This window comes from Ambystoma mexicanum, chromosome 4q (assembly GCF_040938575.1).
Source record: "Ambystoma mexicanum isolate Mex_15411 chromosome 4q, UKY_AmexF1_1, whole genome shotgun sequence".
NCBI classification, from domain to species: Eukaryota; Metazoa; Chordata; class Amphibia; order Caudata; family Ambystomatidae; genus Ambystoma; species Ambystoma mexicanum.
Genome location: NC_090928.1, coordinates 89,290,316 through 89,434,494, shown reverse-complemented (window position 1 = coordinate 89,434,494; position 144,179 = coordinate 89,290,316). Strand labels below are relative to the sequence as shown.

The 144,179-nt window shown below is 46.5% G+C and overlaps 1 protein-coding gene across 1 annotated transcript; it reads right to left on the bottom strand.

The window, feature by feature from the left end:
* Nucleotides 1–60,116: 60,116 nt before the first annotated feature.
* Nucleotides 60,117–132,264, bottom strand: VIP (vasoactive intestinal peptide). Its single transcript, XM_069607523.1, has 7 exons — nucleotides 132,003–132,264; nucleotides 130,329–130,445; nucleotides 109,200–109,340; nucleotides 105,250–105,354; nucleotides 99,785–99,916; nucleotides 98,371–98,485; nucleotides 60,117–61,643 (listed from the first exon to the last, which is right to left on the bottom strand). Exons 2-7 carry the CDS (start codon nucleotides 130,433–130,435, stop codon nucleotides 61,635–61,637), a joined length of 609 nt encoding a protein of 202 aa, XP_069463624.1. The 5' UTR covers nucleotides 130,436–130,445; nucleotides 132,003–132,264; the 3' UTR covers nucleotides 60,117–61,634.
* Nucleotides 132,265–144,179: the final 11,915 nt, after the last annotated feature.

The following is a 144,179-nucleotide window of genomic DNA, read 5'->3' as shown; positions in this document are numbered from 1 at the left end:
AAGAAAATCTTATCACAGTATATAAATGTTTTATTCAATCAATTAACAATAATTAAAAGCAGAGAATTCTTCAGAGAAGCAGTTCGGATTTCATAAACACAATACAATAAAAAGATGTAAACAGTGCACCAGACAACCTCAAACAAATACTATATGAATTGCAGTGGCATAAAAGGGAACCGACAATAATCGGGTTCCACCCTACAACGTACAGAAAGAAATCTATCGTCACAGAGAAATATTTGGTTATATAAAACGGAGCAACCTAGGGTCAACTAATTCTCCCACACTGTGCTCCACACTAAATTCCACAAAAGTACTCACACTGCATCATACCCAAACAACCCATGAGTTGGACATGGGTGGGGGCCTGCTGGCAGGTGCCCCACAGTGCTGGGGGGTGGGGGTGGTGGGAGACATGGGTGGGGGCCTGGTGGAGGGTGCCCCTGGTGGCTGGGGGTGCAGGGGGACATGCGTTGGTGGGCAGTAGTGCAAGTTGACATGTGGGTTGGCAGGGGGCATGGCCATGGTGGATGGGGTGCCTGCAGGACATGTGCAGGGTAGGCCCCTGTGGTGTGAGCCACCTGCAGGGGCCGTGGAGGGTGTAGAGGGAACACCTGGGAGGACCCACACATGCAATTCACGTGTGGTGCTCCCCGCGCACCCCTGTAATACACGTACCCTGATGGAATCGCGTGTGAAACTTCAAGCGCACCCCTGTGATACACGTACCCTGCTGAATTCAAGTGTGAAAATTCCCGCGCACCCCTGATGTACACGTACCCTGATGAAATCGCGTGTGGAACTTCAAGCGCACCCCTGTGATACACGTACCCTGCTGAAATCGCGTGTGGAACTTCCCGCGCACCCCTGGAATACACGTACCCTGGTGACTTCGCGTGTGAAACTTCCCGCACACCCCGAAATACACATAGCCAGGACATTCGCGTGTGGAACTTCCCGCGCACCCCTGATATACACGTACCCTGCTGAATTCACGTGTGAAAATTCCCGCGCACCCCTGATGTACACGTACCCTGATGGAATCGCGTGTGGAACTTCAAGCGCACCCCTGTAATACACGTACCCTGCTGAAATCGCGTGTGGAACTTCCTGCGCACCCCTGGAATACACGTACCCTGCTGATATCGCGTGTGAAACTTCCCGCGCACCCTGAAATACACGTAGCCTGGACATTCGCGTGTGGAACTTCCCGCGCACCCCTGGAATGCACGTACCCTGCTGATATCGCATGTGAAACTTCCCGCGCACCCCAAAATACAGGTGGCCTGGTCATTCGCGTGTGGAACTTCCCGCGCACCCCTGGAATACACGTACCCTGCTGATATCACGTGTAAAACCTCCCGCGCACCCCGAAATACACGTAGCCAGGACATTCGCGTGTGGAGCTTCCTGCGCACCCCTGGAATACACGTACCCTGCTGATATCGCGTTTGAAACTTCCCGCGCACCCCGAAATACACGTAGCCAGGACATTCGCGTGTGGAACTTCCCGCGCACCCCTGAAATGCACTTACCCAGCTGAAATGACGTGAGGTACTTCCCGCGCACCCCAGTGATACACATAGCCCGCTTGCCGTGCTGGTACAGGGTTAGCGCAGCCCTTTGCGCTGGATTGGGGATTTTGATGGCTTTTCCCTGCGCGAGAGGCGTTCTTGGGGGCGTAACTGGCGCTGCTGCAGGGTCGCTGCGCCACTGTGCGCCACGGCTGGTTTTGGTGGCTGGTATCCATGAATACGCTGTGCGCTGAAATGGGTTTTGGCGCACGCGGCTGGCGCAGGGATTCGCACACGCACACTGTGCGCCAGCCGCGTGTGCCACTTGTGCGCTGAATTCGATGAATTACCCCCTAAACGTTTTGCATTTGCCACGTGGTCATCTGAAAATCTGTTAACCTGGCGAGACAGGATTCGCACTGAAGTGGAGAAAGATAACCCTGAGGAGTTTTTCAAAAAGAGGTGTATTGTACAAATGTGTCTTATTAGACTATTTCAAGCAAAGGAACGCAAACAAGAGATTGACTGTATTATTCTGTTATGTGCCAAATTGTTGCTTTCGTTACATAAGATTATAAAGCTGTGGGAAAAGATCTAATGTCACTGCTGAGTTACAGTGTAGTTTAGATGCAGAACATGAACGGTTGCTACAAATGGAAGAACATAGAGAGCTGGGCATGCAGTTTAATGCCAAATGTAACAATCTCAGTGCACAGTTGTTTCAGAAGGACAAACAGTTTGCAGAGAGTGAGGAACAATTGATACACTTCAAAAACGTGTTATACAGTGTCCAAAAAGATAGAGATGTGGCAATTTCAGAAATTCAGACACTTGGAAAGGATGCTGGAGCGAAAGCTAAATAATTGCAAGCAATGGAAAATATTTAAGCTGGTGGATGAAAAATGAAGGGAAAAAACAAAACAGTTGATCACTTACAGACACAAATTAATGAGTTGCAAGGGGTAGTTAGTAAAGTAAGGGGTGAGAATGCTGCTCTTTGTCATGAAACAACACATCTCAAGTTTCTAATCCCAGCAAAACTGACAGTGCAGCACATTCACAGAAGCTGAATTTAATCGCAGCTCTACTCAGGGAAACATGCCAGCATCTGTTCAATCGACAAGGCCTGGCTATGGTCCAGTGTTCAAGGCAGAACCACCCAGAACTGCTCACCCATAAGAGAGCAAAGGTGATGGGGGTGACACATCCCACAATGCACCATTCAGTGCATTAAAGATAATGAAGTCTATCAAGGCTTTGATAAAACCATTAAAAAAACGGGGAGTGATGGATGTATCGAAGATCATTTAGTGGTTGTATCTGATATTTTTAAGATGCTTCAAATCCCTAGTGGCCAATGTGGCAGCTATTTTCATCTTACATTAGTCTCTGCCTCTGCCAGTGTTATTTGAGGCCTAAATGAGCAACAGAGGTTGTCTTGGGAGGATTTTGAGAAAGAGATTAGACGTCAATGCTCACTCTATCATTCTATTCAACTGGCCAAAAAGGCTGCTTATAGATTGACAACCCAGCCAAATGATTTGCCTCACCAATTTTTTCAAAATTCAAAAAGGGCATTCTCATGCATTGATGTGACCTTTCACCCTTATTCAGTAGTATTCAAGACTGCTTACTTTTATGGGATTCAGCAAGATATTGTGTCTCAGCTAATCCATGAATTTGACAGGGAAAAACCACTAGAATGGATCATTGCACAGGCAACTAACATCTATAAGGTACTATCTAATGAGAAAGAAGAGACAACCAAGAGTAGAGAATCTAAGCCAAAGCTAAAGAATTCACACCATCAGTTCTAGAGGTAAGGGGCCTGATTCACAGTATGTTTTCCTATGGGATTGCACCATTATAAAACGCTTCTGTGAATCAGGCACACACTCTGTAAAGATGCCACTAGAAACAGCTCAAATACAGGTAAAGAATAACACACTACACAACCAAAGGGTGTGGATCCACAGAAAACAAGGCCCCAAACTCCTGTATTACAATCTATAGATCCCAGTGACAGAAGCCCATACATACGTCCTTGGTAACTTGGTATAGCTCCAAAGGTGGGATTTCACTATGATATACTAGGGTAAATAACACCCAGAATCAGATGTACAACGGTCCATACCAGACATTGGGGGCCCAGAGTAAATTTGACCCTAACACAATGGTGTATGGCCATCAGGAAAGCCAAGGTATGTGGATAGGTTCATTGAAAATGGAAATCATCAGAGTGAGCAACCACACCTAAATGAAAGACAAAAAGTGAAGTATGAACCTCACCAATATAGTCAGTCCCCACCACAGGTTGACCACAGTCAAAGGATGGTTACCCTACAATCGCCACCTCCTGTGTCACGGGAATTCAGGGGAAACACAAACAGAAATAAAACTCCGGAAAGGACCACAATAGGCCTCATTAGGGTGAATTCAACCATTACCGACCTAGAGCACACAGGGATGAGTTTAGGGACATGCACAGGTTCCAATGCTTAGAGGTCCAGGTTAGAAGGTTGTCTGAGCAAATAGTAAAATTGTGTGCAGTACAAAAACAACAGCCACATGAAAGTGCAAAATGTCACAGGAGTGATCTTGCACACAGTAACTAGTGAGTGGTTTGTCATTTTTGCCATGGTGAGAAAACAGATGACCATGAATTACCTTTGAATAAAGACAATGAGTTGTTTAGCAATTTAAAACCAAGAAAACAAATCAGCAAACAAGATATACGGAATGAAAACACAAATAAAAAGGATGTGTGGTTTAACTTGGTTGCTTAGATATGAGTAAAGGGTGATGGCAACTCTCACCTTCGAGTACAGGAGTATGAAGGCGAGATCCGGTCTGAAATGTCTCAGCATGCTTTCCCTGAGGATACTTGTCAAGCAGTTCTTTCTAATATCTACATCAATAGGAAAGAACAGAATACAATATGCCGAATGTTCTATACCACCACAGGCACAGTGTTGGGTTGCTGCGCCCTTACATCTAGAGGTGAGTATTGCCAATAACAGGACATCCAGCCTAACTTTGGTAAGCGGAATCTTGTGCTGTTCATTAGTGACAAAAGTGAGATATCATGTCAATCCACCATAGGTCTATGTGGGAGGTATGTGCTAACCTGTGTGCTGGCCCATCATCTCGTCTTCCCTTGTGTCTGTCAAAAACTGCTAAATCCTGAGATTTAGAATCTGTTTAGGAATCCTAATCAACTTCTTATGATCAATGAAACATATTCCCAGGCCAAACATATTGAGAAATTATTTAACGAAGATAAGCCAGTCGGTCTTTTTCCAACTACTTAGTGGCAATAGGTTGTTAACTAGAGCTTTTGTTAAATGTTCCCCTCTATCCGACCAAATGCTCTGCCAGAATAGAAAGGGTCTGAATTTAACAGTATCCATTAGATACGTCAGTCCAGACTCCAGATGAGAGGTATAAACAGAGGTAGATTGAAGAACAGGGAGAAGCCTTCTTAAAAAAATCATTTTCTGCAGTCTGAATGGAGGTTAAGTTAGTATAGCCCCATATTTTAAAGCTGCATGTACCACCTGCTACTGCTTTATCTCTGTAAATTTTCACTATGTGTTTGGTTGAATGATGCCTAATGGTTTTAGCAAATGTGAAAACAACCCACCCCCCCTTAGATCTGTCTGATTTTTATCACTGATTTCAGTAAATGGTCCTCCCATGTCCGTTTGGCATTTACTCTTAGGCAGAGGTAGTCCAATTTATTGTAAACCTCAAGTAAATGTCCATTGTGACAGACTCTTGGGGTGGGCTTCCTTCTCCCTGAAACACACAGTATTTGGCACTGTCTCAAATTCACTTTGAGCCCCGTATATGTCATGTGTACTGTGTACACATTAACCAGGTATTGAAGTGATTAGGGTTAAATAGCCACAAGAACCACATTGCCTGTGCAGCTAAGTACCCGTAATTTCCTGCCATCACACCTTGGGACTTCAAACCTTAAGGCAAGCAGTTGCTCTTCAGGTGAGTTGGTGTACAATTTAATTGGGGGGAAGAAAACACCCTTGACGGACCTCTTTTCCCACCTTTATTTCTTCACTAATTTTGCCTACATGCCGTAACTTACCCGCACCCTGACATTTTCATGAAGACCCCCACAAATTTGCAAGAGAGTGACTGACACACCCATTTCACTAAGCGTATGTAAGGTTCTGTCAACCTCACACTAATTACAACCATCCTGTCTCCCACCTACTGCCTGGTCATTTATTGCAGCTGTGGTGTGCCCAGAAATATAAACCTAGATGGATTCCCATTAAAATTCATCTGTTAGTAATGGCAGATTTTCAATTTCTAGTCCTCTTCCAGAGTCACAGGAAGTGGATAGCTATTCTACTACTTTAGACGACGCCGTTCAAAGGAACGCATGTAGTATTCTGGCTACAGCAGCTTTCACTGTTTCCAGAAGGCTCAACGCTTCCTTCCAGGAATAACCACGGCAGCAAAACTTCAAGCCTGCAACGTTTCAGGTGCCGAGTATACCTGCATCCTTTTTTGAACTTCCAGTAGGTATTTAGCGCACACTACTTTCAACTTGATTTCTCTTCCTTTAATGCTCAGCGAGGACGATCGATCTCAAGACCATCACGCTGCCCTCAGAGTGTTTCCTCCTTTGCCAATTGTTTCTCAATCGCCCGTTGTCACACAGCACAGAAATCACGACAATTATGCTACTGTAGTGCTCCATTTGTTACATGCTTCTAATTCCATCTAAGACATCTCCTTCTGGATTGAATGATAAATATCATATTAAGGGTGAAGGAACAAGGAGGAGCATCATCCAAACAATTCTAATAGTCTCATTTGATCTCATCCTTATCCAGTTCTACAACTCCATGACCAACCCTTACTGCACTACTACAATGTTCTAAATTGTACATTGCCAAGGAGGGGAATGGCAAGGGAGACTTTGGTTATATAATAATATCTTCTTTTCTTTTACCAACCTTGGTGCCCTGTCTGCATGGTTTCTGAAGGCCAGGCCAGCATCATTCAGGACAGCGTGCTCCACAGGAAGTCCTGACTACATGGTCAAAGGTGGAGCTCAGATCCATGAAAGCCATGTTGAAAGGAAGGCCCAGGATTTTAACATACTTGGCCAGGACCAGCTAGAGGTTCAAACATGGAAAACAGTACCAGTTCCTGGTCTAAGCGCGAGTTGGGTGTCCAACAGCACATTGTTATCCTCAACCCATCCCTTCAGCCTTTTTAAGAGAATTCCCGCAAATAACTTCAACAAACTGTCTAGTAAAGTAACCTGAAGATGGACACATTGGTCTGCCAAATTTCCCTTTTTAAATAAAGGTATTTTAATTCCAGTGCGCCAATTTAGTGCCAATATGGTCAGAGTGATTAGTGCATTGAAAAAGGGTACCAAGACTGGGGTCCATTTTTAGGACTTAGGAAACCTACATAGGACACCATCAAACCACAGTGATTTGTAAGGCCTTTGCCGAGATATCACATAATGCACCTCATCCAGGATAAAGGATCCCCACACATCAGTGCTCCCTGAATGTCCCAAATCTTGTGTTTCAGGATTATTGGCTCCAAAGAAATACAGAGCTCAGAAATGGTCTGTCCATGACTTTTCTGAAATGTGAATCTCTGGGATTTCTTTTGCACCCAGCTCTAATTCTTTAGTATTTCTTGGGACTATTGACCAGAAGTCCTTGCTATTGGTTTCACCTGCCGCAACAGTGAACCTGTTCCGCCTCTCATATACAATCTCTGCCTGCCTCATTAATAGTTCTTCTTTCAAGTCTTGTCTCCTGTCTCTGATGTGGCTAATGTCAGGGGGGCAGATGTTATAGGGCAATCATCAAGCCTTTCCTTTTGGCCTTGAAGGATTGGGAGAGCCAGGTTCTGCCTGCTCTACAGTCACTCTCTATATTGAGACGTGGTACTCTGAATATCTTCCCTTAAGATATGGGGAAAGAATTAAACGTAATTGTTATGCTACTTGAGATACTGCAAACATAATAAGTGCAATCAGATGCCCCTCTGGTCAAATGGAATGAATGATAGAACAAATGTGACAGTATGAGTGAAGCATAAACCAATGTATAATTAATATTTGTATTACCAAACTGTTCTCTCAGAATGATAAAAACTAAAATAAGAGAATAATACGTGTTTTGGACTGTGAATAAAAAAGTGACACTGTCAAACCAACAATCAATCCAATCTTGTAAATATATAGCAATATATTGTACAGATATTTTCTTAAAGAATAAAAAGACTGATATTTCTATGAAAGAAAATTGTGTGGTCAAAAGAGAAGAGTGCTGAAATATAAATACAATTGTATAAGAGTAAAAACAAGTGTAAACCTGAAACGACAAAGGATCGTCCAAACACTTTAAATGTACCATAAGTCTAGAGAAGGAGGGACTGTTTGGTAAGGTCCGTATATAAATATCCCCTCCAGTCTCTGCACAAATGTTTTGCCTGTGGCATTTACTACATTGGACAATCATCACAACCGACCAAATTGAGGTGCAGTGAACATGAATCGAATATTCGCATCAAGAATCAGAACTTGCCTGTGGCGTGTCACTTTGAAAGACACAAGCACCAGATCAAATTGTGGAAGTGGTCAGTAAAAGGTAACATGGTGATATGAAGAATTGTTTGGATAGAAGAGAAGATGTTTGGTCTGACAGACTTGATGCTTCAACCCCAAGGGATATGAACGAAGAATTGAATTGTGAATGCTTTTTGTAAAGGTGGAGATTCTTTGATACAGAGTATTAAGAGTGTGGTCATTGGGAGAATTGTATTTTCTATTTATTAATGTTTGCGGTTTTGCCATTACCTAGTTCTTATATTGGTTTGTTTCCGCTTAGTCCCTACTTATCTGTTTCATGACAAAATGATTGATCAACAAGTGGTGGACACTTAATACTCTTGGTTCACAATTTGTAATTATATGGGAAAGGGCATCTATGACGACCACAACTATTGAAGTGCTGCAAACATGTAAGAATCTCCTTTCTACAGGAGCGAATAGTCACCTTCTGTAGGGAGGCTCCATTGGCGGATGTCCATCTGACTACCTGAATCTTTTTTGTTAAATTGCTGGCAAGCACTGGTGGGTTTGTTGGATTTGCCTGGTATTTAACTCCCATCTTTTGCAGAATACCCATATAATGATAGTTTCCACTACAGATTTAGCTAGTAGTCATTGACACTCAAGCCATGTCTTTTGCTACAAATATTACTGTTAGGGTTTACACTTAGTTCTTATGATGAACTGATTCCACAATACAAAATGTCTTACATGTTTCGAATACCCAGTGAGCGGCTCTGTCTTGATCACAGAGTATTTGATTTCTGAGCCCTGCAAAACCCCTGAGGCCATGCTGCAAATGGGAAAGCAATGCAGCATTAAGAAAATTGCCAACATCAAAGGAAATGATAAATTTAGCGTTACATTGTCCTAAAGGAATGGCCTCATCAATTACATCTTTGATGTCCTGGGTGTTAGTCTTAGCAGTGCACGGTAGTGGCGCGAGTGATGGTTGCTTAGCTTACCATAACTGGCGAATTTCAAGGGTTTTTCGGTTTTACTTGGACCCATAATGTCCCTTTAACAAAGTTTTTTCACTGAATTTCATAGGTTTTTAGTAGCACAACTTAACCATAACGTCCCTTTAACAAAGTTTTTTCACTGAATTTCATAGGTTTTTAGTAGCAAAGCTTAACAATATTAACCTTGACTTTATGTACATGTAATATGGAAAATACTGAACCACTTCTACTGAATGTGATGTCCGCGAACTTTTTTGTTTGATGTCCGCGGACATGGTCGGACTACAGTACCACTACCTAAAAAGTCTGAGGGGGGGTATGTTTAATTGTTATATTACAACATGATAACATTTAAAAAATTCACAAAGTAGTACACATACATATTATATGTAGTAATACATAAGAAATGTAACCCATATATGTACCACACTAACCATTCATTTAAATACAATATGTTCTAAAATGGAATATACCAAGAGAAGATAAATTGGATTCCAACATAATTACCTCACAGACACTCCACAACTAAGACCAAGACCAGACCTACAGAGTACTCAGAACATATCTTACCTGAAATAGTAAATGTACATCATTTTACTCATATCTTTATAAACTTTCTGTATTAGATTTAAAAAAATTATAATATATTTTTTTTTTCTCTTAGAAATGTCTAGTACTCTGGAATGGCTAGAGGAGCACTTCCCACATGACGAAATGTCAGAAAATAGTAAAGCTAATGGTACACACTTTACAATATAAACCATTTAATTGTTATTATTTTATATATATTTAACATATATATTTCTTTTTGTGTAGAGCCTACCAAAGTAGAAAATATCTCTGAAGAAACTGTTATGGAAAACACGCTTGCTACTTAAAAGAAAAAATGGACTTATTATTGAGCAATTTTAATAATTTGAAAACTTTTGTTGAGGATCATTTTAAAACAAAAACCTCATACCATTGTCCCACATGTACTTGTCCCCCCTCACCATATACCAGTCAATTATCCAAAAACCCTCTCCATAATCCAAAACATTTTGATGAGACTTCCATCCCTTCTTCACCTGATACCAATCATGTTGAAACCCCTAATTCTCCTGTTTTTGTTTCTGTTTCTGCCTCACCTTCTCTGTCATAAATTATTAATATATGTGAAATAAAGTAAAATGTTTATATTGTGTTGTAATTAGTTCCCATTTTTTATTTTTTTTAAAACAATGTAGATGTCCGCGGACAGCACGGGTGTTCTGAAATGTTCGTAAATAAACGAAAATGGAGGTGTCCTGAAGAATACTATACCTGTCCGTACTGTTCGCTAGCAAGTTGAAACTGTTCTAAGAACCCAATTGGTGTACTGAAATGTTTGTAATTAAACGAAAATGGAGGTGTCCTAAAGAACACTATACCTGTCCAGAATGTTCGCTAGCAAGTTAAACTGTTCTAAGAACACAATTGATGTCCTGAAAAGTTTGTAATCAAACGAAAATGGAAGTGTCCTAAAGAACACTATATCTGTCCGTAGTGTTCGCTAGCAAGTTTAAACTGTTCTAGAACACATGCGATGTCCAGAAATGTTCGTTAGATGTGTGACGCACTTTTAATTAATTCAGGAGCAGAACACTGTCCGTAGAACATCAATGCGCATGCGCAAACCAATGTCCATGCATTTGGTGTCCTGCTGACAGGGGCTTCCTTTGCGGACATGTTCGCGAAGGGATCATGTGAACGCACCAACGCTAATCGTGTGTTCGGAATGCGGACACTGTTCGTGTCCCCCCACATAGTAATCCTGAGTTTCTACATATCTTTTGAAACTTTTTGAACCCTTTTTTGTGTTCGAGCTGTCCGCGGACAGCACGCATGTCCGTGAACCGCGTACAAGCACTGCTATAAAAGACCAAGCCCTAGAGCTTATTCTCATTGTGTTTCTGGCTATTCTTCAGAGCACAGCTATTTCTCGTGCAACTTGCTGATTACTACAGCATCGAGATGGCATCCCTGGCTGCAGAACTGCCACCTGGTGCTGCACCTGCTTCAGCACCACCCCCACCCCCTCCACCACCACCACCTTCCCAAGGGCCGGAAGAGAGGAACAGGAGTGAGGATGCAGAGGAGGAAGCAGAGGATGATGAGAATGAGGTAGAGGAAATCCCTACTACCCGCACTAGACGTGAGTCTTGGGTGTGGCGGTTATTTTCCATTTATGGGAATGGTCCTAAGGCTCCTGCGAACCGTGTTATCGGCAATGAGTGCAAAATGATACTCAGTCGCGGGAAGCACGGTTCGTACAGCTTTGGGACCACGACCATGAAGCGACACCTGAGGTCATTTCACTCTGGGGCTATTCGCAAGGTTGTACCTTGCGAAGAACGTAGTAGGTTGGTTTCCTCTACTTCATCCTCCGTTTCTGATCCTGTCACCACAAGGACCACCTCTGTGGGACAGCGTCTTCCTCAAGCTGCCTCACAGGCCATACAGAATTCTGATGACCCTTACCTTTCGAGGGTCACAGTTGTATATATGTACTGTGACACAGTACTCTGCAGGGGGGAGCGACTTCGGAGTGCTTTTGAGACTATTGTCTCAAAGCACGAGAAGACCTGCTCACTACCCAAATAAAACCCACTCTACATCTTCCTCTCTCAGCTCGCCCTTTCTTATCCCTGTGGTTGGTGTCCCTCCTTTACCCTCCTTTCCCCTCCTCTCCTAGTGGGTCATGTCTAAAAAACCAAAAAAAAATACAAAATTACCAAAATCAAAAAAATAATAAGGCTCTTTTCAGAGCCGCCTTTCACAGTTAAAAAATAGAAGTGAAAATAATTGAATCAGGGCCCTTTGGATTTTTGAGAAGTCCGCGGACAGTTCGTGGACATCAAAATAATTGGGTTGGTACCCTATCATAACCATTGCAGTTTTCTCTGGTAGGAAGTGGTGGCTCTTAAAAGAGCCTTTGGGTGGTGTTTGTATGTCAAAAATTATAAATACTTAACACCTACTTCAAAATAGATGCTGTAAATCTAAAAAAGGTCGTAATGCATTTTGTATATTTGTCAAAAAAATCTGATTGCCAGCATAAGTAAGATGGACTCCATCTCTGCGAAAAATGTATGGACTACGAAACATAATATTTTCATTATGAGAATAGGACATGCCAAAATCTCTTAGAAAGGCACAAACAGCCTTATTAACATTGCGCCTTGCTTTTTCCATTCGTGGACCAAATGAAGAATGACGAGGCCACATTTGTCTCTGTGCAATCTGTAAAATATTACTTGAGAATTAGGAAACATGTCCATGACCTTTCCAAGTCCTTCCTTCATAGAAAATTGCAAAGAAATTCCAGACACATGTCCTAAACTATTCCCTCCACAATTAATTACAATTATGTCTGGATGTTGCTCTGTCTCCAAAGTAGCACAAAGAGGTAGCAAGTCTAACCACTTCATTCCACGTACTCCATGCCAGTGTACTTCCACATGTGGAAATCCAAGATCTACAGCTACTCCACAGCTTTCTGCATGCACCTTCAACCAATGTATCCATGAATCTGCCAAAATCCAAACAATCTGTTTTCTGAAACACAAAGCCATAACTATCTGTTGTTCTCTCAACAAAAAGAGTATCTGAGAAACTCTCTCCTGGCACAACAAACAAAGGATAGGACGCTCAACAGCTTGATTCCTTCTCTTCAAAGACATGTATGTACACAGAGAACAATTTTCTCTAACTCTTGCATACGCAGTCACAATTCATAAATCACAAGGTCTTACCGTAGACAAAGCAATGATAGATATTGGTAACACAGTCTTTAAAGAAGGCATGAGCTACGTAGCACTATCACGCTTACGTACACTTGATGGACTAATTCTAATCAACTTTGATGAAAGTAAAGTAAACGCTGATATTGCTTCCATTTTAGAATACAATAGACTTCGCTAACTATACACCCCCCATCTAAACACATATTCGGTTCCACAAAAAGTAAAACATTATAAAAGAAAAATAAATCAAACAGAAATGCAACAGGATGTCAATGCAAATCCTCCAAAGAGAATAAAAGAAACTAATACTTCATCAAATACCACAAGCAAAAAAGAATCAATTAGGGAAAATAAACCAGGTACTTCTTCAAAGAAGGAAGTCAAACTCCAAAAAAAGCAGTCAGATACAGAACTACCTGGTCCATTTAAACTCTCAAATATAGTTGCTGTAAGTTGCTACGCAAATGTAGCAATTAATATTCTATTTCAATTACCACCAATTATTGATAACATTTACTTACACAGTACAGACCAATTGTGTTTGCAAATGTTAGTACTTCGCAGAAATGCAGCAAACAATCCTGACAACACATAAAGTGTTCATGGAATAAGACAAGAATTGGACTACTGTGCTGGAATGGTTAAATTCACTATAAACTCACAGGAAGATCCACAAGAATTTCTAATGTACTTACTACAAGTACTAGCAACAAAAACATACCTATAAATGAAATCTTCCAGATTTCATACATGTGGAAACATACATGCACTCTCTGCAACAATGTGACACAAGACGAAATCCCCAATGAACGCTTTGTATCTATATCAATACCTAATTGTGAATCAATTCCATTTCAGCAACTTGTACAAAATGCAAACCATGGTAGATTATGTTCTACCTGCAATTCAGATAATCGCTCCACATTAGTAATACAAACACATAGTAAATACGTAATACTAAAGTTTCTACGTTACAATGCAGATGGTACCAAAAACAACTGCAAGCTGACTGGATTCACATATTGTCAAATATCACTTGGCAAGAAAACCTTCACAACAATAGGTATAATCTACCACGCAGGAGCCACAACCAATGAAGGTCACTACACTGCATATATAAAAAAGAAATGTGGATGGTTTGAATGTAATGATAGTACCATTACTCTCAAGCAGAGATTACCAGCAAATCTTATAAACGCTTATTTAATGTTCTTAAAACCAAAATTTGATAAATAAATTGTTCTTAAACCTTAACTAAACTTGTAGTAAAAAAATATAAACTGTTAGAATATTCCAAAAGCTATATAACTAGCCAAAGATTCTACAACAACTAATCAGATAAATGAATACCACTAAATTAGAGCAAAAAATGACAGTTAGAATACGCCAATTGGTATCTAACTGCTCCAAAATGTTATAATATCCAAACAAATAAATAATATGTTACTGCTCCAAAAAATGCAACAACCCAATGCATAAACCATTAGCCAGAAGCAACAAGTGAACACTGAAAACAAACAAACAAATAAACTGTAACATAACAGAAAAAGGGTTTTCTTTTAATCCAACATGGATTTTTCTTTTCTCTCACAGACCCAATGATTTTAGCAACGAACACAGAAACTGAGGAAATGGCACAGTACTCTGGTTTGTAATCTACTAAATATGAGGGTCCAAAAAAAAAATGTTGATTATACAATGTAATAAGTCATTACAAAATACTAATACTAACATGCTATTTTCTTTTATCACAGAAATCAACAAGTAATACATGTACTCCAGTTACTAAACCAAACAGTAAGTATAATACACTCTATGCCATAGCCACAACCATTGCAGCATATCACACCCATAATATCTTATAACTTTGTTCCTTATAAATTTGTTTTTGACCCAAAGTTATAAGCAACTATGCACCCAACACTCTATGCCCTGGCCACAACCACCGCAGCATATCACACCCATACACTCAAATATTTCAACTATGGCCTATGGAAACTTTTAATGTCCGCGAACATTATCAGTGTTCTTAGAACACTTTCAATGTACCAGCGAACAATACAAACAGCGTCTTGAGGACACCCCCTATGAACATTTCAGAACACCGCGAGAGTTCTTAGAACACTTTAAATTTGAGAACGAACAATACGGACAGCGTCCTCAGAACACCCCAATTTTGTATATTTGCGAACATTTCAGGACACCGCGAGAGTTCTTAGAACACTTTCAGCTTGCCCTAGAATAATACGAACATTTCAGGACACCGCGTGAGTTCTTAGCACATACCCCCATTTTGTTTATTTGCGAACATTTCAGGACACCGCGAGAATTCTCAGAACACATTCAGCTTGCCACAGAACAATACGGACAGCGTCTTCAGGACACCCCCTACGAACATTTGAGGACACCACGTGAGTTCTTAGGACACCCCCCATTTTGTTTATCTGCGAACATTTCAGGACACCGCGAGAGTTCTCAGAACACTTTCAACTTGACAAGGAACAATACTGACAGCGTCCTCAGAACACCCCCATTTTGTTTATCTGTGAACATTTCAGGACACCGCGAGAGTTCTTAGAACACATTCACCTTGCCACAGAACAATATGGACAACGTCTTCAGGACACCTCCTACGAACATTTCAGGACACCACGAGAGTTCTTAGCACACTTTCAACTTGACAACGAACAATACGGACAGTGTCCTCAGAACATGCCGATTTTGTTTATTTGTGAACATTTCAGGACACCGCGAGAGTTCTTAGAACACTTTCAGCTTGCCCTGGAATAATACGAACATTTCAGGACACTGCGTGAGTTCTTAGAACATACCCCCATTTTGTTTATTTGCGATCATTTCAGGACACCGCGAGAATTCTTAGAACACATTCAGCTTGCCACAGAACAATACGCACAGTGTCTTCAGGACACCCCCTACAAACATTTCAGGACGCCGCGAGAGTTTTTAGAACACTTTCAACTTGACAATGAACAATACGGACAGCGTCCTCAGAACACCCACATTTTGTTTATTTGCGAAAGTTTCAGGACACCCTGAGAGTTCTTAGAACACTTTCAACTTGCCAGAGAACAATATGGACAACGTCTTCAGGACACCCCCTACGAACATTTCAGGACACCGCGAGAGTTCTTAGAACACTTTCAACTTGACAACGAACAATACGGATAGCGTCCTCAGAACACCCCCATTTTGTTTATTTGCAAACATTTGCAGGACACAGCGAGAGTTCTTGGAACACATTCAGCTTGCCACAGAACAATATGGACAACGTCTTCAGGACACCCCCTACGAACATTTCAGGACACCACGAGAGTTCTTAGAACACTTTCAACTTGACAACGAACAATACGGACAGCGTCCTCAGAACACGCCGATTTTGTTTATTTGTGAACATTTCAGGACACCGCGACAGTTCTTAGAACACTTTCAGCTTGCCCTAGAATAATGCGAAAATTTCAGGACACCACGAGAATTCTTAGAACACATTCAGCTTGCCACAGAACAATACGGACAGCGTCTTCAGGACACCCCCTACGAACAGTTCAGGACACCGCAAGAGTTCTTAGAACACTTTCAACTTGACAATGAACAATACGAACAGCGTCCTCAGAACACCCCCATTTTGTTTATTTGCAAACATTTCAGGACACCCCGAGAGTTCTTAGAACACTTTCAACTTGCCAGAGAACAATACGGACAACGTCTTCAGGACACCCCCTACGAACATTTCAGGACACCGCAAGAGTTCTTAGAACACTTTCAACTTGACAACGAACAATACGGAGAGCGTCCTCAGAACACCCCCATTTTGTTTATTTGCAAACATTTCAGGACACAGCGAGAGTTCTTGGAACACATTCAGCTTGCCACAGAACAATATGGACAGCGTCTTCAGGACACCCGCAACGAACATTTCAGGACACCGCGTGAGTTCTTAGAACACACCCCCATTTTGTTCATTTGTGAACATTTCAGGACACCGCTAGAGTTCTTAGAACACATTCAGCTTGCACAGAACAATACGGACAGCGTCTTCAGGACACCCCCTACGAACATTTAAGGACACCGCATGAGTTCTTAGAACACACCCCCATTTTGTTTATCTGCGAACATTTCAGGACACCACGAAGTTCTTAGAACACATTCAGCTTGCCACAGAACAATACGGACAGTGTCTTCAGAACACCCCTTACGAACATTTCAGGACACCGCGAGAGTTCTTAGAACACTTTCAACTTGACAAAGAACAATACGACAGCGTCCTCAGAACACCCCTATTTTGTTTATTTGCGAACATTTCAGGACACCGCGTGAGTTCTTAGAACACAGCCCCATTTTCTTCATTTGCAAACATTTCAGGAAACCGCGAGAGTTCTTAGAACACATTCAGCTTGCCACAGAACAATACAGACAGCGTCTTCAGGACACCCCCTACAAACATTTGAGGACACCGCGTGAGTTCTTAGAACACACCCCCATTTTGTTTATCTGCAAACATTTCAGGACACCGCGAGAGTTCTTAGAACACATTCAGCTTGCCACAGAACAATACGCACAGCGTCTTCAGGACAACCCCTACGAACATTTCAGGACACCGCGAGAGTTCTTAGAACACTTTCAACTTGCCACAGAACAATACGGACAGCGTCTTCAGGACACCCCCTATGAACATTTGAGGTCACCGCGTGAGTTCTTAGAACATACCCCCAGTTTGTTTATCTGCGAACATTTCAGGACACTGCGAGAGTTCTTAGAACACATTCAGCTTGCCACAGAACAATACGGACAGCGTCTTCAGGACACCCCCTACAAACATTTGAGGACACCACATGAGTTCTTAGAACACCCCCCATTTTTTTTATCTGCGAACATTTCAGGACACAGCGAGAGTGCTTAGAACACTTTCAACCTGACAACAAACAATACTGACAGCGTCCTCAGAACACCCCCATTTTGCTTATCTGTGAACATTTCAGGACACCGCGAGAGTTCTTAGAACACATTCAGCTTGCCACAGAACAATACGGATAGCGTCTTCAGGACACCCCCTACGAACATTTCAGGACACCACGAGAGTTCTTAGAACACTTTCAACTTGACAACGAACAATACGGACAGCGTCCTCAGAACACGCCGATTTTGTTTATTTGTGAACATTTCAGGACACCGCGAGAGTTCTTAGAACACATTCAGCTTGCCACAGAACAATACGGACAGCGTCTTCAGGACACCCCTACGAACAGTTGAGGACACCGCGTGAGTTCTTAGAACACACCTCCATTTTGTTTATTTGCGAACATTCCAGGACACTGCGAGAGTTCTTAGAACACTTTCAACTTGCCAGAGTACAATACGGACAGCGTCTTCAGGACACCCCTTACGAACATTTCAGGACACCGCAAGAGTTTTTAGAACACTTTCAACTTGACAACGAACAATACGACAGAGTCCTCAGAACACCCCCATTTTGTTTATTTGCAAACATTTCAGGACACCGCGAGAGTTCTTAGAACACATTCAGCTTGCCACAGAACAATACAGACAGCGTCTTCAGGACACCCCCTACGAACATTTCAGGACACCGACCAGAGTTCTTAGAACACTTTCAACTTGACAATGAACAATACGGACAGCGTCCTCAGAACACCCCCATTTTGTTTATTTGCGAACATTTCAGGACACCGCGAGAGTTCTTAGAGCATACCCCCATTTTCTTCATTTGCAAACATTTCAGGACACCGCGAGAGTTCTTAGAACACATTCAGCTTGCCACAGAACAATACAGACAACGTCTTCAGGACACCCCCTACAAACATTTGAGGACACCGCGTGAGTTCTTAGAACACACCCCCATTTTGTTTATCTGCAAACATTTCAGGACACCGCGAGAGTTCTTAGAACACATTCGGCTTGCCACAGAACAATACGGACAGCGTCTTCAGGACAACCCCTACGAACATTTCAGGACACCGCGAGAGTTCTTAGGACACTTTCAACTTGCCACAGAACAATACGGACAGCGTCCTCAGGACACCCCCTACGAACATTTGAGGACACCGCGTGAGTTGTTAGAACACACCCCCATTTTGTTTATCTGCGAACATTTCAGGACACTGCGAGAGTTCTTAGAACACATTCAGCTTGCCACAGAACAATACGGACAGCGTCTTCAGGACACCCCCTACGAACATTTGAGGACACCACATGAGTTCTTAGAACACCCCCCCATTTTGTTTATCTGCGAACATTTCAGGACACAGCGAGAGTTCTTAGAACACTTTCAACTTGACAACAAACAATACTGACAGCGTCCTCAGAACACCCCCATTTTGTTTATCTGTGAACATTTCAGGACACCGCGAGAGTTCTTAGAACACATTCAGCTTGCCACAGAACAATACGGACAGCGTCTTCAGGACACCCCCTACGAACATTTCAGGACACCACGAGAGTTCTTAGAACACTTTCAACTTGACAACGAACAATACGGACAGCGTCCTCAGAACACGTCGATTTTGTTTATTTGTGAACATTTCAGGACACCGCGAGAGTTCTTAGAACACATTCAGCTTGCCACAGAACAATACGGACAGCGTCTTCAGGACACCCCTACGAACATTTGAGGACACCGCGTGAGTTCTTAGAATACACCCCCATTTTGTTTATTTGCGAACATTCCAGGACACCGCGAGAGTTCTTAGAACACTTTCAACTTGCCAGAGAACAATATGGACAGTGCCTTCAGGAGACCCCCTACGAACATTTCAGGACACCGCGAGAGTTCTTAGAACACTTTCAACTTGACAATGAACAATACGGACAGCGTCCTAAGAACACCCCCATTTTGTTTATTTGCGAACATTTCAGGACACCGCGAGTGTTCTTGGAACAGTTTGAGCTTACTTGCGAACAAAACGGACACATTTTGAGTCCTCAGAACACCACCCATTCAGTTTATTTATAACATTTCAGAACACCCGCGATGTCCGCAGACAAATCAAACACAAAAAGAACGTCCACCACATAAAAAAGCACAACATTTAACCTATCTCAAACCCTCCCATCCTCCCCAAACACTCCCACACAACAACACCCTCTACTAAATACAGATTTCGAACAAACTTTAACCGTGCTGTCCGCAGATGTCCACGAATCCAAGATGGCAGGCGCTACCGCAAATCTGACGCGCTTCACGCTTAACACCGTCCAATCAGCAAACATGCCATATGTCCGCGGACATGACGTAAGCCACTCGGCCAATCAGGACACTGGCCGCGGAGCGAACATGGAAGTATGTCCACGGACGGAACACAGATATCATTAATTTTTTTTTACCTACATTTTGGTCATTTTTAAAAAAAACTACTGGATGGATTTTCACCAAATTTGCAAAAGCACGCTTTCGGGACCAATGCGCTGCTCCTGGTCCGGTCCAAATTTGGTGAAAATCCGGCCACCGGTTTGGGCTGTAGGCGCGAGCAAAAAAAATTTCCCATTCAGTCTATGGGAAAAAAAAGGTTTTGGGACCCGCCTATAACTTTGCCCCCCCTGGGACGAATCCTCACCAAACTTTGCAAAAATATTCAGAGTGGGCCATATACTTTTTTTGCAAAGTTTGGTGAGGATTCGTCCAGGGGGAGCGAAGTTATAAGCCACCCAAAAAGTGCTCTTCCTATGGAAACACCAACTTAACCATAACTACCATGTAGTTTGAACACTTTCAAGTGCTCTTCCTATGGAAACTACAACTTAACCATAACTACCATGTAGTTGGGGGCAAAGCTGTAGGGGGGGTCCCAAAACTTTTTTTTTCCCATAGACTGAATGGGAAAACATTTTTGCTCGCGCCTACAGCCCAAACCACTGGACGGATTTTCACCAAATTTGGACCGGACCAGGAGCAGCGCATTGGTCCCAAAAGTGTGCTTTTACAAATTTGGTGAAAATCCGTCCAGTAGTTTTTTTAAAAATGACCAAAAAGTAGGTAAAAAAAATTAGTGATATCTCTGTTCGCTCTGCGGACGGACTTCCCGGTTCGCTCCACGGACAGTGCTCTGATTGGCCGAGCGGCTTGCGTGATATCCGCGGACATGCAACGTGTTCGCTGATTGGACGGCGTGGTGCGTGAAGCGCGTCAGATTTTCTGTGGCGCCCGCCATCTTGCATTCGCGGACGACCGTGGACAGCGCAGTGAAACTTGGATTAAAAATTGTATTTAGTGGAGTGTGTTGGTGTGTAAGAGTGTTTGGGGAGGGTGGGGGAGTATGAGATAGGTTCAATGTTCTGTTTTTTTATGTGCTAGACACTTTTATTGTGTTCGATTTTTCTGCGGACAACACGGCTGTTCTGAAATGTTCGTAAATAAACAGAATGGATTCGGTGTCAAGTTGAAAGTGTTCTAAGAAGACTCGTGGGGTCCTGGAATGTTCGCAGGGGATGTCCTGAAGACGTTGTTTGTATTGTTCGTTGTCAAGCTGAAAGTGTTCTAAGAACACTTGCGGTGTCCTGAAATTTTCGTACATAAAGAAAATGGGGGTGTTCTGAGGACGTTGTCCGTATTGTTCGCTGGCAAGTTGAATGTGTTCTAAGAACACTTGCGGTGTCCTGAAATTTTCAAAAATAAACAAAATGGGGGTGTTCTGAGGACGTTCTCCGTATTGTGTGCCTGTTTAGCTGTATCCAATGAGGGAATGGCACACAGAATGAAGTGGAAATGGTAGAAGGGCTGTCTAAAAGTTATGCGGTCCGCGGACAGGGCGTGCTACATCCAGGGTTTTCCAGCAAATCCAGCATGGAATAAAGACTGTAGGGATCAGCCAATCAGATGTTGAGGTTGTGGATTTGTGTTCAAAGAGGTAATTCATAGAATTTCGCAGAAAAGTGTCGCAAGCGGCTGGCGCAGAGTGTCCGCGTGCGATTGTCTGCGCCAGGTTCGTGCGCTAAAACCGATTTCCGCGCACAGCGTATTCATGGATTTTAGGCTCCCAAACCAGCCGTGGCGCAGAGTATCGCAGCGAACCTGCAGCAGCGCCAGTAACGCCCCCAAGAACGCCCTCGCGCAAGGAAAAGCCATCAAAATCGCTAAATCATCGCAAAGGGCAGCGCTAACCCTGGACCAGTCCACAGGGCTGCCAAACAAGGAACGCAAAGCGGGTAACGTGCATATCAGGGGTACGCGTGAAGTTATACACGCGATTAGCCAGGGTACGTGTATTACAGGGGTACGCGTGAAGTTTTACACGCGATTAGCCAGGGCACGTGTATCACAGGGGTACGCAGGAATTATCACACGCATTTTGGCTGGGTACGTGTATTACAGGGGTGCGTGGGAATTATCACACGCGATTTGGCTGGGTAGGTGTATTACAGGGGTACACGGGAAGTTGTACACGCGATTCGGCTGGGTACGTGTATTACAGGGGTGCGCGGAAATTCTCACATGCGATTTGGCCAGGTACGTGTATTACAGGGGTGCGCGGGAATTATCAGATGCGATTTGGCTTGGTACGTGTATTACAGGGGTGCGTGGGAAGTTGTACACGCGATTGGCCAGGGTACGTGTATTACAGGGGTACGTGGGAATTATCACACGCGATTTGGCCAGGTACGTGTATTACAGGGGTGTGCGGGAATTATCACACGCAATTAGGCTGGGTGGGTCCTCACAGGTGTCCCCTGTACACCCTCCACGGCCCCTGCAGGCAGCCCACAAAACAGGGGACTACCCTGCACACCTGCTCATGTCCCCCTGCACCCCCACCCCCCAGCAGTGCAGGGGCAGCCTCCACCAGGCCCCCACCCATGTCTCCCACCACCCCCACCCCCCAGCAGTGCAGGGGCACCCTCCACCAGGCCCCCACTCATGTCCCCTATCACCCCCACCCCCCCGCCACCAGGGGCACCCTCCACCAGGCCCCCATCCATGTCTCCCACCACCCCCACCCCCCAGCAGTGCAGGGGCAGCCTCCACCAGGCCCCCACCCATGTCTCCCACCACCCCCACCCCCCAGCAGTGCAGGGGCAGCCTCCACCAGGCCCCCACTCATGTCCCCTATCACCCCCACCCCCCCGCCACCAGGGGCACCCTCCACCAGGCCCCCACTCATGTCTCCCACCACCCCCACCCCCCAGCAGTGCAGGGGCAGCCTCCACCAGGCCCCCACTCATGTCTCCCACCACCCCCACCCCCCAGCCACCAGGGTCACCCTCCACCAGGCCCCCACTCATGTCTCCCACCACCCCCACACCCCAGCAGTGCAGGGGCACCCTCCACCAGGCCCCCACTCATGTCTCCCACCACCCCCACACCCCCAGCAGTGCAGAGGCAGCCTACACCAGGCCCCCACTCATGTCTCCCACCACCCCCACCCCCCTGCCACCATGGGCAGCCCCCACCAGGCCCCCACTCATGTCTCCCACCACCCCCACCCCCCAGCAGTGCAGGGGCACCCTCCACCAGGCCCCCACTCATGTCTCCCACCACCCCCACCCCCCAGCAGTGCAGGGGCAGCCTCCACCAGGCACCCACCCATGTCTCCCACCACCCCCACCCCCAGCAGTGCAGGGGCACCCTCTACCAGGCCCCCACTCATGTCTCCCACCACCCCCACCCCCCAGCAGTGCAGGGGCAGCCCCCACCAGGCCCCCACTCATGTCTCCCACCACCCCCACCCCCCTTCCACCATGGGCAGCCCCCACCAGGCCCCCACTCATGTCTCCCACCACCCCCACCCCATGCCACCATGGGCAGCCCCCACCAGGCCCCCACTCATGTCTCCCACCACCCCCACCCCCCAGCAGTGCAGGGGCAGCCTCCACCAGGCCCCCACTCATGCCTCCCACCACCCCCACCCCCCCAGCAGTGCAGGGGCACCCTCCACCAGGCCCCCACTCATGTCCCCTATCACCCCCACCCCCCCGCCACCAGGGGCACCCTCCACCAGGCCCCCACTCATGTCTCCCACCACCCCCACCCCCCAGCAGTGCAGGGGCACCCTCCACCAGGCCCCCACTCATGTCCCCTATCACCCCCACCCCCCGCCACCAGGGGCACCCTCCACCAGGCCCCCACTCATGTCTCCCACCACCCCCAGCCCCCAGCAGTGCAGGGGCAGTCTCCACCAGGCCCCCACTCATGTATCCCACCACCCCCCACCCCCCTGCCACCATGGGCAGCCCCCACCAGGCCCCCACTCATGTCTCCCACCACCCCCACACCCCAGCAGTGCAGGGGCAGCCTCCACCAGGCCCCCACTCATGTCTCCCACCACCCCCACCCCCCAGCCACCAGGGTCACCCTCCACCAGGCCCCCACTCATGTCTCCCACCACCCCCACCCCCCAGCAGTGCAGGGGCACCCTCCACCAGGCCCCCACTCATGTCTCCCACCACCCCCAGCCCCCTGCCACCATGTGCAGCCCCCATCAGGTCCTCACAATCCCCAATCATGTGCGTAATGTTCAGCCTCCACAGCCAAAAAGCCCTACCAAGTAACCCATTCACCCACATGGAAATGAAAACACATGTTACACCCCCAATGTTCATGAAGCAAATGAACCCATGTCCGTCACACACATATTTTCCAATTGAATGGGAAAACACACAACATGACATGCATGAAAGCAATGAGATGAAACCACACAGTGAACAATGGAAAAAAAAATGTATTGGACAAAAATACGAATGCTAAAGAAAGAAAACTAACTACAATGTAAATGTGAAAAAATAAGCTGCATGTCCGCATAAAAACACAAAAGTAGAAAATCAAATCCAAAAAATTTTGTCCAAAGTGAAATGTAAAAACTCTCCATGCAACAAAGAACTATGTACAAAAATAACAAGGGTCCATCATCACAACTGAACTAAGGAAACCTCCTAAAAAACCTACCTAAATATCAACTATATACAAAAAGTGGAGCAGTGTCCGTCGACTCCAAATCATAAGAAAAAACAAAGGAAACCTAAAACTAAAGAACTATATACAAAGGCGGCGGGCAAGTCCAGCGGCTCACTCCGTGGTGTTCCGGGCCAGGGCATCATCGAACTCCTGTTCCATGGCCCCGAGGGTCCGCAGGGACGATGCCGTGTCCTCCTCCAACCCCCTGCGGATTGCCTCGAGGCACTCGGCCCGCCTCAGGGCCCTCCGCATGGAGTTCTCCGCCCTGACCATTGTGAGCCGCGCCTCTTCTGCCCGCCGCCGCTCCGCACCTATGGCGTGGCCCAACCGCTGCCACACGGAAGACACTCTCTGTCCTGGGTCCTCCTGCCCTCCGGCCGATGCCTGCCCCTCCGATGTGGAAGGCCCCGAGCCTTCATGGCTCCCACCATGTTGCTGCTGCTGCTCTGCCTCTGCTCTTGCACTGCCTCCTGCTGCCTGCACATCCTCCGCCGGCTGGGGTGCAGTTGTTGATGTGGCCACCCCTGCTGGACGTCCGACTCCCGACTGTGGCAGGGATGCCTCCTCCACCAGCCTGGCCGCACTGTCAGAGGCAGCTCCACAGGGCACCCAGGTGACTGATGGGTGGGAAGATGGCACAGAGGACGACTGGCGCGTAGGGGGTCCAGTTGAGGAGGGGGTCGGAACAAGCCCCATCAGACGGAGGAATCCGGTCTGGGTGACCTGTCCCAGCAGGCTGACGTGGTCAACGAGCCATTCGAGATGACGTGCAGTCTCTCCATGAAAAGACTGCAGGTCACCTCGCATGGCCCGTTGACGCAACGCCACACCAGCCAGGACAGGCTCAACCCGGACCTGGATAGCCACGTCCGCAGGCAGAGGAAGGCCAGTTGACGTCAGCTCATCCCCTGCCTGGAAACGGGTCTGGACGTAGGCATCCCTGCTGGTGCAAGATGATGCAGGGACAGGATCGGGGACAGGATTGCACACAGGCACCTCCGCGGCGGCCTGTGCTGCCTCCTGTCCCTGGTCCTGGACTGCACCACTAGCACCAGTGGGATCCCCACCTCCAGACCCCGTCTCTGGTGCTTGCACGGCCTCCTCCTCCACCAGACCCCCCACCAACCTGGATGACTCCGTGCCATCTTCCCCTGTTGGGCCCTGTGGGGTCCCAGCTGCCCCTTCTGCTGCCGAGGAGTCCAACACCAACCTCCGCCTCTTGGACCTCCCCCCGGCAGCTGCGGCCTGGGACGCGGCACCGGACTCCTCTCTCCCCGACGAGATGACAACACGGGAGGGGAGCCGGGCCTTGCGTCTCCGGCTGGCAGTCGGATCCCCGCCGCTGTGCTCCACAGCACCTTCTCCGCCCTCTTCATCAGTTGACGCTGCAGACAGGGAGAAACAAAACACAGGCATCAGGGCACTGTACAATGGACACATACACACATGACAGTTGCACATGAGTGGCATTGGCAAACCTCAGACATGTCATCACAATCCCCAACACACATGTCATTGCAACTCGCACACATGAGCCATACCACAGCCATATCGCAACTGCCACCACCATCCATACACATACAACAGCATGAGCAGCCAAAGGTGAGCCAGACATCACATGCAACACAGGAAGTGCACCACACATGTACACACACCACCACACTTGCATGCATGTGTACACCTCTGCCAAGTGTCGCACTGTTCAGACGGGCATCCATGTCACATCTGACAATCAGGCTTACACATACGGCAGTCACATGCATCCATGTTGCATCACTGTTGCACCGTTGTCAAATACACACACATGCACATGTACACAGTGCTCATACATGCAGCCCAAAACAACATACATGCGTGACATCACGGACATGTCTACTTACATACACATACATACAAACATGTGTGCACGCACAACTGCATTTGCCATGCAAGCCTACACACACAAGCACCATCCATGTCTCACACATTACAGCCCTCGCATGTGTCAGCCCCACGGCCATGTACACCCCCACCCATACTCGACCCCATACAAACAGATGTGCAACCTGCACAATACCGAATAATCACCACACGCACTGCTCACAATCAGGATGCATGTACACTCACCGCTCGACTCCAGACGGGTCTGCTTCTCCAGGACCTGGACGTGGAGCGCTGGGGATATGCGTTCCAGGACCCCCATCTGTTCTTCCGACAAGTGGCCCCGGCGCCCCTTAGCATCCGCTGCCTTCAAGAGGCGCCGGGCCTTGTTCAGGGTCCTGGACCTGAAGTCCTCCCAGCGCTTCCTGACATGTTGTAAGTCCCGGACTGCCACCCCGTCCGCGTTGATGGCAGTCACAATGTCAGTCCAGATCCGAGTCCGTCCTTCCTTGTCGGCGCGGGAACTTCCGAAGAGGGCATCATACTGCCCCAGGACTTGCTCCACCAGGACACCAACTTCGGTGGCACTGAAGCTGGTGCCCCTCTGCCTCTCTGGCCGGGGGTTGTCAGTGGTCCCAGATGGTGTTTGCCCCGACATGACAACCCCAGAGGCAGGAGTGGGTGGGCAACTGGGTCCTGGGGCTGGGCTGTGGAGCGATGGAATCCCAGTCGGGAGTCTTCGGTTCCAGCAGGGGTGGTCACAGCAACAGCACCCCTGGCTGATGTGCAGGCAGCAAATGGCAGGGCACGTGGGCAGCAGGCAGTCAGGCAGCAGCAGATGGTAGGTGGGAGCGCGCTCGGGGATCTGGGGGGCAGTAGTTCGGCCTTCTGGGCAGGAGCGTGGTCTTCCGTGTGCTTACGCGTGGCCAGCTTGGTACGGAGTGATTTGGCACGTGAAAATCCTGCACGTCAGCGTGAAAATCGAGGAAAGGCCATTAGTGCGTAAGCGCGTCAGCACGCATACGCGATTCTATTGGACCAAAGGCCCTCAGCGCGTAAGCGCGTCTGTGACGTGACCCGCACGGGTGTTTCCCACACAGCACGTGATGACAGAGCACACGTGGAAAGACTGCACGTCAGAGTCTCATCGCGTGTGATTGGTGGAAATGGCCCTACACGCAGAAGTGACAAAGTGTGTAATTGGTGGAAATGGCCCTACACGCAGAAGTGACAAAGCGTGTAATTGGTGGAAATGGCCCTACACGCAGAAGTGACAAAGCGTGTAATTGGTGGAAATGGCCCTAGCGCGTACACACCGCGTAAGTGACGCTGGACGTGTGGCCCTGTATAAAAGGTATGTGTAGAACACGTTTTCCTTGTACGTGCTTTTCGTGGAGAGCGAGTGGGTGAATTCTGTACTGTCATTTCACACGCGATTTACTTCACGGCGTTTCAAGTTCGTATTCCCTGTTACCTCTGACAGCTTTTCCTCTTTTTTCGCTTTTACTGGTTTACCTGGGCCTGTTCCCTCAAACAGTGTTCCCTTCTACTGTTGTCCTGTCTCCTCAGACAGCGTACAAATCTTCTTTTGGCGGGGGTGTTGCTAACCAAACGTGCTCCTTTTACACGCACGTTTACCAGGCAGACGGTGAGTCACGCACGTATCTAACATCTGTGCTTGCCCCGTGTGTAGCCTACCCCTTCAGAGGTCATTCTAGGCTGCGTGTGACACGCATACGTTCATTCTTGTGTTACTGGGTGCCACAGCGTAAAAATCCAGGGCGGCAGCATGCCTTTCTGCAGGTGTTCTGGGCAGGTATATGTGCCTGCGGACTGATGGGCGTGCAGTGATGATGTTCAAGACCTGGTGTAGGCAGCGTGACTGGGTGGCCTGTGACACCCCACCCACTATGGCACTTGTCCGCTGAAATGATCCAGTGGCTAAGAATTGCAGTACATTGAGGACCTTCTCCAGGGGGCTGAGTGCTTGGGAGCACAGGGTGGGTGATGTGAGGTCATCCTCCCACTCACTCACCAGGTCCAGTATAATGTGTGGTGGAAACCTGTACCTCCCATACACCTGGTCATCAGGCATCCCGAAAAGGCTGGTTCTGGGTGTGAATATTCTGGCCCTGACTATCCTCCTCCTCCTCCTTTGGTAGCCCACTGCCACTGCTGCTAGGAATGGTATGTTCATCCTGGCGTCTGAGCTTGTATTGTTAAAGTCCGCAAATTTATGCTTTGCGCGTGTTCTAGGCGAGCGTGTGACCCGCGCACCCCTGGAATCCAGTTCCCAGTCCAATAGCGTGTGGAAATTCACACGCACCACGGGATACAGCGTGTGACCCGCGCACCCCTGGAATCCAGTTCCCAGTCCAATAGCGTGTGGAAATTCACACGCACCACGGGATACAGCGTGTGACCCGCGCACCCCTGGAATCCAGTTCCCAGTCCAATAGCGTGTGGAAATTCACACGCACCACGGGATACAGCGTGTGACCCGCGCACCCCTGGAATCCAGTTCCCAGTCCAATAGCGTGTGGAAATTCACAAGCACCACGGGATACAGGTTCGCTGACGTACTTGCGTGTGTAAGTGCCCGCGCACCCATTAAATGCACGTACATAGGCCAATCGCGTGTACGCGCACTTTTGTCCAATTACACGCGATGACACTCTGACGTGCAGTATTTCCACGTGTGCCCCGTCATCACGTGCTGAGTGGGGAACACCCGTGCGGGTCACGTCACAGACGCGCTTACGCGCTGAGGGACTCTGGTCCAATAGAATCGCGTATGCGTGCTGACGCGCTTACGCGCTAAGGGCCTTTCCTCGGATTTCACGCTGACGTGCAGGATTTTCACGTGCCAAATCACTCCGTATCAAGCTGGCCACGCGAAAACACACGGAAGACCACGCTCCTGCCCAGGAGGCCGAGTTACTGCCCCCCCAGTGCCCCGAGCAGCCTCCCACGTGCCATCTGCTGCTGCCTGCCTGCCTGCCTGCCTGCTGCCACCGTGCCCTGCCATTTGGTGCCTGCACATCAGCCATCTGCAGGGGTCCAGTTGCTGTGTCCACCCCTGCTGGAACTGAAGACTCCCGACTGGGATTACATCGCTCCACAGCCCAGCCCCAGGACCCAGTTGCCCACCCACACCTGCCTCTGGGGTTGCCATGTCGGGCACTTCCACATCTGGCACCAGTGGCAACCCCAGGCCAGAGGGGCAGAGGGGCACCATCTTCACTGCCACCGAAGTTGGTGTCCTGGTGGAGCATGTCCTGGGGCAGTATGATGCCCTCTTTGGATCGTCCCGCGCCAGCAAGGAAGGACGGCAGAGGATCTGGGCCGACTGTGTGGTTGCCATCAACGCGGAGGGGGTGGCAACCCGCGACGTCCTGAAGATCAAGAAGCGCTGGGAGGACTTGAGGTCCAGGACCCTTGTGAAGGCCCGGCGCCTCGTGGAGGGGGGCAGGGGCCGCATGTGTTCCATCCAGATGAGGGTCCTGGAACGCGTACGCCCAGCGCTCCACGCCCAGATCCTTGAGAGGGAGGCCCGTCTGGAGTTGAGCGGTAAGTGTCCAAGCATTACTGTGAGACAGGGCATGTTGCGGTGTGCTGGTTCTATGATACTTGCCTGTATGTGTGCCATAGGCCATATATGCATGTATGTGTGCAGGGACATCATGGTAATGCATGTGCGACCAGTGATGTGTGACCCACATGGTTGTTGCATGTGTTCAAATGCCGCATGGGGAGCCCTATGCAGATTTTGAACATGAGAGCATGCCAGTCTCTGTACCTGGACATGGGTGGGGGTGAGGGATGGGTGCTGATGCCAGGTACATATATGGTAGCCATGTCTGTGTGCCTGACCTGCGTGTCTGTGACTTGTGCATGCCATGGATGCATGACACATGTGTGTGACAATGCACAGATTCAGTGAAGCAGCCAAATTACCCTTGTATCCGCTGTGTTTGGTGTGTTTGGGGCCAGATGGATGTGACTGAGGTGAAGTGTGTGCATGTGATAGGCATGAGCCATGATGCATGTGAGTTACATATCATTGAATGTTTCAAGAGTCCATTGGACATGCATGGAAATGTCCATGGCATGCACCATGCCTGTTACTGTGTGTGTTTTGCCTGGACTGACCCATGTGTTGTGGAGGGACATGATGGAAGTGTACTTTGACAGTGGTGCTCATCTGCTATTGCTTCCTGTCTAGGGGACCATTGTACAGTGCCCTGATGCTTGTGTTCTTTGTCTCCCTCTACGCAGCGGCTAGTGAATAAGAGGGCGGAGACGGCGCTGTGGAGCAAGGCGGCGGGGATGCCCCCACGGCTGCAGCGGAAGGGGTGGGTGAGCCCCCACAGGGGCCTGCTACGGTGGGAGACGGTGAGGAGCCATCCAGGTTGGTGGTTTGCACAGAGGAGGAGGAGGCCGCCACTGGGGCACACATGGGGCCTGGTGGGGGCATCCCTGCTGGTGCAAGTGGTGCAGTCCAGGGCCAGGGGCAGGAGGCAGCACAGGTCACCGTGGAGGGGCCTGTGCATGTCGCTGTCCCTGACCCTGTGAGTGCACCACCATGCACCAGCAGGGATGCCCCGTCCCAGGCCCGTCCGCAGGTAGAGGGGATGTCCATGTCACCTGACTCCCCTCCACCTGCGGACGTGGGAATCCCTGGCCGTGCGGAGAAGGTCCTGATTGGGGTCGCGATGCGCACGGCTGTGATTCGTGATGCCGTGCGTGCTTCCCGGGAGGAGCACGCACGTCATCACGAAGTGCACCGTGCCGACGTGGCCCAATTGGGATCGGCCATGTTCGGGGGTTTCCTGCATGTGTTGGCCAATGTGGCTGCCCTCTCCTCCTCTGTGCAGGCTATCCACCAGTCGTTCTCCTTGCCGTCTTCCAGCCCAGATGCCACCAGGGCCCCCTGTGGACCTGCCCCGACCAATGCAGCCAGCTCGGTGGGGATCCCATCCCTGCCACAGTTGGGAGTCGGAGGTCCAGCAGGGGTGGACAACACAGCAACTGGACCCCAGCAGATGGAAGATGTGACAGCATCATCAGGCAGGGCACGTGCACGACGGCGTCAGTGGTTTCCATCAGCCTGGATGCCGTCGTGCTGGCAGAGGCAGTGGCGTCGGAGGCAGCAGCGGGCTCGACGTGGGAGGCATCATGGCTCGGGGCCATCAAGATCAGAGGGGCAGGCATCGGCCGGAGGGCAGGGCAACCCTGGGATGGTGGTGTCTTCCGTGTGGGAGCAGTTGGTCCAGCGGATAGGTGCGGAGCGGCAGCGGGCAGAAGAGGAGCGGCTCGCCATGGTCAGGGCGGACTTCTCCATGCGTCGGGCGTTGAGGCGGGCTGAGTGCCTCGAGGAAGCTCGCAGGGAGTTTGAGCTGGACATGGGGTTATCCCTGCGAGACCTCGGGGCCAGGACAGAGTCCCGCCTCCAGGACATCGACATGGAGTTCGATGATGCCCTGGCCAGCAACATCAACAAGTGAGCCGCAGGACTTGCCCGCTGCCTTTGTATATAGTTATATAGTTAGTTAGTGTTAGGTTTCCTTTATTTGTTTTTATTATTTTGGACCACTCGGACAATGGCCACTTTTTTGTATATTTTTTCCATTAGGTAGTAGTAGGTTTCCTTTATGGTGTTGGGCTCATGGACCCTGGTACATTCCTGTATTTAGTTTGTTTTTTGAAGGAACATTTTCTTTTTTTCATTATTGTGTTCACCATGTGGAAATGGTTTTTCATTCTTTTGCTTCTACTTGATATTGCTTTGGTCAACATTTGTTTTTGTATTCCTTTTTCGTTTTTTGATTTTTACTTTTGTTCTCCAACATGGACCATTTATTTTGTTATCCACATAGTTGTATGTTTTATTTGTTTACTTATTTTTAATCTTTAATAGATTTTTAATTTTTACTTCCACTTGTGTTATTTTGTCTTTGGTTTCATACATGTCATGATATGGGTTTTGACATTCACTTGCAGCCATTGTGTATGTGTGTGTGACGGACATGTGTTCATTTACATACTTGCCATTGGGGTTGTGTCATGTAATTGCATTCACTATGTGGGTGGATGCAATCCTTGCCTGGGTGTTTGTGCTGGGTATGCTGCCCATTACTGCCATGATTGTGTATCGTCAGGACCTGTGGGCAGGGGGGCATGGGTGGGGGCCTGGTGGAGGCTGCACCTGGTGACTGGGGGGGTGGGGGTGGTGGGAGACATGAGTGGGTGCCTGGTGGAGGCTGCCCCTGGTGACTGGGGGGGTGGGGGTGGTGGGAGACATGAGTGGGGGCCTGGTGGAGGGTGCCCCTGCACTGCTGGGGGGTGGGGGTGATAGGGGACATGGGTGGGGGCCTGGTGGAGGGTGCCCCTGGTGGCTGGGGGGTGGGGGTGGTGGGAGACATGAGTGGGGGCCTGGTGGAGGCTGCACCTGGTGACTGGGGGGGTGGGGGTGGTGGGAGACATGAGTGGGGGCCTGGTGGAGGGTGCCCCTGGTCGCTGGGGGGTGGGGGTGGTGGGTGACATGAGTGGGGGCCTGGTGGAGGCTGCCCCTGCACTGCTGGGGTGTGGGGGTGGTGGGAGACATGAGTGGGGGCCTGGTGGAGGGTGCCCCTGCACTGCTGGGGTGTGGGGGTGGTGGGAGACATGAGTGGGGCCCTGGTGGAAGGTGCCCCTGGTGGCTGGGGGGTGGGGGTGGTGGGTGACATGAGTGGGGGCCTGGTGGAGGCTGCCCCTGCACTGCTGGGGTGTGGGGGTGGTGGGAGACATGAGTGGGGCCCTGGTGGAGGGTGCCCCTGGTGGCTGGGGGGTGGGGGTGGTGGGTGACATGAGTGGGGGCCTGGTGGAGGCTGCCCCTGCACTGCTGGGGTGTGGGGGTGGTGGGAGACATGAGTGGGGGCCTGGTGGAGGCTGACCCTGGTGGCTGGGGGGTGGGGGGTGGTGGGTGACATGAGTGGGGGCCTGGTGGAGGCTGCCCCTGCACTGCTGGGGTGTGGGGGTGGTGGGAGACATGAGTGGGGGCCTGGTGGAGGGTGACCCTGGTGGCTGGGGGGTGGGGGTGGTGGGTGACATGAGTGGGGCCTGGTGGAGGGTGCCCTTGCACTGCTGGGGTGTGGGGGTGGTGGGAGACATGAGTGGGGGCCTGGTGGAGGGTGACCCTGGTGGCTGGGGGGTGGGGGTGATAGGGGACATGAGTGGGGGCCTGGTGGAGGGTGCCCCTGCACTGCTGGGGTGTGGGGGTGGTGGGAGACATGAGTGGGGGCCTGGTGGAGGGTGACCCTGGTGGCTGGGGGGTGGGGGTGATAGGGGACATGAGTGGGGGCCTGGTGGAGGGTGCCCCTGCACTGCTGGGGTGTGGGGGTGGTGGGAGACATGAGTGGGGGCCTGGTGGAGGGTGACCCTGGTGGCTGGGGGGTGGGGGTGATAGGGGACATGAGTGGGGGCCTGGTGGAGGGTGCCCCTGCACTGCTGGGGTGTGGGGGTGGTGGGAGACATGAGTGGGGGCCTGGTGGAGGGTGACCCTGCACTGCTGGGGTGTGGGGGTGGTGGGAGACATGAGTGGGGGCCCGGTGGAGGGTGCCCCTGCACTGCTGGGGTGTGGGGGTGGTGGGAGACATGAGTGGGGCCCTGGTGGAGGGTGCCCCTGGTGGCTGGGGGGTGGGGGTGGTGGGTGACATAAGTGGGGGCCTGGTGGAGGCTGCCCCTGCACTGCTGGGGTGTGGGGGTGGTGGGAGACATGAGTGGGGCCCTGGTGGAGGGTGCCCCTGGTGGCTGGGGGGTGGGGGTGGTGGGAGACATGAGTGGGGCCCTGGTGGAGGGTGCCCCTGGTGGCTGGGGGGTGGGGGTGGTGGGTGACATGAGTGGGGGCCTGGTGGAGGCTGCCCCTGCACTGCTGGGGTGTGGGGGTGGTGGGAGACATGAGTGGGGCCCTGGTGGAGGGTGCCCCTGGTGGCTGGGGGGTGGGGGTGGTGGGAGACATGAGTGGGGCCCTGGTGGAGGGTGCCCCTGGTGGCTGGGGGGTGGGGGTGGTGGGTGACATGAGTGGGGGCCTGGTGGAGGCTGCCCCTGCACTGCTGGGGGGTGGGGGTGGTGGGAGACATGAGTTGGACATGGGTGGGGGCCTACTGGCAGGTGCCCCACAGTGCTGGGGGGTGGGGGTGGTGGGGGACATGAGTTGGACATGGGTGGGGGCCTGCTGGCAGGTGCCCCACAGTGCTGGGGGGTGGGGGTGCAAGGGGACATGTGTTGGTGTTCATTAGTTCAAGGAGACATGTGCCTTTGCTGGGGGGCATGCCCATGTTGGGTGGGCTGCCTGCGGGACATGACCAGGGATGCAGGGTAGTCCCCTGTGGTGTGGGCTGCCTGCAGGGGCCGTGGAGGGTGTACAGGGTACACCTGGGAGGACCCACACTGTCAAATCACATGTGGGACTCCCCGGCACCCCTGAAATACACGTACCGTGCAGAAATCGCGTGTAAAACTTCCCGCGCACCCCTGAAATACACGCGCCCAGGCTATTCGCGTGTAAAACTTCCCGCGCACCCCTGAAATACACGCGCCCAGGCTATTCGCGTGTGGAACTTCCCGCGCACCCCTGAAATACACGCGCCCAGGCTATTCGCGTGTGGAACTTCCCGCGCACCCCTGAAATACACGCGCCCAGGCTATTCGCGTGTGGAACTCCCCGCGCACCCCTGAAATACACGTGCCCAGGCTATTCGCGTGTGGAACTTCCCGTGCACCCCTGAAATACACGCGCCCAGGCTATTCGCGTGTGGAACTTCCCGCGCACCCCTCAAATTCACGCGCCCAGGCTATTCGCGTGTGGGACTTCCCGCGCACCCCTGAAATACACGCGCCCAGGCTATTCGCGTGTGGGACTTCCCGCGCACCCCTGAAATACACGCGCCCAGGCTATTCGCGTGTGGAACTTCCCACGCACCCCTCAAATTCACGCGCCCAGGCTATTCGCGTGTGGAACTTCCCGCGCACCCCTGTAATACACGTAGCCCGCTCCCCCAGGCCCGATCGCGTGTGAAACTTCACGCGAACCCCTGTAATACACGTAGCCCGCTCCCCCAGGCCCGATCGCGTGAGAAACTTCACGCGAACCCCTGTAATACACGTAGCCCGCTCCCCCAGGCCCGATCGCGTGAGGAACTTCACGCGAACCCCTGTAATACACGTAGCCCGCTCCCCCAGGCCCGATCGCGTGAGGAACTTCACGCGAACCCCTGAAATACACGTAGCCCGCTCCCCCAGGCCCGATCGCGTGAGGAACTTCACGCGAACCCCTGTAATACACGTAGCCCGCTCCCCCAGGCCCGATCGCGTGAGGAACTTCACGCGAACCCCTGAAATACACGTAGCCCGCTCCCCCAGGCCCGATCGCGTGAATAACTTCACGCGAACCCCTGTGATGCACGTACCCTGCAAATCGCGTGTGACACTTCCCGCGCACCCCGGTATACATGCACACGTATTTTTTGTCAGCGGGTGTCCGTGTTTGTGGGTACCCCTTTGCACGTCATTTTTCCTGGAGGGCCACAGTATGGGACATTCATCATGGCAGTATATAGGTGCTATTTATTGGCGCACCTTTTGGCGCACATTTCTTACAGCCGCAGAGACGCTACCGCCTCCTTTCTTGTGGCGGTCGTGTTTGTGCCTGTGCGCTGGTTTGAGCGTGCGCTTTTTTCCCCTATTCTATTCCATGAATACGTGTTGTAGGCGAGCGTGTGGGCGTTCCGCGCACTTGTGCCCTGTACTTCCCCCGTGCCGCCCACGTTTTGGCAAGTTGTTCCCCATTCCGAGTGTTACGCCCGTGTTCCGCCTACTTTTGTTGCGTGCGCCGCGCTATGTGCGAATTTCGCTGTGGCCTGTGCGATTTTCGCTGTGACCTGGCGCACGCTGTTAGATGGCCTGTGCGCCAATGTGCGCCAACGTGCGCCGCGCACTTTTTTATCGCACATCCGCTGGTTTTCTCGCGCACGGCCTTCCATGAATCGACGTGCGCTGCTTTTCGTGCGATTTTCGCACTTGCACTGCGATTTTCGCTATTCCACTGCGATTCGCACGTTTTTGCCCACTTGCGCCGCGCTAATTATTCCATGAATCGGCCTGTGTGTGTAGTGAAGATGGCAGAAGTGGAGAAAGTCAGGGGGCCTCATTACAACCCAGGCGGTAAGTTACCACCTGGGTCGTACCCTTACCACCATGGTGTAAACTATGTTTACACCATGGTGGATGGCGGATTTACCGCCCCATTCCAAGGTGAGTGGGGCGGTAAATGCCCATTTCCCATTTACCCTTCCCCATTCCCATTTTTGCCCCATAGGGCTTAATGGGAGTGGGGAAGGCGCTAATTACCGCACCGTAAATTACGGTGCGTAATTAGCACCATGGTCCCTTAGCGCCATGGATTTTAACGCCTGCAAAAAGCAGGCGTTAAACTCACCATGGCGCAAAGGGACCTCGGAATCAGGCGTTAAGGGTCGGCACCGTTTACGGCGCCGTTAACCCCTTAATGCCTGACTCGTAATGAGGCCCAGGGTGTTGGTACTTGGAGATATGTTTGGGCATGGATTACAACAGTATGCTCAATGCAGGCATGTTGCAAATAATTTTGATGTTAAAGGAGTGGAGGTGGTGTGGAGCACTGTGCCTGATTGCAATGTACAGGGAATTGTACATGTTTGTGAAGATATGGGCAGGATCAACAGTCCCCATGTGGTCGTTTTGCACTATGGTGCTTTCCATTTGGGCTATGTCAGTGCTCCTACTTTTTGGTAGATTTGGAACACTTGGTTCAAGCAGTAATGAACATCCTTCCAAATGCCAAAGTATTTTTTTCTGGATTAGTACCTAGGGCAATATGGGACAATAGTTGTATTTTTTTTCCTCAGCAAAACAATGCTAGGTGTGTAATCAACCGAGGCATGTGTGCCTTCATGCTTAGAGCTGGTGTGTTCTTCTGTAATAATGAGAATATTGATTCCAGTAATGCTGTTTATTTTAAAGAGGATGGCATTTCCTTATCTTTCATGGGAAATGCCATTCTGTTTTGGAATGTAAGGGTTGCTTTTGAGAAGGTTATGTGAAGATTTTAGGAGTAAAGTAAGAAAAAAAAATACAAAATAACAGGTGTCTGTCAAGCATCTGCAAAAAAAAACAAAAAAAACGGCTCTTTTCAGAGCCAACCTCAAAGGGGAAATGGGGCACACTATTTAAATTTACATTCACCACGCTCAGATTTTCGATATGTCCGCGGACATGGCGGCAGTCCGCGGACATCGAAATCACTAGCTAGGGGTTCAGTATGTTCTATGTTACATGTATATAAAGTCGGGGATATTATGGTTAAGTTGTGCTACTAAAAACATTTGAAATTCAGTAAAAAAACTTTGTTAAAGGGACGTTATGGTTAAGTTGTGCTACTAAAAACCTATGAAATTCAGTGAAAAAACTTTGTTAAAAGGGACGTTATGGTTAAGTTGCGCTACTAAAAACCTATCAAATTCAGTAAAAAAAATTTGTTAAAGGGACGTTATGGTTCAAAGTAAAACCGAAAAACCCCTGAAATTCGGCAGTTATGGTAAAATAAGCAACCATAACTTGCGCCACCGTGCACTGCTAACACTAACACCCAGGACATCAAAGATGACATCACAAATTTTTTTTGCTCGCATCTACAGCCCAAACCGCTGGACGGATTTACACCAAATTTGCAGCAGGAGCCGCGGCTTGGTCCCGAAAGCGTGCTTTGCTTTATTTGGTGTAAATCTGTCCAGTAGTTTTTTAAAAAATGACAAAAATGTATGTGAAAAAAAATTAGTGATATATGTGTTCGCTTCACGGACACACTTCCCTGCTCGCTCCGCGGACAGGACGGTGATTGGGCAAGCAGCTTGCATGATGTCCGTGGACATCTGACGTGCTCTCTCATTGGATGCAGTGAAAGCGTGCAGTGCGTCTGGCTTCAGAGACGCCCGCCATCTTTGTTCCTCGCCGCCTGCACAGTAAGACTTGTGTCTTGTGTCTGTCTCCTGTTCCTCCCACCCCCGCTCATGCCCCGTGTGTCCTTCTTGTCCCCCCCACCCCCACTCATGCTCCGTGTCTCCCCTGTTCCTCCAGCCCCCGCTCACGCCATCGGCACACGGTGGCCAGCGGAGGCCCGAGGAGCGGGATCTGCCACCTGCACACGAACGCCGTGTGTCTGTCTCCCTCCCCACCACCCCGCGCTCATGCCCGTGTGTCTCTCTCCCCTCCCCCACCCCCCACTCATGCCCCGTGTGTCTCTCTCCCTCCCCCCCATCCCCGCACATGCCCCGTGTGTCTCTCTCCCCCCCACCCCTGCTCATGCCCCGTGTGTCTCTCTCCCTCCCCCCCACCCCCGCTCATGCCCCGTGTGTCTCTCTTCCTCCCCCCCACCCCCGCTCATGCCCCGTGTGTCTCTCTCCCCCCCCACCCCCGCTCATGCCCTGTGTGTCTCTCCACCTCCTGCCCACCCCCCGCTCATGCCCTGTGTCTCTCTCCCCTTCCCCCCACCCCCGCTCATGCCCCGTGTGTCTCTCTCCCTCCCCCCACACACCCACTATTGCCCCGTGTGGCTCTCTCCCTTCCCTCCCACCCCCCGCTCATGCCCCGTGTGTCTCTCTACCTCCCCCCCACCCCCGCTCATGCCCCGTGTGTCTCTCTCCCTCCCCCCCACCCCCGCTCATGCCCTGTGTGTCTCTCTCCCTCCTCTCCGCCCCCGCTCATGCCCCGTGTCTCTCTCCCCTTCCCCCCACCCCCCACTCATGCCCCGTGTGTCTCTCTCACTCCCCCCACCCCCGCTCATGCCCCCTTGTGTCTCTCCCCTCCCGCCCATTCATGCCCTGTGTGTCTATCTCCCTTCCCCCACCCCCCGCTCATGCCCCGTGTGTCTCTCTGCCTCCCCCCACCCCCCGCTCATGCCCTGTGTGTCCCTCTCCCCTTCCCCCACCCCCTGCTCATGCCCCATGTGTCTCTCTCCCTGCCCCCACCCTCGCTCATGCCCCGTGTGTCTCTCTCCCTCCCTCCACCCCCCGCTCATGCCCCGTGTGTCTCTCTCCCCTTCCCCCCACCCCCCGCTCATGCCCCGTGTGTCTCTCTCTCTCCCCCCACCCCCGCTCATGCCCCGTGTGTCTCTCTCCCTCCTCCCCACCCCCGCTCATGCCCCGTGTGTCTCTCTCCCTCCCCCCAACCCCCGCTCATGCCCCGTGTGTCTCTCACCCTCCCCACCACCCCCGCTCATGCCCTGTGTGTCTCTCCACCTCCCACCCACCCCCCGCTCATGCCCCGTCTCCCTCCCCTTTCCCCCACCCCTGCTCTTGCCCCGTGTGTCTCTCTCCCCTTCCCCCACCCCCTGCTCATTCCCCGTGTGTCTCTCTCCCTCCCCCCACCCCCGCTCATGCCCCGTGTGTCACTCTCCCTCCCCTCCACCCCTGCTCATGCCCCGTGTCTCTCTCCCCTTCCCCCCACCCCCGGCTCATGCCCCGTGTGTCTCTCTCCCTCCCCCCACCCCTGCTCATGCCCCGTGTGTCTCTCCCCCTCCCGCCCACCCCCCGCTCATGCCCCGTGTGTCTCTCTCCCTTCCCCCCACCCCCCGCACATGCCCCGTGTGTCTCTCTCCCTCCCCCACACCCCCGCTCATGCCCCGTGTGTCTCTCTCTCACCACCGCTCATGCCCCGTGTGTCTCTCCCCCTCCCGCCCACCCCTCGCTCATGCCCCGTGTATCTCTCCCCCTCCCGCCCACCCCCCGCTCATGCCCCATGTGTCTCTCTCCCTCACCCCCACCCCTGCTCATGCCCCGTGTGTCTCTCTGACTCCTCCCCACCAAGGCTGATGACTCGTGTGTCTCGCTCCCTCCCCCTCACACCCCCTCATGCCCCGTGTGTCTCTCTCCCTCCCCTCCACCCCCGCTCATGCCCCGTGTCTCTCTCCCCTTCCCCCCACCCCCCGCTCATGCCTCGTGTGTCTCTCTCCCTCCCCTCCACCCCCGCTCATGCCCTGTGTGTCTCTCCCCCTCCCGCCCACCCCCGCTCTTGGCCCGTGTGTCTTTCCCCCTCCCGCCCACCCCCGCTCATGCCCCGTGTGTCTCTCTCCCTCCCGCCCACCCCCCGCTCATGCCCCGTGTGTCTCTCCCCCTCCCACCCACCCCCGCTCATGCCACGTGTGTCTCTCTCCCTCTCCCCCACCCCCGCTCATGCCCCGTGTCTCTCCCCTTCCCCCCACCCCCTGCTCATCCCTTGTGTGTCTCTCTCCCTCCCCCCGCCCCCGCTCATGCCCTGTGTGTCTCTCTCCCTTCCCCCACCCTTGTTCCTGCCCTGTGAGTCTCTCCCCCTCCCGCCCACCCCCCGCTCATGCCCCGTGTGTCTCTCCCCCTCCCACCCACCCCCTGCTCATGCCCCGTGTCTCTCCCCCTCCCGCCAACCCCCCGCTCATGCGCCGTGTGTCTCTCCCCCTCGCGCCCACCCCCCGGTCATGCCCCGTGTGTCTCTCCCCCTCCCGCCCACCCCCCGCTCATGCCCCATGTGTCTCTCCCCCTCTCGCCCACCCCCTGGTCACGCCCCGTGTGTCTCTCCCCCTCCCGCCCACCCCCCGCTCATGCCCCGTGTGTCTCAACCGCTCCCGCCCACCCCCCGCTCATGCCCCGTGTGTCTCTCTCCCTCCCCCCACCCCCTGCTCATGCGCCGTGTGTCTCTCTCCCCTTCCCCCCACCCCCCGCTCATGCCCTGTGTGTCTCTCTCCCTCCCTCTCCCCCGCTCATGCCCCGTGTGTCTCTCCCCCTCCCGCTCATGCCCCGTGTGTCTCTCCCCCTCCCACCCACTCCCCGCTCATGCCCCGTGTGTCTCTCCCCCTCCCGCCCACCCCCCGCTCATGCCCCGTGTGTCTCTCTCCCTCCCGCCCACCCCCCGCTCATGCCCCATGTGTCTCTCTCTCTCCCCCCACCCCTCGCTCATGCCTCCTGTCTCTCTCCCTCCCCCCACCCCCCACTCATGCCTTGTGTGTCTCTCTTCCCTTCTCCCCACCCCCGCTCATGCTCTGTGTCTGTCTTCTGTTCCCCCCGCTCATGCCCCGTATCTGTCTCCTGTTCTGTTCTCCTCATGTGCCGTGTCTGTCTCCTGTTCTCCCCACCCCCCGCTCATGCCCCGTGTCTGTGTCCTATTCCCCCCACCCCCTGCTCATGCCCCGTATCTATCTCCTGTTGCCCCCCACCCTCCCGCTCATGCCCCATGTCTGTCTCCTGTTCCCCCCACCCGCTCATGCCCCATGTCTGTCTCCTGTTCCCCCCACCCGCTCATGCCCCGTGTCTGTCTCCTGTTCTCCCCACCCGCTCATGCCCTGTGTCTCTCTCTTGTTGCCTCCCACCCCCCGCTCATGCCCCATGTCTGTCTCCTGTTCTCTCCACCCCCCGCTCATGCCCCGTGTCTGCCTCCTGTTGCCCTCCACCCCCCGCTCATGCCCCGTGTCTGTCTCCTGTTCTTCCCACCCCCCTCATGCCCCGTATCTGTCTCCTGTCCCCCCATCCCCTGCTCATGCCCCGTGTCTGTCTCCTGTTCTCCCCACCCCCCCGCTCATGCCCCGTGTCTGACTCCTGTTCTCCCCACCCCCCCTCATGCTCCATGTCTCTCTCCTGTTGCCCCCCCACTCATGGCCCGTGTCTGTCTTTTGTTCCCCCACCCGCTCATGCCCGTGTCTCTCTCCTGTTGCCCCCCCACCCCCCGCTCATTCCCCGTGTCTCTCTCCTGTTGGCCCCACCCCCGTGTCTGTCTCCTGTTGCCCCCCACCCCCCGCTCTTGCCCCGGCGTCTCCCTCGTGTTACCCCCCCAGTGATGTCATCAATGACATTTGTGATGTCATCTTTGATGTCCTGGGTGTTAGTCTTAGCAGTGCACGGTGGTGGCGCGAGTTATGGTTGCTTAGCTTACCATAACTGGCGAATTTCAAGGGTTTTTCGGTTTTACTTGGAACCATAACGTCCCTTTGACAAAGTTTTTTCACTGAATTTCATAGGTTTTTAGTAGCGCAACTTAACCATAACGTCCCTTTAACAAAGTTTTTTCACTGAATATATATATATATATATATATATATTTAATTGTATGGGATTTATAAAGCGAGGCCCTTGCTCGGGTGCAATGAAGTGCTGTACATAGGGACTAACACAGGGGGTTGGCAGTAAGGACACAGTGTTCGCAGGGCGGGCAGAGTGGTTGTAGTGCTTGCTGATGTAGGTAGAGTGAGCAGGGGCATGGAAAGCTCCAAATGGGCAACGGAGAAGTAAGCGATTGGTGTGATGTTCTTTGTAGGGTAAGGTCTTCAGGTCTTTCTTTAAGTGTAGAAAGGTGCTGGCCAATCAGATCTGGTGACTTGTTCTAGAAAGAGGGTGTGCATCAGCGAACAGTCCTGTTTCCTAGTTGTTTCCATCTTGCAGTTCTTTTTTTCCAGTCTGGTGATATTGAGTTTTGGTTTTGACTACTTTGGAAGTGATGCAGGATGTCTTGCGCATGACGCATGTTTGAAGAGGTAGTTAGTGTAGATCATTGAGGGTGGTGGTGAAGTGGTCACATTTCCTTAATCCTCTGTTAGGGTGCGCTGCAGTGTGCTGGACGCCCTTCAGACAAGCCGACGTTGGCATTGTCCCCACCAGAGCGGGAAATGACCAGTGCTTAGACCAGTGTTCTGAAAAGCGATGTGCAGATAATAGACCTGACTTTGCACAGGAGCAAAAGATTGTACCAGTTTCTTTTGTTCCCCCCGGTTCCCCTCCCTTGCCTCGTCGTGCTCTCAAACACTTGTGTACGAGCGCGATATAAATAAATTATCATATCATATAATATCATGAGTGTTTTGATTGAGAGATCACAGTCGACAGTAAAGACGGAGGATTCTTGGAATGGTTTGGTGCAGTCTTTGCATATGCAGAATACTTCCCTTGTGCTGACTAGTTGGACATATGTGTTCCTTTATAATTGGTGGTATATCTATAGCCTCTAGGATGACAAAAGGAGTACTTTTTGTCTTATATTGTTCCTAGTCTTTTCAAAATGTTCTTGAGTATGCGCCATTTTATGTGTACGTTCCTGGTTTGAAGAATTGTATATGTTCTGGGTTTTTTTATGTGTGAATTAGCGAAATATACAAGCCACATAATGCCATCTGTGAGGTTTACTACCCTGAGTTATTTCTAAGTGAAACAAAGTGAAGGGGGATTCTACAGGAAACGGTGCTCTGGCAAACACACGTTCTACATGTGTTCACTATTTAGAAGTGTTGTCCATGATTACAACTGTGCTGGCTTTGGGCTCAGGGGGTGATTATCTAAATCGCTGACACTCATAGAGTGGATTTATGTAGAATTCTGCTGTGCACATTACAAAAAGACATACCAGCAGCCGGCAGGTGAAATGGCATTCTGTCAGAACACGAATTTGTCTCGGGAGGATAGCTCAGCTGCAACGTGCTTGCCTTGGAAGCAAGACGACACGGAGCAACACAGGTGAGCAACACAGGTTCGATCCCCGGTCGTGCTTAGAAACCTCTGGGTATTCAGCACGTTATAAATAACCAATCATACCATATCAAACAGCCTGAAACGTGCACATGAGAAGCAACGGGAGCTGTACATAAGTATGGACAAGCAAACATTAGATATTTGACCGGGTAATGCTCCTCACAGAAAGCATAAGAGCATGATGTCTGAGTACCTCTGAAAAGGTGCATTTCTGTATCACACGTGCGATGGACAGATAGGGATATACTTTAGACAGTTCGCTTGGCTACTTTCCACCAATTTAGGATTCTGTTTAAATTCAATTAGTAAATACGTCTGACCTAATTTCATGGATCAAGGAAAACATGAGCGCAGATTTGGGGGACTGGAGCTAAGTAACTCTTACCTCCCATGCACAACCATGTCAGCAATAGATTTATAAGTAGTTACTCCCTGAGGCTAGATGTGTAAGGGATGCACATCAAACCTCCCAACAGACACTCACCCCACTGAAGGGTGTCCAGTCAATTGGTCGAAAAAAAACTGGTCGACTGCAATTTGGTCGACGCAATTTGGTAGAAAACCAAATGGTCGAATTTTTTTTTTTATTTATATATTTATTTTTCGGGTTTTCGTTTAGTAAAAAAAGGGGTTTTTAGAGAAAAAAAGGAGGTTGGGGGGGGGACCCCCCCAAAAAAATTTTAAAAAAGGGTTAAAATAAAAAAATTAAAAAATTCGACCATTTGGTTTTCGACCAAATTGGTTCGACCATTTGTCTGGTCGACCAATTTTTTTCGACCAAATGTCTGGCAACCCACTGAAGGAACTATGGGTCTGGGCATAGGTAAATGAAGGATGCATGTGCCTAAATCTACATAGCTACACCTTATATGACATTGGGTTGACTGATGACAACCAGTAGACCTACTGATAAGCAGCTACACCTTTGCCCCTAGCGCATTCCTCACTAGGTTGAAAGTCAGGCGATGCAGTGAGGATGCAGTCGAACAGACCGCATCCAAAAGTTCACATGGACTAAAAGTTCAAAAAATGCTACCACCAAAGGTTCGAACCACCAAAAGTTCGAACCTTTGGTGGTAGCATTAATCGGTAAGTATAAATAAAGAAGACTGCGGGGGCTGCGGGGTGTCCCCCGCAAAACCCCGCTCACTATACTTCACGGTATAGTGAGCAGGGGTTGCAGGAGAAACCCCTGCAGCCCTGTTAACAAAAAAAAGAAGAAAAGAAAAGGACCCTGCGGCGCTGGTTCCCGATCACGGAAGTGAAAGGGAACTGACCCCGCAGGAAACCAGCGTGAAGAAGAAGGTAAGTAGGGTATGTTTATATTGGGGGTGTGCTGAGGGCGTGGGTGGGGGGGTGTTATGGGTGTGTTGAGTGTGTGGGTGTGAGTATGTATGTTTGTTCGCATGAGAAAGGTGCAAACCTTTGGTAGTTTGCACCTTTCTCATGCGAACGTTCTGGCTGCGGTATATTCAGCCGCGGCCGGATCACTTAGATTCTTGCAGGGATAAGGGCACAGTAACATGAAATGATGCAGCATACAAGGTAAATGAGTTTCTTCGATTTTATTAAGACCTGATGTATGCCCTACTGAGTCCTTCACAGTCAGCTTGTCTTCTGTTAGTTCTATCTTTCTAAAGATGCACATTCTCATAGAAGATGTTGTAATACAGTGTTCCACATTCTTATCATTCATTATGAAGAATACTACACAGCTCCCTTCTTTACACACTTTCCAACCAACGAAATTAAAAATAAACATAAAGTACTGAAGAGATTCAAAACAAAACACATGTCAAACTTTAGTGAATTTCTTTAACTTACAAAGTACATTTGAAAGCACATTTGAACCTTTTCTTTGAGTTGCAAAGTAAATTTTAAATCCACATTTGAACAGTGTTCTTCATCCAACATATGCTAACATCTCTTCTGTACTTATACATTTTGCAAATTATATGTTGAAAGGATAAACTCCTTTATTTTTCAGCTAACCAGTTAATCATCAATATAGTCAACATATTCCCTCAGATACAAAGGTCTGTGACATTCCCTTCTTGTACGACCACAGCTGTCATCCTTTACTTGTTACAAGCTGTTTGAAGCCATATCTCTACTACTTGGCATACTACTTGATCTCAGCTTCCATCATTTTGGACATATCCTGACAAATTCTATTACTGTTCCAAAACTGTATGAGGTTTTAACGGCCCCATGTAGTCTTTTCACCACTTTAAGAGGTTCCGACCAATTCAAAATTCCTTCCTTCCACCCTTGAGGATGTTTGATACACACTATATCTCCTACTTCAAACACCTTTACTTTTGCTGCTTTCCTGATGTCAAAATATTCTTTGTTCTGTATTTTTTTTTTACTGATGTTATCTCTAACTACTTGGAAATTAGTTTTGCTCAATGCTCATGCCTACTCTACCCAACCAGCGAGGACACACTCTAGTGTTAGACTTCCTTCCCTAGAGCATCTCAAATGGAGAAATTGCAGTTCTGGAATGAGGTGTAAATCTATATGCTACCACAACCTCATCAGCGGCGTTCCTCTAGTACTTGCCTTCAACAATGGCACTTCAGATACTGTCCTTGATAACTCTGTTACATCTCTCTTCTATTTCGTTACTTTCTGGATGATAGACTAAACTGGTTTTATGTTCTATACCATTTCCTTTTAAGAGCCTTTCCATCTCCTCTGAATACAATTGCAGACTCTTATCTTTTACAATCACTGCCTGATATCCTTCACTTTTTAATGCATTATCCAAAGACTTGATTATGTCTCTCGTACAAACATTTTGGACCCCTGAGGTTTCCACCTAATGGGACATCATATCAACCAAAACAATGCAGTACTTTACATTCCCTTAAAATCGTACTGGTCCAACAATGTTCAATGCTACACCTTCCCACAGAATCTCATGAATGGATGTGAGTCATCGGCTCCACTGTAGTGGCATACCCGTTCCCTGGTTCTTTACATACATAGCAATCTCTGACGAACCTCTCTATTTGTGGATCTAATCCTGGCCATCAGAAATCTTGCCTCAATAATTGTTTTGTTGTTGACATACCTTAATGACCTCAATAAGCCCTGGCCAACATTTTTCCTCTTACCCCTTCGGGGGGGAAATAATGTGTCTCCCCTAATGAGCATGCATCCTCTACAATGTAACTCATCAAACACAAGCCTCACTGCATCAGGTATAGATCCTCTACTAATCTGGAGACTCTTCACCCCACACTCAATGCGTTTCTTGGTGTCTGTGAAAACATTATCTTTTAACATGGTCTCCTGCCACTCCTCTTCTGATACCACATCTTGATGCATCTCTATTTTCAACACTTGATCTTCCTTGTCATCATCATCTACCTCCTGTTCTTCAATCACATTTGTCAACCTAGAAAAACAATAGGCTGCCTTATTCTTCACACCTTCAACATCCCATATGTAATCCTGAACACTAGCAATCCATTTTCTAATACTGAATAATACTTTGTCTAAACCCTTAGTGGTGAAAATCTCCTTTAAATATTGGTGATCTGACCTGTAAGAGATTGTTTCTTATTGAGGTAAATTCGGAATTTGGCAGTATTTTTCTTACCATAAAGTCTTGGTGGTAAATTGGCGGTAAACTGGCCTTACATTTAGAGTGGGTTTGGTATTAGTCTATTTTGGTGATTGTATATTGTTAGCTTGTATTGGTGTTAATTTTAGTGGTATCTTGTTTTGTGGTATTTTAAAAATGATCTTATTCCTGTGGTATAGTGGTGAGTATATTTTTTTATATTACAACCCCATCATAAACAAACCTTTCCTTTACAATAGAATGTCTTCTAGTCGCCTCTAGAGATCCCCAGATTTAGGACACTTCAGAGAACCCAATGAGTTTATTCAGACCACCACCTATAGTTTGTGGCTGGTATTACTGGCTTATGTACATCCAGTAATCCAAGTGCCAGATTAGGCACCCCTTCCCTTCAGCATGCAAGGAAGGAATCATTCATTACATTTTACACGCACATCTTTCTACCTTGTAGATATTTACTACTGACTTTCTCTTGTTTGCTATTTTAACTACAGTGGTAAAGTGGTAAATGCACTACAGCACTGAAATAAACATCACCTCTGTGCTTCACATATAGAAATGATTCACAGATGCATGAATGACACCAAAGTCTCAATTTTTGTATCTGTACTTTGTATTGCATGACAATTACAAACCGCAAAACATCTTACCACCGAAACATCTTACCACATGATATTTACAGCATCACCTGCAAGATAAAAGAACAACAGAAACAAGCAGGTGTTTTGCAAACACTCATTTATGTTCTCACACCTTGAACACAGAGAGAAAAATAAACATGCAATTTTTTCTAACCTCCCTGCACTGCCATTAAATTCTAGCAACACACATACATCATACTATTTTTTTTTCCTCACTTTGCACCAATCTTACCAATGCCAGGGAATTCTGAAGTCCCACACGACCTTGCTGTCTTTGTAGACTCAGGCTCAATGTCAAACCCCCTCGTATGTGTGGGGAGCTGCCAGATGATTATGCTCGTAGCCAGCACTCAACCCACTTGAAGTTCAACAGATATGGCACCGTCCGTCTCCTGGTCCCAGCACAAACTGCCTACCTCCCTTCACTTCATTTCTTCGGAAAACTCTGATTCAGCCCTCTATTGACATAGCTAATCCACCTACAATCACTACCAATTCGAATAAAAAGAATGTGCTCTGTGCCAGCCTTCATTTTTCAAGACAATAAAAACCTCATTTTCAACGCAACTGTTTCATTTTCCTTCCTGCATTTTACATATTTCTGTTCTCTACAAGCTGAAGAAAACGCTAGTGTGCACTTCCTCATGGAACAAATTAATTTCAAACAGTGCACCCAAAACATCGACTGTATTCATTGTACACAGAAGACTGCATTATAATGTTAGAGAACTTGAAATTAGTACTTTAGTAATGTTAGTGCAAGGTTAATCAGTTATGTATTCTAATGCAGTTTCCATACATGAAACATCCAATATAAAATTGTGCACCTCCTTATTTTAACTGGCAGCACACGATGCTAAAATGTTTTTTTTTTACTAAGTATTCTGAAAACTTGCTTACTGGCTGTTACTGAAGTAAGGCCAGCAGTTTAAAAAAACTGGGCCTGGCTGTATTTCTCTGCTGTCTATTGCATGTTGGCAATAAAACCCCACATATCCTTCCATATGGGCGCACCTCCATTCTGCATGTTGCATGGCAATAAAACCCATATATACCGAATGATAAACTACACACCACACGAGAAAGGACAGTATTTATCTATTGCTCATTTTACTGCTAATAACTCTTTCTCAATATTTGAATAATTATGTTCCACTTCCTTTAATAATCCATGATTGTGAGCATCAGTGGTTACTGCACTTCTCTTGCTCGAATCATAACTATTCAAAGTGGGTGCCTTATTCAAAGCAACTTTGATGTTGTGAAATTATGCCTAACACATACTGTCCCACTGAAACTGTACACCTTTCTTTACCAGTTTCCTCATGCTCACTAAATTATAGGCTAATACCGCAATGAATTTGGAATACTACTCTGCCATACCTAGCAATGACACAACCTTTGCTTTATCACAAGGACTGGGAAATTAAAAATGCTATTTACTGGCTCCACCTTTGGTCTGATACCATTCTCTGATATCTCATGTCCCAGATAATGAATCACAGTCTTGAGAAATGTGCACTTTTCCTTACTAAGGGCCTAATTCATGGAACTTTTAGCACAGTTCAAAGTCCTCTTGCACTGCCAATAAACACTCTGATTCACAGAGCGATGCAAAGTGTATTTTTGTGAAGCAAAGTCACTTTGCACTGCAAAAGTACGCTTTGCACCTCTCTGTGAATCAGAGTGTTTGTTGGCAGTGCAAAGTCACTTTGCACCGCACTAAAAGATCCATGAATTAGGCCCGAAGTGTTAAGCCATATTCCAGAAAACGATCCAAAAATGTCTTCAGCCTCATATCATGTTCTTTTACAGTTTCTACATAGACATCATCCTGAAAACATAATCCTCGTTGAACATCCTGGAATAACTTCTACTTCACCAGTTGAGAAAACTGCAGCAACAGACACTAAACCAAAGGGCTTCTGTTTACAGTGAAATAAACCTTCTTGTGTAATAAATGCAGTGATATTTCTGGACTCTGGATGTAGCACTAATTGATGGTGTGCAGACCTTACATCTAATGTGATCATAATCTTGGCACCTTTTACGGTGCCCAACATTTCTGTGATATTTGGCAAATTATATATATCTGGTATGACACAACGATTATCTGTGTGCAACTCAATACAGAGTCTTAGTTTTCCATTAGGTTTGTGAACAATTACAAGAGTAGAGACCCATTCAGAAGAGGCTGTCCTATCTATCACTTAATTCCTTTCCGTTTCTTCAAGTTATTGTTTCACAGCAAGCCTGGGGTTTATGGGAACGGGCCTTGCCTTCTGCACTACAGGAATGGAATCTGGCTTCATCCTTATCTCGTGCATGTAACCCTTAACACATCTTAATACATCTCTAAAGACCTCTTGACTTCCAACAGCACTTGAGAGACTCAAATTCATGCCATCCACAGCATGCACGGTCTCATCAGCATTGGGATCTAGTTTTATATTCAACCTCTTCTGATGTGACCAAATGAGCAGGGGAAAGCTTCCTATATCTGAAACATACACTTTCCCTTTGGCAGACCTTTCTTTAAATTACATTATAGTACAGAACCAACCGAGTAGGTCAACGTGCTTCCCACCATATGCAACTGGTCTGATATCTACTTAATAAAGCTTACATTTCTTATGCAAGCTGGTCTCAAAAAAAGTTTTAGGCATTAAGGTGTACTTGGCACCTGAGTCAATGACTCAAAATCCCTACCTTCTATTTTGATCGTAGCCGTCGGTTTCACAACATCTGGATCTTTGTCTCCAACACGGTTTATTAAATCTTCATCTATGATATGCGTGCACTCTTCAAGTTTATCACACAATTATTGTACACATTTTTACACTCTCTTTCTTGGTTCTGCAGCAACTGGTAAAATGACCTCTCTTAGTGCATTTTTTACATAAGACTTTGACTACTGGACATGTATGACTATTAGCAAAATGTTATAGGCTGTCAAAACAGAAACATTTTTGTTCTCTCTTCGTCATATTTCTTCTCTTTCAATCTGGTTCCTTTCTTTTTAACATGTTTCTTTTTCTCTGTCCTTCTACTCACACAGCCAACCCTTCCATCACTTGCACCTCTTCCCCTTTCTTTATTTTGGGATCTGTCCTTCTTTCTTATTCTTTGACACATTTGTGAGTGTGTTCCATTTGTGAGTGTGTGCAACTTCTTTTGCGACCCTGAGAACCTTCTCAAGAGAAGGATTACTTTTAGACCATAGGACCTCTCAAATTATACTGTCAGCACACTCCAACATAAACTGATCACAAAGTCGTTCACTCAGTGTAACACCAAACTCACACGTGGCAGCTTAACCTCTCAATGCAGTTATGTATTGCTCCAGAGATTCATTCTGTAGTTGCTTCCTCTTGCCAAAATGATATTTCGCTAACACAATGCTGAGTGATTTTTCATAGTGTTTGTCTAGCATCAGTATGCACTTGCCATACTCAGAGAAACCAGCTGACTCACTTTAAAACAACTGCAGTACATGTTCATGCTGTTCTTGACCATAATTCCCTAAACAATGCAAAGGAGACACTTTTTCCTCTCACTGGCCAAATTCAAACCATGCACAGCCAGAACATAGTGTTCACAACGCTTCTTCCACCTTTTCCAGGGAATGCTGGGTTCTCCCTGATTTTCCCAAAAATAATTAAGTTGAGGTATTCCTGGCATCTTGCAAAGCCTGCACTAACTGTTTATAAAGTAAAACACACTATACAGCACAATACACATACACCGTCACAATATAGGTAATAGCTATATAGAATGTTACTTTATCAAAAACACGTGTGATTTAAAACCGTGCTAAAAGAAATTGGCACAGAATAGATGGATAAATGGATAACTCTACACGGGTCCTATAAACATACCATATACTTAAGATTAGAGAAAATAAATAAATATATATGTATATATACATATGTGTGTGTATATATATATATACTGCTAGATAGAGGTAATGGCTGTCATCCCGAAAAATCATCCTCTGCATGTGCTCTTTGTCACTGTGATACACCCAAACACTGTAAACATGGAATGGATTCACTGTAGATGCCGCTCCCCAAACACTTTAACTTGCTGCAATGCACTCCCTTGTTGATGCGCCCTGTTCTGAAACTGAAGCAGAGAAGAACGATGTTCGCCGTGTTCAACAGAGCTTGTATTCAAACCAGTGTTGATGCCGTTGTCGTGGAAACAAAGATGGCCACCACGTTGCATTACGGCTAAAGGTGGTTTTCTCAAACCCCTCAACAGACCGTCTCTCACTCTCACTGCTCAGTTGCCAGAACTCACTTGTCAACAAGTTGTTGAGGCTTGAGGTCAGCGATTATTTCTAAAGTAAACTTCAGGACTCAATGATCCCTGTGAAAGCTAAATCTCACTGCATGTGACGCAAGCATATGACAGGGCACATGGTCAGGCAAGCAGGACTGGCTCATGAAAAAATGGCTTCACAGCTCACAGTGCCTACAAAAACGCAGGGCTAACAGCACAATGCCCACTGCCACAAGCATGCCAGAGCAGTCAGCGCTCATGACACTCTTGAAGAGCAGTCTTGAGGAGCACACACTAATTGGGCTACAGCACTCGCTCTCCACTCCAAAATAAGGATCACAGGTCTGGACCTTTGGTAAGGTTAACAGACTGCAGCCCTCAGAGCCAACATCAGTACTATTCCAACACGATTCAGAAGACGAAAGTCTTCACAGACAGGTGCTTGCACAGCGACTCTTCCTCACAGTAAAAATGATCCATTAGTAATGAGGATCTAGCGGGAAAATTAGGTTTCACAGTGCCAGTACTCAGTGGGGCTCCAGCAATGTCCAGCTCGTTGCCATTGAAATGTTGCAGCATACAAGGTGAGTTTCTTCTTATTGTATTAAGTGCTGGTGTACGCGCCACTGGCTCCTTCACAGTCAGCTTTCCTCCTGTTAGTTCTACCTTTCCAAAGATGCACATTTGCATGGAAGATGCAGATCTGCATTGTTCTAATACAGTGCTCCACATGCTTATCGTTCATTATGATGAATACTACATAACATGTTTGCATTCACTTTCTTGCAGGTAGTTTGTGGTGTTCTGATCTGCCGGCATCTGGGTATCCCCGTCTGCAATATCACCAAATGCCTTCTTATCAGTTAACTTTTATGTCAATTATCACGCTCCAGGTGGAGCATGTTCCCCCTCCACTGGCAGCATGCAGAAAGAGAATAGCGTGAGATCGGCAGCAGGCAGCCCTATCAACTGACCCAAGAACACAAGGGCTGAATCACGCGTGTTTTCACATCGTATTCTATCCTTGCCATGAGGATTAGGTGATCTGGTACCTATACAGTGGTTCATCAACTGTCGGGGCTATATGCTTGATGGACTGCTGAGCCATCCTCTGCCTAGTATGACCTTCTCCTAACACGTTTCCATACATATTGGGCACAATACTCTCTTCCTCGCATGAACTGCAACCGATTAAGTCATTCGAGCCTCAGAGACACAGCTGTAGCTCAATCTGTATCACTCATCTGGTGCTCCAAAATGTCCTTCTTCCTTGACTTCACCCATGGGAAAACATGTCATGCCTTTCTAGTCAGTTGCAGTTCATCTTGCTCTTGGAATTCAATTGCTGAATGCTGGCTCTAGCTTTGATGGTCTAGTACCTTCCTTGGCATCTCATAAATATGAACAATCGCAGGTGTGTAGAAAGGACAAGCACTTAATCCACTTATGGTTATGACCAAAGGTCAGTTCGGAATTACTCGTTTCTTGTAAATGTTTCCAAAGCTGACATTTATGCATGTTCGTTTTTCTGTGTGGAGAAGTGGGTCGACTCACCTCCTGCCTCCTGGCTGCTGACACACACCTCCTTTCCACTGATTCCCTCAATGCCCTCCAGGTTGAGGATGCTGCTACACGCCTCCAACCACGGTGTCAGGTCTAGGAGCTCGGTGGTACTGCCGCCAGTTGCCATGGAATCCTGCTTGTGTTGGGAGAGAAGTCCATGCACCCTGACCCTGAGGTCGTTCCATCTCTTGCAGCAGTCCTCTGTATCACGGGGACACTGCCCACTACATTCACCTTCTGGCTTATGGACAGCAAGATGGCCGTGTTGCACTGGCCTGTCGTTTTCCACTGTCTTCTGCCATACAGCTCCTCGCAGTGGGCTACTACCTCATCTGTGAGGACTTCTCCCTCCTTGAATTTTGGCTTTCTCAGACGGTTCTCTGGCACCTTCCCTCGGGTCCGCTCCTTAGGCATGTGCCAGTGTGTTTCAGGTTTGGATGGCTGCAGGAAGTGGGTGATTCAGGTTGGATTCAGTTTTTAAAAGATGGCCACTACCATGCTTCCCGTTCCGGCGATAACGCTATTTCCACAATCGCAAATAGCACCGCAGGACACAGGCGTAGCGCTGTTAGCACTGAGATATTTTGAGTAAAGAACAAGGATAATTTATGAAATGAATGGACACAAGCACACATACACGCACATAAACACACACATGCACACACCGAAACACACATGTGCACAGCACATGCATCCAGTAGAGCTCTATCTGCTAACAATAGGCGCACACAAGCACCTCTAGCATCAAGAATGAACATTCAAACTCTCAATTGTTTAAATGATTGAACAAATAAAAAAGATATTTGCTCTGGAATCATAAGAGGGCAAGAAGGATTATTACATATTAAGTGCCTAGAAACACTTGTGTACAGGCCCGTTTTTAAGTGCTGCATCATAACACTTCACTGTTCACTTCACTTTTAAAATCTTCTATTCGCTTATTTTAACCATAAAAGAACAGCCTCACATTTCATTATTACATACCAGTTCATTAAGTACAAGTTCACACATCAAGATGGCGTAATATTCAATATATTCAATTTCTAAAAACAATCAATTGTAAGGGTTTAAAAGTAATAGGACCTGAAGGCACTATGTTTTAGGGTGGAGAGATTCTGGTGACATAACATAAGCTTCAAATCTCGCAGCCTCCCAAACACGCACATATTCATCTGTATCTATGACAACAATTCGTTATTCAAACCTTATGGTATCCATGGCAACATTCCTTGTTTCATTGAACACCAAGATGTCCTTTACATGGTCTGGCATAGCGGGCAGGAGAAATGATATTCAATTAAAATCGTATGACTATTTCTTTTTTTTTTTGGGAGGAGATTATGATGACAAATCGTGACGTTTTGAAACTCACAGCCTCCCAAACAAACAGATTGCAGTCATCTATAACTAAAACAACAACTCATATTTATAAGCCTAATACTACCCATCAGATCATGTTATATCAGCACAGGAAGCATAAATATGTCCCAGTAAACTCTCAGTGCTCCACTGTCAGAGGATGTGTGAACAATGTTGGCTCACTCTGAACGTTCTCCCATTTTGAGCTACAATCTGCACTACTTTCGACATGTATCAAATAATGGGTGGGGCAAAGGTGGACAGAGGTTTTAGCTAAAGAAGGGAAACAGCTGTGCTTTTGTACATTTCATTTACATAAGACAGCACATCAATATGCACAGTGAGCAGTGAGATATCTCAGAGGGTTAGTTCACGCCTGTGAAGATCTGCAGGTGATAGATTCAGACCTGTGCTGGCACAAGCCGCCCTTTCAACCTTCTGAAGTTGCTAAAATAAATACAGTGCAATTGAGTTAGCGTGAGATTTCATACCAGATGTGCACCTCTGTAGGGCTGGGACAAAGCCAATTACATTGAAATCATGCGTTGGTCATGCATGTACCCTTGAAGTGCCTATAGGGATCCCACTGAGCAAGCCACATTCCAAGAGTGTATGATGCTGCAATCCATCCTCAAGGGTCACCTATACGAGTACCATTGAGGTTGGTAATATCTAAACAATGAGAGTTAAAGGTAGGTATTCCAGCTCTCGAAAGGCCAACCTGACAGGGGCCACCATCCAGTCTTTTTCTGATTTGGGTCAGAGGATTGAAGACTGAATGAATTTACTTGAGCAGAATAACACTGGTTCATGGCAGCCATGTAATTGGCAAAGGTTCTATAATGATTCCACGCAGCCCGTTTTCACCGAAGCCCGGTTTCCGACTTGGTTTCGGCACTGCGGGGAATCATCATTCCCTTTTAGCGCCTCCTTCCCTGTCTTTTCCTAATGCGGGTTCACCCCGCAACCCCTATTCCCTCCCCCCCAGGCCCAGTGGAGTATTCGGGCCATCCCCGCCACCTACATTCACCGATCCACACTCCCAAAGCCATGACCGGCCCTGCCATTCCCGAGGCACCCCTCCTGCACACTTACGCAAGCACATGCCCACACCCATACGATTCCCCAATCCAACTCCTTACCTCACAGTCTGCCGCCTCCTATTCATTACGCAGTAAACGCATGCGCAGTTCCCCGACAGGCTGTCGTTTGAACGGCCTGTCTGGGCAATATTTATAGTGAAAGGGGCCATTTCCTTGGTGAAAGGCCAGCACAACACAGATCTGTATGATTTCTCTAGCGATTATTTCTGGGTTGAAAACAAAAAGTAAATATTGTTTTCATTCTAAGAACAGCTGACCATTACAGTAAACTGTAAGCAGTTAGCACTACAAAGCCAAACTTTATTTATGTATGCCTGCTGGCGAGCACACTCAGTTCAGCTCATTAGACACATTGGGCCTCATTACGACCCAGGCGGTAAGGGTTTTACGGCGGCGTAAACAGCGCCGACCCTTACCGCCTGAGTACGAGGTCCCTTAGCGCCATGGCGGACTTAACACCTGCTTTTAGCAGGTGTTAAAATCCATGGCGCTAAGGGACCATGGAGTTAATTACGCCACCGTAATTTACGGTGGCGTAATTAACGCCTTCCCCACTCCCATTATGCCCTATGGGGCAAGAATGGGAATGGGGAAGGGTAAATGGGGATTGGGGAATTACCGCCCCGCCAACCTTGGAATGGGGCGGTAATTCCGCCATCCACCAAGGCGCTGCCGGTCCGGGTACGGCGTCAACCAAGGCGTTAATAGCGCCATTGGTTAGCGCCGTACTCGGAATGAGGCCCATTAACATTTATTAGCCCGCACCTCTCATGAACTCGTTCCTAATGTATCCCTTAAACTACTCATATGTTTGAGAGATGTGTTGCCATTGAGTGTGTTGGCAATTGGCGGTTTTTAGAGTTCAGCTGAATAAGGTTGCCAAGTTCAATTTCTGGGCACAAACGGGGGATGCAGAAAGGATTGGGGAGTACTATGACGGATGTGCTTTGAAGAGAGGTCCACTTCAACATAATCTGCATATCATCTTAAACACAGAGGTGACCTGTGCATTTAGGTTGGACAGATGTGCAGCAAGATCCATTGTTAGCTAAGTCCAATGCACGCCTGCCACTTGCTCATTGTCTTTCTGCGACCACATCTGTTGAGGCAGGGGTGGACTGGCCTACAGAGAACTCTGGAGATTTCCCAGTAAGTCTCTGCGTCATGGGCCTCTTTTGTGTGGTAATCCAGTTTATTTCCAAATGTTCTCCTGGGAAAAGACTTGTGCTGCTGGAAATATGTAACACGGGGCCACTTTGAAAACTATTTCCACTGCCTCTTTTGGTTCCCAGTCCACCACTGTGTGGATGGCTGAATCCTGGTGCTGTCAGTGTTCCCCAGCCTTCCTTTGATGACAGTGACAATGTTTGTTGCAAACCTTTAATAGAAAGTCATGTTAACTTGCAAATACTTAACAGATACATTTCTTCAACCCAATTAAATGAGTGACCTCCATTTGGAACAGCAGAGGCTTGTGCACCAGCGGGGCCAAGCTCAGGCAGGGCACAGAAGGCTAAAAAAGTTACCTTCCTATGCATTGGGCCTCGTTACAAGTTTGGCGGTAGCCTTGCCAAGAAAACCGGCAGACTACCACCAAACTTGCGATTTTATCAGACACCCGTGAAGAGCAATTACCGGGTCATTGTCGGAAAGAAATGCTCCCGATTTCCATTGGAGCCCCATAGGGCTCAATGGGAATGGGGAGGTCGGATGCACCGGCACCATTCGGAAAGGTTCCAGTGCATCCAACATGCTCTGCTCGTGGGTGCCGGTCTGCCCGCCAGGTCAGACCTGGCGGACAGAGAGGCACCCGCGAGCACAACTCATAGTTTGCCATCCGGTAGCAATGGTGCTGGTAGCTTTCTGGAACCGTTACTACCGGACCGGCAAACTTGTAATGAGGCCCATTGAACCTTCCCTTGCACCCTTTCCGATCAAAGCCAGAGTGAAGCCTGGATATCAGTTCACATTTGTGAATGCATCCCATTGTGATTATGGGATGCAAATAAGGGGACACATATCCCCATACCAGATTTAAAACTTCTACTGCAGTGGGAGTGGGTGCATCTGGATGTATGCATCCGTGAGCGGCCCCTTTATGAACCAGAGCAATCGCATGTTGGCACATTTGCTGCGTGTGTGGGCTCAAGTGCAGGGGCATATGGAATAATAGCTTTGTGAATCAGCTCCAAAGTATCTGTTCCCAAACTTCATGTGGCATCATCGACATCACTGAAAACCTTACGGGTCCAAACCAAATGTGGGACCACTGAATAATTCACTGTATTGGAACCTTTCCTTATGAAATGAGTCTAACGTTAGTAAAGAAATCTGCATGTACACTTTGGGCCCGATTCATGGAATTATCTGCACGGAAAATGGGTACTTGCATGCCAAACTGTGAGCAAATCCGTGTTCTTGATTCATGGAATCAGATGCGCTGTACTTTTCCAGGACTTGCGTGGAGTTCACGCAGGCTCAGCACGTCTCTGCAAGCCGTTGAGCGCCTTGCGCGAGACATCAAGCAGAGCGTGGGCGAGGCCTGCGCAGAGGGCGGAGTAGGAGGCAGAACACAGAAAATGGGGAAGAACATGCAAAAAAGTGGGCATTACGATGGACAGCCCCCAGGTAGTCCATCACACGCCAACAATTGCGCAGCACGTGGCGTATCCATGGATTTGAGCATGCAACCTCTCGACAGGAAATTGGCCACACATGTCTTTCATACTATCCGCCATCCAAAGGGAGCGTACAGGCACTCGTGCATGGAATTGCTGCGCAATGGTAAGATCGGAAGTCGGGTTTAGGGGTTCGCATACACAGTTTAGTAGGGTGCAAGAACGGCTTACGAGGGTTTGCATGCAGATTTCCCAATTAATTACTGAGTTACGATTTTTCATATACATGTTGTCGGGGTGCCAGCAACAGTTACAGGTGACCCTGCGCAGGGTGCCCAAGATGGAGGCCTGCTTGTGGCAGAACCCACACACTGTTTGAAGGGTGCGTGTAATCGAGCCAGTGGGAGCACGCAAAGGTAGCTGTTCTGGCTCTGTTTGCTTTGCGTAGAGGCATGTCGGGGGCATTCCGGGCACGACTTGCAAATATGATTACTTTTCGCAGCGAATTCCATGAATACGTGAGGCACGCATATTTTATTCTACGCTTAGGCTTGTGCAGTGTCCTTCTCGGCGCGTGACCCTTGTGGGATTTCTGCACACTTTTCTATGAATCGGGCCCTGTGTCCTTAGACTGATAATGCATTATGAATGTTCGTACTCACATTGATAGAAACTTAGATATAGCACAAATGCATATGTCAGTCAGTGTTAATATATTGATTAAATACCGGCAGTGTTTTCAGCAAAGAAATCATAGCATCAGAATTTGCAGTGATAATAAAATGTCTTTATTGTCTGCATATTTCACAAGTTACATTCATTTTGAAAAAATATTATAATCTTCCAAGATCCACCTCGCATATATTTTTATATATATAAATATATAAATATATATGTAGGGAATTAGGTCATAAGCAAAGGTATACACAATTTAATGAATATGTCATTTTGATGACTTTAGAGGATTTTCACTAGGAACATCTGGGAACATGTGTTCCTGCACGAAGGAATGATTAGTCAGTCGATCATGGGTGCAGCATCCTTCATCCGCCATGCCGGGGAAAATGAATGCTGCATCGCAGCCATTTTTCTTGCTACTATATATTGCAGTAATAGTCAAAAGTTGGGATGAAAAATAAACTTCCGTTTGAGCAACTTGCATAATTCCCTTGCAATTTGTTGAAGCCATGTTAACAAAGTATACAATTTCAGAAGGGGGTTTAATAGAGTTGTAGACAGTCCTCAACCGTTGAGGCCATTCTCTTTCTTCCAATACTTTCTTTCTACCATCCACTGGCTTTTTACGAGACCTTTTTTTGTCTCACTTTTGCCTTCCACTTTATGTGCTTCTGTGGTGGTTCTTCAGTTGAAAGCATTTATATCTGCACAATACGTACTGCTCGCCGCGGTGGTCTGATATTAAATATTTATACAAATAAAATCCTTTCAATGAGTGAGTGGTAGCTGTTGAGCAAACGCGTTAACAAACTGTTTTTTTAAGTGGCTCACATGAATCTAAAGTGGATATTCAAGCTGTCAAATCATTGTGAATGCCTTTGGTTGTTGTTTTGTTTTGCATTAGCTTGACAGCATGAGGAGTTCACAGCAATGACTGTGGCCTAAAGATTAACATGTTTAGAACTAGCTTGGACTGTCTCTAACTTATAGGTCCATAAGGGCAGGTCTGTCACTCAGTGAACTAATGCATCCACTCCAGGGGCCTGTGTTTCACCTCATGGTCACAAGTTCGAATCCCGGCAGGTCCTCCGAGATCGATAAAATACGTGCAGTTGGGAAACAATGAACATCTGTATCTGTCAATAGCGCCAAGATACCCCTTTGAGGGAATGTGCGCTCTACAAATGCACATGTTATGTTTATGTTATATAACAGAGGCCTTAGTTAACATGTCTTGTGTCCACCATCTTTGACAATCATCGTCCTGATGTAAAGGAGTCATGTGCAGTTCAACACTGTCCGCTAGCGTGGAGTCATCTTTCAAATGCATTTATTGAAATAAAGGATTTACAGCATATGAAAACACAGGATCTTCATGAGTTGAAGGCTAGCATACATATGTACAGCTTAAGGTAGAGATCTCAAAAGTAATATTTACAGTGTAAACGTCAACGTTTATATTTATAGAGAAGAACTAAATTGAGCACAAGTTCCACTGCACAACATATTGGTTTTGGCCTTAATACTGAGTTTTCCTTTTGACATAGTGTGTAGAGCTGAAAAAATAGTAAACTCGGTTCCGCCACAGTTCCGGTCACAGCTCCTTCAGAGATTCTGGAAGACAAAAGCAATGGGGGAATTTAATTGGCATTTTAATTCAAGAGAATAAACAGGGGTCAAGTCCTAAAAAATAAAGTGGGAGGACACATCAACAAACGCAATGAGATGTGACTGTCGCCAGAAATGTGCATATCAAGGTAAAATATGCACCTTTCGTTAAATTGGCTTTGCATAACAACCCAAATTACACAGGATGAATGGCATTTACCTTCCATAAAATCAACACACAGTCAAAACCAAGATAGGATATTTTCTTCTAATAGTGTTTTTGAAAACGTTAAAAGGTGTGCATGTTTTAAACTCCAAGAATCAATACAAATGTATTCCCTGGAATTTGCAATATTGAAATGGGAAATTTCACCTTTAGTGGTTTGCTATTTTTCATCAGGTTATGTAGTGCAGTGGTGAAGAGTCCGGCCTGCAAACCGGACGTGGTTTGATCCAGAGGAATTCATAAATTCAAAGAAGGCATTCAATATTTCACATTTTAGCTGGGGGGGGCTGAGTCCACCCTCTGATAAAAGTGGGCAGACTCCGTCCACCCACGTGTACCCTCGACTTGATCCCTGATAAGGACTTCAAACCTCTTAGGGGTGGGCAATGATGTAGAGTCGGCAATGTCGCGGATATGCACACCTTAAAGGGGTCCGAACCGAATCTTTGCTGGTAACATCTTCCCTCACAATGGTGCCAGGAGACGTGTAATGAGATCACCCTGATGCTACTTAGCGTGAAAGCCAGATCATGTGGCTGTAGGCCCGGACGGGCATGCTTTGAGAGAACGGGCTACGACTGGAATGAGTATCATTCACTGGTGTGTAATGGGCCAGCCCCCATTTGAATGAAGGGATTCGTTTTATGTAGAAGAGCTGGAATGATATCCTCACAGCAGAGAGTCACAGAACATATACAGTGCCGGCCCTCAGTTCCCTCTCCTTCGCACAGGCCTTGAGCATTAGGCAAGGGCAGTTACCGCCCAATAAAAGTCTTAGAAAGTGGGATTGCTCCTTAATTAGCACCTAGATTCCATTAGGTTCAGCACCCAGAGGCCAAGTCGTTCAGAAAAGAACTGTCTGGTGTGTTGGTGCTGGACTGCCATTGTCGGTGGGACCATACTGATATGCAAATGGATATGTCTCCTCTGTGAAGGGTGCAGTGAGCCCAAACATGTCTGTATACCCTTGGGAGTGGCCTACATCCCACAGAGCAGGGTATCTGAACCACATGTAACATGTGTATAACTTTGGATTTTAAACAAATGCATATTTAATAGGTACGAATTTAAAAAGAAAGTGCATTTACATCTAAATATGTGAGTAAATGCGTGTTATCTGGCCAATGCATAAACGCACAAAATAAATGCTGATGTCGCGCCCTCATGTCTAAACATATTTTCCAATGACTAGTGCTGAGAAAATCAAAGCAGCTAGTGCACATTCCCTCCTTTACTTTACCACGTGTTTCTCGAGCATTTAGTTGTAATTTAGTTGTAAGTTAGTTGTACAGACACGTGTGGGAACTGAATTGGAAAACAGTTTGGAAAACCTACACAACTTGCAGTTTTGTGGGCATTCACCAACATTTTCACTGCCCACCAATGCATTGCCCCTCCCTCACATCCTCCCAAGAGTGCCCAGTAATGCAGATCTTGTAGTAAATGATGTGTGCCCATCCTATGGATTAAATAATAATAAACCAGATAAATTCAATCCTTCACATGTATGCACATCCCTGGATTTGGTCAAAGTGTTATCACAGAAAAGCCTTGGCAATCGGTTTCTAATATGTTGGCAAAGTACAGCTTTGTATTGTCTTCTTCGTCAAGGATGTTTTTTCGGTGTTTTCACCATAAACGTTCTACAGCTGCAATGACGGCAGAAAAGTGAACAAACGGGCAAAGCAATAACAGACATTGGCCCTCATTACAACACCGGCGGTAACCAATGGCGCTATTAGCAACATGGTTGCTGCTGGTATTGTAACGAGTCCGCCACTGGTAAATGGGGAAATACCGCCCCATTCCAATGTTGGTGGGGCGGTAATTCCCCATTTACCATTGGCCCTTCCCCATTACCATTTTTGCCCCATAGGGCTCAATGGGACTGGGGAAGGCAGTAATTACGTTACCGCAAATTGCGGTACCGTAATTACCTTGAAAGTCCCTTTGCAGGTCCCTACTTTAACGGCTGGTCCAGACTAGCCATTAAGGTCGGGAGCCACAAAGGGACCTCGTAATCAGGCGTTAAGGGTTTAACGGCGCCGACACCTTTTACGGCGCCGTTAAACACTTAACGCCACGGTCGTAATGACCCCCATTAAGATGAACAGTTGAAATAATAAAATATATTTTTTTAAAAAATACTAAAAAACTGAGGAGAAGAATGAAGACTTTTACATCTTTTGGATAGCATTAAGCCAAAACTACAGAGATATCCAACATTGTCTAAAACCAATTGTTTGAAGTACATGGTGGCAAGAGGTGATCAAAGGAGGTAAGGCGGAGGGCCCGGGAAGGAAGTAATTGCTTCATGCATTCTGGTTGCGTAGGCCCATAATGATCAGTCCTACTTTATATTTTTTTAATACTTTTTTTATTGTATTTGGTTAACTTAACCTTTCACAAACATACAAACGTTCAACATTTCCATATAATACCATAAAAGAATCAAAAGGAAAAAACAATTCATGAAATCAATAACCTAATCAAAATTTAAAATCTGTATAACAGTTAAAAAATACAATAAATCACTTTTTACCAGTCCATTCAAAATGATCAGTCCTACAGCTCATGACCATGTGCAAATTGAGTGCTGAATCAGGATTACAATCCGGGGCACTGTTGCACGACGACTAAAATGTCCACATGTGCATAGTGCTCTCTAAGGCAGCTGTGGGGATGGAGGCGGTGCTGCCCAACCGGGAACATCTGCTTTCGGTCTGTACCTGCCGACACAACGGGTAACACAACCTGATGGAGCAGAGTTCCGGTTGATCTCCACTCGTCTGTACTGTGCCATAGGTTCCATAGGTGTTCCTGCTCTGCTTCCCCAGCCCTACCTCCTAGGATACATGTTTTACCCTCCACCAGAAGCTAATATCGGCTAGAGTAAACAATGGATCACTTTCAGTACTGCAATCCGTCTACTGCTGAAGATATAGAAAACTCATTAGTGAATGCGAAGCGCAGTGGTCACAGGGAAAGGTGGTGGGCATTATTCATCCATTTACACGTGTGAGACAGTAATAATAGCCCAATACTGCAATTTGTGTAATGGCAGAAACCACCACGCAGCTGTGTATACAATATCTTGGTGCCGTATTCATATCGCTAGCTGCAAATTTCAGTGGGCCTCTGAATTGGGGGTCAATGCTTTGTCTCCTGCTGCCTGAGGAGAAAGCAATCACAGCTGCGCAGTATAGGAGTGCACTGCGTCCTACAATAGAAGGGAGGTACCCCCAGTGAAGATGACTAAAGTCTCTTTAAAGAAACAATGCAGTATGGAACCTTTCACTAAAGTGGTACTAATGACACCGGGTCAGACTTCCAGGAGTAGTGAAGCAAACACCCCATCAGCCCCTGCAGAATTCCAGATAATTGTATCCAGTATGACAGAGACATTCACATTGATAAACACTAAATTGTATGATATCACAACCAATATTACTGGCATAAAGGCTAAAATTGAGAAAATACAACATAGACCTACTGAAGTGGAATCCAGAGTTGATCTTGTAGAAGATGAAACAAATGGCATGAAGATAGAAATGGCAACTCTCAAAAAAGCTATATCGGTACCGCAAAAAAATGTGATGACATGGACGATTGTCTTACCGAAACTACTATGCATATTCCAAAATATCCCAATTTGGCCAGGACAATCCTTTATTAAGGAGCTAGACTTGATCAACTTGAAATTCATGTGGCACTCTTGTACCGTTCAGATGAAATGGTCTGATGTCAATAAGCCTTTTGAGAAAGGGGGCTTTGCAGCACCCAACCCGAACTTGACTACATTGTAGCACAAGCACAACATGCAGTCACTTGGTTTGACTGTGAGGATGGCTCTTCGTAAGCACAAATGGAACGTTTGATGGAGAATGAAGTGGCCTTCGCTCATGGCTACTAGCCCCTCCGCATGTTGATGGACCACTGGTAGACCTTGTTCGGATCACCATTTTAGCATGGAAAAATCTATATACCATAACGACAGTGACTAATCCCTGCTGCAGAGAGAACCCCTTTTTGGAGGTACCATTCTCTAAGCGCTAAGTTAGATATAGGCATTTGTAAACAATGGCCCCCACTCTCACTACCAGACACTGGGGTATATGTATATTAATGAGACATTTCTCACCATTCCTGACACAGTCCCAGACATAAGCTGTAGCCCACTTCAACGTCTACAATGCTATCGGAAGAGATCCTCCTTTCGATCTATGTGGATGGGGTTTCCAGATGAGCCACCGATAAATCCTTGTTTGTCATACATACTTACTGTAGGGAAAGACAGGCAAATTGTATAAATTGGCAATGGACCAAACGCCAGACCTGTCCAACCGCAATCGCATGAAATGGTCTAGAGATGTAGATACGGAAATGTCAGACGATATGTGGAGGTCTATGTGCTCTTTATCATGGGAAGTATCTCTAATCTCTGTGTTCCGATTAATCCAGATGAAAATACCTAACAGATGGCACTATATTCCTGCTAGGTTGAAGATGTTGGCTGTGGGAATACAGGTAGATGCCACAGATGTGGATCTGAATATGTGAATTATATACATATGTTATGTGAATATCCTATAGTGGGTGTGTTCTGGCAGGAGTTCTGCTGAACACTAGAAAAAGTACCGAACATCCCTATTTTCCCCTCCAATGTGTTTACTTGGTCAGTATGATGGGATTGCATATATCACACAGAAATTGCTTTATCTATGTATTGTATTGGCTAAACGTTGTATAGTACAAAATTGGGCACACTCATTGGCACCAACCGAAAAAGGATGAAAGAAATTATAGCACTCCAGGCCTTCATCTTTGCCGGCCTTGCGGCAATTCCAAGATGGCCACTGCCATCATTCGAGTACTTAGAGGCTCCCCAAGGACTCACCCCTCTGCTGCCTGCAAGTGATTGGTTGGTGCCCGCACAAAACCGACCTATTGTGGACCAGCAGGCTTTAGCTGGCAAACATTCTAAGGCCCTGTCTGCTCCCCTGTCCAATGCCTGGCCGGGTCTGGGGACCGTTTATACCCCGTCGCTCTTAGGGAGGCTGAGGTGACCTCTACACTATCTGGACACTCTGGTTTATGGTGCTTCTACATTATTCCAAGGTCAGTTCCCACCACAAACTCCTTCGATCCACTTCCCCCGTACCTGGACATACCCTTACTTAAATGTGCTCAAACGCTGCCTGTGTTTTTTCCAATACTGCCTGAAATTCGAATCTAGATGTGTTCACTCGCTGCCCATGCTTTTTTCCAATACTGCCACCGGTATGTTTACTTGCACCAACCTTGTCCCACGTATGCATGCCTGATGTAGCTCCCCGTAACACGAGGAGAGGCTTTACCAGTATGTATAATAAATAAATAGATAAATATGGTTTAAAAAAATGGAAGAATCCTGGCGATCCCAGTCACCAATATCGCTGTGTCCCAAAGATTTTTGGTCAGAGTTTAGAAATGTCTGGTTGAACACCAGGAAGATGGAGACCGGGACTCAAATGGGGTCGACCATTGAACAATATAGAACACTTGCCGCAATATGATGTCATGGAAAAATATATGTAATACCTGAAAAATGCTTTAAAAAAAACAAGCATAACCAATCCATTCATTCGTTGAACACATACATGTCTGATCCATGGGACATAAAGGGCAGAGTCACGCTGCCATTTATCATAAAGTACGGACTGGGTAAGGCTAGCTTTAGTGTTAGCTCTGGTTTTTAAGAAAAAAGTATTGCCACTTTGCCGGGGATTGCTCTTAAAATATACGCTGCTAGAAACAAAGCGTGTTGCCTTTACTAGGTAAAGGTGTTCTCCTGCTGATATCCCGATCTTGAACGGATTAAATGGTGCCCATGCGCGAAGGACAGCTCTCCACCAAGTAGTGAAGAGTGAAGTCAACTAATGTATGTCTGTAATGGTAGACCAATGGTTCAGAAACATCTAGATGTGTACAAGACGCCAAGGCAGTCACCATCATGGCCTGCTATTTGGATTCTGTTGACTGGAAGGGTGGAGGACTTGACTCAGCTCACTAAATCACAATAGGCAAGGTCCTAGAGGTGGAGGAGAGTTACTGGTGCCCAAGGCTGAGTATCTATGGTATTGCCAAAAGAGATCTAGTTTGTGTTCATCCGATATAGAACTGGTGGGTGAAAAAAGCACAGGGAAACATCATTGCATCAAATCTAACATCATGAGCCCAAGCCAAGGTTGGGAAGAACATTAAATAAGTGCATTCATTCAAAAGGAATTGTGGGTGGCATGTAAACATGAAGGAGCGCATAACGTGGAATGTTTCAGAGGCCTACTGATGGTGAGATCCTTGGTGAGGTGGCACTACAACCTCAAACCTGCTAAGGAGTATATCAGACACAGTGTTATGGGCTCAGCAGTGGGTCCCGGCATTCTATCTCTGGCGAAAGGAAAGTGGTTTGTGAGTGCCGTGGGTTGGAAGGCCTGGCCTGGCGGGGGAGAAAGCAGAATGGGTGCCCCACGACTTCTCCCTCTTTATCTTTCCGAAAGACCAAGTCCTCCACTCTCCTGGCTGCTACTCCCTTTAGTGCATCTTCAGAGGTGGACTGACCTATAGGGAACTCTGGAGATTTGCAAGTAGGCCTCTGCACCCTGGGCCTCTTTTGTGTAGATATGTTCGCATAGGGAAAGGGTTGGGCTTGCTCAGAGTGTGTAATATGGAGCCTCTTTGCAGATTATTTCCAGGGCTTTTTTTTGGTGCCCAGTCCACCCCTGGCTATCTTTGTCCTTAGAGCTCAGATCTGGGCAACACTCCCCTTTTCTGCTCAAGAGGAAATGTAGAGACATTTTGCCAGGCTGGCTGTGCCTGTCCATTGGAAGATCAGGAGCACATGTCCCTCCTCGCCTCTCCTTTCTTCCTTCTCTGCTATCCCTGCACTGCTGGTGGCAGCTCTCTGTGAATCCTGTATGCCCAGGCCAGCTCCAGTCGGCTCAGTGGTATCAATGGCATGGTGTGGGCGTTATTGCTCTGGGGAACAGCACAGAATTAACCTCCATGTGTCTAATGTAATGTATTTGTACTTGCTTATACTGCTTATATACCTCCGAACCCTCGGATAGCATACCACACATCATTAAGTACATAACACACTATACACAATGCACAGGCCTTCCGATAAAGTGGAACACATAACTAATTTTCCCCGCTAACAGAGAGGGCTGCTGAAAAACCAACGCAAGGCCAATTGAAATGGTGCCCAAACACAGCTAAGTACCTAGGGGTACAAGTTGCCACACCGACAGAGGCTTGATATGAATATAATTTGTAGCCAATCCTCAAACAATTACAGAGCAGAGCTAGTAAGGGCTTCCAACTCCCACTGTCCCTTATGGGAAGAACAGCAGCATTCAGAATGGTGATCTTCCCAAAGCCCCCATACATATTCCGAGCCATTCCAGTATATCTACCAAAGTCCTTTTCTAGTAGCTCAATAGATCATTCAGTAAGCTCAGATGGCGAGGTCGTCATCCCAGAGTGAGGTTGAGACACTTGACACCTGGCGCTTGATAAAAGGGGAGTGGCAGTTCCTAATATCTACGCATATTTTTTAGCTGCACAGTCTCACGCAGCAAAATACTGGTTTCAGTGGGGGAATACCCCATCATATGTGGACTGTACAATCAATGAAGGGGGCAGTTCCCTTTGAAGCAACCCTGACACGAGGCCGAGAGTCATCCGAAGAAATTGAACACTGTGGCAATCACACGCTAGGCATGGCGAAAATGTGCCGACATTCTTAAGCTGCCACAGCAGTCAATCATTGGGTTTTAAATGTTGGCACACATCGGGCATTGTGCCCAGGTGGGATCCATATATGCCCGTGACATGGTGGAGACTGGGAATCCGCACCTGGGGAGCTCTGATAGCAAGCAAGAACTGGCTGTTTGCAAATCTAGCCATTTTAAGCTATGCACTTTACGTAAAGTGCTCCCCTACGTCCCAGTCAAATATCATGTCCCGGTGGTGGCCGCACTGGTGCTCAGCATGACCGATTACTGTAATTCACTCTATTTTGGTCAGCCTTGGTATCTTACCAATCGGCTTCAGTTACTCCCAAAATGCTCCCACCAGATCTGTGGTGCATCCCCCTTTTCGAGCCCATATGTCTCCAGTTCTCAGGCAGCTTAATTGGCTTCCTCAAGTCTATGTGTATTGTCCACCGGGCTTTCGATAAGCTAGGAGCAGAATACATCCAGGATAAGTTTCCTTGGTATGTTCCGGCTCGACCCTGCGCTCCCAGTCTGCCTTTCTGCTATCTGTCCCCCATATCAGATTGGCAGGTACTGGCGGCCGGGCCTTTTTGGTGCTGGCTGCGAAAGCCTGAAATGACCTTCCTTTAGCCCTGCGAGCCACAGACGCCACTTGGTCATTCATCGCACTTTGAAGACACTTCTGTTATAAGCCTCGGTATAATCAACATAATCATGTTGATTATGTTCGTCTTATGTATAACATGTACTACATCTTTGCGCTCAAATGTTGTAATTTATGCATATTGTAACTAAGTTTGCTGCAAGTAACAGCGCCACAATGCCCCTGGGCTGCCTGTGCGCTATATAAATGTAAAAAATAAAATACATAAAATATGCTACTGCTTCTTTGCTTTTAGCGCCATGATGCCTTCGGGCACACGTGCGCTGTACAAATACCCATAACATAATATAACACACACACACTATCATGCCACAGGACGAGAGCAGCCGTGAAAAACACTTGCCCAGTTTTCCAAAGCCCCAAGAAGAGTGCACTGTAGGAGAGGAGGTGGCGAGGGGCAGTGCAGGCACGGGCATGGGGTGTAGAGTCTACTCAAGCATGCAGGGGCACCGCCATGCTAATATTCAGTCATCACTCACCAAAAGGGAGTGAGAAGTATCTCAAGTGATAGATGAATCACAGTGGCAAGAAATATGTCATTTAATTAGAAATATATCAATGAACTCCAGACTGGCACCAGTACACGATACGTGTATTCACATTGTATACGGTGTTCCGGTTAAAAGGAAGATATAGGATCCTGCAATGTCGGAGGATTGCCCGAAAGGTGGCAGCGCGACAGCAAACTCTGTGGACATGGTGTAGACATGTGCTAAAACCGCAGGATTATGGGCAAAGGTGGTTCCTGAACTGGGAGAAATTTGGAGTAAAACCATGGGATCATCCATGGCGGGATAACTGCTGGGTCTAGATGCTGAAGAAAAAGCATGCATGATGCCCGCCTTGCAATCCGTTTGCAGAAAGGGCAGTACTGCTCGCTGGAAGGCGAATAGGGAGCAGCCTCGGACTGTCCTATAAGGCAATAGGGCCATGACCGAACCAAAAACACAAAATGCTGGTGTGGCAAGCTTTTTTGGTCAAAGTGGGCCACTTCTTTGGCCAATTTTGGCCAGATTGATTAGTTAATTCCGTCTGCGGCTGGTTGTTTTGACCAGTTTTGCTGAATAAATATGTGTTCAAATGCACAATTTACATCACACTTTATCAGAATATTCCCCCTTGGATACCATTCAAGCAGTGTCACAAAAGGAATGAATTTCCATTTGCAACTGTGGGCCACTTTTTCACTGGTGCCCGAGAACATTTTATGGCCCAGTCCGACCCTGATAGGGAAGCACTGGATGCAAAGTAGAACCCCACGACTGATTGGCTGTCTGAATGGTATGATGCCTGTGTAGGTAATAGAAAGATATTACTGCAGTCTTCTCTCCAGCAGAGCACAACCAAGAGATCATTGGGAATCATTCCCATCCTATAGCGCATAAACAGATGGAAGAATCAGATTTCTATTCTATGTCTATGTATTTGTAGAGCGCCAAAGCCCTCAGGCATCCAGACGCTACACAGAAAGACAGAGACAGGCAGACAGGCAGACCAGGAACAGAGACTCAAAGGATCAGAAATCGTTCCTAAACAAATAATCTGGTCTTCAGATGTTTCCTGAAGATAAAGTAGTTACTCTCCTTCCTCAGGAACTATGGAAGCTCATTCCAGGCCTGTACCACCCGAATGGGGAAGCATCGACCATTTCCCAGTGCTCTCCTAAACCTATTAATCCTAAGAGTACTTGCCTCCTCAGAACGCAGACTCGTACTGGGTTTATAAATCTCCAGTTTTTTCCTTTAGGTAACATGGGGCAACCCCCAAAAAGCATTTATGTCCCAAATTCAGAATTTTTAACTGAACTCTAGCCACCACAGGCAGCCAATGAAGTTCTCTGTGAGCCATGATAACTGAGGGCCTTATTAAGAGCATGGCTGCCTCCAAACTCAGGTCCGGGTCCGTGGTGCCTGAATGGGGAAATACAGGACCATTCCGACTTTGGAGGGCCCAGTATTTCCCCATTCAGGGAACCCGGACCCGGACCATCCCCATTCCTATTTGAGCCCCCATAGGGCTCAATGGAATGGGGAGCATGCTAAGAACGGGCCCGTTAATGAAGGGCCCGTTGTTAGCATGCTTCTTCCCTCGCGGGACCCGCAAAGGACGTCTGGTAAAACCAGATATCCCCGGCGGATCCCACGAGGGGACTTCGTAATAGGGCGGTACGGGGTTAACGGCTCCGGCACCTTTACTAGCGCCGTTAACCCTTTACCACCCTCATCGTAATGAGGCCCTGAGTCTCTACGGGCGATGTTAAAAATTATCCGCACTGCTTCATTTTGAAGTTTCTGCAATTTATAAAGGCATTCCTTGTTAGCTTCCCCTAACAAGGAGTTGGGGGAGATGTGTCCATTGGTGGAAATATCTCGATGGCAAAGAGGTGAAAAACATGCAGTGGGTGGGTATTTGCACAGGAGTACTGAGCTATCTACCCAATCACTACAAACTGATACCATGTGCCAATACCATGCACATCGATGTTGCGTGAAACGTTAAATAGAAGTGATGCGACTTGGAAGGGTTAATGTTAATGCAACTGTGGGGGAACTGAAATCCTTGAACACCAATTTATAAGCATACTCTGATATTCGGTTCCATGTGTTAATATCCTCGCAAACATATCGCCATATTTTTGCGGCCATATTAAGCAATGGAACCTGCGGTGCACACCCCTGCAACTCCCATCATATTTTTAATGAAGGGAGGACACCCCTGCAACACCCGGTCCCAATAACCCCATAAATTATATTCACTAATAATATTGCCCATGACCTTACCCCACGGATTACCTGATATTTAACCACTGGTATGTATTGTTACAGTGTAAACACAATGATATCAATGTTCATATGCAACAGTGATTTTATTTATAATTGGATTTTTATAATATGCTTAATACAACTAGGTTTTTAAGCGTGGTCTGGGATTTGAACCTATGCTGCTCTGCATTGTCTTGCCTCAAAGACGAGGGTGTTGCCACTGAGCTATACTACCCGTTGTTGCTACTGGTAGTCGGAACATACATTTAAGGATTCTTTGTGCAAGTTGACGAAGAGATGTGTAAGAAAGGGAAGGTCGGGTGAGAACAAGTCAAGGGGCATTAGCAAAAGATAACAGCACCCGAAGCAAAATTTTGACCAACAGAGATCACTCAACTGCATGTGAATGTCCAAAAGAGAGTGCAAACGAGGATGGTGCATGTAAGAATGCCCCTGGGCAGTAGGATGGACAGAGCAGATCACAACACTACCTGCTGTGCCTGCCAGTGGCTTTCTGATGCCCTACTCTCCAGTAATGCTCCAGGATTAACCAAGCCCCCTTGGGGTACCCCTAGTGCTCATTTTTTGCATAACCTGCCCAAACCCAAAACTTAACGGGCCAGTAGTTCTGAGTTATGCAATAAACACAAATGACCAATTTCAAACAGATTTGTATTTGTATTTGTTTATTTATAAAGCGCCTTACGCCAAAGCGCTGTACATGGAACAACAATACATAAAACATGAACGAAATAACAGTGAAGCAATTACAATATGAATCGATCAAGCAATAAAACAGTGAGAAGAGCAATTAACTGAGAGGGATAGGGAGGAAGGGGAGAGGGACAGGGAAGGGGGGAGTGGAAGAAGAGGGAAGGAGGAGGAAGGGGGAGGGTGGAGGAGGGAAAGTCGTAGAAGGGAGGGGAGAAAGTTGGGGAAAAGAGTGAAGAGGGGGATTAGTAGAAGGGGGAAGGGTTTCAAGGCAGAGAATGGAGAAGGAGAGATTTAAGGGAAGTGTGGAATGAAGTGAAGGTGGGAGAACAACGGATATCAAAATATAAAATATAAAATAAAAGATAAAATAGAAGATAAAAGGTGCCTTCACAGATGTGTGCAAAGGACATGCAAATGGGCAACACGCTTGCCTTCCGCAGTTGCCCGGATTCAAACAAGCTAATCTGCATGGGGAAATGGCTGTCCCTCTGGGGGGCATTCCGGCAGTAGAACGCAGGCCGGCGGCGTGGCGCAGCGTGACGGCTCGTGCAGATGAAAGCGCTTCCCTGAGCCACAGAGGGATGGGCTATCATCTGCGTCAGTTCCTGCGCTTTCCCTGCACTCATTTCCGTGCGTCTGTTTCCCTCTGTCAGAAGCAAGGCAGGCCAATGTGGCCAGGGGTTTGCTCAGACTCCCTTTCAATGCCTGAGCAAGAAAGATGTTCCGAAACGCGTTGGATCCCTTCTTAAACCGTATTGATTTAGAATGATAAGCAATATTGTACGAGTTTTCTCTAGAGAAGTATTGTAATGTGTATTCACATTGAATGCACTACACTTGCGCATGTATCTGGTCCTAGTACACATTGAAAAGTTTGGCTTCTTCAGCCCTAGATACTGTGCATGGCACGCGGCTTCCCTTACTTTGGGAACTTTATTCTTGCGTGTATTTGTACAGCCCATGTGCCAGGACTGTGTTTTCTCCCCTGCACATGTATCTCTAATTATCTCTGATATGATAGTTATCCAATAGTTTCTATATATACGTGTCTATAAAGCTGTGCGTTGTGCAATAGATCCAGCATTTGAAGGCCCCCAGTAGAAACTGTCCTGCTTGCATGAGTGTTTCTGGCCACATTCTCTACTCTCAGCTCCTAAACAGAGGAGGAAATGTTAACGTGCAATTTGCATTGATGGACCCTTTAAAGTGGCAAGGACGAGTGTGCTCGTCCTTTTTGCATAGACTTGAATAATAGCCTGGCACTTAAGGGGTTAAGGCAAATCGTTGCAATGCGCACATCCAACCACACGGCGCATGGACTCGTTGAGGCAATGCCGATCTCGGTGGTCAGGAATGTGCCCGGCACTGCAGTACGTCTGGAGCAATTAGCTGCGGGTCTCTTGCTCCCCAGCCAGTTCCTCCCACAATCACATGTCCCTTATGTGAAAAGGGGACGGCGGGAAATCTGACGCAGGCGCAGAATGATGTAAAAGGGGGAGTGAATGTTATGTGGTCAGCATTTTCAGAGTGCATCACTGCCATGTGCATGGCCTCCAGTCAAACTTGCAAATCTGAAAGAGAGTGGGTTGCTTTGGTTAGTTCAGAGGAAAGGGGGACAAAGCAAGATTGTGTTGCTTTGTGTTGATGATGCAGATCAGTAGAACCCTGCGCTCTACGTGTGAGACAGCATTCTAGGTGTGATGTGTGAAGCGCATTGAGGGCTTTGCTTCCAGATTGGTAATCTCATGCTGGCAATGTGGTCATGAGTTGGCCAGGTGTTGAGTGTGTCGGTTGGTGTTATAGCTGTAGGGCTGTGTTGCTTGGTGTCCGGAGAGAGCATCTTTTAAAAGCCACGCGGCTAATTTACATTTGCGTGTGGTGATTAAGGTGCAGAAATTGAGAGTTAGTCAATAGGTTAGTTGGAAATGGCACTCAGGGGTTAAGGCGAAGAAAGTGGAGCAACAGAAATACAAAACAGACTTTACCATTTTATGATGAAAGGGTTTCGTTCTGACCTAGAAATACTGTCTCCGGAGACATCAAAATGGAAAGATCATGACTTGTATTGAGAAGTGGAAGTCGGAATGACAGAACCCATTACTGCACCTCTTAGGTTCTGGGCACCCGGTCTCAAGTCAAAGTCTCTTTGCACTCCAAAAAGTCCCTTTGTACCATCCTAAAAGTTCCACGAATTAGGCCCAAAATCTCTTTCTAATCACAATTTAGATTTTGGGAGAATTTTCAGATTACATTTCATACATAACAAACAGTACCTCCGTAGGTCTTACTGAGATGTATACACGCATCCGTTGTGCCACATCCAACGAGAGGGTATTTATGCAAATATATTGAAATCAAATCGCTTTTTTCAACAATTCAGTGAGTACCAACTTAACATGTGATGTTTGTAACAGGCTACCAATGACACTGTCAGCCATGTTTAAGCAACAAGGATGACATGTCCATGCTCAGATCAGATCTGGCGCGTGGCCTTGGCCATGCCACAAAAGCAGGGCAACAGGTAATGGAGAGATGGTCATTGTTCAATGAGCACATCAGTGTTCCACCTAAAGGAAGGGGCATGCCAAGACACCCCGAAAGTCAAATAATGGGTTGGAAAAACATACAGAATGCAATTGGACTTCAAACAGGACCACATCATTAATTGGACATTTGGCTGCGCTATTTGTATGGTCCTGCGACCTACTTTTGCACAATTTAGATTAAATCGATGGCAGGGCATAAACATTGAACTGAATATCCCAGCGATGAGTCAAACTACAAGTAGGATGAAAAAAGGAATTATGTGAAAAATAACTGATCAACTGGATTGTGACCATTAATGTTTTTTAAGCCATAAACATTTTTTAGAAACATTCCTGAGAACAGGTTGACCTTGTAATTGTAGTTGGTCATTTATAACCCGCTTAATACCCAGAGGTTTTGAAGCGCAGACCCAGGGATTGAACCATGTGTTACTCCAGGTTGTTTTGCTTTCAAGGTGAGCACGTTGCCCCTGAGCTATCCTCCCATCAGACCTGAGCTTGTCTCTTTGGGCCACATTCTGGTGCATCTGCAGAATGAGGATGAAAATCCCAACCTCTGCCGCATTTGTGTGTTTGTGCTGTTTCACCTTGATTCTGGGGATTTGCTACACGCTCTGGGGAAAGGAATTGTGGATTCCAGGTTGTAAGGCCATAAACAATATGTATGGTGGATCACGAGGGATCTCTGTTGTGTTGGCCACAGTCATTGCTTGTTCATTTGTATGGATTGCACTAGATCTTTTCTGGTGCCGGAAAAGAGGTCACAATCTGCGAAAAGCCAAAGGTTCTGTGGGAATCAGAATGCGGGTTCCGGAGGCCCGGCTTGGGGAGTCCCTTCATGGTGCGGGTTTTACTGCCTTTGCTGGTTTCCAGCATAGTGCAGAGAAACCTCACAGCCCCCATCAGATTGGGTTAGACTTCTTACAGGAAGCCTTTTTATGTAGTTTTCCATTATCTCTGCCCAACGGAAGAAGTGTACGGAACAAAGTAGTGGAACTGTGGTCTCGGCAGGGGAGAGGGTTGGCGGAAGCATAATGCAACATGTGACAAGGTGATGCAGCCAGGACATTGCAATAGTCTAAGTTACTAGTAACTAAGGCTCCTTGTACAACTTTATGCTTGCACAAAGACATGAGGGCACAAATCCTGTATATAGAATGGTGAATATGGTTGTAAAAAGTAGAGGAATGGTAAACAGATCAAAATACACGTACTGGAACAACGCCCCCGACCGTTCCCGCTCACTTCGATCACTGCCTTTGCCCCATTAGAAAGAGGGGTTTTGTATTTTATTCTGAAAGTAACATAGTGATTTTTATGGTAAAGTATTATGGGCGAATTATGCAACGTTCAGATAACTGATGACAAAAGCACCAAATACTGTGCAGTAGATCAGCTCATGAAATATTAACACCTGATGCGAGGGTGCCAGACAGTCAGCATCCTGGAATGCCATGCTGGAATCGCTGCAATAAACTGGAATATGGTGGCATTCCACAGCAGCTAATGGCTGCCCCTCTGTACCCTCGGCTTTCTTGTTTGCACCCGCTGCCCGCCTGTTCCTCCACCCCACGTATTATTTCCACTCGTTTGCTGTCCCAGCCCGCCATGTCCTCACCATCAGCCTCCTGCCGCCAGCATGAAAAGAGAGAAGGGACTCCCTTCCGATCACATCTCACTTCTCCATGAGAGCCATCTTTGTACTGCTAGTCTTCCCTTGGATGTATGCATCAAAGGGGACTTTTTTTTACTGAAAAAACGGTTTTAACAACCGAAGAACCGCAGCCGAGAGCCAATAGCATAAAGAGGCCATTACAGCCAAAGCCCGCCCAGGTAACACCTCTTACCTTAGCCAATGATTCAGAAAATTATTTTCTGTCACTGCCAAAGATGATCATAAGAATGAGTTTGCATCTGGTGCATCTCAAGGAAGGGACATGTTTATTCTTGGAACTTACTTAAAAATAGATATATGTGGCTCACTGACATGCAGTAAGCCAGTCGGGTAGATGGCACAACAAGTAGAGCGCTCGCTTTGACATCAGTGCCAAGCCTGCTGACGTCAGGTTCAAATCCCGGCAGGGCCAAACTCAGCCTTTCATCCTTCCGAGGTCAATAAATGAGCACCACACACTGTGGGTAATAATAAGCAGCCGTCAGATACCTGAGGGTTCATAGCGCTATATAAATGCACGTTCATCGTTATCATGCAACTGCTTTTTTCATTATGTAACTGTAGCAAACGGCCTATGCAAATCATTACAACCCAGGCGTTAAGGGGTTGGCGGCGCCGTTAAACCCTTAACGCCTGATTACGAGGTGCCTTTGCGGGTTGAAGACTTTAACGCCTGCTTTTTGCAGGCGTTAAAAACCAACCCGCAAAGGGACCTTGGTGCTAAGTACGGTGCCACAATATGCGGCACCGTACTTAGCGCTTTCCCCATTCCCATTGAGCCCTATGGGGCAAAAATGGGAATGGGGAAGGGCCATGGCGGCATGGGGAATTACCGCCCCGCCAACCTCGGAATGTGGTGGTAATTCCCCATTCCGCCATGGCGGAGTCGGTAAGTTACCGGCATGGACCATGGTGCTATTAGCACCATGGTCCAATGCCAGGGTCGTAATGAGGGCCATGCTCTACAGCATGTGCATGGACTGTGTCTTATCAAGAAGTGATACCTCTGCCTGCTAAGGACGCATTTGTTGTTGGCGCCACAAGAAGTCCTGCCTTTTCTTAGCTGTGTCACCTCACAATGCTGCCCCATAAGGCTCGCTCATACCTTTCCCAGACACCAATTTTGTTTTGTTTTTACAAGGGGATAAGGGGACATCCCCACAACCCGTCCCCATACATAATGTCACCATATATAATGTCGCCAATGGCTTTGACCGGCGACATTATGTATGGGGCATTATTACCTGATAACAATTATATGTAAGGCAATTGAATCTACAGTATGGGCCTCATTACGACCCTGGCGGATGGACCATGGTGCTAATAGCACCATGGTCCATGCCGGTAACTTTCCGACTCCGCCATGGCGGAATGGGGAATTACCACCCCATTCCGAGGTTGGCGGAGTGGTGATTCCCCCTTCCGCCATGGCCCTTCCCCATTCCCATTTTTGCCCCATAGGGCATAATGGGAATGGGGAAGGCGCTAAGTACGGTGCCGCAAATTGCGGCACCGTACTTAGCACCAAGGTCCCTTTGCGGCATGGTTTTTAACGCCTGCAAAAAGCAGGCGTTAAAATCACCATCCTGCAAAGGGACCTTGTAATCAGGCGTTAAGGGTCGGCGCCGTTTACGGCGCTGTAAAACCCTTAACGCCTGACTCATAATGAGGCCTTATATGTCTGACTCTAACGGTGCCCTCATTTTTGGTGAGCTCGGAAAAAGTTCAAATGTTCCAGGGACTTCAATCGAGCTAAAATCCAAGAAGTGTGAGTGTCATTAAAATTGCATTGGCTCATGCTTTGTGCTGTAGCTCATTCACAATCCTGCCTGCCTGGTCTGGTCTTAAAGATTGTGTTCTTAACAGTACTTTTAAACTGTGTGTAAGTTATGTATCTGTTCACTTGTGTGATTGTGCATACTATGCACACACAAACGAAAGAACCAAATAAGTATGATGTCATGAATGGCTTCAATTGATAGTTGACACATGTTGGCCATTCTCAATCATACTTCTTCAATTGCTTTCCAAATTATACGTTTTTGAGCTAATTTGCATACCCACAGTGCATTTCTCAGTGGCTCTTGGGGGTGAACACCCAGGGATGACAAATAGGTGGCAATGTGGCAAGTGTGGACTCTTTGCTGAAATGACCTATTCTACTTTCACATTTCTGAAAGACGAGGGTTTTCATGCTTTATAAACCCACCATATCATTGATAGCGTTTGTTAAAAAATACGCCGATGCTCCATTCTCAAGGACGTCAGACTGTTATGTGATGTTAATCTCTAATGAGCGTGAAATGTGTATGGTGTTATCTGCATTCTTGAAAGCTGTCTGCCTTGGGTTCAAGAACAGATATGCATAAAATAGCACTGGCTTATAAAACAAAGACATTTTTAAGGGACAAAGAGCATTCTTTTCAGCAAATTTGCATATCTGCCAGTACCTTGCTGGTGGGTGAAAACTGGGCATGATCTTCCAGGAATGATTACTGGGTGGTGCTAGAGTGAATGTGGCTTGTTAGCTGAAAAGGCCATTCTAATCTCAGAAACGTATCCAACAAATTCCAAAAATGCCATTTTCAATCAGTCTGCATTAGTCATTCTATCTGAAATAAGGAATATATGCAAAGTAAAAGACACTATTATACTCTTAACAAATTCTGACAATTTATTTCCAGTTGAAAATCGAATGCCAAAAAATGTATCTTTCTTATGACTTTTGGTATTGCACCGCCAGTACTTAATTTGTAAATACATAAGTGCCACGGTCCACATATTTTCGAACATGCCTGTTACACATCAGGGCATGCAGCTCCCAGTACACTGTTGCCAACACCCATGGGCTATTCCCGACAATGTCAGGATATTTGTTGTTAAAGCTGTAACTCTCACTGACTAATCAGAGTTGATGGATACACATCCCAAGACTTATGTGCGTTTCACAGATATCAATCAACCTCACACAAAATAACTCAACATGATAGTTGTGTCTTGAAGTAAGGGAAATATTTAACTGCTTTTTAAAACACATCATTGTTAAGATGTGGCTCTGATTCTATAAGTGGCAAGTGGAACATGTTGGACATCTATCCACAGCAAAATAGCAAATGTTCTTTCCTTTAAATTGAAAATTGATGAGCAAATTCAGGAAAAATCGAAACTGAACTAATGAACTTTACTACAGCTTCCCTACAACTAGATCCTTCGGTATATGTTGGCACCCATGACAGGCACTGCTCTTGGGCATTGACCTTTTCCCTGTCCTTTGTCCTGTGTTGGTGCTGCTGGCATGGTCACTGTTCTATCCACAAGCATGAAGGATTGATTTCCACCTTCCAACTCATTGCTCTTCCTGAAAACGGATAACTAGCATTTATTTATTTATTTATTTATTTATTTATTTATTTATTTATTTGTTTGTTTGTTTGTTTGTTTGTTTATTTATGTGTTGTGCCTTTGTCAGTTCTGTTTCACAGCACCCACAGGGCAACAGGGAGGGAACATGAGATTGAAAAAATAAATAGTGGAGGATGAAGACGGACCTACTATGCCTTGTGAGTATTCAGAACGTGCAAGTGCAGGGCGAAGGGGACTTGGGTTAAGTGCTTGAGTGTCTATGCTCGTGGGGGAGCAGCAGATTTAAGTGCCTAGTGTATTGACTACTATGAGACGTAGAGCCGCGTTAGGTAGGTGAGTGCAAGCCTACACGACAGGATGAAAGCAGGTGGGTGCCGAGGCAAGTGATGTGAGTAGGCAGATGCAGCGGTGATTGGGTGTGGACGCCAGTGCCCCGAAGGACAGATAAGGGCCCTGGTCACCAATCACAACAACTCTGATATTAGCAGAAGAGGGAAGAAGGGAATGAGAAGGTGAAGAGGAGAGTCTTGAGGAGCTTCTGGAATTTGAGGAGGTCCTGCTCAAGATGGAGAGGAAGGGCGAGGCTGTTCTATAAGAGGGGGCCAGCTGAAGAAAGAGATCATGCCCCTGCCCAGCTGAATCATCAGGTTCATGAATATCAATGAGCTTGCCCAGGATGAGGAGAGCCTAGCCATTGCACACTGTAGTTGCTTGATGTTTGAATACGATGACTGTGACATTATTCAATAAAGTTGCCAAAACACCATATCATAATCAAACAGAGTCTGAGACAATGGGCCTCATTACACGGTAGGCGGTAAGGGTTTACCGGTACCGGTAAACTCTTACCGCCTTACTACAAGGTCCCTTTGCGGGTTGGTACATTAAAGCCTGCCTTTAGCAGGTGTTAAAAAACGAACCCGCAAAGGGACCGGGGTGCTAATTATGGTACCGCAATTTGCGGTACCGTAATTAGCGCCTTCCCCATTCCCATTATGCCCTATGGGGCAAAAATGGGAATGGGGAAGGGCAATGGAGGAAGGAGGAATAACCGCCTTCCCAACCTTGGGAAGGGGTAATTCCCCTTTCCTCCAAGGCGGTACCGGTAACAGCGCCATGGTTTATCGCCTACCGTGTAATGAGGCCCAATAAGTCCCAATAAGTCCCAGGGCTCAAAATTAAGTGCCTGGGCTGAGCACTGTGCACCTCTCAGCAACATCTACAAACCCTTCACTAAATGTATAGCTTTATGGGCTTTGGGGATGCTGGCCTTTTAAATACAATTATATTATGAGGAATAAGAAGTTTCCTTGATGCTCCTGAGATAAGACTGGGGAATCTAACTTTAGTCAAGAATTTGTATATTTTTCTGAAAGTGTTTAAGAAAACAATACTGTTATCTGAACACACAACTTTACTGTGGACTTTGGGGAGCAGCTTGACTTGGTGCGGATTCACTGTCTAGTATTATACGTGAGGCACTTTTATTAAAGCGTTCTTTTATAGCGCCCTTCTGTCACGTTTGGCTTCCTTGCTGCGCGTGGCTCTCTAGGACGAGCATTAGCAATGCCAACAGTTTCAGCTTTTGTGTAGGCACGAGATAGGTACTTGGCAAGCACAGCCATAGGGGTGTTAACTGGCCATTGAAGGTAGCAGAGCAAAATGATTCGAGTACTTCGGCCTCTAACACCAGTTCCTGGCAAATTCCTAATACTTAAACATAAGCCAAAATTGTTGGCTTTGCCAATGCTTGTTTTTAACAGGACTTCAATGAAGGATGTGCAGACTGCTTATAAATCGAGTGGCTGAAAGCAATTCCCATAAAGTCATTAACCCTCAGAAGACAACCTTGAAGAGACACTAGCAGGGACTTTGAGTGCAAAGTTTAATAGCAAGGCTTGATTAAAACAGGCTCAAAGAGTTCCCATGAGGAGGTGTTCTAGGCAGGCAGGGGTAGGAACTGTGCGGGAGTGGCCGTAGGGATCATCATGGCCATGGCAGTCAATGCGTGGGCCAATAACCAGACAACACATACTCTCTGTATCTCCCTCCTCATATGCCATTTCTCCCCATTTGTACTCGATTGCAATCATTTTGGCGTATAGGGAGTCGCAAGCAACACCTAATAGCCCAAACTAGAAAAAATGGAATGGGGTCATCAGTAGGAGAGAAAGAATCTAAATCTGTGCTATTGATGGCTGCAGGTCAGAAGCAGCCAGAGCAGGCTCCCGCTATGGACAAGGCCAACACAGATGCTGCAGCGATGCTGGGATGAGCTGGGCAGCGTCTCACACAAGGTGCAGGCGGGGACACAAATAATGGCCCACCCAAAAAAGGAGCAAAGTGGTAGCCAGAGTCAGCGGTTCCTGTTGTTCGGTGCTGAGCGATATGGGGCTCGGCCACACCCCACCCACCGAGCCTTCTTATAAGGTACCTGTTCCGAAGTTGTTGTGGGGTGGTTATAGTTGTCCCTGAGTGACTTGTGATTTGATGGCAATATGCCATACATGCAGCCCGCAATCCACTTCACTCCTTTTTGTAGTGCTTGTCGGAAGAGAGAGAGAGAAGTTGAGGAAGCAATTGGATACTATGACTTCTGGATGGTAACCGTGGGTTTTATCTGGCCCTGACACTGAAACCACAAAGGAGATACAGGGGATGCCAGGGGTGTTGCTACATCCAGAAAAGATCAGCGGCTAAGCTAATGTCGGGACTGGCAGGATTTGGGGCTAGCTATATCCTTTTGGTTGTAGTCCCTGAGCTTCTATCCGGGGCTACAATCAAAAGACCCGGGGATATAGCCCCTCAGCCCTCTCCCCCGCCCCCCAGCAACGCCTCTCGGGGCATTATATTTAGCTCAACAAGCCTCGGAAAGTTTGAGAAAGCTGGAAATAGACGAAATATTTGAATATCGTAATTTGGTGCTGATACCAAGTGTAAAGGTATAGTGGCTATAACCAACGCTTACAGTTCCTTACATACAGAATAATCACTTCACTGGACGCCTTTCTGCATTATACACTCACTCTAGTGCATCAGAGTGTCCTTTAATGGGCAGAGATAATTCCACTAATCAGAGCTACTAAAGACTCTTCAAGTTAGAGTCATCTTGCCAATTCACTAATTTAAGCCTTGTTGGCTGGTGCTACAGATTTCCCATGCAAGGCATATAATACTCTGAGTTCACATGTTTGTGAACTCACGGTATTATAGTTTTTGATAACAGAGTTGAGGGGGAGGTCAGACTCTGGCAGCAGCTCATGAAGTTGGGCCAGCCTTCATCCCTGTATCCTTTGTGTGTATCCTGCCCTGGCTCCTCGAAGCTCTTCCTCAGTGTTCTATGAGGACTCGCCCACCTCTTTTTGTGGAACTTAGAGGAGTGGGAGACTCACCAACGGTTGTAACCTATATCAATGGTTTATTGTATATCGATGGTGACACTACACAAGATTATTTGCCACTGTTACCAATTTTAGATTATATAGTACTTTGTAATATAACTGTATCTGATTGCATGTTCTTATTAGTTTCTCTTTGTCAAAGGGTTCTTTGGCAATTTTAAGATTTTGTTATGCACTTTTTAATATCCACTCTACCGGAGTGGGGTTTTAATTTATCTCGCCCTTTGTGGTTAGGTTAAGATGGTGAAGAGAAAGCAGATATGATTATTTCACCATATTATAAGTCGCAAAAATCTAGTAAAATACTGAAACAGTTGAAGACGCTAATGAACTCATCAATGAGATTGAAAACTTACTCTACTACTTAGATGCTAAAAGGAAATTGGGTAATCATGCAACTAATTGCGCGATTGAGGAAGGTACGATTAACATTGAGAATGAAGAGCATGAGGACGATGGTATGGACACATGCACTCTGGGTTCGAGTGGCACACTGTCTAGAGTACAAGTTGTCATAGGTCCAAGTAAGGAAGCAATGAAAAATAAGAGAAATTGGGAAGATTCCTTTGATATATTTGCAGTACCAAGGGCTGGCAATCAGAAAGGGGTAGAAACTACAGCACTCTCGTGGCTTCCAACTCAAATTGTAATAGATACATCTATACTAAGGGAGTAGACTCTTTAGAATGCCCAAACAGGAGCCCTAGCCATCACAGCATAGCCAATGCCTTTAAGAATGACAATGTATTTGGTATATCACCTACTATCCCTCTTTCCAATAGGTTTGGAATTTTAACTGATAGTCTAGTGGAAGAGATCAAAATTAGGATGAGTAATCTTACAGATAGAAGTATTGGTTAAATAGTCAATATTCATGAGAAACATGACCCCACAAATCTTTAAGGCAAGATGTTTTAGGGGACAATGTGGTTAATAATACACAAGCAACATCTCTTGCGCTAGCTGAATAGAGTTGTCCTCAGAATTAGGTATAGTTGTGGAATTGGTCAAAATCAAGCCTCAAAGAGAAGTCCCACATTTCTTCCAGGTCCCTGCTGAAAGTTGGGCAAGGGTAGCATAGGGAACTGCCCAGCTTGAAGACTAAAACAGGACTGTACATCTTGGAGATATGCATTCAGCAGTAATGTAGGTGATCAGCAAACATCCAAACAGAAGACCACCACTTATTCTGTACAGACACACCAGAGGGGATCTTCCCCCATTTGCGGAACAGTCATGTTATATCTCATGGGGTAACTCGACAGGAATCAATAGGGTCCTTTGCCAACAGGGTCATTAACACACAAAACAAATTGTCACCTAATAGATGTATTTAAATCAGAGCTGGATATCTGGGCATCCATCCTATTTGGCATTTTGAATGCTTTGTCGTACACATCTACAGTTCCAGTGCCATGGACACAAGCTGCGATCACCCCACCATATACGATGGGAGGACACAATGATCCATCAAATTACTGCCCAATTTCACTCTAAGATTCTTGTGGAAAACGTTATGCCAGGGCCATTCTCGAAAGGCTAGAGAAGTGGATCTTTGAAAATGAAATCATCAGACATATTCAGACAGGCTTTTAGAAAGGCCTTAGCACAGTCAACCAAGTCTTTCGATTACATATTCTTGTGTAAAGGTGTGACACTCGGGAAGGTACTGTTGCATTTGATTTTCATAGATTTGAAGACAGTATTTGAGAGTGTGATGCAGGCCAAATTGTGGGAAGCCCTTGGTAATGAGGCTCTACCTCGTTACATTCTCAGAGCGATTCAATCTTTGTACAATGATAATGAGGCAGTTATACGCTATACGCATGCGAGTGGGAATGTCACATCAAGGCAGAACAAAGTCTGGCAGTGCTGTTTTTTGGCCCCTTCTATATCTTTTTAAATGATAGTCCCACATATTGATCCCCCAGGCTAAGGTTTGGATAGAATCCCACTCTTGATGCTCGTGGATGATGCTTTCTTAATCTCTATGACTCCTACTGGTCCCAAGAAGCTGCTTTCCAGTTTCACTAGGTGCTCAAAGTGCATGGGTCCTAAAACAAATGTATCAAAATCCCAAAGCATGTTTATTCAGCCACCTCATACTAAACCACGTGGGTTATCAATATCCTTAGATGGAACTACACTGGAGCAGGTGACCAATTATGTTTATTTGGGTTTGCATTTTTCTACTAAATGCAAATGGACAGAACTTCTCGAAAAATCTACCCTGAACTTAAAAGAGGACTATTGCAGCATATCGCTGAAAATATATAAACTCCAATCCAGCATTGTATGGTGTGAAAATTTGAGAATTCCATAAGGCTACTAGATTAGCAATCATTAAGAATTCCTTCTTAAAGAATATACTGTCGTTACCAAAAAGTACCCAGAATTCTCTGCTGCATTTGGAACATAATTTGAATACTATTTTAGATGATTTAGATACTAAGCCTGTTCTCTACTGGCTTCGAGTGGGAGCATCCCCCAATTTAGCAAAATATAACGCTGCGCTCATGGACTTATTGTCAAAGGAGGGGGGCTTAGCCCTCCCTTGGTGTCAGCATATTAAAAAAAATAGATTTTCTCCCTATACCGTAATCAATTTTGGCAGAATTCCAATTGTATTTCTGCCCAGTCCAAAACGATGGGGAAGAGGGCATTTATTTTTAGCACCTTTATTCGACTGAAAGGGGAATGCGTACGTTCTACACTGGGTGCTGTATACCGGAACAGTAAAGGGGAATTGCAATTTGAGGACTCTCTAGATAGTGTCAATCTCCCCTTGCATGCCCCCTATGCATTAGATTCGGTTTTGGCTCTTTACCAATTGCATCATTGATTAATTCTTGGGATGCATCAAAGAAGGATATTTGTCTGAGTTGTGGACATAGGGTTGGATCCATTTAGACTTTTATTTTTTTCAGTTTTCTTTCAGTGGCATTACACCAACTGTGTCTGAATCCACCCTACAATATGCCAGAGTACAAACTGTGTTAGAGGACATAAAGAATATGATGGTGGTTTATGCCATATCTAAGTTCCTCTATAAGGCCTGGCTGAAGAGAAGCGATTTTGCCAGGTCAGGAACCATGGAGAATTGCAATAAAGATAGATGAATTTAACACATATTTGCTCTGATTGCTTGAATTCCTAACCGTTTTTAAATTTATTTGTACTGTTTTATTATTGGATGTATTTAGATTGATGTGTCTGTTATATATTACCTAGAAGCCTGTCATTGTTTAACTTATTGGTGTTCTACATTGTTTTGAATGTATTTTTATCAGCTACAAGACTCTGTCAAATACAGCTTAAATGGTGATGATAGAAGTACCCGGTTCCTGTTTGCCAATCTGAGATCAATGTGTTTGGAAGAGACACTGTGGAGTATGTTTTCCGAAGGGAGGAGCCCAAGATTTGATAGACTTCAGAATGGGACATGCTGCCAAAACAGATACTGAAGAAGTTTAGATTCAATCTTTTGTATCAACAATCTGTTGGTTTGTATACCTTCAAAACCCACATTTTACTGGATAAATCATTCTTCTAAGTTGCACATTGTACATTATTTCTATGAAACATACCTACTTTAATGGATTGGATCTTCAGAAGTAGTTAAATAAACACCAAGGCTATCCAGCCAATAAATCTAAAACATTAGAGTGGTGCACTTCAGAGTGGACCATAACACCAAAAAATACTACAAACATTAATTAAATAAATAAAGGGTAGTGGGGTAAAGGGGTTAAAATGGGCCGGGATGTGGTTGGGATGATGTTGTAAGGGTAATAAAAGCAGGGGATTGGGGGGGACCCCCCCAAATTAAAAGAAAAAAGAAATTCAGTGTTTTTGGTCTTTTGTCCGCGATTAAATGTACCACTCTGTATTTGTGGTCGGTAAGATCACATATAACCACACTAAGCCGCGCATTGAATGCATGACATTCTATTGCCGGGGTGCTTCAGAGGACTTTCTGTGAAGGTCTGGGGAAAATGATTATTTTGTTCTGCTAAATTGAGAACTTGGTTTTTCCTCCTAAGAATCAAGATTGATTCCTTCCGCTGCATTAATATTCTTACGCCTCGATCTGGACAATTTCAGGCAAGTCTCAAGGACAAAATTAGCTTAGGGGTTGTAGCAAAAAAGTTGATAAACATATACTTAAACATCAAGATGCTGAGCTCGGCATTGCAATAACCGTGATAATGTCGTTTACTATCATTAGTAGCATCTACAGGGGAACCTTCCTACAGAAATGAAATGCCTGATGCTACTAAAGATAAATAAGGATGTGTTTATCCACCCTCAGGGGTGTTGAAAGTGGATTTCCTAATTTGTAAATAGATGATAAGCATTTCAGTGGGAGTCCAATGGGAAAATGGCCTGGGGACCCTAACAGATATGTGAGGAATCCCTGTTTTGGGCTTATACATGTAAATGTTATATATCTCAATAGCATTTCCAGGAGCATACTTACATCTCAAGATGCAGCTGGGATAATAATAGCAACTGAACAAGAGTTAAGACATTTCCCAGTCCACCACCTTCTAAATGTTGATGCTTCTCCTGAAAGGCTTTGTACGGAGCAGCGTTTTCCAGTAAATTAAGTGTCCATCGAGGAGAACAACTAGAATGAAGTCTCCCCTATTCACAGCATAAAATCTTCTATTGTACCCAAATATTAGAAACACGCTGTATGAAAACCATTTGTAAAGTGCCATTCAGCAGACAATGAACGTGCGTCCATCCCTGCTCAGCTCAATGCAAGTGCAGAACTTGCTCTGTTACTCTTTAGAATAACAGGGATATTCAGATCTCTACTTTGCATTTCTACTGTGTCAAGCTAAGACACTTGATTTATGATTCCCAACTAATAACACTATAAATTCACCACACTTTCCCCATATTTTGTTTTCCTATTTTTTCGCTTTTGTCTTTACTCAAAGTCATTGGCAACTATGAGTTTTTAAAAGACTCATTCGTTGCTGACACAAAGCACTGCAAATATGTTTTTTGAAAGATTATCGATTTCAAGCCTTGGAAAATTGCTTGAATATTGGAGAGAAATGTGTTGCATCATATTCGATGGCTAAAAAGAAATATTTTCTTCCACAACCCTAAAAAAGCATAGGTAACTCTTGGCTCCCTATCACACAAAGCCCCAATCATAGAAAGCCTTATAGCCAAATCTCAGAGGGTTGGACCTGTAATTAACACCTCAAACTACTTCCTGTGTGACCTCTGTCACGGCCGGCCTGCTTTGGAATAATCATGTTTATTTTTTCCTGCACCATCAGGCCTTTCCAGGATCAGTGTGACTGTGCTTTCATCTCGCGATGTGGACCCTATGTTTTGTATTTTACCTCAGAATGCCTGTAAAGCAATGAGAAATGGTGGCCTGGGAACTCTGTTTTTATACTACTCGGTAGGAGTAGAGTAGGGGTTCCCTAATATTTAGGCTGTGTAGAGAGGTGTGCATGGAGTGTGGTATCAAATCCGGATGTGCATGTTATGGGGACATGTGCGTACAACCCATGTAGCCGGAACAAGCCTAGAGTCCTTCCTGTGACCCTGGGATGAGCACGGCATATGTCAGCAACACCCTGCTTGGATGGGTTAATCTGTCCTGTGAGCTTCAGTCCACTCTTGGTGCGGGTTGTGGTTTTGGCAGTGGAAACAACCTATACTGTGGGTTGTGAAAATTGGATGCCAGACCCGGAAATCCAGATACATAGGATTGCAGTCTGGTTGAACGTCTTCAGGACAGTCTATATATAACCCTTCTTAGTGACTGGGCATATCCAGATTTTTCTGGAGCGATTGCTCTGTCTGCGGTACATAGGAAACATTGGTTAATTGTCCTGATGAATGACCTGTGGAAGGTTGTGTGAAGGTTGGGAGATGGACTGCTCTGAGAAATATCTACATGGACAGGCATCAATTCACTTTCTTTTGCATTTGGCTCCTGAAGAAGACAGGATTTCTGTAGTGTCATTCGTGGGTGTCTCCATCCATGTTAGACAATGTGCAGATCCTAAAAGTGTACTTATGTTGGCATTCTGTGGTGTAAGCTCACCTGTGCCTTGGTGGCTTCTCTGACTTTGTTTTCCTATGATGTCTCTGATAGCTTCACAAACCAATAATGTTCTTTGTACACTTCTTCACACTGCTTCATGCTGCCTTTCATTTAGTTTTGCAAATTCACAAGTAATAGTTTGTAGAAATCCTGCCTCCTCGTCTGCATCATAAAAATACCCCAATCCTGGTTTTATGGCACTCTTTGGAACATGGGGATTTTTGAGACTTTAGGCAAGAGGCTTTGACATGCAGTCACTCATTCGTCCAGATCTCTGCATTTCAGTTTTTTCAAAGAGAACCTAGTAGTTATGGAAACCACAAGACGCTCAGACCAGCTCTTCTTCAACCTGCTGAATCATCAAATATAACTTCAAGGCTTCCAAAGGGATAAAGGTAGACTAGTGGTGGGCAAGGCATAGCGGGTCCTGATCACACACACACACAATTCCTGATTATTTGAGGGCTGGATATTGAGTGAGAATTACATTTATGAACATTGGGTAAGTGAAACAGACCAATACATTGAAGTTAGGTTGGTTTAATGTTGGGGTTTAATGGGAAAGATTTCAGCACATGCTGATACAGTGCTACCTTGCTCTAGGTGTAACAGAGCATATGACTACATTAGGATGACACTGTATTAACTAGCCTTATATTGGAAAGAGAGTTGTTCGTGGCCCTATTGATGAAGCTGGCCCGAAAGCCAAACCATGCTAAAATGCAAACTTCCTGCATTGATGCGGAGCCTGTAGTGAGCAACGATGATTTGTCTAATCAGGACGTGAATTGGTAGAGTCAGATCTTTGCATTTGGATGGCAACGCCGGGTGAGCCTGTCAACTGATAATGGCGAAGGTCAGCATTGAGTTACTTTAAAGATTCTCATCTCACATGTGTATCTCTGCACAATCACAATTACTAAGCGATTAGCCAATGGGCTGGGTACATTCCATGTTTTTAAATTGGAGCACAAGATGACATGGCTGGGGTTCAACACTGTAGTTTCAAAAAGGTAAGTTGTACTTACAGGCATAAACTATGGGTGGCAAACAATGCAGGCCCTGGATGATGTACTGCCCACTGTAATACATCCCAAGCATGACCCAGAGGCGCCAAGCACCACACCAAACAGTCAAAGGTGGCAGAGACGCCTTCAAGGCTGGACTCCAAACACATCTCAGTGCCTGTATCAGACTCACTTTCTTTCCCCCTCTTTCTTTCTCTATCTTTTTCTGTCTGTTTCTTTCTTCCTCATTTACTTTCTGCTTTATTATTTCTTTCTCTCTTTCCTCTTTTCAGCCTTCTTTCATTCATTACTTCCAACTCCCTTTCTTCTTTCCTTGCTTCTTTCCATGCCTCCCTGTTTTCCTGCCTAGCTTCCCAAATCTTTACTCTTTCTTCTGTCCATCTTCTTGTTCCCCATTTCCCTTTTCTTGTTGCCTTCTTTCTGTCCTTTATTTACTTTTTCATCCATCCATTCCTCACTCCCCCTCGCTTCCCTTGTTATCCTGACTTCTTTCAATTGCTTGTCCCTGTTCTGCTATCATTTTATTTTCCACTCTCCCTCTGTGCCTGTGCGCTGTGTTCTCTGCCTCATGTTGCTTTCGACTTGTGCATGCATCAAGACGTTTTACTGTCGATGGTATGTCCCACAAGCCTCACTCTCTTCCCTGCCCTTTGACACTATCGGTTGGATTGTTGCAGCTGCCGCTCTCCTCCATTGAGCTTGCTGATCACTGCACTCCCAACACTACCGCTTTGAGGGCATCTGTGCATTGATTGAAGCCGGAAGATTAGGAGAGCAAAACTAGCTCAAGAACAACAGTGGGCTTTACAACAGGAGGGTGACAGCAATGGGCTTAGTGTTTTTTACAGCAGCGCAGTACTGTTGGTAGAGGAAACGAGGGATTTGTATTCATCGGGCAGGTATTATTGAAAGAGCCACATTTTTTGTGTTACGGTAACTGGAAGATGGGGGGATTTTTTTAAGCCTCTGCCAGGATTGACTTCGAGATGACAGGAGAAGAACTCTCTTTGTGGGATAAGTTATATTCCAACCTTTTCATTGTTTTGCTACGTGAAGTGTGAGAGCTTCCAGAGGTGTGGAGTTTAGCCACCAAGTATTCTGATGTTTTGTTTGAGGCTGCTTTGTAGGTAATAGAAGGCGTTTTGAATATGATACTGGCAGGAGGGGGAGCCAGTGAATCTTGCACAGTGCTGGAGAGATAAAGTTAAATTTGCAGGCACCTGTGAGGAGGCGGCTGTTATGTTGTAGGCTGCCTTCAAGTGGGCCAGGTGTATGGCTGGAAACCCAGTAAGGAGGGTGTTTCCCCCATTTGAGTATGAGATCACGAGGGCTTAGACCACCATGTAGAATTTGTGCGGGGGCTCAAGGGTTTGATTTTGCAGAGTGTTTAGATCTGTAGCCATGCATTTTGTGCCTTTTTGGCCTGTGTGCTTTTGGAAGGAAAAGTTACTGTCAACAATGAAGCCCAGGGATTTGGCTGACTTTGCCCTCCAGCCATTGTTGCACAAGCTGCTGTTTGGTGGAAGGACTGATGAGAATGAATTCAGCCATGGGGGGACTCAATTTTCATGCAAGCATTTGACATCCATATTTGTATGGTAGCCAGACATTTGAAGAGGCAATCAATGTCCTGGGAGCCACTAACCTTAGGATACAGCTACTGATGGATGGCTATGTTGGGGTCATTAAGGAGAGTTCCCAAGAGTTATGTGTATAGATTGAAGACAATTGGGAGAGGATGGAACCTTGGCTGACCCCGTGCATCACTGGGAGCCAGTTGGATCTTAATGAGCCCATCTGTATGGCACAGTGTCTGCCCGGTAGGTAGGGCAAAAACCATTTCAGGGCAGTCCCAGAGAAGGCCATCTAGTGGGTGAGGAGGCAGAGAAATGTTAGGAGGTCAACTATGTCAACGGCGGCCAAGAGTTCTAAGAGGACTCTGAGTCATGAGTCCCTTGTGCCAGTGGGTCACTGTGTATCATCCACCACTTGGATGGTTTCAATCTCAGTGCTGCATTTGGCGTGGTAGCCAGACTGGTAATCAAGGAGGAAGCCAACCTGATCAATTTAGGAATGTATTTGGGTCTTAACTACTTTCTAGATAAGATTCCTGATAAAGGGGAGGCTTGTGACGTGTCTTCAGTTGGCTAGATCCTAAGGATAAAGTGTGGGTCTTTTGAGAATGCTTCATATGAGACCTTTCTTCAACCTGTCTCGGAATGCACCTTTGCTAAGTGAGGCATTCACATTAATGAGCTGTACATTCAGTGCTCAGTCAGTGAGTTGGTTCCTAACGGAGGCAGGCAAGGAGGACGTCATCTGTGTTTTTAAAGGAAGTGAGTGTGACTGAAGGTTCCTAGGTGAGAGGAGGATAAAGATTGCCCACGCGGACAGTGCCCAGTAAGTATGTACAGCGGGATTCCGCCTGGTTTTGAGGCATCAATGAGTCCTCTTATGTTATTAGTTGTGTTAATGAAGAAGACGATGATTCCGTCACATTTCTTTTGTGAAGCCGGCACCTTGGGGAAAGTTGTGGACTTGGTGCAGTGCCTGACTACTTTGAATAAGGCATTGCTCCTGTTAGAGGCTGCCTCAGGCATGGACTTAGCTGCATTTGCCTTGGATACCCAGGGATTTGAAGGATGAGAGATCCTCTAGTCTGAGGTCCTTTTGCCACCACTTTTCAAGGGCTCTGATTGAGCATTTGTTGGCACCATGCTCAGGTGTGTATTCAGGTGTGGATGGTTTGACTTTAGTGCAACTAGACTTTAAAGGCTGGCAACATGGTAAATGTATCTAGAAGGGTAGGGCCATTACCTGTGGTGGAGAATGTTGTAGCAGGTCATACTTAATTGAGCAGGGCTCAATCGCACAGCGTTTAGCCTGGCCTTTGTCAACCAACTTTGTGTGTGATATGAGAAGGTGGATTGTGGTGTGGTCAGTCCAATCGAGGTGGAGGGGGCACTAGCACGAGAGGAGCAGGGAGGAGGTTAAGACAAGGCCTGTGACATGTGTTGGGGGAGAGTACAGTCTGTTTAAGGTCAATGCAGTTAATCAGAATAGGGAGTCACATAGGTGTTTTGCTTGTTGGGACTAAGGGGCGATAAAGTCTCGGAGGAGAATGTTATTAGAGTAGGCGACCATTGCAGCGGAGAGAAAGTTGTAAAGCTCATCGATTAATTTATCACTCCCTTAGGTTGGCCTTTAAATAAGGTAGAATGTAATTGAGTCATTGATTGAGATGGGGAGCCAGCATGAGAAGTGTGCGAAGGAGTTGTACACGGGGGTCAGGATTACTGTGCAGGGCAGGTCGATTTTATGGATGACTGCCACCCTGCCTCCAGTTTTTCCCATGTGGTCAGTATATTGGATACAGTAGCCATGGGGTAAGAAGACATTGTAGGTGAGGAGTGGGTAAATCACATTTCAGTAATGAAAAGGGCATTGAGATTGTTGGTGGTTATAAAGTCTGCAATGTCAGCAGCATGTGCAATGGCTGAGGTAGCATTAACCATCATAACCAGGTGAACGCAAATAATAGGCAAAAGTTGCAGGGGTGTACTAAGAAAATTGACATGGTTCACCAGGGTAACTGTCCAGTGCTGCTTTCGGCCTTTGCCTGCACGTTCACTGGAGAGAATTGTAATGGGTTGTGGTGGCAGGAAACAAATAGTGATGACTGTCTGGTGTATGATAGGCAGAGTAGCTGGCCATGGGCCTTTCAAGACCCTATCAGCACCATACAGGAATTGTCCTTTTTTGCCTGCCCTGTGACCTAACAGTTAAGAAGGGAAATGAAGGGGCACGCTAAGCGGGTGGGTGGGACTTAGGTCACATGAATTCGATTCACTTGCACCATCCCACCAACTGCAAAAGGAAAGAGGCTAGAGGCTGCTTAAGTAGGGAAAGAAGAGTGGCAAAACACAAAGGCACCAAAAGATTTCAGTGATTGATAGGTGGGTGGGGGTTAAGTCATGTGAACTAGATTCACTTGCAAGCTCACCAAATGCAAAAGAAAAGAGACAGGAAGTCGGCTAATGTTGGGAAATGAAGAGTGACAAAACAAGATGGTACCAAAAGATTAGCAGTGATCACCAGTTGGGTGGGACTTTGGTGAGGTATTTACAGACATAAGGGCTACAAGCAGCAAACTGAGTCAGACATTTCAGAATACACAAAGTCACCAGATATATGATAGATTAGCTGAAGGAGGGAGTACCCTGCTGATGCTACAGAGGTAATGGATCCCTTCTGGTTAGTCCAATTCTCCTTTTGAAGGGGACATTAAGAAAAAAACATAGTGGCTTCTAAATACCTGCCCAATCCTCATGCAATGCTCCTTTGCTGCAACAATAACATGGACAACCCAAACCCATGCTAATTTCCACTATGTGTATTTGTTTTTTTTCCTTTATGTTCCATAACCACCTCATTGGCCCTCATTACGAGCTTGGCGGAGAACCATGGTGCTTATTAGCACCATGGTCCATGGCGCTACGTTGCCAACTCCGCCATGGTGGTTGGCGGACTTACCGCCCCATTCCGACCTTGGCAGGGCAGTAAGTCCCCAATCCCCATTTACCCTTCCCCATTCCCATTTTTGCCCCATAGGGTATAATGGGAGTGGGGAAGGCGTTAATTACGCCACCGTAAATTACGGTGGCGTAATTAACAACAAGGTCCCTTAGCGCCATGGATTTTAACACCTGCTAAAAGCAGGTGTTAAATCCGCCATGGCGCTAAGGGAACTCGTACTCAGGCGGTAAGGGTCGGCGAAGTTTACGCCGGCGTAAACCCCTTACCGCCTGGGTCGTAATGAGGGCCATTATCTTTTTTAAGTGACTAAAATGCCCAGTGACATTTTTTAATGTTCGGTCATTCGCGGCTGCATTTATACAATCGTTGCATACTATTCTTCCTATGGCCTTTTCAATTATAGTTTTTTATGTAGGCGCCATGTTTGTTTCTGGGGCCTCAAAAGGCTACTTAGTTGCCATGTGTGTAAATAAATATTAAGGGAGGCACTTGAGCTATCTCAAGTGGATTCTTTGAAACACAATTTACCTGATGTATAAGCGCCTTACAGATGCACAATGAATAAATAAACTAAATAAATAAAAATCTCCACATTTCAAATCCTTTAGATAAACTTGGATTTTGTTTTTCTACTTTCAGAGACCTCCGCCACAACATTGTTTTCTCTGTTAAACTGACACCAATGCATCTAAATACAGATATGGTTTCCCTGCTTTATTTTGAAACTCTTTCCTTTCAGACTACTTAGAGCCCGATTCTGAGGTTGGCGCAGTGAGCGTGCTAAACTGCATGAATGACTGTGCCAAATCTGGATGCCCAGGCTCAACCACTATTTTCAAGTGGGCATGGGTGTCCTCGTAGTGCACGACAGTGCACCGCCTTCATTGCACCTGTTTTTAGGTACAACGGGCGCAATGGAAAAATCTTGGCAGCACTTTCCATAAATAACAACATAATCGTTAGTTTCCGAAATAGCTGCCGAGAACCCTTCATATTCAACATGCAAAGTGCCAGTTCATGTTTGCAAATGTGTATGTCTCCATAAGGATATTGGTTACATTTACAAGTGCATTGAACCCTGTCTCCCACCTGCAAACTAGCACTACCTCTGCCGAAATAAAAGATTTTAAACATAGCACTACCTCAAACACTGCACATTAAAAAAATAATCTTGTTAAAATACAGCACAAAGAAAATGTGTGCTTCAAAATGACATTCTTTACGCCACAAACTGTCCCATTCCATGCTGCAGTACTCTGGTAGAAGGAGGGATCTGTTCCCTCCCTCCACCACAGTACTGCAGCATGGAATGGGACATTTCTCTGATCTGTATTTGCTCAGCACATTTTTTGAAAGCATCAGGTAGTGCTAGTATGCAGGTGAGAGACAGGGTTCAATGCAACAAGTGTCCCACCCATCCTACCGCCCAAACACTAATGTTTGGCCACCCACCTGCACTGCGACTGGCTTCTTGTGGCAGAACTCCACAATACCGGCACCAAAATGGTACTGTGTATGTGTGCCACCTTAACGCACATTTAAAAGTGGAGGAGTGGCACAAGAATATCTGTCTTAAGTGGCAGGTAACGAATGTGGCGGTTGCTAGGTTGGTTTCCTACCCATCCTAGCAACCACCACATATATTCCCAAAGTGGCGCATTCATACCGACTTCGGAAGAATGCGCCACGTTCAGAATAGGTCTTAAGTACCGAAATGGTTAACACTTTTTATCACCTTTTCGGTACTTAAAACCCACATGACAATCGAACTCTTAGAGTGGATCAGTTTTGGTGCAAATTTGTATTTCTTCTTGTTCCTTGAAAGGTGCTTGTGATCTTGTAGACAATCCTCTGGGTGAATCATTAAGCAGTGAAGGTCACAGTGACCATTCCACTTACACAAGAAAAGGGAGTCTGGGAATTCAGCCACGGTGACAAATTACAATAAGATATCAGTGTAAGTATGAAAAGAGACGCACCAGTGGGAGGTGGTTGAGCAGGTCATCTACCGTGACATCATCATAGTTTTCTGAAAAGGGTGGCTCGCTGAGGTCTGCCTCGTCTCGAAGGTTTGCTGTGTTGAGGTCTTCCTGGCTGTTGGAGAGAAACAAAACTGTGTTTTGTGTTTATTCGCCAAATTCTACAAGCAGGGCCTTGTATTTGCTCTATGATAAACATGGTTGCAAAATGTCTGCAACAGGAACTTGGCAAGGCTTGGCTAAATCACCTTTATAGCTGCCTGTTCATGCGTATGGGTCCTGTGAGAATAGCGCACTGAAGACCCACGGATTTATGTATCCACTACTAGACACAAGTTCAGCAAGGACAGACGGAGCACAGCTGTGGGTGGCTAGGCCTTGGAAAAATGCACACATATAGACTTTCATTAAACTAGGGGGAGACAGAGAAGTGGGGGCAACTACGTGTAGAACCAAGGTTCGTAGCAGGCCTTGAAAAAGAGCTATCTTCACTGAAGGACAACACAGTGTACACTTATGGCATCAGGAAAACTTTCAGATAGTAGTTTTTGGCAAATTCACGGTTTGTGAAAGTTCTAAAATTGTGCCAACTCTCTAAAAAACAAAACCTTCCCATGTAAACTTTTCACAGGAAATTGCATTTGGACTGTTGGCAGAGCCGCTGTTTAAGAAAATTATTAAAATAACGGAGAAAAGTGCATGGCATTCGAAAACAAATGCTCAATTTAGGTGTTGGCAAATGTCATTTTGCGAAAAATAACGCAATGTAAAGTTTCGTTAGAAATGTTCATTAAGAATTGTAATCCAGAATATATTATTTGTCACCATTTTATTTTTACCTAAAGTGTCCACCAATGGGAGTTAATCCAGAGGGCAGGAGATTGTGCAGTGTTTTCTGAGAAAGTGTGGGCTAGCAAAGAAGAACGGATCCGCAAGAGACATAAGTGAACACATGAAAATAAACAAAATAAAATAAAAGCAAAATCGTGATGTGCCTCCAAGAACACAAACGAGAAAAACAGACTGAAAGGGTGTAAACGAAACTTGTCAAATATATGTGCAAATGTTGCATGCATGGTTGATCTAGAAAACAGACCCTTGGTGAGAGGAGCCATGTGGCAATAAGGAGTGACGTCTCTAGGGCACGCTGCCTCTGGGACGCACGCCCTTCCATTCAAGCAGTTGGCCTTTAGGAGCTCTGAACGGCACTTGGTGTTGGGCGCAGACCTCATTTCTGGATGTATCCATGATAGAAAAGGTAGGGACGTTGGCAACAGTATGTATTCTCCTCATAAACGACCGCCATTTTGTAATATCTTTCAGAATCGTGGTTCGAGCACAAAGTAGAGGAATGTGTCCCTGAAAGCACAGGATTAATCAAAGACTGTTTCTCTTTATTTGTTCTCTAAAATACCTTCTTTTTCCTGTTAGAACAGAGTTCAAGTATTTCTTCACCGCCATTTGCTTCCGGAAGCGGCTATAGTTGTCAGTGAACACAGCGTCGGAGTGACGTTTGACGGGCATCTGGTCCTCCAAGGCGCCGTTGCTATTTTTCAGGGAAAATATGAGAAGAGAGAGGCATGAATGTATATTAAAAAAAAGAGATGCTTTATGCATGGTTCTAGTGGTAAACATGACAGGGCACACCTTGATATTATAGTTTCAATTTTTCTTTTGGTTGCATCATATTTCTCTCTGAATAAAGGATGACCTTCTACCTTATGATGTCACAATTCATTAAAAAAAAACATAATCCAGGATTTCACAATCCATCAGTTTCTTGTTCATGAAAATGTTACTTAATCATCAACCGCAAACTCCGGCTCGCTAGCCTGGCAGGAAGGTTCTATGTCATTTCATCACCAGTCATTTTTATGACTGGTATTTTTACGAATACATTTTGCCGAAATGAGTCATCGAAATGTTTATTTTTTTTATTTTTGGGGGGTTCTCCCAAGCCCCAAGCCCCCTTCCTCCACCTATTTGTAATTATTCCCGACACCCCCAATCCCTTATCTGCCCTTTCACACTCCCTTCCCCCCAAAATTTCGATGAATTACAATACATGTAGCAACAGGGCCCTTATGACGGGAGAACAATGGGTACTCAAAGGAATTTCTGTCAAAGGACGGGCCAGAGCATTCTGAAGATATCAGGGATAAGGGCAAGATACAGACAGCTTCTGCACTATGACGGGCAGGCAAGTCGTGTCAAGCAAGAGACAGGTCAGACAACCCCACTGGGACAGGAATTAGGCCTTTGCTTCCCCAAAGAAGTCTCTTTTGCCCTTTTTGCAGGAGGAAACCTATATTACCCAGGAATGCCTGGGTGGGAAACTGGCGATGAGCCATATTGGGCGTGGACGTCCAGCAACGCGCATCAGCGAATCAGCAAGTACATGGCTTGCACTCAAGACGTCAGGCTGGAAGTACTTGGTCCCAATAATCTCTGGCACTGTTAGCCTTGCGAGGGGGGACGCCCCACCGGAGAACCACACCGGCCCCTCCCCATAACAAGATAAGTGCTGCAGTGCTCCGTTGTCACTGGGGAAGCAAGGGGGGTTCACAGTGGGCCTCGCCCCACCGGATCATCCGGCCCCTGCCACCCATTAGCGCTCTGCCAAATTCCTGCATGCCATTACCCTGCGTGCATCCCCTTACAGCCGCCTCACTAAACAGAGCAGTCTTAACCACACTGCATGTTACTAACTCCATAGGGAACCCTGAGAGGCACCGCTAAGCAGAACCAAGCATATGTGTTTGGGGCACGAGAACTTAGCATAGGAAGGCATGTGTCATAGCCACGTGCGGCGTACATTTTTGGGCGCTAACAGTGGCTCCTTCCTTGCCGCAACCAGACTCACAGAGCACTGCGGGGACATCGGGAGGCGCGCCATGCTCTCGCGAGAAAACGGGGGACACTCCAAGATGAGCAAGCTAAGTGCCCTAATGATTTATGCAAACAATGTAGAGTATTGCACACTCTAAGCAATGTCAATGTTTGTGGATGTTGTGGGGGTTGCTAGTATGTATGTGTGAGCACAACAGTGAGTTACCAAATCAACGCTCATTTGGAGAGTGTACCAAAGCAGCAAAACCTTTCCTAACTTCCCCCTTCCTATCAAATTCTTCTCCCTAACCCTCTTTCCGGTTACTCCAAACCCCCCCTACCGCTCCAACCATCGTGATCCTAAACCCTCATTCCCTGATGGGGGAGCAGAGCCCTGTGTTGCCACTAACCACAGGTCCCAAAACCGTAGCGGAGGTGGAACGCTTCTTGCTACTGCGCCAGGACACCATGGAGCCCTGTCAGAAGATGTTGATGTTTCCTAATACGACACAGCTGTGCTCCTAGGTATAGAGTATTGGCGTAATATAAACAGGATAGTACCATAGCCTACACCACGTATCCATATTTCAAAAAAGGAAAACGATTTTTCACTATATGTAATTGATAGAATATTGTAATCACATAGTTAATTTATACGGTCATACTCAAATTCAGATGTATTTACAAAGAAGTCGCTTGACCTTACTTGAAGGACTTGGATAGAGGCCAAGAGACTGAGTAACTAAGGACTTAAAATCAAGCTTCGGGTCACCTTTGAGGAAAATATCAGACTTATTAGGATTCAACTTCAAGAAACGGAGGCTCATCCATTTTCAAAGAGCAATCCCAATAGAGACAATAATAATAATAATAATATTAATCATGCAGGCCTTAAATCTGGTTTGTAAAATATGAAGCTCGGCTGTAGTAGACATCTCCACCTGCCCATTTTACCCCACCCAAAACACAACCTCCTGGGAACTCTTTGAGTTTACTCTTTCATTCAGTAACATCACCTGTGTTCTTTATTGGGCCTGACATTTGTATTTGTAAACAGCCTTATGTGAGTTGATGGCTTCATTGCTCCTAGTGTAGTAAAAATGTCTCACACAAATATGCCTTCCACCACTTGATTTTTAAGCATTATGTGTGTCCTTGCATAAGTTTATTCCACTGAAGTCCTGTTGAAAACAAGCATTGGCAAATCCAACAGTGTTCACTTGTGTTAGATAGGCATTTACCAGCCACTGACATCATATCCAAAAGTACTTACACCATTTTCCAGTGATGTCTATCTTATAGCCAGGTGGTACCAATATGGCAGTAGCTCGAAAATGCCTATCGCATGCCTACCCCAAAGTTAAAACTCTTAGTTTTGTCAATGCTTGTTTTTCATGAGGAAGCTGATCATCCAAGTTACTGGCTTGAAAGATACAGATGAAACACAATTGTTTTGTGGGATAGCAAGAACATCAAAGGGGCATGCTTGAGCCATACACACTCTGCATCATTTCTTTTGTAAGAGAGCAGAACAATACAGTGACTTCATTCATAGTGACCCACATATTCTTTTCAGGGGATGCAGTAAATAAACTGGATATATATACTTATATGCAGCGAAACACAGAAAATAACACTGACTAGCCTGGTTGTAATATCTACATATGATTTTTGGGGTGAATGAACAGGAAATTACAGTGACAAGCTTCACATTGATAAACAGGTGTTCAAACTGTATGTTGTGTTAATAAAAGGTTACAAAATGACATGCACACTCTTAATGAAAGAAACAGTAAAAGACAATAACATGATGCATCCCTTGGAAAAGATTTGGAAACTCTGATTCTGGGTTACAATTTCAGAAACATTAGTACTTAAACCATAACTAACATAGAGATTATTTTTCTGAGTAATACCGATGAGCAAGGGTAAAAAACAAACGCCCATCGTGAAATGTCCATCTGAAAATACATAAATCAATATTCCTATTTTAAATGTTATCTTGTGATATTCCCAGAACCGTGTTTTGAAATGTCTGCATACATTTTGCCAGGGTTTAAAACACGCCATATGTTCTAGCCCCTTCAGAAGGCAACCAAAAGCAGCCTTTGCAGAGGGTTTATTTGGCTGAAAGAGCAGGGGTATGTAATATAAGCCTTCTCGTCATGGATATTGCTTTATACACTGATATAACGTGGAACAGAATGCCACTCCCTTCTATTTATAGACAGCACACACTATTGTCCCTATCAATGTCCAACCTCCCACCGGGTACATCATCACTGGGACCGGTCCTGAACCTAGTAACCTATGTGTATAAAAGAATGCCCTAGAGAGATTGGGCCTCATTCCGAGTAGGGCGGTAAGGGATACCGGGCTCCGGTAAGGAGACCGGCGCCGGTAATCCCTTACCGCCCTACTACGAGGTCCCTCAGCGGATCCCTTCCTTAATGCCTGGTCTGACCAGGTGTTAAGGGCAGGACCCGTTAAGGGACCTGGGCGCAAAATAACGGGCTTGGAATACACCGGCCCATTATTTGCGCCCTCCCCATTCCCATTGAGCCCTACGGGGGCTCAAATGGGAATGGGGAATGGTTTGGTGAAATGGGACTTGCCGGTCCCGCCAAGGTCTGACTAGACTGGTAAGTCTCCATTGCACCAAACCGGACACGGTACCGCTATCGGTGGCAGTCATGGTGCAAATAGCGCCATGACTACCACCAACCTCGGAATAAGGCCCAATGTCTTCGATATATCTGCCAGGCAGCGCATCACGGTGTAGACCACCTAGTGCCTTCTTCTTCTTCTTTAAAGATCTCGATGTTATCCTCCAAAAATGGGCAAACTCCTTTAGCTCCCTTCAAAACGGCTTCATATCTCAAGTCTGTGTTGGCATGGGAGACACGTTTGCTTAGAATGTTGTGAAAATGATGGCAAAGGCAGCAGACTTAATCATATTTTGGAACTATTTGGAATGCATCGATTCTCTTTCCCTTATCTTCTTCATCATTAAAAATATCCAATATTCTTTTGTGAGCTAACATCACCCTTGCTGTTAAGAGTAATTCTGCAGACAGTGTTTCTGTTTTCCATAGAAATCAAGCTCAGTGAGAGCCTAAGGGCTTGACACATAGTTGATCTTGACAGCAATGGAAACTTCTTTCACAGGCCACCTTCCAAAGTATCACAATGAAATGTGCCTCCTGAGGACCAGAATGAGTTTCCATATATCATCCTTAGAGTGGTGGCCCCTTAGACAATTATGGGGCACAGTGAGCTTGAGACAATTTTGTGCTAAAAACTGGCAAGGCAATCCATCCTGACCGTAATTCTGTTTCACAGTGCGGAATAGTGGGTTTGCCTAGTTAAACATTGAAATGTTTCTACTGTTTACAATGTCTAGCCTTTTTAAAACCCACTCAGCCTTTATACTCCAGTGTAAGAAAAGAATAGCTTTGGTTTAATTTCTCAAAAGATCCTTAAGTAGCAGATAGGTGCTAAGACATTGCACCGATTTCTGAAGGCGGAATGTTTGTGGCATCCAACACGATCAAATCGTCATCATACCAACGTAACCCCAGGGCATAAATTGGGTGGAAATAATCCTACAAGTGACTTTTGGGGGTGTAGGAGCAGAAAATCACAGTGACTTTCTTGAGTGTCATAGACGAACATGACTTCTTTGTGATCCACGCACAGAAAATCACATTGGCTGGCTTGAGCATGAAAAGCTCAGGACATGTTTGCTGCAGTAGCAGATCATCCTAGTGACTGTTATTTTAGCCCTCTTCTTGAACACCAGAACCCAGCATGCATTTCGTCAGGTTGTGAACTCCAGATTAAGATTAAGCAGGAGTTCAAGGAGCCAAACGACCCAACTTAATGAAGTTTGCGGAACGTGTGTGTGTTAGTGTGTGTGCACGCGCGCGCGCGCGCATAATGTGAACATTAAAGGATGAGCTCAGTAAAAGCTTAAAAATATGTAAATCCTTTCTGTGATATTGTTCAAAAAATCACTACTGCATACTTTAGAAGGAATAGCATCTTTACCTCACTCGTTTTCCAATAAGAGACTCCAAGTATCTCCTTGCAGACAGTTGGCCCAAGAGTTTGCTGTAACCACTGGTGAAAAGTCCATCTGCATGCCTTGAGTTTCTAATTAAGAGGACATAATCAACACAACAGTCATATATTCTGCCAATATCATCACGAGTAATAAGAAGGGGCCTGCATATAATTGTCTGTTCATATGCTGCCCACAGGTAGTAGGCCCAAGCCACAGGTTAGGCCCTTTAATAATGGGATGGGCAAAAACAGATTGGGTTAGGCTAAGGAGACAGGGCTATAAGGCAATTGGAACAGTCAAGGAGAATGTTTGAACATGTTTAAACAGGAAAGCAGGGGGAGAAAAGGAGAAATACTGGCATTTTAGGAGAAAAGACGTATACCATCCATGAGCGCCCAGCTGTGTCTGCTCCTAAAGTGTTACTGCTTAGAACGTGGGCTGAATCTACCAATACAAACCCGTGCTAAGAAAATGCAACCCTCAATTGTGTCTCTTTCCGCTGACTCATACACCTCACAGTGCCTCCAACCTGTCAGTGCTTGGGGGAAGTAAGCACAAGCTGTTGGGTTAGTGACCAGGGCTGATAATGGGGTGATACGGTGTCAGCCATTTATCAATAGCACTGTGACCTGGTCAACACTGCGGACGTCCGCCTAGCCAGCACACAATTGCAGTCCAGGATTGCTGGTCCATGCATTTCTTTTGGGGGGGGATAGGGTGCAGCGGTGTGCCTTCCAAACACTGCATGCATCCACCCCCTGCCATGATCTTACGGTGATAATACTTGAAAACAGAGCTGTTCCAGGCGGCAATGACCCAAATCCCCTCTGAAGGCCCTTGCTTTGCTCTGGTCTACCAACTAAGGTATCGCGACCAGTACACCACCCGGCAATCCCACAGAAGCGAGCATTATTGCTTCAGTATTGCCCTCTGCCACAACACTGCCTGGACATGGACTGCCAACATTCCAATTTTCTAATCTACTTAGATCACAAATTGATGTGTTTTTCTTGCGCACCCACAGCAATTTGTACAATGGTGTTCTGCTGTTGGTAATTGCCCAATGAAATGAATAAAGGTGGTACTGTGTTCTTTTTTTAACAGACACAACAAAATGCCATTTGATTGTTCACCTGACATGCCCCTTCCCAGCTGGAAAGGCAAACATTCTGGTCTGTTCTGCTGGATCTCGGTTTGCAGTTGGCATTGACCAGGATAGGCCCACTTTTGTGCTTAAGAGGGTGTTCTGTTGCGCTATTGGCCATCTTTTCTCTGCTCTGTGGTTTTACAACTAAGGTCCTGCTCTTATGTTCTTTGTTTCTGTAATGTGTTTTGTAGTGTATCCTGCTTCTATTAGATTTTTTTATTATTTGAGCTCACTTGCTACAGAATATATGCTGGATGGGTTTGCAGCTGTTCTACACTAAAAGGGGAAGTAAATGTACTCTTCAAGAAGGATAACACTTAAGGGTTAGTGAATGTACTCTTCAAGAAGGGAAACACCTAAGGTGTAGTAAATGTACTCTTCAAGAAGGGAGACACCTACAGGGTAGTAAATGTAGTCTTCAAGAAAGAAAACACCTACGGGGTAGTTAATGTACCCTTCAAGAAGGGTAACACCTATGGGGTAGTAAATGTACTCTGCAAGAAGGGAAATACCTAAGGTGTAGTAAATGTACTCCTCACAAAGGGAAACACCTACGGGTTAGTAAATGTAGTCTTCAAGAAGGAAAACACCTACAGGGCAGTAAATTTACTCTTCAAGAATGAAACACCTAAGGGTTAGTAAATGTACTCTTCAAGAAGGGAAACACCTAAGGGGTAATGAATGTACTCCATTAGGGAAATTTCAAAGGGATAGTAAATGTTCTCTTCAAGAAGGGACATTTTAAAGGGGTAGTAAATGTACTCTTCATAAAGTGGCATTTCAAACGGATGGTGAACGTACACTTCAAGAAAGGAAACTCCTACAGGATAGTAAATGTACTCTTCAAGAAGCGACATTTCAAAGCGGTAGTAAATGTACTCTTCATGAAGGGAAATCTCAAAGGGGTAGTAAATGTACTCTTGAAGCAAATGTAGTCTTTGAGAAGTGAAACTCCAAAGGAGTAGTAAATGTACTCTTCACAGAGGGAAACTTCAACAGGGGCAGTAAGTGTACTCATGGTGGCCCTGAATCATGCTGTGCCCGTCTTCATCTTGTATCCTGGCTTGCAACATTATGTGTTACTACTGACTTCTGCAATTGTATTCGCTCTCCTCTCTTGCTTCTCCACTCTTTTTGACTGCTTACTCTCTGTTCTCTCCTCCCCTCCCCTCTCCCTTTTCCTATCTCCTCCCCTCCTCCCCTTACTTTCTTCTATGCACTTACTCTATCAGAATTGTCCCTGGACCTACTATGATAGCAACCTCGTCTGTCACTCCCCTATCCCCTTACTGTTGCCCCCCCTCCCTCCAGCACTATCTGAAACATTGTCAGGCCTAATAAGATAGTCACTTGTTTTGTTCCTCCCCTCCCTTTCTGCACCCCTCTCCCACACCTTTTGTTTTCCTCCGGCTCTACCAGAAATGTCATCAGGCCTAGTACGGTAGTCACCTGTCTGTTTCCATTTCCTTCCCACTCTCCCCCTCCCTTCCTTATTTATGTCTTAGCTCTTGCACTATCTGAAATGTCGTCAGGCCGAGTACAATAGTTAATTTCACATCCTTGCTGTTCATGGCCTGTAAGAATGTCGTCATATTTTCCCTTGTTCCCTTCCTTGCCTTGAAGCGCTTTGAAACACATTGTGTATAGGCGTTATATAAATAGCTATCATATCATATCATATCATACTCTTTAAGAAGGGAAATTTCAAAGGGGTAGTAAATGTACTCTTCAAGAAGGAAAACCACTAAGAGATAGCAAATGTAGTCTTTGAGAAGTGAAACTCCATGGAGTAGTAAATGTACTCTTCACGGAGGGAAACTTCAAAGGGGTAGTGTAGGGAAAATGGGAGGCTCCGAATTTTAGCCAGGTCAGAATTTCATCAAAACTGATCCCATTTGACAACAAGAGGTGTTAGACTCAGGCCTGAGACTCTGGGCTGAATATGGCGTGAGTCAGTATTGTGCATGCATAGAAACATACAAGGTAAAGGCGGGTTGAATTCAGCTTGATGAAATTCTGACCTGGCTAAAATCCTGAGCCTCCTTTCTCCTTACAGTGGTAAATGTACTCTTTCAGCAGCGAATAGTACCTGCTATTGATTATGTCATCTATCCTCTTTGCATAATAAATTCACAGATTTGATATCACGATGTCTGCAACCCATATCCCAACCTAAGCGGACTCTGAGGTAGCAGCTGTTTAAAGCCTTCATTAGCACATTAATCGCTTTTTCTGCTCATTAACCAGTGTGCCACATCTCTGCTTGATTAACTCAGGTGTTGGTGCAAATAAACAGTAAACAGATTTCCGACAGAGATATGTTGCCTGCCAAATTATTTTGGACGGTTTGTTGCGGGATCCCCACTTGTAAAAGAAGTCTTGGGAATTTCTTTTCCTCCGTGTAATCTCGAGGTTTCCAGTTTACTATCATTAGCCACATTCTCTGGATGGGCTCCTGAGAGCAGTCTTCCTTCTGCACTGATCATATGCACCTATCCTGGAAACCACCTGCCCTACCCTGACCCCATGGACTTTGGTCTGCGTAAAGGAATTTGCGAAGGCAGGCCAGTGGCTGGTCAGAGAACAGACTGACTGCAGGAAAGGAGAAAAGCAGTGAGTCAGGTGTGACATATATATTCAGGCATGCAATCATACAGTGCATCACGAGACAGGCATCGGTGCGGACGGTCAATGAGCCTTCCAGTATCCCTGTCGAACAGCAAGACAAAGAGACGGGCGCAAAGGTGCAAACTTGAACTTAGTATGCAATCCTATGCTGACACATACCTGCCTATCGCTCTTGACATGTCGAGATAGAGTTTGTCGTTTTCTGGTAAAGTGTTCTGCAGAATGTCAGCATCCGTTTTCATCGTCCCTTGGCTTTGGTCGGGTTCATTTGTTCCATCAAAGGGTATCCGGTTTCCCAACCTATGGAAGAACAGAGTGGAGTGACACGTTAGCCTGGATCTTACCGCTTGTGGTATTTGAAAAGAGGTGCCTGTATTTACACAAGATGCTGAGTACTTTATTATCTAGACCGGGGCTCTTCAAACTTTTGGGCTGGCCCCTCTAAGGGGCCCAAAGGATGCCAAGGGGGAGGGAGGCTCCTCAAAAATGGAGCATGGTGACTGCTTTCAATAGAAAAAATAAGGAGATATGGCATCTGGGGGGCCCAATAACACTATTTTTACTCTAGGTGGGGCTCGACAACAATCATGTTATTCAAGGTGGGGACTCAGCATAAAGAATTTTGAATAGCACTGTCTTAGGGTGATGTAAATATTGCTAAATCGCCCCAAGAAAGGAGAAAAGCCTTATTTTATTGGCAGTACTGATGTGAAGTAACACTCCCATGTATCCAGCCAGGGTTTTGTTTAAGAAAGTTCAAACACATAACTCGAAAGTGAGCATCGAAAATGGAGATCAAGCCCATCCGAATCGGAGATCAAGCCGAACCGGAGATCAAGGCCATCCGAATCGGAGATCAAGTCCATCCAAATCAGAGATCAAGCCCATCCGAATCGGATATCAAGCCAATCCGAATCGGAGATCAAGCCGAACCGGAGATCAAGCCCATCCGAATGGGAGATCAAGCCCATCCAAATCAGAGATCAAGCCCATCCGAACCGGAGATCAAGCCCATACAATGGATAAATAAAAAGATTTTACAAATAAAGGTTTGACAAATTCTCCATAATTAAAAGAATTAGCTTAGGTGAGGAGACTAATTAAAACATGCTGGAAACAGACAAATGTCATCCCTGAAATGACTTGCGTGCCTGTTGCTTCAGTGACATGATATTCAGCAGAACTCAGAGACAGCCCAGTCTCTACAGCCTAAGACCCCATACTCCAGTTCTGGGCTTTGCTTTTACTTCAGCTAAAGCGACCAAAGACTATAACTTCCAGAAAACTATGGAAATAGAAATGAAAGCCCAGGACTGGAGCATGGTGCCCAGGTAGCCTGAAGTAATCTGGTCCCCTCACATTCAGACAGCAAGCGAGAAGAAGGCTGCATGGTTGGCTGGCAAGGACACAGAGGGCCTGATTCACAGAACGTTTAGCGCGGTACAAAGTAGCTTTGCACTGCAAAAATACACTTTCCACCGGGCCTAATTCACAGAACGGAGCAAAGTGACTTTGCACTGCCAATAAACACGTTGCACCAGGCCTAATTCACAGAGTTGTGCAGAGTGTATTTTTCCAGGGCAAAGTCACTTTGCACTGCAAAAGCACTCTTTGGTGCACAGAGTCCCTCTGCAGTGCAAAGTGAATTTTCTCTACAAAAATGCACTTTGCACTGCTCTGTGAATTAGGGCTGGTGGAACGTATTTATTGGCAGTGCAATGTCACTTTGCTCTGCTCTAACCGTTCCATGAATTAGGCCCAAAGTCTGCGCTACTTAATGATGTTTTGGTGAATTAGGCTCATTTAGCGCAGTGCAAAGAGTACTTTTGCACTGCAAAATCACTTTGCTCTGCTCTGTGAATTAGACCCGGTGCTAAGTGTATTTTTGCAGTGCAAAGTCACTTTCCTCTGTGCTAAACATCTTGTAGCGTAGTGCAAAATGACTTGCACTGCCAACAAACACGTTGAACCGGCCCTTATTCACAGAGCGGTGCAAAGTGTATTTTTTGCAGAGCAAAGTCGCTTTGCACTGAAAAAGTACTCTTTCTACCGTGCTAAATGGGTGGTGAAAACACTACTTTTGCAGTGCAAAGTAACTTTTCTCTGCAAAAATAAACTTTGAACCGTTCTCTGAATCAGGGCCGGTTCAACGTGTTTGTTGTCAGTGCAAAGCCATTTCGCACCGCACTAAAAGTTCCATGAATTAATGTACACATGATAATAATACAGCTTATTAGGAGTGGGGAGGAGTTTAAGTGGGTAAGGGTCACGGTGAACAGGGAAAGGATAGGGAATGCTTTGTTGCAGAGAACATTCTTTTCAAAGCTACTGAAATGTCACTCGCTTTAAAATGTCACGGGAACAGCACTTTGAACATCTCGTATACTAGTCATGATGAGTACGCTTATAGAAAGTTCTTGGCAGTACCGGTTTACCAAGAGGCACACATACAACCCATACTATATCGCTTATTTTAAACCAATGCACACTGCTCTGTTAACTGCTTTCAGTTACACATTGATACAGGGTCGGACTGGGGCATAGAATTGTCTCGGGTGCCAATGAAAAAGTTGCCCACAGTTGCAAATGGCAATTAATTCCTTTTGTGACAGATTGTTTGAATAGTTCCCAAGGGGGAGTTTTTGATAAAATGTGATCCAAATTGTGCAATTTAAAGAATATTTATTCAGCAATAATGGTCAAAACTACTAGCCGCATAGTGAAGTAACTCATCAAACTGGCCCACATTGACCCAAAAAGTGTCCCACTTTGATCCAAAAAACTGGCCCTCAACAGCATTTTGTGTTTTTGGTTCAGACATTGCCCTGAAGCACTATAGGCCAGTCCGAGCCTGTACTGATATACAAATGAATGCTAAAGCCTGTTAATGGCTTATTAATGAAAGTGGGAACTGAACGCATTTCATGTCCTATATCAGGAGTCTGCAAACGTTGGCCCACTAGATGTTTTGGACTGCAACTTCCATGATCCCTCACCATTGTCTATGCTGGTTTGAGCTGATGGAAGTGGTAGTCCAAAACATCTATAGAGCAATACAGATTTCACTACTGACTAATGGATGAATTCTTGTTTGCAGTTCTATCTCCCAAAGCCTGGTTATTTTGTCCAAATTGCATGTTCTCTAAAGTGCATCAGTTATTTGATTGCTAATTAAAACTGCTTGAAAATTATATTTCACCTATTGACTTGTGGATAGGGAGGTTTCATTGCAGGAGAATTTGTTGAATTCGAATTCGACGGATTTTGTTAAATGAATTTGGCCGCAAATATATGTGAGGGGTGAGTAAAGGTAATAATTAATGCGGGGGAAGTGAAGGGAGAAGCTGCGGGGGTCTCCCTCGCATATATTTGCGGCCAAATGGTATACAAGAGAAAGAAATGTGACTAAATCAAATTTGGTGAATTATGTTTGACAAAATTACATAGAACCATTGACTTGTATATTAGTATCAGACAATGGGCCTCATTACGAGGGTGCTGGTCCAGGAACAGCGGTGCCGGTAAGCCTACCAGCACCATTGTTACAGGACTGGCACACTATGGGCTTGCTTGCCGGAACCGCTGTGCTCGACAGGGCAGACCCTGCCGGTCACAGCGGCCACAGTAAGCAAGCGGTAAAGGAAGCACCGGCACCGTTATTAACGGTGCCGGTGCTTCTGTGTTCCCCATTCCCATTAAGTCCTATGGGACTCAATGGGAACGGGGAATTAGAAAATTACCGGCGCCTTACTTCCAGGCCGCCAGACTCGGTATAGCCCGATGGCACCGGGAAGTCAGGCGCCGGTAATTCATTACGGGTCCGGCGGCAACCTGCTGGTTTTAATGGAACGGTTACCGCCAGACCGTAAAAAGGATCAGTAACTTTATGCGACAACAGGGCCATCAAAGTGCAAACAGTAATTGATTTCTATATGAAAAGAGGTGACTTATATATTTAAATTGCATGGAACATGTTGCAGGCATATAGGGAGTCTGGGCAATGAAGGTAGGCTTCTGTATGATGAAGAACATGCTGTGCCTTTAGTTATGAACAGCCATCTCTGTGAGTGTCAGAAATTGAGTGTCTTTAGGAGAAGGAATTTGAGGATGAGATGCTGACACACATGCAAGTTAGACATGAGTTCATTCTGACCCCGCCCCCCCCCCCCCCCCGGTTTTCATGGATCACCACTTGCATTGAGCCGCTGTAGGTATAACTTTAACAAACGCGTTTGCGGTAGTGATCAACGGCAAAAGTGTGGCTCATGCAGTCAATGCGAAGCAATATCCTTAATGCAAATGTGCCGCTCTAGCAACTGCCCAGGGCAGGAGTGTGATCGTTTATATCGTGAAAAATATTACTCTGACGAGACTATCATCAGATCTGGAGACGCCAGATTGTAGTAATCACTATTGCACCAGATACATTCACAAACGAATAAGCAACATAATACATGGATACATAAATCTTCCTCTTGTGATCTTTTTAATGATGCTTATGTTCGTTACAGTGGAGCCGGCGGAGACTTCAGACAATGCACTTCGGCTGCATAGCCCTTCATCAGGGCTGTCTTGTAAGTCTCTCTTACCCAAATAAACAAAAGCAACAATAGGTCCAAGAACAGACAAAAACAACCTCGAATATGGTGCGCATACTGGTTACCTGGCCACCCACTGAACTTACAGGACCAGGCTCCTGCACGACCAGTTTCCCTTGCACTGCCTCTGGTCCTTCCAACCACTAAGGGACTTTATCTGCAACCCTACAGTCCCCTGACGCTATGCACTTATGAGCCACCTCCCGGCAGCCCTTATGAGTTCCCTTGCACTCTTTGTTGTTGATTTTTCCTGAAGGAGTGCTCTAAGGTTTCTGGAAGACACCTTATGCGATTTATTACTTAAGCAATAAGCGCTGAGCTGGGGCGCATTACTGCTTCAAGTAATGCCCCAGGGCCCATAATTACAAGCCCGAGCAAAGCGAGGGCTTTAATGCAGGCAGGAAATTGCTGCCAGGGAATGGGGAGAAGGGACTACATGTAGTCCCTTCTCCCTTTCCATGCCAGGCAGATACGAACATCGAGTGACGCAGAAGAAGTGCAGGTAAGGTTTTGTCAGGCTGGTGACTACCCGGCAAAGGCCAATGAGATCCCATGTTACAATCTCATTGTCCCTTTCTGGGTACTAATTAGTGTTAATTTAGAAGTATTGCAGTGGTGCCCACACACACCCTCCTTTTATGATTTATATAGTGCTCACTGAGGATTAAACTACCTCTTGGTGCTGGTGTTTACAGACCTTTGGGATATACCAAGTGCTCGCGAATGAAGCGGGTAAAAACAGTGTTTTTAGAAGGCTCTGAAATGGTGATGACTGTGCTAGAAGCTAAGAGCAGGGAGTTCGTTCCACCACTGCGGCTCCCAGATACCATATCAGACCCCATGAAGAATAATAAAACCTATGGGTGACAGGGAGGGGGGCAGCCTCCTCATCTCAAAAGCCTCGAAGTCAAAGGGATCAGAATCTTGTCTCAGAGGGCAAACCGAGATGTGCTCTGTAACCATTTGTGGGTCAAGGACAAGGGTTTAAAGATGATACTCTCCTTCACCGGAGGCCATTGTAAGGCAGGTCGTGAAGCCACAAGGTAATGTCTTTTGATGAGGCCCCCAGGACCAAGCTTGCAAATGCAATCTGCATTAATTGCATCCTCTTAATGAAGGTCCCAGGCATACGTATGAAGTGAGAAATAATCTATCCAATGCAAGGGTGCCCACCACTGTGGCTTTACATTTTTGGGTGTGACTAGATCAGAGGTTTTGAACATTTGTCTCTCCAGATGTTTTGGACTACACATTCCATCAGCCCTAATCAGCATATTCAATGGTGGGAGATCATGGGAATCATAGTGCAAAGCATCGGGCGAATCGTAGGTTTCAAACCACGGGACTTGATGAATTTTAGTTTTCGTAGCTGAACCTAGCAACACATTTTCATTTTCAGAATGTGGACCACATGGGGCGTTGCTGGACCCATCAAGAAGCCAAGGGTTCGAAACGGAATCTTAGGAGTGTTCAACTGACTGTAGAGCGGTGGGCAGGAAATATGAAGATCGTGGATAACTTGGGGAGTCCAAGATAAGGGAAAGTCAGTCTTTTCCTAGCTGAGCTTGAGCCATTTGTTGGTCATCCAGTTTGTTTATTGATGGAAGACAGTTTCCCAAAATGGATGATACAGAGGAGAAGTTGGAGAACTGCATTTATGGTTGAGTGTCATCACCTAAGGAATCACACACGGTTTACAGACTGAGAAAAGAGGGCATCCTTAAGGATTAAGTAATAGTGGATACAGAGAGGGGGGGCTGGCGAAACTCAGTCAGAGAGTTTGGAGAAAAGGGACCAGTCCGAACCTGTTGGGATGTAGCTGAGAAAAAGAATTGGAACCAACATAGGGCAATCGGAGAAAGCAAGGACTCTGATTGTCAGCGCTCCCATAGGGCGATCAGAGAAAGCAAGGACTCTGATTGTCAGCGCTCCCATAGGGCGATCGGAGAAAGCAAGGACTCTGACTGTCAGCGCTCCCATAGGGCGACCGGAGAAAGCAAGGACTCTGATTGTCAGCGCTCCCATAGGGCGATCGGAGAAAGCAAGGACTCTGATTGTCAGCGCTCCCATAGGGCAATCGGAGAAAGCAAGGACTCTGATTGTCAGTGCTCCCATAGGGTGACAGGAGAAAGCAAGGACTCTGATTGTCAGCGCTCCCATAGGGCGACCGAAGAAAGCAAGGACTCTGATTGTCAGCGCTCCCATAGGGCGATCGGAGAAAGCAAGGACTCTGATTGTCAGTGCTCCCATAGGGCTACCGGAGAAAGCAAGGACTCTGATTGTCAGCACTCCAGGTGGAAGCTGTGATTTACAGTGGCCAAGGGCTCGGACAGGTCTAGAAGGCGCGCGTGACTTTACCATTGCCTGTGCCAAGTAGTAGGCTGTTCCACAATGTGAGAAGCGCAACTCCTGCTCAGTGTCCTCGACACATTTGCATTTGTTTTTGTCTGGAATACAGAGGTTAAGAATTTCATTCTTAGGTTCAGGCTGTAAACCCCACAAACAAAAGACTGGCTTTGCAGAAGGCAATCATGAAGGCCGGGAATGCAGCCTACAGACTACAATCAGATTCTTGAAGTGCCTTGATGACGTGGGAGCCACAGGGGGAAAAACCTTTCAACTTCCCCCTGGATTTATCGTGGTATAATTTCGTGAAAATCCTATGAAAATGGCCCTTTTGTACAGTATCTCCTAGGTACTGTACATCACGTACATGTGCTCTACAGGCATGTGCGTGGTGCTATGGAAGGGGGTCATATGTGCTGTGTGGCTATGCATGCCATGAGGTGGCAGGTGGGAGTGAACATGCCGCAGGGTTGATGTGTGTACTGCGGGGACAGATCACCTTCCACAGGAGTGCTGTGTTTGGGATTGGTGTAAGACTTGGGCCTCATTACAAGCATGGCGGTAGGCGTGCCTGTATCCAGGCACGGCTACCGCCATGCTCGCTACTAGCACCTTCTCCCACAATTGGGCAATAACCGGCCCATTACGAGAGGAATGGGCTGGTAAGTGCCCATTCGCGGGTGGCGGTATTGCCGGGCTCCCGATCCCCATTCTGCCCCATAGGGCAGAATGGGGGTGGGGAGCATGGATGTGCTGGCACCGTTGATAACGATGCCGGCGGCATTACGAGTTATGCTCGCGGGTGCAGCACAGCCCGCCAGGTAAGACCTGGTGGGCTGTCAGGAACCCGTGAGCAGAACTCGTAATGTGGAGGGACGGTATGAACGGTGCCTTACCGGCACCGTTCATACCGTCACCTACACGGTCCTAATGAAGCCTAATTGTACCCCAGGGCTGTTGGGTGTTCTGAGGGGAGAAAAGACATGCTGCAGGGGGTGTGGGGCCGGGGTTTGGATGGGCAATGATACAGGAGATGCGTTCTGGTGGTATGAGGTGCCACACTAGAGAGGGTGCACGTGCTGTGGTTTGGAGGAGATAGGAGAACGCTTCCGGTGAGGTACGAAACACAGGTACCTCTCTGATAGGAGCGTCAGAAAGGACATGTGCAGCGGCCTCCTAGTTATTGGGCTAGAGGCATATGGGCTCGGGCATGAACAAAAATGATGGAGGTGGCGCGTGTGTTGTGGGGCAGGGGGGTCTTTGCTGCATGGGTTCATGTGTGCCACTGTAGGGGAGTGGAAACAGGCTTCATGAGCTTTTGTGAGGCCTGTGGTGGGAGAAAACACTGCAATAGGTACAGCAACCTATTGCACCTGCTGGACTATTGCCTCTGCACGCCCGCAGTGCATCAGGAGGACAGGAGTAGGGAGATGTGCCGTCACACAGGTGAAATGCACTATAATTTCACATTTCTCCCTATGCACGCCCAAGTGGGATCAGAGGCGTGCAGATGGATCAGGCTATCCAACAATAACTCCCCTCAATGGACCCACTCAATCAACATCAAACCCCAAATGTTCAGATGTATGCACCCTAATATGATGTGATGTTCCAATTAAAGGAAAACTTTGATTTTCACACAGATGGGAGGCTAAAATCTGGGATCACGTTTGGACTTGGACAAATTTCCACCGCTATTAAAGATATGAAATGAGCTCTGGTTGCCATAGTTACTGCCCCGCGGTGCGCCAACAGTCATCGCAGAAAGGCCAGTGGGGTTGAGGGTTCCGTCCCATCAGCGGTGACCATCACTCTCCTGCAAGTAGTGTACACCGCTCGGCTTCAGGCAGCATGCCCCACGCAAATGCAGCCTGCCCCATGCCCCCTCCGAGACTATTAGCCAATTTCGTGTAACATTTTCAGCACAGGAAGGGAAAATGCTGGCCACAATAGAACCTTTTCTAGCCAGTTGTATCTAAACCTTCCTGGCAGGGTGTTGGGGTGCCTATTGGAACGCCACGCACCCAGAGAGCGAGCCCAAGGGGCCCTCCTCTGTAGGGGGTTGAAGAGCACCACACCGCTGAACCGCTATCCAAGCAGAATTTGATTTCTGCAACTGAACTCCACTTGGGCTCCTCCCAGAGTGGAATAAAACCCTGCCAAGCATTAGCGGGCAGCATCACATCCCTTAATGTGGGCCACAGTCTCCCTGTGATGTTGAGGCCACTAGAAACCTTACAGGCAGCAGTTGGAAGACACTTTTGAGGAGACACAGTTGATGCACTTTCCCAGATGGCTTGGGGGTTAAGTATTAATGAGTTTGGGTCTCAAGGTAAGGGTGCCTGGGTACTCGGATATCCTTAGAAAAGTGTGACCTCGAGCTGCATAGTGTTTGTTTAAGATGCTCACATGGAAATGATACATGTACAATGTTTGCAGCATCCATTTTGACTAGGCATGTGCACTAAGATGTGTGATTTAACCCTTTTGTACTAGAAGATTATTACATTTTGAGGATCTAGAATGGGATAAAAGACAAAAAGGTCTCATCATTATAAGTGAGGTGTTGCTTTAGTGTATCATTCTTTAAGGGGTCAAGACCACACTGCAATACAATTGGCTTCACACATGTTTCATGCAGACAGATCATGTGGTAGTGTCTACTGTGCCTGTTCCCTAAATGTAAGTTGTACAGCTATGTGGTAACATGATCAGTCAACGCAGTCTCTCCTGCGGTCCATAGATGGGTCATGTTAGCTGGGGCTTTTGCAGCAAACAAAATGAGCGAGGGAAGCCGACTTGGGAAATACACGTTGAATACACAGTGTGGTATGTGGGAGACCATGTTAAGATGATCAGCTTCTGGTAAATATCGAACAAGTTTAAATGAATGCCCCGGAAAACCAAGTAACGGAGCGCAAACTGTAGAAGATGCCTTCCACGTGATGCGCCCGCCACACACAGAGTCATGATTCAGCCACATCTGTCTGCTGCTCTAAATGGAGAAGTAGTTTTTTATTATTATTATTTTATTTATTTATTTGGATTTATAAAGCGCTAACAGCCCGTGGGTATCGTGGCGCTGTTACAGGATACTTGCTTAGACGAACAACAGAATACAATTACATAGTAAGGTACAGTATACTTGCTTATGTCAGAATCCAGTTACATAGAGCGCTTCGTAGTATTGTGTGTTTTAGTGATAAGCTACAATAGTGGTAGCGATGTATGGGCATATGGCGGGGGGCTAGCGGCAATGTTGTGTTTTCAGTGCCCTGCGCAACAAAGTTAGGGAAGTCTCTTTCCTGAGGGTGGGTGGAAGCGCATTCCAGTTCTTGGGAGCTATGACGGTGAAGCTGGAGCCTCCTGCTTTGTGTCTTCTGAATATTGGGACAGTGAGCTGGTTGCAGTGTTGGCTCCGCTTGGGTCTGTTTGAGGTAGCTTGGTGAATGGCTTCAGATAGGTATGGAGGGGCTGCTTGGGATAACCAGGAGTGTGTGACAGAGAGAGTTTTGAAGAGAATGTGCTGTTTCACTGTGAGCAAGTGGGCATCCCGCCTGGCCTGGGAGATGTGCTCTCTCTTGGGGAGGCTGAGGGCTGCTCTGAGTGTGTTGTTTTGGGTGGTTTGTAGTTTATTCATGTTTTTGGATGATGTGCCTAGGAATAGGACGTTGCAGTAGTCTAACTTTGATGACAGATGGAAGCTAGAGTCTGAGACATCCTGTTCCCGTGTTCACTTTAAAGTCCATTGTTAATGCCTGAGTTGTGATGGGTTAACATGAAAGCAGGTCTTCTGGCTCCATCCTTTGCGATGATCAAGCATGACATGTATGGAGAACCTGGAAGATAGGTGGGATTTTAGGAGAGAATGCACATTGGTAGAAGATCACATGCCGGGTAACCAGCGGTGCAGAAGTGTTTGACAGTGTGGAGTCCTTCATGAAGGCTATTAGCACAGTTCCTAGTTATCCGCGTGACGCTAGGTAATAGTGCTCCAGTGGGCGTGCTTGAGGAGCAGCGCTCAATACTGCAACCAGCTTTGTATCTCGTGGTTGTCCGGCGGATAGTATTGCCAGTATAGCATAAGCCCAGCAGAATTTGAAGGAAGAGCTTTGTGGCCATTGCGGAATCCTTGTGATGGATGGACTTTGTGGGATACTGATCTAATACCTCTTCATTGGAGGGTCAATTCCAGAAGAAGAAGATGATGCAGGAAAGTGCTCTGGAGTTTCCTGCCCTCAGAAGCTCTGGCTAATAAAATAAACAATGTAAGGCTTCAGCCATTTGTTTTTAGATGATAGGGTATTGAGTTCTCTTTCTCTGTTCTCCATCCTCTTGCACCAGCAGCGGTCTAAAAGAAGACTTCGTAGACAACCAGTGAAACTGAGACCAGAAGCTGGCCAAGACTAGATTTGAATAATATGAACTCCACTACTAGTAAATAGTAATCCACTGAAGCACTGGGTGAATTCAGACAATCTACTTGAGGCTAAAATTCAAAACCAAGCAAATCTGAAACATGTAAAAGTTTGAATTTTCATGATGGGAACAGGGTATTTTAAAATAAGGGGACTGAATTGTATCACATGGGTTATGGATATAATGAGGAGGGCAATGTTTGGATTAGAATAGTATCTGTGATACTGTGATAATAGAATAGATCATGACCTGATCATGACCTGGTTGAAGGACATACGAGTGTTGACGTTGGATCCCACATAGCTGTTACTTTTTCTAGAGCTACTATATCTGTAATGACTCAAGATTAATGCGGCGGCAGGTGCACTTAGACCATAGATATCCTGGACTAATTCATCCTCAGAGTTCTTCTGAGGGACTGTGTGATATACAAGGCAGATTGTGGCAAGTAAAGCACCACAAACATCTTAAAGCAATGGTTGGTCTGAAATAGCAGAAGCCCTATCAGTCATAGCGGACACTCTGGTGGTTAGACAACATGTGTATTTTCCCCAAAAACGTTCTCGACAGACCACGCCTTAAGCAGCACCGCAGCACGCACCAAACTATGGAAATCACTTCTAAAAGCAGAGATCATATTACTAACATTATGGGCCTCATGACAAATTGGACGGAGTTGTAAAAATGTGGCAGTAGTGCTATTACCGCTCCTCCCAACTATGAGTTGGGCGGAAAGTCAGCAGATGTGCCTCCAGCTTTGAAGTGGAGGCAAATCTGCTGACTTTCCGACACTCTTTGGCGCAATTATGCACTGCAGTAATTGTGCCGAAAATGCCGTATTGGGTCCAATGGACCCCATATGAATGGGGACTTCCCGCTTTACCACAACTCAGACTCTGACCGTAACAGCACCGGACTGAGTTGCGGTGACTCTATTTGCATTGGGCGGTATCCCGGCACATTTACTGCTGGGATACTGCACACACATGATCAAGCCCTATGACTTTTGAGAAGAAAACACAAAATACAGATCTTTACCGAAGCCTGCGTAGCAACAATGATATTCTCTCTGTGCCAATTTCAGCCCTCATCCCACATAAGGTGAGGCACCTTATGTGGGATGAGGGCTGAAATTGGCTACACTCACTCAGCAGGCCATGAGCATCTCTTCTGTTTTTATTCTCTAAGTCATGTAACTCATAACATTGTTTCAGCCGCAAGTTCTCTGATGCTGCCAATCAACATCATACTTTGAACTTTGTAAAAAACTAAAAAGTCTGAACCGACAGTGTCTGAATCAAGATTTGGAGGGTGTTCAAGCATGCACCACCACTTGCAGGCTGCAGGTAGCATCCAGTGATTAAAATCTGAAGTTGAAACTTTACCACCTGATGTGGACCACTGCCAATAAGAGGAATACTAAAATTGACCACAAATCTGAACGAAGAATACAAAATGCTTATGTTAAAAGGATTACCCATTTGAACAGTCAATTTCCTGTATTGAAGTAATGGTTGCAATAGACATTTCAGTCCTACTTAAATAGAATGATAAATATTCATGTTATTTAGCTCAGCTCAATGCTTGATTGGACCATAGTGGATAGTTGTATATCATAATTAGCTTTTAATGTGCAGAAAATCTAAATCATTCCTTGTTCATGAATTATCTGCCTACAGACATAAAAGCCTCTCAGGGAGTTTCAGCTGATGTTTTACCACGTACATAGTGTAGCTAAAAAATTAGTGTTTAGTGTATTCCTTCAAACTATGCTTCAGATATTGATACATCTTATTATAGCTAGCCAACTGCGGCAGGGACCTTGCATAGGGTCTCCGCTAAGTGGGTAGAAGGCTTCCTAAGGGACCTTGGGTAAGGTTTCCTATAAGAAGGCATATAAGGATAGTTTGACGGAACACGTTAAAAAATATATTTTTCAGCTGTAGTATATAAGTGATAAAAAAAATGGCTGAAATTCACCAGGAGGGTTTTATGTCTGTAGGCAGAGGCTACATTCTCAGCAAGTATACAAGATTTCATATGAGCTACGAAAATAAATGTCAATGAAAGTTGTCTTAAAGAATGAGATATTTCAAAATAGGATGTAGTGAGAAATAAAGCCTACGTGTTGGTATTGGGAGTATGAATGTCTGTTCCCAGCAGTTTCCTGCCTAGTCGTTACTATTGTCCAATGGTTCTAGAAAAGCAACAGTAAATTAATGGTGCTTCGGAAAGACAAAAAACTAGCCACTACGTTTTCAAAGTGAAAGACCTGAGTGTTTTGACAATTCACGATCCATGTGAAAACCAAGAACCATTTTATGAATATTCTCTCAAAATGTACATCGGTGGAAGGAGAAAAAAATTGTCAGTGTATTCTTTTCGAAAGCACTGTATTATGCTCCTACTATCAGAATCAGATCATTCTTTCTTCAAGAAAAAGCAACACTGGATGTGGTATCTATGAGAATAGTCTAAACCAACAAACTAAGAGATTTAACACAAAGGAAATCTCAATAGTTTATTTAAAAGAACAAATCATAGGAAAGGTCACTCCTAAGATCAAGATCATCAAATCAGTGGTTAGTAAAATCCTGTCCAATTTTCATAAGGACCACAATTAACTTGCAAACAGTGTCAGTTGAAATTAATTTTACGCTCCTTATTTACTCGGATGATACAGTCTTGCCTAAGAGGACACCTAAAAGCCTCCAGTGTATGGAGGCTTTAAACATAGTCAAATCCCAGAGTCAGATTGTTGGTGGGAGGAAATGGCATATGTATGTTTTTGCATTGGCTGGGGTGAGTTTGGAAACAGTGAAGAAATTCACTTATTTGAAAGTGTTCTTCACAGAGAATCTTAGAGCGGGTGACCATGGTTTTCTTATGGACCAACGGGCTATTAGCCAATTCATGAACTATTGGGATAACCAATCAATAGGCTCTATTATGCAAGTTTACATCGACGGCTCAATAGCGATCACGCTTTATGGTTCAGGTATTCGGGTGTGTTAGACTGATGATGAGATTCAAGTAATTACTTTTTTAAGCAAATAATTGACGTTTCTATCTTGACTGCTAACTTCGTTGAACATAATGAACTAGGTCAAGACTACATTTCAAATTCTGCTGAAGCAAGTATTTTGGGGGATCTTAGATCTAAATAACATTCAAATAAGGAACCATGGCTTGAATGTGTCCATTTCACTTTGTCACTAATCCAGCGTCTCATACACTTTTCACAACCTGAGTTGATTGAAGCTAAACAGAGCAAAGGGGTTTCTGCTCTTTTAGAGGAAGGTTTCAGACATAACAGAAGAGCTTGAATTGATAAAGAAAATAAATTGCTCACACTTTACTATTACTACCTATGCCCAGGTGAAAGTTTATTTGGTCTGGTTGACAGACCCTTTTGTCACACGTTGGCTTACAAGATTCAGGCTAGATGCTCTTTGGTGGCTCTGTTTGGGCAAGTAAGAGGTGGAGTATCCATTTGCCCATTCTATTCAGTGTGGCAGGAAACTGATATCCATTTCTGATTTCTATACTCAAAGTATGCGCAATTCCGGGCTGTCACGCTTTTACCATCCTTGAGGTCATGAGGTATTAGATTGTGCGTTGTGGGGCTTGTATACGTGTGGCGGACCCAGCTGTGGCTTCACTAAAGCAGCTCTAAGGATCAGAGGAAAGGGGACTGGATCAAAGTGTTTCTTCGTTGGTATACGCTGTACTTTTTCTGTGATCAATGGTTATGTATTCAAGATTGAAGACACTGTTCATTGTATCTCGTAGTTCGTTTCTATTAGGATTGTGTTGCTATAGGTTTTGCTCTTTCAGTAGGTTGACCAGATGTCCCGTAGTGCCGGGTCTGTCCCGGTATTTTACCTTTGATCCCAGCGTTCCAAGACTTTTTTAACTTTTAAAACCCTGTCCTGGGATTTGAGGGATGGTGGGCTAATGTCCCGGTTTTTGACGGTAATCCTTACATATAAATAGGGCAATTGAGCCGGGCACGGCTCTTCATGATTGCGCATGATTATGTTTCACGCCCTCTCCATTCCTCCATGGCTTCTTGCCTCCAATGAGCTTTTAATAAACACGTACTTTGCGTGGAAAAGGCCACCAACATAGAAGTGGGACTACAGTTTCTACAGTTCTACAGAGTCCTATGTGTATTTTATTCCTTCTTTTGTGTTTATGTCTGCTGCAAATGTGTCCTACTTTCATGTCGGTGGCCCTTCCAGTTCTTTTATTTTAAAAATCTGGTCACCCTACCTTTCAGTGATGAATTGCAATGTAGTGACAATACTGTTCATTTTATTATGTAATTGTATCTCGTAGTTTGTTACTATTGGGGTTGTGTTTCTTATTTTTTGTATTCGTTTTGCTCATTCTTGTGGTATTTTGTACCGCAATAAAGTTTGTAATGCATACATTATACCAAGATTTATCTCATACACATTAATTATGGTTATCCTGAAAATTGACTGCATTTTAAAACCCTGTGGGTCGGTCAGCACAATCATAGATTTTTGCATCAATTACTCATAGCAAGAGAATAAATTACTAGATTAACCGAGGTGTACATTTAAATTCTCGTGTTGAGGTTGTTGTTCATAGTCACTGAGTCAACACCGTAAAAACATCAAAATATGGACTGTTTGTTGTGGGGTTTAGTCTTTGGCTTTAACAGAAAACCGTGGAAACATTAGACCATTCACCTTATTAGTTATGCTTCCCCTATGAAAAGTGCAAGAGGCGTTGCCATTGTGTATGACCTGTGCTTATGTTTGACCTTGAGACTATGCATAGCTGTCATCTAATGATGCCAACAATGGTTTCCTGCCACTGTGCAAGTACAAAGAATTGCCTATTTTAGGGACCATGAAAGAAAACATCAATAATAATAACATGTGCTATGTTACATGTGCTATTGGGACCACATGGTCCCTTCTGGGACGTGCATACAGGAAAGGGCACTGGAACAGTCTTAGAATATGGCTCTAGAAGGTTAAATGATGTGACGACCACTAGTTTGGTTTCGTTTCACAGTCTTTGGGCCTGATTTACAAAATAAATGCACCATGGGGAAGTGGATTAGGATTTTTTTTGTAAATCACGCCCTTTATGTCCACGTGTGAGTGATGTGTCGAAGTGTACTTGACATCACGGATTGCCATTGATAGATAAGTGTTTAGAGAACTAGGTGAGTTGAAAGTGGGAGAGTAAGTAAGCAGTGTGGTGAAGCTCGTCTTTGAGAGCTTTGATTATCTCTGGACAGTTTGTATTTAAAATAGGATTATTTTGATAGTGTATTGCTAAAGATTACTTTTTTTTAAGTTACAAAATGGCATCACGTCACACTATATTTGGGGTGAGGGTGTGACTAAACTGCATTCTCTATGACAGGTTAGGGCTACAGTAGGGTTCTGCAACCTGTGGTTTGCCAGATGTTTTGGACTATTACGCCCCTGATCCCTCACCATTGACTGGGATTGCTAGGGATGATGGGAGTTGTAGTCCAAAATGGCTGGAGATCCAAATGTTGCTGACCCCGGCTTTAGGGTGAGCCCTCTTGGGTAAGAATCCTTAGCAGGCAGTTATTCTGGGTCTAGGAGTTCTAACGGTTTATATGTGATTTTACTGACCACAATTACAGAGTGGTACATTTCATCGCGGGCAAAACACTGAACAACACAGATCTTCTTGATGTTTTTTAATTTGGGGGTGTTCCCCCCGACCCCACCCAAGCTGACACCCTTATAACGCCACCCCAACCCCATCCTGACCCATTTTAACCCCTTACCCCACTTCCCTTTATATATTTATTTAATGTTTGCAGTGTTTTTCAGTGTTATTGTCCGTTGTGACCACTCTGTAATGTTTTAGATTAATTGACTGTGTACCGTTCTAACCGTCCTCTAAAGTCCTTTATGTGTGTGGGTTTGGTTTAGCCGGCACAGAGGTGGTAGTCACCCATGGTAAGATCCTTTTCTGTCAAACAGAGGTAACAGAGTAGAGGATGGTGGAGTTGGTATGAGTGAGCACCCCAGCAGGTCTATAACAAAGTCCACACTGAATCTGAAAATTAGACTTTCCAAGCTTTCAGGAGGCGAGGAGACCAGTGTTCGTTTTTTAGAGGGAGGAGTGCTGGTAGCAACAAGAAAACATCACAATTTCCTGTTATTTCCCAGGTGCCTAAGAAACATGCCTTGGTACGCATGGGTATTTTAACATATTGAGAGGGGTACATTTTTCAAGGCAAAATCTGTGGCAATTGCCTACCCAATGAATGGATAACTTGCTTTTTTGATAAATGACCTGGAGAGACAAATCACGCCAAGAGAAAAATATTGAACATTCAAAGATTTGCTAACAGGAGTGAAACTTGGAAAACGCAGAGACGCGTAAGTAATTGCGTTTTACAGGCAAGGCTCACCCTTTATGTGGCTTAAAACGCCTTTAACAAAATCTGTTGTTTTTTTCTGCAATTGCGATGCATTGTGTTACTGAAAGAGTCTATAGCATGGTCGGTGTGTACTGTGACAGGATGCCTATAAAGCTACTGAACTCTAGCATAATAAACAATGATACGGCTGTTAAAGCAGTTCAAGAGGCATGATCTAACTATAGTATGGTAAGCACTCTTTTTTTTTATTTATTGGTTTTCATTACGGGCTTAATACCTGAGTTAGGTTTCTAAGCGCAGATCAGGAATTTTAACCTCTGTTGCTCTGTGTGGTCTTGCTTACAAGACCAGCACATTGCCCCTGTGCTATCCTCCGTCGAGAAGGTGACTTCTCATCATGTAGGTCTGTCGTGCAGAAGAGAGGAAGTTTCGACAGAAATGTGCTTTCCTCAGGGAAATGTCCACAGAGAGTAGTAGGGGGCATGTTTGATTTGAGTATGACTTTTTGTCATGGGTCGTTCGGCTTTGAGGCTTTCCACGAGTCCGGGGTGGCGGTGTCAGCGTGGGTTTATTGAAAGAGTGTGGTGAAGGAGCTTGAAATCACGTCTTTGTGGCTTGACATTGTGAGAGTGTAGAGTGCAGATGGGAATGTAACAGGTCTATCCAAAATTGGGTTGGTGTGAGGTAATGAAGGTCTCTGGGTTGATCTGTAGTAGTGTGCAGGTTGTTGGGTGGGAATATGTGTTAATTGGTGGTTGTGTTGTTGAGCTGTTGGTTGGCTGATTGATGATTATACAAGTTTGTCGCAGGTTGTGTATTGAGTTGCTGGATGTGAGGGTTGATTTGTGACTCTGTGGGTTTATGGGTGGTAACGCGAGTTCATTGATGGATATTGAGGGTAATGGAAAATGATGAGGGTGGTCCATAATTGTGACACTTGACATTGTGGCAGATAATGGTTGAGGAGGTGTGACAGCAGTCCGTTCAGGAGATGTATGGGAGGCTGTCTGAGTGTCCTTTGTGTCTCTTTTTACGATATATTGTAGCAGCTGCATAGCAGAAAAACCAACACAGCACATCATATCCCAGAAACCCAGCACAACATGGCATGCAATGACAGAACGTAGCACACCTAACTCAACGGTACACACTAACCCCAAAAAAATTAACAGCGCCACAACTGCATCCCTAGGGAACACAGCACAAATACACAGCAAAACATGGTGCAGCACAATACACCAAATAACAGCTAAATGAAACACAACAGAGCAGCACATCACAGGATCTATGCCTCAAACAAGACAGCAGTGTGTGTGCATGGCTCTGGGTGCGGGTGGGAGTCAAAATGGGACAGAATGACCCAGTAGCCACGAACAGTCTACGATAAACACCACTCACTCACGCATACAAACAAACACATAGCACACTCACAAGCCAACTCAAGAACATTCCAAAAATCTGCTACTCCACAGGTTGACCAATCAGGTCAATACTTGTCAATGTCATTATAGACTAAAAGGAAACAGAAGGCAATATATGTTTGAGTTTGTCCCGGCATCAATTTGTTTCTAAAACCTACAAGTATGTGTGTAAAATCTTTCAAAAACTGAATTCAATGTTGCCTAAACCATAGACATAGATGTGCTAACTAGAACCCTTCTCAGGAGCTTGTTGGTCATACGCCTGCGGTGCTGATAGCTATGGAGTCCTGCTGAGAGAGGCTTGTGAAATGTGTTAAAAAGTCTGATAAGGAGCACGGGGGCAAGTGCCCGCCCTGCCCGGGCACTGGGCGCCTAGGCGAGCTGCTGTTGTACAGCTTCAACTCTCTGAATCAAAGAGAAGCTTCTAGCTCAGGGACGTTGACTAGTGTGTTCACCAAAGCACCTTAGTGTGTTGAATGTTCTGTCTAGAGCATGGGGACTCGTGTAGTCTTCACTGGCCACCTGCCTAGCCCTCATAATGGGTATTTTACGAATGGGGTCAGTGCTGGTCATTGGGTCGGCTCTCGGCGGATCCGAGATCCGGCACCAGATATGGAGCCGGATCTGGGGATCCGACCAGAGTCAGCCGCCCAAGAACATGAACGGCGCTGGAATAGTTAATTTTTAAAAAAAAAAGCATGCAATGGCAGCATTGCCTTTTACCACGGTTTTGGCTGTAGTGTGTAATGGAATGCACAATGCTTGCTACATGTACAACTGACTTGCATTACACACCAGTGCAAAAGCCTGCGGTAAAAATCAATGCTGCCGTTGCCGGCATTTTTTTTAAACGTATTCTAGCATTGCTGGATGTCCACTATGAGCCCCGCCCCTCTAGACCATGCCCCTCAGGCAACGTCCCCCCACCCCAAACTCCTGCCCCACCCCGGCCCTTGTGTTGTGGGATCCCCCACCACATTTGTTCCCTTTCCATCACTGACTGGGGTTGCCTAAGGGAAAGAGGAGGCGTGACATTGCATACAATATCCTGCATCTTGCAAATGTGTTAAACATTGTGGTGTAGTTTTCCTAGTCGCCAAAAGGTACAACCGGCCAGGCTAGCATTGTACTTCCCTGTTCATGTCTGTGCGTGTATGTATGTGTCAGCAGGTGTGGGTGTGTGTCACTTTTCACCTATGTGTGGGCATCTCTGTGCGTGCGTGCGCATGTGTGTGCATGCGCGCGCGTGTGTGCATGTGTGAGAGTATGTGTGTGCACAGATGTGACACTACTTTGGGGGGGTGACACACTTCTGGCAATGAATGGAATTGGTCATCCTGCACTTGGAAGTGCACTTGAGGCATCATATATTCTTTAAAGAAAAGCGTTTTCATCAAGAGGGCCAATTGCAGCTGACACATTGATAAGGTGTTTCATGCCAACTGCGAAAACGGGAGATAGTGGGGTTGCTGGCATCCTCCTTTTATATGTGTAGCAATGGGGTGGGGGGCTGGCCTGTAGGGAACTCTGGAGAGTTCCCGGTGGGCCTCGTCACCCTGGGCCTCTTTTGTGTGACATTTCCAAATGTTCTCATAGGAAAAGTGTGGGCTTGCTGAAAATGTGTAATATGGGGCCACTTTGAACATTATTTCCAGGGACTCTTTGAATTCCCAGTCCACTCCTGGAAAAACGTATACATTTTGAGAAAAGTAGCTCACATCAACATCTCTAATGCAAGGCACACAACCCCAATGAAAACAGAAGAGGTCAAAAGTCGTTTTGCATGAACAATTGTGCGTGGTTGGTTTGTGTTAATTTGCAAACAGATGTGTTTGGCCTCCTCCTATTTTGCACAAGCGAAGTGTGAGAGGACGGGTCTAATCGCTGACTTGCCTTAACGTATTTTGGGCCTACAGATTGGTTTGAGTCATAGATAAGATGGCTAATATCACTACAAAGAAAGACCTCCTTCTATATCACCTGTCAGAAAAAAATCTTAAATCAAACTCGATTCTTAACTTCAAAATTATGCTTTTTGAAAACAAGGGTCTCTTTGGTCGTCATCATCGTGCATTTTGGAATACTCTGAACTTACCTCATGGCTGAATACGTTCCCAGTGCGGGCAGTGCTTGTGCCCGGAAGCGAAGGCAACTGAAGAGGACGAAAGACAACAGGAAGTGAATACTGCTCCTTCGTTCCATGGTTCTGATGCTGAGGAGAGATTGGTGAGAAAGGGCATCAGTCAGGTGTTGGCAGAGCCAAGAAGTGCGCGTTTACATATCGGTCGCAACGTGAGGTCAACTATATGAGACTGTGTTTTACAGGAGCCTGGTGTTGCGCGCGCGGGCATGCTGCGCTCAGGACGTGGTTTGCAGTTGCCCCGGGCACCGCGGCTTAGCAGCAGCTTCCTCCAACAGCGAGAAACCCGTAACCCACAACCCGCCGTGGCCTTATCCTTCAGAGAACAAGCCCGGGCCCTTCCCGTTCCTGCTTGGCAGCAAGTCATTGGGAGCAGAAGAGGAAACGTGCAAGGACCGAGTGCCCCGTCTGCATGGAGCCACGTGGCGTCATCAATCACACGCTTGAAGAAGGTGCGAAGAAATAGGCAGCGAGTGTGGGAGTGACTAAGTTGGCTATTAACGTCTCACACTCAAGCGGGCGACTGATAAGTGGACCTGCGGGGAGGCTCGAGGGCCACCCTCTGACCTCTAGCCGGAGGGGACGCTGCAGTGACTTTGCGTGTTCAAATCCCACAGCGGGTCTGGCCACGCACCGTTCTTTCTTCGTGGGGCAAAAATGGAGCACCGTGAAATTGGGCGATAATGAGAGCTCTCGGGAGCGGGAAGAAATGGGCATGACGCGCTATATAAAGACATGGCGCCTGTATTGCGGTGCCTCCCATGCTGTAATAAAAATTGTCAGGTGTTCTTCCCAAACTCGGCAGGGGGCAGTCCAGCGCCCGGGCTGCACTGCAGTAAAACCAGTCGTCCGTAGAATAAGCATTCAATTGTAAACCCTGATTTTACTCCTGCTCGGCCAATTAGAGGGGGCGGGGGGGTGGGAGGGGGAGCTCTATTAATGCAACTCACTGTTTTTCGAGGTTCGCGCTGGTTCGGGTCTGCTGCCGTCTAAACGGTTTCCCCTTCTCTCCCTCACCAGCCTCAAGAAAGTAAAGTTGCCAGACCTCGGAAAAAAGTTTAAGTAGTTGCGTACTAGGTGCGCGCGACGCACACGGCCACGGTGTGTTGCGATTTGTTTGCTATATGTGTAATTCTGCAATTTGCCTGGACGCAGTTTTATTGCGCTGCCCTCGAAGTGCGAGGAATTATGAATAAATCCCCACATTTTAAAACTTCATTCACCGAAGACGAACTGCTGTAGCAGCCGCACACTAACAGGTTGGAAAATACAGCAGCCCGTTGGTAACGCACCAACGCGAAGCGGCCGATGCCCGCCTGAGGCGCCCAAATCCAACGGGGCTCTGCGCAGCCCCGAGTTTACTGCCGGGAAGTGCTGTGAAAAGACGCTGGGGCGCGACCCTCTCTATTCCGGAATTGCATTCGCCTATTCCTAAAAACATGGGCTGCTTGAAACCCATCCCATTCACTACCAAAATGTGGGCCCATAAAGGTTACTCTCAGCGTTTCTCTTTGTGGTGTGCTCTTTCACATCAAGTTTCCTACGTACGTTGTACAGGTACTGGATGAGCCACGAATGGGGTGCAGAGAGTGTTTTTAGAGCAGTATACACGGGGCATGGGATACTCACGGCGTCGGGGTCTCCTGTCGGGCTCCGCAGACTCCTCTGGGGGAGGTACAGCAGCGCGGGCTCTGCGTGGAGCGCAGGATCCGCGCAGGCTGCAGGCAGGGAGCTGTCCGCGGTGCTGAATCCCCAGTGGCGGCGCGGCCGGTGCTGAAGGGACAGCGGGGCACTTGGTCGTCTTGTGTGGGGCCGCCGGGGGAGGGGTGGTGTAGACGATCTTCTGCCGCCCGCCTTACGCCACGCACTGCTCTGATCGCCCATCCTGGGGGCTCGTTTTATAGCACCGAGTATCTGCCTCACAAAAGGCAATCGGGTTACCAGCTCCGCGAGACGTCAGCGCGGATCCCAGGGGGGCGCTGCGGACGTCATCCTCTCCCGGCGCAGGGCGGCGGGAGAGGGGCCCCCGGTGATCCTCGGGCGGCGATTGCGGACATTTGCTTCAATATTGATTTACAGAATGAGCGTCTTCCGCCGAGTGACGAAAAGCTACACTTTTCCCACTCAGAGCAACTGCCTCACCTTTAACCGGGAGGAGCTGACAGGTGGGCATATGTCACAGGTGGGCATCCGCCCTAGGGGGGTGTTTCTTCCTTTGAAACACACGGGACATATAATCGGTGTGATTGTTGGACAATCTTTCGTTGACAAACATTTAAAAAGCCATTATTTACTTCAAAAAAAATTTTGAGTACATTAGCACGAATAACGCCCAATTCATTTGTTGCCACGGCATGCGCCAGAGCAGAAGTTTATTTACTATTGTCATAGGGAGAGCTCACCTGGCTAGCTCAGTTCGTTGGGGGTTAAGCTGCTGCAGCTTAATCACGCAAAGATCCGACACCTTTGTATGTGACAACTGAACCTACGGCAATGAAAATATCTACATGTGTACGTCTCGTGTAAGCAGGGGCGTTGCTAGGGGGGGGGCTAAGGGGGATATAGCCCCTGATCTTTTGGTTGTAGCCCCGGATAGAATCTCAGGAGCTACAGCCAAAAGACTAGCTAGCCCCCAGTCCCAACAGTTCCGACATCAGCTTAGCCCCGGTTTTTTTCCAGACCTAGCAACTCCCCTGCGTGTAAGCCTGACTTCACCCTCATTTAGCCCCAAACTCAGAACTTCACGGCAAGAGACGATGGTGCCCGTGACGACCTATTTGAGCAGCCTCTTGCAAAGTGACTATGGCTATCTATTCTGCCCCCCTGCCGACCGTATTTTATCGTGGCGCCTGGTCTTGTAATGTCCCATGCGCTAAAAAGAGAAACAGCACTGAAAACTGCTCCCTCTCCTCTCTGTCTCGCTATCTCTCTCTCTGTTTCCCTACCCATCTCCCCCCCCTCCCTCGCACCCTCCACACATTCTGATATATGCATCTTTAATTCCAGGGCGTGGTGTAGATCTGTGCACCCCGGGCCTCCCCTTCCCCACTTATACACTCAAGTTCAGAAAAGGCCCCAGCGCACCAGAAGCCAGGCGCATAATGGAATAATCGAGTTTAGAGTTGAACAAATGCATCCAAATGGGCAGGCCGGTCTGAACTCGCGAATTCCTTCAGGGTCGAATGCAAAAGGGACCTGTTCTTTGAGGAAGGGAGACGAAGAGGGTTCCTAACAATTCGTTTCCTAAGAAGCGATGTATTGCACTCTTGCCGATAGTACCTGATGAATGAGTGCACGTGCACACTCTCTGCTCCACGCTCTGGTGCGACACGCCTGCAGGGCCTGATTCGCAAAGATTTGCTCTGGGGCAAACTGTGGGAGGCCTGTGAGCGTCACAGGTGGGTCCTTGCCTCCTGGTTCCATGTGTGCTGGAGCAAATCTGAAGATACCTGTGGGCAAATCTTTATGAATCGAATGCACACGTATGGCATGGACGCCTCAGTCTTCAAATCTCTACCGAGACAACTCGGCGTGTCATGCACTTGTTGCAGACCGTCAAAGCGCTATATAAAGTATAGAGTATTATTTTTCATTGCAGAAGCTGCGAATGTGAGTATTGCAGTTTATGCATTCAACGCGCAGCGTCTTCATTTGACCCTAACATGTAACAGTCAACACAGGCCCGGTGGAGATTGTGCGAGTCTTAATCACGCTGCCTAATCGGGTTACACAAAAATTATACAAATCGCATTTAAAGAAAAATGTCTGGAAATTTGTTTCTGGGATGTCAGCTTTGACTTAAGCCAGAGTTCCTGCTGCGGCCTAATTCCAGGAAATCCTGCGCTTGTTACTGGGTTGACTGGAAGTGGAGCGGGCAGCTCTGCTCCGGACAGACAATGTGGTTAGCGTTAGGTCGCCAGTGACAGGCGCCCGAATGCGATTTCTCCACTTTCAGCTGCCCAATTACACATGGCTCCACTGCCTAGCATTTTTAAATTTATTTTTTATTTTTCGGGCCGAATGTTTTCTTGAGCAGCATCAAAGTGTCACGGTGCATCGGGGCAAAACAACTTATACGAATAAAAAAAACAAGGCTGAAAAAAAAACTTTAAACCATGGTTAAGGAACAACTACATTATTAGCCAGTTTGCCTAAGGGACTCACACGAGTAAAACAAGACAGCAACATTTTGAAAAGGGCACATGCACCGGAGCGTTGGTTTCCGCGTGCCCTTATCATCCATTAAACTAACTTTAGGGGCGTTCCAAGATATCCTGCGCTACTGTGCAATCGAGATTGGCCTGCAAAAGTGCGTTATTTGGATAACAGCGCCACCTGCTGGTTAAAATAAGAACTAGTTCCAACCAAACGTTTTATCATTTACATGCCTTTTTGCGACATCCACCGGGCAAGGACGCAGTGTTTGGCTGCATTTTGGATCCCTCCTGGGTATGTCTTCACTTGCGGCAGTTGTTGGCCCCGCCCCCTGGGACTTACCACACTGTCCCCGACCCTGCAGCGGTTAAGCCTGCAGCGGGGCAAGGGCGCAGTGTTTGGCAGCATTTTGGACCCCTCCTGGGTGGGTTTGTCTTCACTTGCGGCAGTTGTTGGCCATGCCCCCTGGGACTTACCACACAGTCCCCGACCCTGCAGCGGTGAAGCCTGCGGCGGGGCAAGGCTGTAGTGTTTGGCAGCATTTTGGACCCCTCCTGGGACTGTCTTCACTTGCGGCAGTTGGTGGCCATGCCCCCTGGGACTTACCACACAGTCCCCGACCCTGCAGTGGTGAAGCCCACGGCGGGGCAAAGCTGCAGTGTTTGGTGCCATTTTGGACCCCTCCTGGGTCTGTCTTCACTTGCGGCAGTTGTTGGCCACGCCCCCTCGGACTTACCACACCGTCCCCGACCCCGCAGCGGTGAAGCACACGGCGGGGCAGGGGTACAGTGTTTGGCACCACAGGTGTTCGGTGCAAGCTGGTGGAGGATAAGAAGCAAGGACCTTGAAGCTCATAGGCCATAAGCAAGGTAGGGCGAGACTGTCGCACACCTGCATGGGCACCGTTGGTATTGTCAGAAAACCAGACTGTTTTATATATAGAAATATAGAAGTATATAGAAATCTGAGCCAACAGTACACGCCAGCAGAGGGGTTGTTAACTAAGTGGTCTGAGGTCCTTGGCTCTGATATGACTGTGGAGAGGTGGAGGTTTCTTTTTAAAAACGTAACTCTGACATCCATTAATCTTGGAGAACAATGCCGCCAAATCAAAATTCTTAATAGAGTGTTTTGGACTCCCCAGAGACTTTATGCGAGAGGGATGATTGACTCAGAGTCCTGTTGGAGGTGTAAGCATGATGTCGGCTCCTTTGAACACTTGATCTGGGACTGTTATGAACTGAGGACATTTTGGAGGAGTGTCACTGAAAATATTAATGAGGTTCTATTACTGCAAGAGGATTTTGATTATAACACTATCATCTTGGGTGAGGATGATAAAGTGGAAGATCTCACTTATCCACAGAAATGCTGTTTTTTTAGGGCTACAAATTCTGCGAAAAAAAATTGTTTTGAGAAAATGGAAATGTGATGAGAGACCGACCTGTTCAGAATGGGTGGAGGACTTGAGGCAAGTGGCCAGAATTGAGAAGGTTATCCTTCGCAGGAACAAAAAGTTGAAATTGTTTGATGATATGTGGGGTGGGTTTTTGGATGACATGTGATAATAAGTTGGCCTGTTTTGCTTTTTAGATTCTGTGAAGGTTGGGGATGGATATGGGGTGTGGATTCTATGCAATGAGTTCTACGATTACAATGCTGATAAGTCTGTTGCTTGTATGTTTTCTATAAAATTCAATAAACTTAATAATAAAAAAAAAAACAAAACCAGACTGTGAGGTGAGCCGCCCACCGTGGGCCCCCATTGTTTTTCTTTTATTAGTACATAAGGTCGGGTGACAAGCATTGCGAGGGACTGGAGCCACCTTACCTATTTGGAACTTGTAACCCTTCTATTTTGGAAAACCTGGGCATCCCAGAACAGACTCCGAGTGCCCCCTACTATCCCAGAGCCCCTTGCTACTACTTTTCGTGATGGTAGGCCCTCCTTGTGGTACCACCTCTGGAGCCCCGGAAGAAGGAGACATCTCTTCCCCTTTCTCCCCCCACCACCTTTTGCAACCTTCCTTCCTATCGAATATTCAAGAGCCCCCTGTGCCTATGGCACACCGTAAACCCATCCAAGGAAGAAGACTGAAACTGAGAGGGGACATGAAGCGCATGGCTACGGGGATAAGCAGGGTAATGGAGTATATCTTAGAGCCCCTTGTGGGAATGGGCCATCTTCGGACTCTGCCTGCGACAAAGCAAGAGATGAAGAGGGAGTCTCTGGGGAGCCCACTTCTATGCATGCCCTCACGCACAGCTCACACAGCCCGCTGGCAGGACATCTACTAAGGTCTACTGGTTCTTGCAGTACGGTGCTGCCCCCCACACTACAAATAGTTTGGTAAACCCATTCTTAGAAAGCTTTGTACCCCCTGCTAACCTGCTCACCCCTGATGGGGGCTTTGACTATGTGGCCACACCCAACCTTTTGAATAATTTGACAATTGGGTTTCTATGGGCATCTCGAAGCTGAGCGGTGGTCCTTTTATGCCGGCCCCACTCGTGGCTTCATCCCGTGATCCCTTTTTGGTCCTGGCTCCACCATATTCAATCCTTGGCCCAAACCTCGACATCCAAGACTCGCAGTCATTATTTGTTCTTTCTGAAGCACACTCACTCCCACTTCCTATGCCCATCTCTCTAGATCCTGGGGATGTGGCCAAAGTTGGCTTTGGCTCTGGCCTGGGAGAGAAGTCGAGCCCTCCATCCAGCATTGAGAGTCAGCTCCCCTCGGGGGCTAGCTCATTCCTTCGTCTCAGCCCTCTTTGGGTCTCTAAAACCCCCACAAATGGAGAACACTGTCCATCAGCCTTACCCCCCATGGCTTCCACTAATTTGTTGGGCTGCCCTTGCCATCTCCTGCCCCCAGAGCTGGCTGAGATCAAAAACATCCTACATGTCTTGATCAAGGGGGTTTTGGGGTTCAAGGGTGAAGGAGGGTGAAGGAGACATGGGGAGGGGAGGAATCCAGATTGTGTTAAAGCTACACATCCATCATACCCGGGACTGCCTACTTACTCAGTGGTTAGGCCTACCCCTTTGTCGAGGAGTCAACCAGAGGTGGTCCACTCCCCAGTGTTAACTGCTAGGAGGGAGACTATTGGGACCTTGGTATAGGGGGTTGAGCCCTTACCATTGCAGAACTCTGCTGGGAGAGCCCAGGGAAACATGTGGGCAGGGGGGAGGGAGGATAGGCCTTTGTCAGGTCACCATTAACCTCAAGGCTGTAGCAGCCAGGGGGTGTTTCTCCATGCTGTCCATAAACTATCCATCGACTCAAGAGAACCAAGGGACGCCCTCTGGAATAAATGTCTACACTGGTTGCGGGCGGTGGGGGGCTGCAAGTTTGTGTCCAGGGGCTCTTTGTTGGCATGCATCAGACTGTCTAACCCCTCAGCCAAAACAGATACTGTCAAATTGGTCTTTTGGGACATCCCCATGGCAAGGGCCGTCCTGGAAAGGTGCAGTGGCCTTGGGTGGTCAAGGAATAGTGGCATCACAGCCAGTTCACTCCCCACTCATGCCCTTGTGTGTCACACTGGGGTCTTCTCTAGCAACTGTCCCCTTACAGGGGCAAATTTGACAGCCTTGGGCCCGAGGCGCCATGGGAATTGGCTGAGGCCAGTGGCTGGTGGGACCTGACTATTGGCCCAAAGAACTGTTTAGGGTCTCCTATGAAAGGGGTGGCTTGTTTGCACTGCTCTGTTGTTTTCTCTTCTGCTGTGTCCTTTGTAATTTTGCATCAGAATTGTATCCTTATTTCTAGAATGTTTTTTTTAGGATGTACTTTGATGGTCTTTTTGGCCGAATAAAGTTGTTTGACTGACTATGTTTATAATTATAATTTTTCTTTTATAAGGCTCTCAATACCAGAGATAGGTTTCTTTGTGCGGGATGGAGATTCAAACCTGTGCTGTGTAGCCTTGCTTCCAAAACGAACGTGTTGCCCCTCAGTTATCCTCCCTCAGCAGCAGGGGTGTTGCTAGGTCTGGAAAAGACCCGGAGCTACGCTAATGTCGGGACTGGCGGGACAGGGGCTAGCTAGTCTTTTGGTTGTATATCTGGAGATTCTTGCCGGGGCTACAACCAAAAGACCAGGGGTTAGAGCCCCCTTAGCCACCCCCTAGAAAAGCCCCTGCTCAGCAGACATAGACTAACCATATGAAATGCCTGCACTGCCGCTACCCACAAAAAGCCTTATCATGCATGATGTACGTGTCAAAAAGACATGTGTAAAGCGAACATTCACTGGGGTTGATTTACGTCCTTGCAAAAGTTAATGGGGGTCATTACGAGTTTGGAGGTAGCCATGGTGCTATTAGCGCCCAGGCTGCCTCCAAACTCGGGTCCGTGTCCCTGAATTGGGACTTACCGGGTCATTCCAAACTTGGAGGACCCGGTAAATCCCCATTCAGGGAACCCATCCCCATTCCCATTCGAGCCCCTATAGGGCTCAATGGGAATCGGGAGGGAGCTAATAACGGGCCCGTTATTAGCTTCCTGGTCCTTTAGTGGCTCCCACTAAGGGACCTCATAATGCAGCGGTAAGGGGTTAATGGCACCGGCATCCTTCCCGGCGCAGTTAACCCCTTACCACCACACTTGTAATGAGGCCCAATGTCTTGGTTCATATCTTCCAAAGCAGTTGTCAGACAAGGAGACATGAGTGTGTTGGCAGTAGGCGGTTGAAAATGAATATCCCATAAAGTGCCTCGAATTCCTTTTCTAGGGAGGAAGTCTAAGGGCCCGATTCATGGATTTTTTTACACGGTGCAAAATTACTTTCCACTGCTGAAAAGTGAGTTTTCACTGTCCACACATGCAAAGTCATTTTGCACCGTGCAAAAAATTCCATAAATCTGGCCCATACATATGGCCTCATTACACGGAAGGCGGTAAGGGTTAACAGTCACCGGTAATGGTACCGGTGACCGTTAACCCTTTCCGCCTTACTACGAGGTCCCTTTGCAGGTTGGTACTTTAACACCTGCTTTTTAGCAGGCGTTAAAAACCAACCCGCAAAGGGACCAGGGTGCTAATTACGGTACCGCAATTTGCGGTACCGTAATTAGCACCTTGCCCATTCCCATTATGCCTTATGGTGCAAAAATGGGAATCCGGAAGGGCAATGGCAGAAGGGGGGATTACCACCCCGCCAACCTTGGAATAGGGCGGTAATTCCCCTTTCCCCCAAGGCGGTGCCGGTATTTTACCGGCATGGACCAAGGTGCTAGTAGCACCTTGGTCCACCGCCTACCATGTAATGAGGCCCACCGTGTAATGAGGCCCATAGAGTTCAATGCCTAAAAATGTGGCACTTTTTGAGGATGAAATGCTTTTTATGCTTTTTTGACATGTTGGGAGTAAACGACTTCCTTAACAAAAGATGGAAGTCAATCGTCTGGTGAGGGATGAGGCAGCGTTCTCCCTCCTTCTATTTGTCAAGTCCCAGAATAAAAGGGAGCACAGAGTGCCACAGTGACTGGAGACAGGCAGCCCGATTCATGGAATATTTGCCCGGTTCAAAGTGACTTTGCACTGCCGACACCAACCCGATTGATGGAACCGTGCAAAGTCTGGGCAAAGTCAGTGCATAGTCATTTTTGCAGTACAAAATGACTTTGGCCGGACGTTGCACGGCAAAAATACACTTTGCACGGTTCCATGAATCAGGGTTTGTGTCGGCAGTGCAAAGTCACTTTTCAGAAGAGCAAAGTCACTTTCGACTGGGCAAATATTCCATGAATCAGGCCCAGGAACTCTGGGAAACAACAGTGCAAGAAAAAATACAGATACCATCAGCAAATTTAATAATATTCTTCAACTAGCGTAGATAAAGAGCCAGAACAATTTGGAACGGCAAAATTGGTCTGCTGCATCCCGAGGCCCCAGACGAGCCGCGGATGCTCCCTGAGCTGAACTCTCACGATGAGCAGCCAGCGCTTCAGAAGGCTCAGCAAGGAAGAGCCAAAGTGCATGCATTAAACAGCCAAAGCCCCACAACCCATTCGACAGCTGTACTGTCCTGTAATTCACATATATATGTTTTATTAGGGCGAGTACTATGAACAATGAAAAGCACAGAGCCCAACTTCTGTTGGTCAGTCAAAAGGTTTCCAGAGCACAATCCTTTTGGATCACTGTACAAAAATCCCAGACTCCCTTGAAGTGGAAAATATTGCTTTAATGTGACAGGCCACAGTTTACAAAAAAGACACTAACTTGGCTCCCATGCAATACAAACTAACAGATCAATTAACAAACACCAACACAATTAATTAATGAAACAATTGGACTACAATCTGCTTACCCCAAGTGATCTCAGAGCCTCTAAGGGGTTGAACCTGATGACCTCTTGGGAACTTCACATCCTCAACAGTCAAACTGAGAGTTATTGTACCCCGAAAAAACAACTTGGTCAAACGGATACACGTCCAGTATTGTGGACTATGTGTTTGTTTCGAGTTCATTTATCCAAGATATGACCTCTTTTGAAGTTATGATGAAGCCCTTGACTGACCATACGTTACTTAGCCTTACTTGGAAAGGTTTGATAGATCAACGCAAAGGATAAAACCTATGGCTATCGAACCCACACAAGCGGAACATTGACTAAGAATGAGGCGTCATAAGCCTTCTTTAACAAGTCCATCATTCTGCTGAGGCAGGGAAACGAAGTGAACTATGTACCACTTCTTTTGGAGTACAACATAAAGTCCAAAAAGTCGACACCATCCGCCCCCGGCCCTAAACACATTTTTGATGAGAGAATTAAACTGGAGAAAAAGCATGGCAACAGGGCAGATCCCTCTAATTGCCATCCCATTGTGTTTCTAGACTCACTGTGCTAATTATTTGCTGCCTTCCTGCTGAAACAGTTGCAGATGCGGATTAAACTGTGGAAACAGAGGACCCCAGGCAGACAGGATTCGCCAAAGGTGTGGAAACAAATCTTAACCTATTATTGTTAAATATCTTGAAAGGAAAAGACTTTAATGAGAAAATCAAATGTATGCTGCATTTGTAGACTTAAAAAATCCTTTGACAGCGGAGATCGTCAACGACTGTGGGACAAAATAGAGGCATGTAAATTTCCACCAATCTACTAGAGGCGATTAAGTCTCTTTACGAATCTACCAATGTACCAATGTACACATCCATCACAATGCGCAAGGTCTTCTGACAAGACCAATTAGCACCTTTGGTGGTTTAAAACAAGGATGTTCATTGGCCCCCAACTCTATTCAGCCTTTTTCTCTCTTATCTCAGAGAGATCTGGAATGAGATCAGAGTTTTCCCACCAAAGATAGGAGATCAAGCTGTGACAAGGCTATTGTTTGCTGATGATTTAGTATTGGTTGACTTGCCGCCAATCGGCATACAGAGGAGTTTATATGCCCTCCATAAATATATGACCACAACCGGACTGGCAATGAATTCAGCTAAGACAAGAACCATAATACTGGGCCTATGAGGCCCAAGCTCACGACGGGGTTTCAAATAGTTCGTCAAGCAAAAACCACAGGTACAGCCCAAACAGGCTACTTATTTGTGGGGGCTTATGAATAACAGCAAATCGTACCTCCCCGCTAGCAGGCACTGAAGGCTAAATTAAAAATCCTGATAGCACAGGGAAGGCTGATTCAGAGGAAATATGGGAACTTCTCCATTCTGCCGGTGCTGTCCTAATTTCAAGTGAAGGTCACCCCCATTTAGATCTATGGAGCCAAAAGTTTTCTTCTAACTCCTTGGGAATTGTGGCCTTCTCTAGAAGAGGGCTTCTGGAGAAAAATACTGATGCTGCCTAATATGATTCCAACCTCAGTAATTAGGATTGAATTATGTCTGATCTCCTTACAAGCGAGATCGACATGGAAAACCTTGGCGCAGTATCGCAAATGTCTCCTCCCCGTCCTGGCCAAACCATACCAAATCCTGGGGGCAGCATTAAAGACCAGCAGAAACAGGCTGCTATTGGAGTGGAGAAATGGGTGCCAGTGATATTTAAAACATCTTCAGTCCGATTTGGAAGAGCTAACCAACAACCCCGCTAAGTTAAATAGAAATTGTGGCAGTACGATTGGCTAAATACCATTGAAGAAAAAAATCAGTATAATATCCAAACAGCTATGCTAGATGACCATAAGGCTTGGGGCTCGGTCCCGAAATACATAACCAATTTCTGAATAGATGTTACAGGAACCCGTTTATGCACTTCAGGATGAACTTGTATCACACTAACCAGATCCTGAGAATCTACAAACAAGTAACTTCTGTGATTGTAGCTTCTGGCTCAAGGAAGGGATGATAGAAACTCTTAAGCACAATACACTATTTGCCCAGGGTTGACCGAGATGAATACTCATTTCCTGGGCAAGGCAATAGCAGAAAGGCAATCTGAGGATGCAGAAGAGTTTTGCTCCATCCTGAAACAGGGGGAAGACTTTTATGGTTACATTTGGCCTGGTGAAGTTTCTTAAGGTGGCCCTTGAAACGAAGGATGAACCCTATGTGTGGACTAGAGTGGACTGTGGATGAGAACTTGATGGTTGGAACATATATGATCAAATAACTTTTAACCTGTTTCCTGGAGATGCATGATAACAGGTTTGTAATATACCAGGAATCATTAAATAAAAATAAAATAAAAAAACAATTAACAATTCATCACTTCCTGCCGCGTGCTCCTTTCCCTCCCACTCAATTCCGCTCAATCTTCATTCCCGGCTTCTCCCCCCACATTCTCCCGAGGCCATGCTCCCTCTTTCTTCAATAACTCTTCCCCCTCTTAGTACCCCCAGGCTAGCCTGTTTGTGCAAACAGTGACACCCCCCTCCTTTACTGTGCTAGTACCCCTTTTTGCTTCACCATCCATCATCTAAAGGGCCATGTCCCCAGCACCAGAAAAACCCTCCCCTGAGGTGTTCTTTCTGCCCCACCCACTCTCTTCTACCTCCAAACCTTTATGATACTCCTCACCGGCAAACTAACATCAATCAAATAGTACTGATTCCCCATAAGTGACAAATGAACACCATCCTCCTGAAGCAAATGAAAAGCTTCATATTTGATTTCTGGGTGCACAAGTCTCTGCACCCTACAGGAACTGCAGAACTTCAACATATCCCTGTTAATCTTTTTTCTCAATCGTTCCACCACTCCCTCCTTCACAGCTGCCCTCCATACCCTCCTTAGTATCAATTAATTCCAAGCCAACACTACCCCAGGCCATAACTCCCACAACCAACTAAGATCCCTCTTCATCCTCTTTAACAGCACCATAGCTGTATCCCTAACTAGGCAGTTCTCCCCCACAGGTAAAACTATAGCCACCCACACCCCATGAAGCATAGGCAACAGTTGGCCCCACCCGAACCCCCTCGCACCAGACCATCTCAACAACGCCACTATATAACTACAACCCAACTGAGTTCCTAAAACCCTCAGGCAACTTACCACTCCTCCACGCCACATCTGAAAATGACAGTGAGCCTCAACTCTGATGACCCCCTCCCACAGCCCCAGCCGTTTGTGTCTTAAGAGCCCCCTTTTCCCAAATCTCTTATGGACCATTTGTACTTTGCCGATTTCCAGTGCCCCAGGATCTCCATTTTCTCTTCAGACAGACCCAGCCTGCTCCCT

What these genes read in the sequence shown, in the direction of transcription:
- VIP (XM_069607523.1), bottom strand. Translation starts at nt 130,435, where the DNA reads ATGGAACGAAGGAGCAGTATTCACTTCCTGTTGTCTTTCGTCCTCTTC. An exon ending in ATGTCAAGAGCGATAGGCAG is followed by an intron (nt 105,355 to 109,199) that starts GTATGTGTCAGC and finishes CCTCTTAATTAG; the next exon opens with AAACTCAAGGCATGCAGATG. An exon ending in CTTATTGGAAAACGAGTGAG is followed by an intron (nt 99,917 to 105,249) that starts GTAAAGATGCTA and finishes CCTGAAAAATAG; the next exon opens with CAACGGCGCCTTGGAGGACC.